This window comes from Tauraco erythrolophus, chromosome Z (assembly GCF_009769465.1).
Source record: "Tauraco erythrolophus isolate bTauEry1 chromosome Z, bTauEry1.pri, whole genome shotgun sequence".
In the NCBI taxonomy this organism is placed as follows: domain Eukaryota; kingdom Metazoa; phylum Chordata; class Aves; order Musophagiformes; family Musophagidae; genus Tauraco; species Tauraco erythrolophus.
The window spans coordinates 4822636-4966814 of NC_141496.1; the positions used below are offsets into that span (position 1 = coordinate 4822636).

Below are 144179 nucleotides of genomic sequence, written 5' to 3' on the forward strand. Positions count from 1 at the left end.
CCTGTTAGAAACCAACCCCCCCAGGAGAACATTGACAGGAGGGTCCTCAGCTTCCCATGACTGGCTCTGATGGTGCCTTATGATGTTTCTCTGGGGCAAGCCAGACACTGAAGACCCATGAGAACATCCCAGTCTGACACCCAACAAACACCAAGGGGAGCCGTTGACTTGTTCATTGCTTGTGGCTTAATGCAAGGGAACTGCTCCCCCAGGAAAAGAAGAGAAAGAACTGCAGTAACTGTCACCAGCAGTAAACATTTATCTTATTCTTTACATGAAGTTTTCCTATTTCCCACTGGATACGTGCAGGGATTCAGACCTGGTGTCCTGCATTCAGCTGGAGAGAGATCTTCTATTTGTAAGACAGAAAATGATGCAAGGAAAAGAAAAAATATTTGATCATTGCTAGCTAGTCACTTTTCTAGTCTGATTAAAGTGTTTAAATTCATACCTTCATTGTCATGACGCTTAACGAGGAGTCAGGAGATGGCACCAAAAATTGTATGCACTCTGCAAGAATATTTACCTGCGTATGTTGTAGCTGTTAAGAGGGATTAGGAGGGTTAGACATTGATGGGACACAAGAAAAGAAGAGATCACTGTTTATTCCACTTTCAAATATATGTGTTCTTAATTTGAAGTGCAGCTCTTGACGTAGTTCTTACATTGTTTATTATTATGAGATACCAAGTCCTTCTTAGCATATTTATTTTGTTAAATTACATATCTGAAATTAAACACAGCCTCTTGTCAGCGTTAATGTTCTTCTGCTTATTCTTGCAATTATTATCTACAAGAGGTGACTTTCGAGTTAACAGCATGTGGATTGACAAGGCAGCCATTATTCTGTTGCTTGAGTGCTTTTTGGAAAGCTCAGCTCAAGGGCAAATCGTGTTTTCTCCAGAGCCAAATCCCCAGCCTGCAGACCACTGCCAAAGGTGGTGCTTGTGGCTACGATGTGCTTGGCTAGCATCTGAGAAACTGCTCCAAAACTGTAAATCACGGACAATTGAAATCAGTAGGCGTGGCGGTTTTTGGGGGTGCACAGAGGGGTGCCTCCTGTGCTTATTCTTGAGTCGCCAGAGGGTTTCTGCTCCTTTTGTTTCTGCTCTTCTCTCCTGCTCTCTGATGCTCGTCTCTTCATCCTCAGGTAGTAGATCCGGTTGGCTTCTGGGCAGGTGACTTTGCAGAGGGGGATTTTGTAGATGGCTGGGTTGTCGGAATTTATCAGCAAAAAGAGAAGCGCGGAGAAGCAGAAAGGCCAGGTGCAGACTGGCAGCCCAAGCTGGGAAGGGGAAGGACAGAGAGACAGGTGCATTTCGATACCTCTTTTCACATGTTCCTCTTGCTAACTTCTACCTGCTGCTAAACTCTTGCATTTGAGAAGCTGGGAGAGCCTACACTTTCCCTGAGGACAGTGTGGCACAGGACATGCCTTCCCGAGCATCCCCATACGGGATCCCCACTCAGATTCAGAGGAGGATGGCCAGAAGCAGGAGCTTACGTGGCGAGGGCTATGTGTGACCTGCATTCCTGCTGGTTGCGAGAGGACTGGGTTGCTCCTCTGCTACCAAATGTTGGTTCAGATACCTCATGGAGAGGGATCTATTCTATCAGAAATATATGAGGCTACGTAAGGCAGCCAACGTTGGAGACCGCAGTCCTTTTGGAGATGCAGCTGTTGGCTAAACTGGCACTTGTCACCAATATTGACGCAGCTGAATCAGGCTCCAGAGCTCTGCTGACTGTAATGAAAGCCAAGATACCCAGCTCACATGTAGATATTTAAATTCTCTAATAAATAAGCTGAATCCCACACTCTCTGTCCTATAAAATGTCATGTAACGAGAGTACTATTCGCACATGTTCACTGTCCTCAGTGCCAATGTGTTACCAGCATTGCATCAACCCTCCGTCCTGCTCTGTAACACCACCTCTTGACCTGACTTAGGGTCTGCCAAAACCAGGATCACAAGGAGAACAAATAAATATTCTTTTTTTTTTTTCTGATGCATGCCAAGAGCAGGTGTGCTTAACAAAGAAACCCATCTGCAGGGACCTACACAGTACTGAGTGGATGCCAGATGAATATATTTAATGCATGAAGCTGCTAGTTCTAACTTTTTTTTTCCTTTAAGTTACTAAATCAATTTTATTAAAATATACGTTTGCTTTAATCTCTCACATCGTAAAGAAGAAACAAAGCTTGACATTTCTGGGTTCACCTCTTTCTTGATCTGTCCAGATAGAACAATTTTGTGATTAAGAGAATAGTCTCCCCTACATTTCAGTTCTCATATCCAGATCAAACTTAAATAATATCTGTGAGTAGGGTGGGAGGAAGATCTTGGAAGAAACAAGAAAAAATTTAGGCTGTTGGGAATTTTTCAACACTATTGCCTACAACTAAGTGCTGCATGTCAAAGCATACATTGTTGCTGGAATTCACATATATGTGCACAATCCCGCTGTGGATCACATGCTCCAAAGGTCTTTGGGATGTTATTATCAGCTGCAGAGCGTGCAAGTGCACAGTTGAACTGACAGAGAACCTGTACAAGACCTGCCATTGGCTGCAGCATTCTCATTTCAGTGCTGTCAAAGCTGACATCGAGAAATTTTGAGGAATTTTCTTAACATTGTACTGTAACAAATCAGAATACAGTTAAAAGAAACAAACAAAAAAACCCATTAAAAGCCCCTCAAACTTACCACAGACAGGGCATTAGCAAGAGCTGCTCCCGAATATGCACAAAATAGTGCTGAGAAAAGAAAACCGAAAACAGAACAAGATGAAGGAAATATCATTCATCTCAAAAAAAAAAAAAATATTTATCAGACATAGTAATATTGTCCAAGCGCACAGTGAAATATCCTCCCAGCTACCTGATGTGAGGATTAATGTTCAACAATTAGCTAAAACGCCCCAAAGATGCATAGGGCTGTATGGACTACATTTGGTCCTGTCTGCTCTCTATAGAGATGGATAGTGAATGAAGAACACGGTTTTGTCAAGAGCAAGTCATGGTGGTATTTCTTTTATCTTTAATTTCTTCTTAATTGGCACAACTAGACCGGTATGCAGTGGGGGATTGCAGAAATTCTCCACCAGTGCGGGACTGCAGAAATTCTTTGTCCTGTGGCTTCCAACCACAAGCAGTTAGCAGTTGGCCTCCTCAACCCAGCATGTCAGAGGTGGCAAAACAGGAGCTAAGGTCAGGAACCCAAGGACAAAGTCAAGGAAGGAAAAGCTACTGAGCCATCCAGAAACTGTGCTCAGGACAGAAAACTGCTGAAATGCAAACGGTAGGAGGCTGGGTGGATCACAGAATCATAGAATGGTTAGGATTGGAAGGGACCTCAAAGATCATCTAGCTCCAAACCCCCTGCCATGGCCAGGGACACCCTCCACTACACCACATTGCTCAACGCCTCTTGAGCATCAGAGGAATTTCTTAAATGGGATTTTTCTTTTCTTAAACTCTTCCCATAGTCTCTGGCTTTGGCTGCTGTTGGAGATGGGGTCGTTGGGTAGATGGGTTTCAAACTGACCTTGTGCAACATCTCTCTTCTTACGACATGCTTCCTCTAATGATATATGTATTTACGAAAAGGCTGCTTCTACAAATCTGTTGAGTTGCTAATTCTTTAAACTTCTGCTCATGGCATAGCTTGTGCCTTTCACAAACAGTATTCCCACCCTTTCAAGTCATTTTTCTGTTATCGGGGACAAAAGTCCCTTCTCTCTGCGCTTAGAGCTTGCACATCCAAGCTCAACTTTGATGCCATCACAGAAACAGCTCCCTCGTAGTACCTGTTTTTTCAACAGACTGGTGATTGACTCTGAACCTGTACTACTCATATTCTGTCTGATTGCATAAATTTTAGTCTCCCCTTTATGCAAACGATACTTACCACAGGCAAGTGACAGCAAATGAGTCTGCCAGGTCAGGGCATAGAACATGCCCCCAATGGCAATACATGCAAGTGCGCAGTTGTAATTGTGTAAGCCAAGGTAGACGCTGTCAAATGGTGATGCAATGCTCAGTGCTGCAAGACAAAAGGCAAGGCTGTGAGGTCAGGTATGAGAGGTATCTTCAGGAAGACCCGTCGCTTGCTGGGAATCCATCGTCTCTCCCTTATGACATCTAGACAAATTTAACTGTGCTCACACTTGCATCACATGCACATGCAGAAAAAGGATGAAATAAAATGAAACTTATTATTTTGGAGCTCTCATAATGTCCCCAGGGTTGGAATTTGGCCCAATCTCAAAGGTTTCTTTCAGGCAAAACTTCCTGCATAGGCACTGTGTTGTAGCTAGTCCCACAGATGGAGGATCCAGCCAGAGTGCAGGACGACCTTCTCAGCTGGTTGTCTTTCTTGCAGACAGCTGTGTACACATGAATTGTTTAATCCTCAAACGTATGCTGATCTTGAATATCAGAGGTACAGCTGAGTGTCTTTTGTGGGAGTAAGGAGGGTTTTCTGTATCTTCCTAGTGACCTTTGCTAGATACTACATGTGGCCACTCAGTCATTGCTGTGGAAATTCTCCACTGGATGGGGAGATGAGGGTCTGCTCCAAACCTGACCTCATAGGTACTTCTGCAGGATTTCTCAGAGGCTTCAGGAATACCAGTAAAAGGAAGACCACAATATGTAGTGCACAGACCACCTTGATGTCAATCTCAAGATTAATACATTTCCTGCTATAATGTCCTCATTTGTCTTCTGTTTCATTGCCATACTTATCCCTAGATACTTTCCTGTGACCTTTCTCTTCTAGATTAAATGTCAGACCAGTAAAAATCTTCTCAAATACTCTTAACCATACAAATCGTGGAGAGTTTTATTTTTAAAAAACAAATATAATGCTGCTCACATCTTGTACAAAGTGCTTCGGAGCACAGAAAACTTATCTTTGGATGACTGTGCCTTTCCCGAGGTGTTTGTCTCAGACTACACTTATTCCATTATATTTTTTTATCACAATCGGTTGCATAAATAACATTAATCTTGTCTAACTTTAAGGGTCAGATTCATCTCTCTTAATTTATGATTGTTTCTCTCCATTCTGAAACGATTTCTCTAGGTTTCTTTATCATCATAGAATCATACAATGGTTAGGGTTGGAAGGGACCTCAAAGATCATCTAGTTCCAACCCCCCTGCCATGGGCAGGGAAACCCTCTACTACACCAGGTTGCCCAAAGCCTCATCCAACCTGGCCTTGAACACTTCCAGGGATGGGGCATCTACAACCTCTCTGGGCAACCTGTTCCAGTGCCTCACCACCCTCAGAGTGAAGAATTTCTTCTTAAATCTAATTGAAATCTGCTAGAAGTCTCCCTGGAGCCTTCTCTTCTCCAGGCTGAACAGCCCCAACTCTCTCAGCCTGGCTTCATAAGAGAGGTGCTCAAGCTCTAGATCATCTGGATGGCCCTGCTCTGGACTCGTTCCAACAGGTCCATGTCCTTCTTGTGTTGAGAGGCTGAGAGGTCTCATCATCTCCATGGGATTCATCACATCTGATGTCACGAGGATTAAGCAAGGTGGAAAAAACCACCTGCCTGAGCTACAAATCTAATAACCAATTCGAAGCTTAAAGAAAATCTGCTTCTGTTCTTGCCTTCACCATGTTGTGTGACCTTCAGTAAGCTCTTCCAAATTTAGAGGTGGTTTAAAGAATGGGAATATTGTCCCCAGTACATCCAAGCCCATGCAACTCTGAGGTCTGGACAGAGTCATATAATGGCTAGAGCCAAGATATCCTCGTTAAAGAAATGACTTTGATAAATATTTCTTACCTGCAAACATCCCCACTGTTGATCCAATTGCAGCATGTAAACAAATAAGTGGGGAGGAGACAAGTAAAGCAACAAGGAAGATGCCTCCAGTCCAGGGGTTTTCACAACCATACACTTGACCAACACCAACGGGAATGGATTGCAAGAGCTGCAGCAGCCAGTAGAAAAGGGCATGTTATTGTGTCTGTGTGCTGAGGACACAGCAGTTATTTTCTCTAAGCTATTGGTTAGAAAGGACAGAAGCAACCCCGGATCTGAGTGGGACAGATGGGTAAACATAGGCACTCGTGCCTGTGGAATCAGAGTTAGTTCACCGTTTGGTTTGAACTTTCTCAGTCCAAGATAGACTTTTATTTCTTTTGAGATGATAATATGGGTGGGGAGGTGAGGAGTTGGGACTTTGAGTTATGGGTTTGTTTGGGTTTTTTAGGTGACTTTAGTGAAGGAGAAAAATGATAAACTTCTTAGGCAATAATACTATGGTGATCCTGGTTGATTTGAGTTTATTATATATTGTATGAAGCATATCAGATACCCTTATGCTGCTTTGGGGAGCTAGATCTAGACCTGAGAGCACTGGGTATGAACAAGTTTCCATCCCTTTGGGATCCTGATGTTTCCTCTGTCTTTTCATATTGTCACTGAGTATCTTACAGATGTTCTTTTAACCACATCTGGACAGTGGAAGTGCATATCCAGATGTGCTTCTGCATTGATAGCACTCAAGACGTGTTTTGAAGCAGTCCAATTTTAGGTCGTGTAAAGGTTCAGCCCCTCTGTTCCTTCAGCCCTTTTAGCTGGATCAGCCAGGACTGTCTCTGGGGCTTTTATGGCGTTATCCTCTAAAGACTGAACGGAGCCATGTATTTCTGTGAATTGCTACCGGCTCTACGTATCGTATAGACATTCTGACCCACGTGAAATTGCTGCCCCGAGCTGAATGCCTTCACGCTCACCTTTTTAGTGAAATAGCATCAACCTTTTGGAGCGAAGCTTACCAGTGGCACCTTGATTGCAGACCAGGTGATATTGGGCACTGATGCTACAGGCTTGATGAGGGTTGTAGGGAAGAAGGGGTTATAGTGTCCTGTGGCTGCCAAGTACAAAGTCACCGCAACATTGAAGGGCAGAGTGAGAACAGGAAGGTCCCATTTACTGAAGATGGATCCCAAAGCACTGGACAGGATTGGACTGAGAACAGAAGAAGAAGAGAAGTAAGCATAACCTGTTCATACCAACTATAGTGGTGAAACAGCCTACCACATTGGTCATGAGCTCTGATAAATGCAAACCAATGCCATTTCTTTGGGAAACATCACGTAGTGGATACCTGTAACATAGTCATCTGCATCAGATGAATAGTTGCAGAATGCTGTTTGTCTGTTTGCAACAATCATCACACCCATTCATGGATGGTATAAACTCCAAACCCTTCTCTCAGGACAGCTGGCTAGTGTGCACATGCTCTGCTAGCTATGCTGAGCTCAGGGGTCAGTGAAGAAATGCGTCCAGTACAACATTTAGGCATGGATGGAGAAATGTAATCTGGCTTCTTATTCAGCAGAAAAATCTAATAAGAAACAGAAGAGCAAATTCTGGGAATGCCACATGAAGATCTGTGGAGAACTTTGGATGGTCTAAACCAGCTGCCCTCTTGAGCAGGCAAGAGGGAGTTGGAAATTACCTAATTTACTTTTTTGTTTTTGTTGTTGTTATTTAAATAGTTTGAAGGATATCAGAAGATGGTTCTGGAAAGAAATAAAGCAGAATAGGTGATCAAAGAGGATGGAAAATATTCCATCAAGAAAGATGAAAAGTATTTACTATGTTAGGCACTATTTTAGAGGAATGAGGAGTCAGTCTTCAGGACAGGAAACTGAGCTTCCTTCTTAAGAAACATGACTGAGCACATTTAGTACGTAAACTATTTGGGATCATCCTCAAAATATTTAAAGACTGAACACTAAAAAGCATGCAAACCTTGAGATTCTGTGACTTTTCCCAAAGTTCTTGGCTGTAGAACATGGGATATATACTTCACCAGGAAATCAGGATATAAATGTCACAAGACAGACCTTCCTTAGGACATTTGCAGACTGTCTTATTTCCGCTTGAAGTGGGTGTCCTGCATGAATGCCTTTGTGTATGATATTGGCAAGATAATATCTGCTTTTTATGGAGCCCAGAAAGCTTGAGGAAGAGAATGAAAAGCCAGGTCATGTCCTTGATGGCAATGGGCTATGTTCTGGTGCTTCCAGCTGACCTTTCTTGATATAAGTGAGGTAAGCAACTCTTATGGTCAGCCTCCAAGTAGCAGTGGATATCGCACAGCTTACAAAAATTTGATTTAAAGACTTGAATTTTTCAAGAATCTGCATTTGAGTCCTAGAAGGACTCAATTAAGCTGGTTCTAATAAAAAAAAACCCACACAAACTATTTGGCATTTCAAAAGCAACATCTTGCTTCCTGTTGTGTAGATATTATCAGTGGAAAAAAATGTTTTGTTCTGCCTGTATAATCTCAGATGAAGCCTATTTTTTTTTTTATGACAAATTTGATTCACGGAGCAGTTTACAGATTTCCTTGCTTGTGGCTGTAGGAAAAAACCCCAGGGTTTTGGTGAAAACGGTGTCCTAATTTCTGTGTTGAAATACAAAGCATCTTGTCAGAAAAAAGGAAACAATTAAAGAAATGCTGACTTCTAAAGATGAAATTCAGAGTATCAATTGAAAAAATCACTGAAATGTCTAATCTTAAAGTCTTTTGCCTCTACCCTTGAGTCATATGAACTGAAAGAACGAAGAAAAGTTTGAACAAAAGGCCTTAAGGAGTTCTCACAGACAAGACAAACTAAACATTCTACCAATATGTTCTGGGTTTTGAGAGGTTGTTACAAAATGACCTTTACTGAGAGTGTCTGAAGAAATAAAATACGAAAAGATATCTGATTTTAAAAGCAGCAAAATGCAACAATGACTTTTATCTTATCACTAACAGTGATTAAAACATGACTTTTCAATTAATCTCAGTTAAAGCAGTGAAATAGGTTCTTGTAGGAATTAATTTTGCTCATGACTGGTTGCATGTCTGAGAGAAGGAAGACTGAATCCAGCCCGGAGGAGAACACCAGGTTGGTTCAGTGCCTGGATGAGGAAGAAGCGTGTCGGTGTTGGGCATGACGACATCTGCCCTACATGAGTCCTGCTGATGAGGGGCGTTTGCAGAAGTGGGGCTGCTTTGTCCACATGTTATAATCAGTGTTGTCTATGTACTCAGCCTCCCACGACCCTGCCTCACAAGCTCTTGTGCATCAATGAATGCTTCTTTCCAGCGCCACCGTGGCTGGAGATGCTGTTGTAGGGGACTGGACAGAGGGGACTTCCAATGAGTTTAATATAGCTGGAGTCCTAATTGTCAGAGAATTGTCCCTAGGAGGAGAATTGGCACTTACCAGGCCATTGATACAACCGCCACAGGAGGAAGAAGCCACCAGTAGTAATCCCCTTTCTTGGAGAAGACGGCCATGAGCAGTCCCACCAAGATCCCGTTATAGCCATGCAGCCCAGCTGCAATGGCTGATCTGTGATGGAAAGAAATGTTAGCAAGGTAGCAAGCTGTGCTGCAGGTGGCCTGTCACAGGGACTCACTGAAACACAATTTATAAGTGTCCTGCTCCTGGTGAAAGGAGTGTAGGGACAGGATGAAGAAGTGGTGAGGTGAGTGACACCGGTGTGTGGAAGGAGAGAGTTTGGGGACCGTTGAATGATGATGATTCAGGGGGGTTCCTGTGATTCAAAGGACCTGCATGGCTGTAACAATGGCTACTGGAGAGAGACAGTCTGATTTCACAAAAAACGGGCTATGGGAACAGGCCAGCTCTTCCTGGACCACAGCTCTGTCCTCACCTGACTGCTTCCAAACCATCCATAAGGAAAGCTGGTCTTCTTGCTCTAACGTACTCAGATGTGGAGCTATGACCCATCAGCGGGTTCCTGATACCACAACAACCAATTTTTATTAAGTGCCTGGACGTGAGGTACCACCTACCTGTCCTGACCAAGGGCCAGCGCAGCTAATGTCGACACGGTCGTTCCAGTACAGCCCATGAGCATCCCCCAGGGGCTCTGGATGAAAAGCCCCACTAAAATGATCAGCCCGCTGAGAGGGTTGTTCACAAACATCACCTGAGAGGTCCCTCGCAAGATCCAGTCCACCAGCTGGACCATTAGGGGCTTATCTGGAGGAGATAAAATGAGAACACTGGTGATAAGGCGTGATTTCAGAAGACCTTCTCAAAGCACACTCACCTCTACAGTTTCTTTCTGGCCATGGAACAGAGATGATGTATCACCAGGAGCGTAAAACCAGTCTCTGATTTATTGCTGTCTGAGCATATTTTGCATCTGGCACTTGAAAAGCTAATAGGGACAGACTGGGCACTCCTATAAAGTTCATGGAGGGATTAATTATAAAGTGGTTTATTTATGGTGGTCAAAGAGTAGTCTTTCTTGCGTGGTAGATTGCTTAAGATCCTGCTATAAATTTAATGAGGAGATAGTCCCTTTTTGGCGTATAATTCAGATGCAGAGAGGGACCTAGGCAAAGACTGAAACTAGTTTGTTCATGGATAGGGAAATACGAAAGGAAACATTTGCTGTTTTAGGGACCCAGAACACGGAGGTACATTGTATGCAGGGGGTGGAGTCAAACTGTCAAAGGTGTCTAAAAAAGTACTTTGTGAACCGAGGAACCTAAATTAAGAGAATAGTGATTACAGCTTGGATTGTACTCAGGCATTTCCTAAGGAAAAGAGCCATTGCTCTGTAGAGAAGACCACTGAGCCTGGACAGAGCAAACAGGCACCAAGCTCAGGTACCTCAGGTGGGTGCAGAGGGGAGGTGGGTTGTGTGTGGGGCTGAGGGCAGCCTGTCCAAGGGCGTCTATGTGCCGTGCTCCTAGTGATCTCCCTGGGCAGAGGCAGGTCTTGTAGCACCACGATAACCTTTTGCTGCTGGCTCTTCTACTGCAAATTGGCTGCAGGTCTTTTTCTGCTGTGCTTCTGGGAAAGGCGTAACCCTTTCTGTACTGCTGTGTGTTATTAAACGTGATGCAAGGAGAATAAATCTGAAAGAGGGTCTGCTTACACGTACAGTGTGTTCATGCAATATGCATATGCAGCTTTCATCCTCTTCAATATTTTAAATTAGTTCAATTATTTTAGATTGTTAATTAGACACAGCATAAAGTGCTAGACTACTTTTTGAATCTGGGCAACAACTTACTGCTAAAAACTCCCCTCTCCCCTACTCGCTCCCAGTCTTGTATTTGCAATCAAGGCTCAGGTTTTGCTTTCTTGTGAGTGCAGCTTAAGTAGAGGATCTCTGAAGGGCCGGAAACCACTCTGCATCTCTTCAGCATCCCTGGGAAAGCCCTCACAAGAGGCTGGAGCACAACTTGAGGGATGGCTTCACAAGCATCCTTCAGGCTGTGCATTGCTGGGGAGTCAGGCAGTTCCAACCAGGGAGAAATGAGTTCCTTAGAGAAAAATCATCAGACCGTTCTGGAACAATTGTTACTAATATTTGGTGTTGAGCTGTGAAATACATCAGCAATGCTTTAGGTTTTAGACACAAGTATTAACTAGAAGTATTCAAATATAACCAGTGGGTAGTGGCCAAAGATTTTCAGGACATTAACAAAAGCTGGCTACCAAGCATGGGCCACTGGAGTACAGAGAAAGCAAGAGGAGACGATCCCCTAAGGCTGGGGACCGCATTGACAGTCTGCTGAGCTCCCCACTTGGAGGCATCTCAGCCCACATCCTCCACTGACGATAGCCACTGCACAGCCTGGCTGTACATGTCTATCTCTTATTTCTGTCCCATTGCTGGAGTTGTACTGCTAATGAACCTATCCTTGACAGAGGACCCACAGTCTTAAACAGCCACTCAAATCCCCAAATCCTTAGTAATTCTGGGTAATGTGGACCATCTGCTCATGTATTGTTCCTGTCTGGACAGTAAACTTTTGAGATAACACTTACTTTGTTTTTTATAGCAGCATAACTGCCATGGTGCTTCTTGCTCCCCCGAGACTGGTAATACAAGAGCCTTTGCCCACACAATCAAGAGTTGAGTCCCCATGTCAGCCCACACGTGAACGAGGAGATGGTCACTGATCCAGAGCACTTACAAACAAGACTAAATTCCCAGCCCTGATGTGTGATTCTGGGCACTGCTATAAGGAACATGATGCCAATGACAAGTAACAGATTAAGTGTAAAAGATGTCTTTTGGCTGTGCTGAATTATGCCTGCAGCCATGGAAATGGCAAGTCGATGCAGTGAGATCCTCTTCCTGAGGACAAAATGATTTGGGTTAAAAGGCCAGAAGTTCGCAGTGAGCTCAGACCATGTTGCCTCTGCTCTGCCTCAGGGGAGTGAAATGGCCCCTTGTCTTGTGCCCCAGCACTGAGAGTGTTTTTGGCAACACAGATGTTCCCAGCTTGCTCTTCCTAGCCAGAGAGCCCCAAACACATCCCTCTGCTTACTTTTCATCCACTCTCCATATTCTTTCATTTCTCCTGTGAGATACCCAAAAACTTGGTGGATCCGATTTCCACTTCTCCCTAGCAGGTCCTGGGCTCTTGGCTTCTGCTCCGCACACAGCTGCCTCTCACCAGGTCGTTCAGCCACAACGATCTCTCCAAGCTCCATCTCTTTTGGGTGGTGAGAAGAGGTAACTGTAAATCACAAAGCCCATGTGTTAGAAAACCTTTTGGATTGTGCCCTGGCAACTTTCTGCTGTACTTTAGAGTCTCGTAGTGATGTTCTTTTTCAGAGATGGAATGTTTCATGGAGAAGGGACCTGCCTGAACCACTGCTGGGAGTGGTGTGCTCTGCTGTCTCGAGCAGTGAAATCTCTTCTTGGGGATGAGGACCAGGTGATGACCCACTGCTGTCACGGAGCTGTGGCACAGAGATGCAGGGGGAACGAGCAATGTGACGTAGGTGCCCTGCAGCATCCCACCCTTACTCTGTCTTCTGATGCAGTGTGTGACAAGCTGCTGGCTGGACAGGGGACATAACCTTTGCCAAGTAACCAGGTGGTATCTGCATGCTGACCAGTTCTGCTCAGCCAGGCATAGCTACTGCCACAGGAGGAGGGAGCCCGCTGATGTTTGGCTAGCAGTGAGCTGGAGGCAAGTGATGCAAATTGCCAGTACAGTAGCAAACAGCAAGAGACAAGAAAATACTGGAGGAGAGGCTGAAGCCTGTATCCCTTTTGATGTTTTGAGCTGGTGCCTTTGTATATCACAACAAATCTATGGTATTTCCATGCTCCTCATTCCACATCTGCCTTTGATAGACCTTCAAGAGCAAACCGAGGTAGCATCAAAGTATAGCACAGAAATCAGCACCTGAGCGTGACATTAGATAAAGATAAGCACCTTGGTTCAGGGCTGTGTGCTCTTGAATTAGCAGGTCAATATCCAGGCAAGATTAGAGGTCTGATAAACTTCTAATTACAGTCTCAGGTCTCTGTTCATTAAAAAGTTCATTCAGATATAGACCCTTAAGAGAAAATACACCGCAGCACACCCCGATGAGCTACACTGCAGGTTACATCTGCAAAAATCCCACCCTGCTTTCTGAGGGAGTCTGGCAGCAGCTGGCCCGCGGGTTTGCTCCCATCATTTTGGGGCAGCGCGGTTGGGTTTCTAACGTGTTGACCAAAAGCGGACCGCGCTGGGAAGGGCTCGTCTCCCCGTTTCGTGGAATATGGGCACCACCTTCTGGTGGGAGCCTGTTTTTTCGGCAGCTCCAACAGCCTGGCTGTGGGTGATAAAGCACCCGGCAGCAGCAGGAGAGGTTGGGAAGAGATGCCCGGCCAGAGGGAAGGCTGTGTCGCGAGAGGAACACCGACAGGCAGACGATAAAAATATCTGTGGCTCTGAATGCCCTCGTAGGAGCGTCCCTGAGCATCAGAGGACGTTCGATGCCGTCGCCCTCGGCAGCCCGTTGCGCAGCGCTCCTTGCCCTGCGCTTTGTCTCTCTCTGCCGGCAGCTCGTCCCCACGGCAGCAAGAGCCTTTGTCACGACCTTCGTGTACCAGCGTCACCCTGGGGCTGGATCTACTGGCAAGCGATGTTCTTACCTGTGGCTGTAAAAGCTAAACCTAACCACCGCTCAGTTTGCCTGATCCTAATGGGGAGGAGGATTGTGGAGAGTATTGAGTCTGGAGCAACAAATGTGCCTATGCAAGGAGTAGACACCCCCAAAACCTTACTCATGAGTGTCTCATGGGGTTGAGAGAAAGGAGATTCCCAGGTTCTGCCCAGCTGCACTTAGTGCAGGAACAAGCAAGGAGCAAAAGAAGAGGGAAGGGATGAGTCTATTGCTCCTATTTTTGTTTTTGCCTTTTTGTTTTTGTTTTTGTTTTCTGTTTGTAATCTGATTCTGGCCAGAAGCTGAGGCCAATCCTTGGTTTTGGTTTAAGGCAGCCTTAGTGACTGTCATTTTTGGCTAGTTCCTTGTGACTAGCCAGGAGGACACTGATGTAGGGAACAATGAGCAGGAGTCCTCTTTCTTCTGGTATGTGACCTCTAGACTGAGAGAATTTGCAGTGGTCAGATATTGGGAATTTGCATCCTTCTGAGGTAGGAAGAGGCCAGGTCTTACTGGAAAAACAGGTATTTGTGCCTGGATGCATCCCGTAAACTCTGGACTGTGTAAGGCGCATAATTGCCCTGGTCTTCCTGGTAGTCAGTTTAGCTCTGGGCACCCTCAGGTGGAAGTCAATGCATCTCAGCTCAGACTGCCCTCTGAAAGTTCCTGTTTTTCCAACTGACAGCTTAACTTGGATGCTTAAGTCAAATACCCCATATTTTCTGGGAGGGACACAGGGTCTGAGGTCAACAGCCCAAGCAGAGACTCCAGTGCAATGCCAGGATAACACTTGGCTGTCATAGAGGTTGCTTTCCCTCCAGAGCTTAATAGTAATATTTAGCAAAAGTGGCTGGTATCAGAGATAGCTATTAAATGTTGCCTATTTTGTTTCTTTGTTCATGTTCCTTCCAGAAGACTTCTCCAAGGACTTTCAAGAGTGGAAGTGGGCTAAGATATCTGCAGTGGATCCACATAAAGGAGACTAGAGCATCTCTTAGGATCCTGAAATCTCAAGAATGCACCAGTAAAGAAAAGTTAGTGGCTCATTTGCTGTGAACAATATCCACCACCAGCAACTGAGTGCAGCTCTTGCCAGCAAGGAGAATAAACGCTGAGTGGTTGTGTCTATGTCTTCACAGCACCTGAAAATCTCACACTCATTTTAAATCTCACCAGGAAAAATTACTGTTGGGTTTTACAAAGCAGAAACATCACTGCAGAGCTTCTAAAGCCTGTATTTACAAGACTGCTGTGCTCAGTTCCCTCTGAAATTGAGATGTGGGACCTGTAAATTTTTAAAATTCTTGTCCTTGCTCACATAATGTGACTGTTAGGGGTTAAGTGCAAAGTAGTCATGTGAGAGCCCTTTGCAGTCAATACAGAGAGAGGCTGGTATCTCCAGAGAGTGATTCATGTCCCTTTTCTTACATACTTATCTGAAACGTGAAAAAAAGGGTGTCCGTCTCTCTCTTGCCACTGGCCGCAAAGGGAGCCTGGTTACGGAGCTTTTAGAGTGCCATTTTCAGGCAAGAGAAATTCCAGCCTAAGAGATTTTGCCAAGGTCAACCTTGAAGTTTATGGAAGTGGGATCTGGTCTCCCAGGCTAGTGCTTTAAATCACTGACAAGCCTGTAATTGGCATCAAGAAGGGCATCAAAGCTCTGGGGCTAAGAAAAATATGGGTCTATTGCTATGATTCCTGTTTGCCGTGGATCAGAGGGGAACTAAATCTCTGCTTGGAAGGGAGCATGCTCATCCATAGGAAAGCAATCTGGGACATGGCTGGAGGAGATGGCTGAAGGATTGCCAAACTTTTGGGGAAAGGAGTAGTGCAAAAAAGAGATACGGAGATAGAATCATAGAATGGTTTGGGTTGGAAGGGACCTCAAAGATCATCTAGTTCCAACCCCCCTGCCATGGGCAGGGACACCCTCCACTACACCAGGTTGCCCAAAGACTCATCCAACCTGGCCTTGAACACTTCCAGGGATGGGGCGTCCACAACTTCTCTGGGCAACCTGTTCCACTGCCTCACCACCCTCAGAGTGAAGAATTTCTTCCTTATATCTAATCTAAATCTCCCCTCTTTCAGTTTAAAGCCATTGCCCCTTGTCAAGTCACTACATGCCCTTGTAAAAAGTCCCTCTCCAGCTTAAGAGATGCTGAAATCCTCTACACTGCTGCAGTGATAGACCGTGGGGCTTTACAGCAAAGGAGCCCAAGGGGCTGCAACAGCTAAAGAAGATCCTGGAGGACTGTGACGGGCACAGCACAGTGATCCCTGCGAGAGTACCACCCTGGAAAACACAATTTCTTTGCAGCGAGCACCTGTCAGTCAATAGGCTTGTGCTCAGTGGAACAAGCTCCACGAGTAACAGAGAAATCATTTGAACAATTAGCTAATTAGAGCTTATGGAACACCTAAGGCTGATGAGGAATTCCCTGAGAAAAGGGGGTTTTTGTCAGTAAACACTGGTTCATGAGTGTGGTAATGAGCTGTCCTGCTTTTTATGAACATTTACCAGATTGCAGGGTAATGCCTGGTGGTTAGGGCTCTTCTCTAGACCTGCTCATTCCCATGCAGCTGTTGTAGCTTGCTTTTGAGGTGTAGGATACTGATAGCACAGAGCCTTGTATTTCTAAGCCTCCCAGAGTAACCACTGGTTTTCTTTTTGTCTTATGCTACTAGAGAAAATGAAAAAAAAACCCCATGCAAATGGCATGTGAACAGTGGGATGGTGCATGACCGGAGTGATGGGTGATGCGTAACCCTTTAGCCAACTTTTCTACAGGGCTGCTGTTTGTGTAGGGAGCTCAGCCTCATGCTAAGATACCTGAAGAAAAGCCTGGACAATTGCTCTTTCCTGCCCTGTGCTGAAAGCACAGAGGTGATCAGAAAAGCGTTGACTTCGGGAGACATGGCCTTGCGAGGGCCTTGAAAAGAAACAGTTTTTAAAAGCACGTTTCTCTCAAAAGAAACCATGAAGAAACAGAAAGGAAATACAGTGTACATCAAATTTTTGGGTGGTGACAGAATGCTTGAGTGAGTTGTAATGACTTTACCAAGCAAAGCTCAACCCGTGACACTGAAAACAAATGAACAAAGCTGGGCATTTCAGAACAGTCCCTGAGGTTGAATGCAACACAATTGCAGACAGTAGGTATAAAACACTTGGCCACAGAACTGTAAAGTAAAATAAATAAAAAAATGAAATTCACCAGAAGGAAAAAATGCTCAAGTGAACTTCTTTCCTATCGTAGGCATTAAATGAAGCCACGTTCCAGAGCTGCTCAGTCACACCTGCACAAACACTACTATCACACAATAGTTAGTGATCACGATAGTTTAACTTATGGGGCTAAATATGACTCTTACATCCTTACTTAGATACTTGGATTTTACGATGTGGTCTTGGAGTCTTTCTGTGTCTTCCTTTCCCAGTCTGTGCAGTACGTAACGCAATACTTTACTTTCCTCCAAGACAATACTTTTCTTGACTGCTTCTTCTTTTCCCTCTGTTGCAGCAGTATCTCCCAATCTGCGAAATAGAGGCACATAGTTTATTTAATGGATTGTCTTAGTGTCTTGGATAGAAGTTCTGCTGGTACCATTTCTATATGGATTGTACGCATATACATAATTGTGTGTGTATGTAACTGTGGAGAAGGAGGGTTTGACTTCCTTACCATGGGTCTCCTGAATTATATTTGTAGAGCACTGTTCCTCTTAACTCCCTCTAAGGGCTTATAGTTTTTGCCCTCTCTATGGTCAACGTGGACTGATCAGTACCAACTCTGGGTAGTTGTGATGACACATCCAGGTGTGTCAGACTTCGTTCTTGGCATGGGATGGATTTCCTTTCAGAGGGGTCTGTCTCATCCCTTTAGTGGCACAGATAGGGTAGGATGTGGCTTATGAGACTAACCATGGGGAACTCCAGTGTGAGTGTCCGTATCTGAGCAGCTTGCCTTGACTTCCATAGAAGAGCTGGTCAATATATGGACCTAGGCCATGATTCATCCCCTCCCATCCTACACAGATGAATCATGTCCTAAACTCTGTTGCATTTGCAGTCTGTAACGGGAAAGACAGACAGCTCAGATGCACACAGCTGCACTGCATATATGCAGGGAGAGGGGTGATGAATTTCAGCTAATTGGCTATCCCAAGGTCATTCGGGAAATCTGTTGCTGACTGAGGTATCAAACAAGGACACGTTCATGTTTGAACTAAGTGTGTAATACATGAAGAATTTTCAAAATGCTAACTGGTTTTTTTAATAATAAAAATAGTCAGACCAGGTAGATATTTTAAGATACAAAAATCCTGTTTTCTTGCATATGGTTTCAGTTATAAAACCAGAAGGGAAAACAAATAGAGAAAATATGAAATATAAAAACCGTCACTTCTAAGCAGAATGTTTTTCAAAGGTTTCCATGAGGTGTTGGCTTCTCGGCAAAGCAGACTGTAAAACAACTTTACAAGCCACATTTATTCTAAGAGCTCCACTTATTGAAGTACAATTCAAACTCTTGTTCTGCAGGCCAAGTTCCATAAATTAAACACTTGTCCAATAACACATACCTCTTCACTTGGATTCTCTGTTTCTTTCTGGCTTTGTGTGTCTGTCTCTCTCTCTTTCTCACACTTCTCCCCTGTCCCCCCACCTTTGCAAATGGAAACAAAAAAGTTTTGCTAGTTTTAGGAACAAATTTAAAAAATAGACCAGTAAAAGTAAAAATAAGGAGAGGAAGAAGAAAACAGGTTATCTTTTTAGTCCAGCTGACTAAAATGAGACTTTTTTTCCATCATTTTATTTCTTGGTGACACTGATTTAAAGTTAAGCCTAAATCCACAGTGAGAAGCTGCATGACATCAAACATCTAACTGGAGTGGTGCCTCATCTCCGTTACAATGCACTGGGTATTCAGAGGAATCAGCAAGGTGACCTGGGAGAGGAGAAGGGAAGTGGCATCCTGCCTTCAAAGAGAACCCAATTTTCCTCCCTCATCTAGCTTGTTATGGCCTTGGAGATGTGACCATCAGCAGGACCAGCCTTTTCTTACAAGAGAAGGGACAGGGGAGGTGCAAGACCCCTGGCCACCCTGTCTGACCCAGAGCAGGAATGAGTTCACGGATGCGCCAAGGAAAAACCCTGCCAGTAGTGCTCCTGGGCTCACCGCATCTTCACTTTCCCACCTTCTTCCTGGTTGCCCTCTGTCATCACCCCTACCCTGCCTGCAGCTCTTGTTGCTCTTTCAGTTTGGCCTAGAGCCTCGTGTCCAGGCTGTGTCTAAATCTCGAAGGTTCTTTCTGCGTGATGTCTTTTGAAATCTGATTTTCTTATTCATCCAAGAAGCTAAAACTCTTACTTAAGGTCTTGTCACACCACTTCTGCCATAGCACAGCATCTTTCTTCTTGGTCACAACAGTCATTCCCGCCATCTTCCCCGCTTTCGCTTTGACATCACCCTCTGTCTTTCTCCTTCACTCTGACCCTGAGCTGCATGTCTTCACTTTCAGAGCCAGTCATTGCTCTGTCTCAGCAGGAGGGAAAAATTAATTTCTACATTCACCTGACCATTTGCCAGAAATATTTCTAACGTACAAAGCTTGGATGTCCTAACATGAGCTCCGATGAAATTAATGCCCTTGTTAATCCAAAGAGTAGCAAGGTGGGAATAACACAGCAAGAAACTGGATGATATCTCTGCTTTCTTCTTAATTCACAGTGGAAATCTTGGGAAGTCAGCTACCGAATGTCTCTCATTGATTCAGAGGTGACCTCTTAAATGAGAATAATCCTTTTTACTCAGTATAGCGATTCAGGGACTTACTCTGTAAGGCTTGAGTGCGACGGACATGGGCAGTCAAATGTGAATCAGATTGGACCATCTAGAGAAATTACTCTTCTTTGTTGGAAGGTAACTTCTGCCTGCCTAACACACCATAACTGATGGGTGTGAAAGAGAGGACAGGGAAGAAAATGTACTTCTAGGACATTTTAGTGGGGAAGAAGCCAGATTTGACTTAGCTTCTGCTGAAGGTGCTTTTAGGCAGCCTATTCTTGTTGCAGTAAGGTTGGAGCAAGCTCTTGTGGTCAGTCTCAAAGGCTGGGGACTGACCAAAACACAGTAGGAATATCAACTCCCTCTGAGAGGTGGTAGTTGAGGGTAATGGTTACTTCTTAGACTGCCTACCTGATCTGCAAGAGGTCAAAGACAGCTTGATCAAGGAAGTTTTCTAGTACATTGGTGGGGCTGCTTAGGTGATGCCATATGGTGTCCTTGCTCCCTCGAGGACCAAGGTCAAGGTAGGGTTGGAGCATCCATGTCTCCATCACTGATCTGTAGGGCTAAGGTGATCTGTGTCCTGTGAGGACTGTGTGCATACAATTCTGCTCAAAGTCCAAAAAACTAATGTATGTATACACTGAGAAACCTTATCTGTACTGTGTAGAGTCATTTGGTTGCTCAACCTGTAAACTCTTCTTCTGGGATTGGATATCCTGTACAAGCCTTGAAGGGCTGGCAAAACCCTTTTATTTTGGTGTGTAACACACTGCAGGTTTTGCTAGCTGAGCATGAAAGAATCAGACCTCTCCTCAGCAAAGCTTTCCCTGTAAATGTTTTAACTGCGGTAACGATCGTACGGTGTCTGCTGTTCCTGGGCAGACCCAGCTGTATACTGGGCTGTCTTTAACAATACATGATAAATCACAGACTGTAAAGTGCAAGGTGTTGTTCACAATGCATAAAAATGTCAGAGCTTGGCCAATATTTGGTTAAATCTTGAAACAAAACATACAGCGTTTTAATAGGGTATCCATAAAGGCATTTCTCCATATAGTTCACATCGCCTGCGCTTTAATAGAGAGTTAATGGGGATTTTCTTTTTTAGATAGCAACAATTTATCATGTGTTTCCCTGGTAACTACCAACCATGAACCTTCCTTGAAAACTCCGTTGGGATCCCTGCAATGTTAGTGAGCATAATGAATGGTAAATGTAAAGCAAGCCCATTGAATCACTTTATTTTAAATTCTGGCAGAGACATAATTTCCCTCAGTTCATAAACATTTACAAAAAAAGGAGTTTACAGTAGAAAAACAGTTGTTTTTATCGCTGAGATCAAAGAACACGTTTATCTGGATGTACAGATGCATTTTCAGCCAGCTTTTGAAAAACTCAGGTGACAATCTTTAAGAAGCTTCACAGACTAATACCGAACCTTTGAAGTCTGCAGCTTTGCTCACCTGAAAATACAGACATCACTTCTGCTCTCTGTTCTGCCTGAGCCTGAAGTTTATACTTCAAAGATCACAGGCGACGGGCCAAATTTCCCGAGTTGCTAACAGCACTGGGACTTACCGACTAGAGTAAAGTGAAAAAGTAGGGCATGTTGCAGGATATAGGGTTTTGCATCCACAGCCACACCGCAATCTTGCTACCCGCGTGCCAGACGGATGGCATCCGTGCCCTGGAGAAACGGCCTTGCGCCTTTTGGAGATGCAACGGAGGGGTTCCCCTAATGCCAATGACCTTTTCATCAGACCCTAAGGTGGAAGATAAGCATTTTGCAGCTGCTGAGACTCCTGGCAGCCCTGACACTGCTCCACAGCTTGGGCTTCCTTTCCTTGCAGCAGCTCAAGCCCAGAGCTCCACTGGTGGAGTCTGGTTTTCATCTCAGTTTTTATTCCTCTGTAGTTAATAGAATAACACTAATATAAGCGAGGGAAGGGTCATATCCATCAGCCTCGGTGGAGCTGCTCTGGATTTGTGCTGTTGTCCATACACGCTGTTTCTGGTGCTGTTTGCAAGTGGAGGCTTGTTTGCTATGGGCGTGAGCGAGGTTTCTGCACGGCTGCTGAACTGATGCGTGTTCCAGGTCAGGTCTGCACCACCTTCCACTGATGACTGCATCTGTACGCTGCCTCTGTGCCACAAGGCATAGCTATTTATAGCCTGGGAGCTTCATGAAAGATTGGAGTGCTGTTTCGTGGATGGTTTAGGAGTTTTGAAGTGGGGTGGGGAACAATCCCCCCTCTTTTACAAAAATCTTTAGCAAGAAAAATTTAAAACAGCTATCATTTTTAAAATTTGGATCTTTAGGAATGTTTAATTTTGCTTTAATCTTTAAAGAAAATGCAATATTGTATACCTGCAATATCAAGTTACAGATAGAACAGTGTTGTTTCAAAATGGAAACCTGGAATACAGGAAGCTTTGTAATGCTAGAGATCTTTGGGAGAAAAAGTTATTTTTTGCTATCTCCTGAGATTTCCACGTTTCTGTGACGTTCTTTGTTTTGTGGCTACATTTTTTCCCCCTAGTGCTTTGTTACTACTGTGTTGTAGAGAACTGTAACATCATATAACTGAAACAACAAATACCTCCTGCCATCAGAAGACACTTTTGTCATATTTTGGTGGCCAATATGCTTGCATTCAAGCAGGATACTTAAATAGTACACACAGTTAGGACAAAAATCTAATAAGATTGAAAGCAAGTGAAACCTGATCAAATAATGTTTCTAATTAGAAGTGGGTATTATTTAACAGAAATTCAAAAAGTTTTTAAATTAAATTTGAGGACTAACAGGGTCAGACGACATGCACAAATTGGTTTAATCCTAATTCTAATATGAGTGGGAAGCACATGGTCCAGGAACTCTGGGGGCCAGTGGATGCCCAGTGCATGGCTAATATTGGGAGTTGATTAAGTGCCCACAGTACAGGGGACAAATGAGACTAAGGTTTCTGCAAGGATGCATTTTAGGTCAAACATTGATGCTTGTGAGGAAAGGGAAGGAAACGAAAGAAGTAAGAACATCTTGCCAGATCTCCTCCTGTGTTTCATTTGCAAGTGCGAGTCTTGTAAATAGCCCAGCCAAGGGTTGGAGATGTGTTCAGGCCAGGCTTCCAGAGGAGAAAGGTTGGAAAGCCAGGATTAGGTCAATGTTTGACTCTTCCAGAGAAAAGGGAAGGAGGGAGTGGGAGTTAGGGACCAGATTAGAGTTAGGGTCTGTGAAAGAGGGAAGCGGGGCCAAAGTCATAGCCAGTTTCTGCAAGTCGCATTTAATTATTCCAGTGGAATGTGGTGGAAATGGGATATTGATGTCTCTGTGATGTATCCCCAACTCCAACCTGTGTGTGTGAATAGCACTGGGTTTACTCTCACAGCTGGGTGGGTAAGCCAGTGTGGGGCTCACCTTTAGATTGAGCAGTATGCACTACCTGAGGTTTAAGGTGAGTTGCAGGAGCAAAAATGATTTGGAAGAACATGGAAGCAGGTCTTAGGAATTTAAAATACAAATTTATTTGTTAAAGTTTTTAAAAAAATTAAAGAAAATTTGTAATTTTAGAATTTGTTCAGGCCAGATATGTTTGCAATTTGTACAGTTTTTTTTTAGAAAATACTATATTCTTAATATTTGATTAGCAGTATGAGTATGTAAGAAGCTACATGAGGTTAGAATCCCGAAAAGAATTGCTACAGAATGAAGGTGAGGATTAAATTTTGTTGGCCTTGTGGAGGAAAGCTGTGTGCTGCTGTCAGTTAATTTGGTTGCCTTATTTTGGACTTTTTCTTCTTGCATGTTCCTGACATAGGCTGGGCTTAGACGAGGGATAGGCTCTATGAAGCTGGTGACCACAGAGCTACAGTTATTTTCAAATTTGCACCTTCTGTGATAGAAAATACTGATGTCACTTTATTTGAATCCTTTAAGCTCAAGATTCTTCTGGTGCTTTATGCTTTTCTGATTTCATAGATTCATAGATTCATAGATTCATAGATTTCTAGGTTGGAAAAGACCTTAGAGATCATCTAGTCCAACCGTCCCTAATCTCCATTAAACCATATTCCCAAGTAGATCATCCACCCTATTCTTAAACACATCCAGGGATGGGGACTCAACCACCTCCCTGGGCAGCCTATCCCAGTGGCTGACAACCCTTTCAGAGAAGAAATTCTTCCTAACATCCAACCTGAATCTCCCCTGACTAAGCTTATACCCATTTCCTCTTGTTCTATCACCCATCACTAATGTAAAGAGCCCTTCCCCCACCTCCCCACCATCTTTTCTCAAGTATTTATAGGCCATAATCAGGTCTCCCCTCAGCCTCCTCTTCTCCAGGCTAAACAGCCCCAACTCCCTCAGCCGCTCCCCATAAGTTTTATTTTCCAGCCCCGTGACCAGTTTAGTCGCCCTTCTTTGGACTCGCTCCAGGAGCTCAATATCTCTCTGAAAGCGAGGGGCCCAAAACTGGGCACAATATTCCAGGTGCGGCCTCACCAGTGCCGAGTACAGGGGCAGGATCACTTCCCTGCTCCTGCTGGTCACACTATTCTTGATACACGCCAGTATCCCATTGGCCTTTTTGGCCACCTGGGCACACTGCTGGCTCATATCAAGCCGGTAGTCAACCAACACCCCCAGGTCCTTCTCCACCAGGCAGCTCTCCAGCCACTCTTCCCCGAGCCTATAGCGATACTTGGGGTTTTTACACCCCAAGTGAAGGACTCTGCACTTGGCCTTATTAAAGCTCATGCCATTGGCCTCAGCCCAACGATCCAGGCTGTTCAAATCCCTCTGAAGGGCCTCCCTACCCTCGAGCAGATCGACACAGCCTCCCAGCTTGGTGTCGTCCGCAAATTTACTGAGGGTACATTCAATCCCCTCATCCAGGTCATTGATAAAGATGTTAAACAGAACTGGACCCAGCACTGAGCCCTGGGGAACCCCACTGGTGACCGGCCTCCAGCCGGATTTAGCCCCATTTACCACCACTCTTTGGGCCCGCCATCCAGCCAGTTTTTAACCCAAAGGAGGATGTGCCAGTCCAGGCCAGCAGTTACCAGTTTCGCAACCAGAACACTATGAGAGACTGTATCAAAGGCTTCACTGAGGTCAAGGAAAACTACATCCACAGCGCTTCCCTCGTCAACCAGGCGGGTCACCCCATCATAGAAGGTGATCAGGTTTGATTGGCAAGACCTGCCTTTCATAAACCCATGTTGACTGGGCCTGATCACCCGGTTAACCTGTATGTGCTCATTAATAGCACTCAAGATAACCTGTTCCATGACTTTGCCCGTATATTATATTTTGTATATTATTGTTCAAGTTACTTTTACAGGATATGAAAGATACATTGCAGATCTAAGCATATAGCTGAGGTTTGGCACAACAGTGAAGGAAAAGAGAGAGTTTTGCATCAGCTTCTTTTGCTCACAGTGAATTTTCACACAAAAGTATATGCCTTATCTATAGCCAAGGTTAGATTTAGTGCTGGGTTCTATTGTAATGCTCAAACTGCAACATTTTGTTTCAATGAAGGCTTCCAGTTATGTGGAGGAAACGTCTAACTAGTATCAGCTTATTTAAACACCATACTCTTAGGCATGTATGGCCTTCTGCATGGCCAGTGCATGGGTAATATAGGGTTTATGAGACTAAAGGATACATAACGAGGCTTACAATACAAATTTGCCAGTTGTACTGAGTCCAGCACAAAGGTTGGAACTAGTTTGGAGGGTCATGAAAAGTTGAATTGGAAAGCCACGAGTCTGGCTAAAGTTTGCCAGCTGCAAAGAGAAGAGCTGAGGGTTGCTTCTACTTGGTTTGAAACCCTTAGTCTGAACGTCTCATCTGGAGCCAAAATTGGGATTAGTCTTGGGGTCAAGATGCACCCAAGGGTCCTTGTTATGGACTAAAATACTTCTTCATGGAGCTGCTCTGGGATTTCCTGTGTTTCTAGGAAGAGCTGAAATGCTATGGTGACACAGCCAATGAAAGAAACATGCTATAAATAATGTTGCCCTTGACATCAGATATGTCGTCTTAGGGCCACGGTTGATGTTTTCCATGACTACAGTATAAGCAAAAATCCCAAGGCTGATCCCCATGTCCCATCATGAGTAAATACTGCTTTCTAGGAGGGTGCTGAGAGTTCCTGTCCCCGTCCCTTCCCTTTTTGCCGTTAGAGATGATGAAGCAGAACCTACCTCAGAAACTGCCAGGGAGATTTTAGTACAGATTTCAGAGAATCCTTGGAAAAAAAAAAAAAAAAGGAATCATGAGAGAGTAACGTATCACTTAGTTTTGTGCTATAAGAGAGCAAAAGGTTAGATCTCTTAGATCTCTCTCTCTCTGTTTCTATCTCTGCATGGAGAAGAATAATTTTTGAGAGAAAGATGCATTTTATTGCTAAAAAAGCAGTTTCAGGTCACCCTACATCTAGCAATAACAGCTGTATTTAGCAGAGTACTTTGTCAGAAGAAAATAAAAAAGATCAAATGCAGGGAAGGAAAATCAAAGAGTTACAGTCTGAATGTTTTAAAGCCTAGTTTAGCTAAATTCAACAATAATTTTTCAAAGGAGAAAAATACTGCAATAAAACATTTATTATGTTTTTGTGCTTGTTTTCATTCCTTCGGGAAAAATGAAACGTTTTAAAACTCATCCAATACTAATTTTTTTCTTAGTTTTTCAGTTCAAGCATTAAAATAATAATAAAAAAAATCAGTTACTCGCACAGTTCTCTTTATGGATTATACCAGAGAAAAATGTTGTAAAATAGCTTTCTGGATGGACTGACCCAGTCTCATTCAAGAAGACATCATTTGGTTTAAATGGACGTTGGCGAGGTCCTTAGTAAGTATGTGAATGATTAAAGATAACCAGATATTTAGAAATCAAACGGGGAAAAAAAAAAAAAGATATGGGTGTGAAAAGCCCTGAAAGACAAGTGTGACAACTAACTCATCTTCATGGCTTGTGCTCAGACCATTTGGTGGAGAATTGTTGAGGCCTGAGGCACAAAGAAAGATTTTTGGGCAGCAGAAGCCAACTTGGAGGCTGTAAAGTGATTTGTTTCTATTTCCTTGTATCAATTTGAACAGTCAAATCAGCTTTACAGCTCTGAAATTAACACAGTTGGGAGTTTATGTGAGTTCAGGATGCTGTAATCTGTATGTTTTGGACATGGTAGGGGAAGGAGAAGGAACATTTGCAGCCAATTTGCCAACATGTTCCTCATTTGACATATCAACAAGTTGGTTGAGGTAATGGGAGAGATAAGTGTTTTAAGTTGAAAATGCTTAAGAAGCTGAGAACCTGGAAAAGGGAGTTAGTTTTGAAGATCAGCAGTTGTTTATGGCCAGATATATGGGATGATGTGAGGGGATCTTGGGTATTGATGTTCCTGCCTTGTAAGTACCTTGACTCATGCTGGAGCTTACTGTCCTGAGATGTGCACCCAGGTCATGACTTGGAGCAAGAGATCTTTGACTTGTTGGAGAACAGACACATACAAGTCAGAGGGCAAGCAGGAGTCTGGCTCAAGTAAAAACGATTGTCGTGTGGGTTGCATTCAGCCTGCCAAAATACTCATCCAACCTGGCAGCTGCCTCTCCCTGACTCCCGTCCCAGGGCACAGGCAAAGAGCTGCAGCTGGACGAGCTGCTCCAGCTCTGCCGACAGCTGGCTGCTGGCTGCTGGTGTCCTAGGATGAGACCTGCTTAGAAAATAATTCTCCTACGTGGCTTTCCTGCCAAAGATGGAAGAATGCCTTATTTGTTAACTGAGATGAAAATGAGGGAGATGGAGGGAAGAATGATGTTATCATACTTGCATGAAGTTCATACTTGCCTGCAGAAATGCGGGTGCCTGAGGGCTCTGATACCCACGGGGTTGGCTGATGCTTGGGATCTGTCTAAAGCTCCAGGGTTTGCTTGTGACTCAGAGATGTTAAGTGCCTGTTCAAGCCCCAGTGAAGTCAGAGGACACATAGATTGCTCTGTGGACCTCTGTGGTTGAGCCACTTGAACAGGCCACCTACTGAGCTGAATCTTTTGGCTTTTCATCAGCTTGAAAACCTAATTGGTATGAATCATGATAACGATTGGTTTGTAGATCTTGCCTTTGGCAATCAACAAAGCTGCTTAGAGAATTGCAATCTTTATACGACTGTGTATATCTCAGCTGTGTCACTGAACTCAAGGGCAGCAAAACCTTCAGGGATTTATTAGTACAGAGCAACTTTCCCTGCTTCTGAAAGCCTCGTAATAACATTTTCTGCAGCATATACCTTCTTTTATCTCTGGAGTTTCTGATCATGGCTCTTTCATTGCCTACGGCCTCAGTTGGCTCTAGAAAGAGACCTGTTCTATCCTTGGAAAGGTGTGCGAAGTGCCTTGTTTCCTGTTTTATAGGTGGGCAGCCTGAGAGTGGGACCATTTAAGGCTGACATGTTTGCCTGTGATTATGGAAATATCTGTAATCAGACATCTTAACAGCCAGAGTGATTTTCTAATCCGTGTGTGTGCAGTCTGAGGTCTGTTGAAGGCAGCAGAAGGCAGGAAGGTTTCACAACAGGGAAAATCAAGCCATATGTCTCTGGGTAGGCTTAAGGATCAAATGCCTCAATTTCAACATACACGCTTCGGTGTCTCCATGACTCAGTCGTCCTCTCTGCAGTGAAGCAGCAATCACAGTGCTGGGAGCTCAGGACGGGACCTCAGGGAGGGAGGTGAGGGATTAGAGAGCTTTTCAACCCTTTACCTCTGTCCTGACAATCCCCTCACAGCACCCTGGGAGGTGCCTCCTGCCTGGCATCACATGGAGGGCATGGTGCCCTTTGGGCATCCCAACCGGAGCTCGGCTCCGATGCATCATCACATTGAGCTGTAGAGTTGGGCTCATGATACGAGCTGCCATAGCTAAGCCCTCTGCCATGGGCAGTCCTACCTGGAGTGGACTGGTGAGGGTCAGTCCTTCCCTCTCTGCCCGCTCAGGCTGGGACCCAGAGGTCCTTCTCTCCATTGTTATCAGCTATTGGTCTGGCAGCATGCTTCGGCCTTAGGCCCTATCCCTCCTGCAAGACTGCTCCCATACTTACAGCTTATTTCTAAACCATGGCTAAAGTACCCGATGAAATTTAGACAGGCCAGCACAGATGAGTGTCCCACAAAAGCACTGGTTTAGGAGCTTAAGCGAATTTAAGTATCTGAGCAGCCTCATGTCAAAAACAGAGTTTCTGGGATTTCAGTGTCGCTATTGGTAAATTGAGTTTTAGGTCTTTATTATGCTATCAAGATATTTGAATCACCACTTGAACTAAATGAAAGCTTACTGCGTGTGCATACAATTGTTTTTCTTGCTACCTATTACTTGATTGGGGTTGGGTAAGGTTAGCAGAAGAATTAAATTAATTTTCTTTGAAAGTTATGCATTATGAAGTAAGAGGTATAAAAGTTACATTACACGTGGCAAATGTCTCGAGGGTTTGGTTTATAGACCTGTTTATATTTTTATTTTAATGATTATTACTTTCTCCGTGTCATTTCCACTTTTGCATCTCCATACTCATTACGTTTTTATTATCTCTTTTATAAAATCAATGACTGCAAACCAGAGAATTTTGTTCTTGAAATACATAGATCCAAAGATATGTGCCCATAAATTAAATGTTCTGGCTGTGAGAGGGCCTTTTCCGAAGTCACTGAGCTTAAACAGAAGCCAGTTAATAACTGACCTTTCGTTTTTATGGACCATGACGTGCACCACATCCATCTGACTTGGCAGATTTGAAATTATCCAAGTGATAGCTGAACCGCATTGAAAAATACATGGTAAAATTAGGGCTCGTGCAAGGCAACAGATCTACAGCCTTAGAACTCAGATCCACACCATCTAGATGCAAACCCCACGACGTCAATTCTGAGTCTTCCTCTTGACTTCGGTGGGTTCTGGATGAGGGCCTTTGTCACCGTAGCACATACAGCCTTCTCAGGGGCTATGCAAATTTCAGCCAGTGGTTATCACTGGGCACCTCAACTGATGCACGCTCCCAAACCTGTTGTGAGACCCGTGGGTGGAAAGCGTTGTCATGGAGCAAGATAAATTTGCTTGCAAAAACCAGCAAGTTGAAGTGATGAGAAGACAAAATGAGAGGACAAAACGGAGTCATCGAGTGACCTGAGGGCCACAGCCTACGGAAAAGAAAACCAGCGTTAGGGAAACGCTGTGCCAGCATTAGGGAAATTTTGTGCCTGGTCAAACAGCTATGAATACTTATTATTCCTTCTATCATGTCGAGGTTTGCTGGCTAGAAGGACAGAAGGAGCGAGGAAAACATGTTTGTGAGCAACTGCATGATTCGGTAGCTGTTCTATCACGGTTAAAGGAGGGATTTATGTTTTTTTAATTGCCAGAGAAAGTCCTGTCAATGTCTAGCTGAAGCAGGCTTGAGCTAGTCAGAGCAGGAAAACCTCCAAACTTCTGTCTGAGCTGTAACATCGCACCTAGGCAGGTAATTGATCTAAATGTAAGGATTTGTGGCAATGCAGAGCCAACTCCATTCTGGATATCTACCATATCCAAAGGGGTTAGGCTGGCATAAGAGAGGAACTGACTACAAGCCGTGTGGGAGCACAGCTCGCAGTGAGCATGGAAATGAGTCAGCTACTGGCTGTTCCTTCATCATTCTCCAGTCCCTCCACACTTAGCTGCTCCTCTTTACTCATGAAGGCTTGCAGTTCTTCACCCAACTAAATATTATAGTGAAATTTCCATGGCTTTGAACCATTGGCAAAAATGAGATGGTCATATTCCTTCTTCACACAAGAGGTGTGAGAGGGACTTTTTACAAGGGTGTAGAGTGACAGGACAAGGGGCAATGGCTTTAAACTGAAAGAGGGGAGATTTAGATTAGATCTAAGGAAGAAATTCTTCACTCTGAGGGTGGTGAGGCACTGGAAGAGGTTATCCAGAGAAGTCGTAGATCCCCCATCCCTGGAAGTGTTCAAGGCCAGGTTGGATGAGGCTTTGGGCAACCTGGTGTAGTGGAGGGTGTCTTTGCCCATGGCAGGGGGGGTTGGAACTAGATCATAGAATCATAGAATCATAGAATCATTAGGGCTGGAAGGGACCTTCAAAGGTCATCTAGTCCAACCCCCCTGCAAGGAACAGGGATACCTCCAACTAGATCAGGTTGCTCAGGGCCTCGTCCAACCTGGCCTTGGACGTCTCCAGGGATGGAGCATCCACCACCTCTCTGGGCAACCTGTTCCAGTGTTCTACAACTCTCATGGTAAAAAATTTTTTCCTAATATCCAACCTGAACCTACCTCCCTCTATTTTAAAACCATTACCCCTTGTCCTATCACAACTGGCCCTCCTGAACAGCCTCTCCCCATCTTTCTTGTAGGCCCCCTTGAGGTACTGGAAGACCGCTACAAGGTCACCCCGGAGCCTCCTCTTCTCCAGGCTGAACAGCCCCAACTCTTTCAGCTTGTCCTCATAGGAAAGGTGCTCCAGCCCTCTTATCATCTTCGTGGCCCTCCTCTGGACCCTCTCCAACTGGTCCATGTCCTTCTTATGTTGGGGACTCCAGAACTGGACGCAATACTCCAAGTGAGGTCTCACGAGGGCAGAGTAGAGGGGGAGAATCACCTCCCTCGACCTGCTGGCCACGCCTCTCTTGATGCAGCCCAAGACGCGGTTGGCCTTCTGGGCCACAAGAGCACATTGCCGGCTCATATTGAGCTTCTCGTCCACCAGTACTCCCAAGTCCTTCTCCTCAGGGCTGCTCTCGATCCATTCACCACCCAGTCTGTATTTGTGCCTGGGATTGCCACAACCCAGATGTAGGACCTTGCACTTGGCCTGGTTAAACTTCATGAGGTTGGTACGGGCCCACCTCTCCACCCTGTCGAGGTCCCTCTGGATGGCATCCCTCCCTTCCAGCGTGTCGACGGCACCACACAGCTTGGTGTCATCGGCGAACTTGCTGAGGATGCACTCCATGCCAATGTCCACGTCACCGACAAAGATGTTGAAGAGGGCCGGGCCCAACACGAACCCCTGAGGGACGCCACTTGTGACCGGTCTCCACTTGGACATCAAGCCGTTGACCACTACTCTCTGAGTGCGGCCATTGAGCCAATTCCTTATCCACTGAGTGGTCCATCCATCAAACCCATGCCACGCTAGTTTAGAGAGAAGAATGTCGTGAACAGTGAGGTGGATTGTGAACTGGCTGAAGGATAGAAGCCAGAGAGTAGTGGTCAATGGGACGGAGTCCAGTTGGAGGCCTGTATCCAGTGGAGTCCCTCAAGGGTTGGTACTGGGACCAGTATTGTTCAACATATACATCAATGACTTAGTTGAGGGAATAGAGTGCACGGTCAGCAAGTTTGTTGATGATGCTAAACTAGGAGTGGCTGACACACCTGAAGGCTGTGCTGCCATTCAGAGAGACCTGGACAGGCTGGAGAGTTGGACGGGGAGAAATTTAATGAAATACAACAAGGGCAAGTGTAGAGTCTTGCGTCTGGGTAAGAACAACCCCATGTACCAGTACAAGTTGGGGACTGAACTGTTGGGGAGCAGCACAGAGAAAAGGGACCTGGGGGTCCTGGTGGACAGCAGGATGACCATGAGCCAGCAATGTGCCCTTGTGGCCAAGAAGGCCAATGGCATCCTGGGCTCTATTAGAAGGGGTGTGGTTAGCAGGTCGAGAGAGGTTCTCCTCCCCCTCTACTCTGCCCTGGTGAGGCTGCATCTGGAATATTGTGTCCAGTTCTGGGCCCCTCAGTTCAAGAAGGACAAGGAACTGCTTGAGAGAGTCCAGCGCAGGGCCACAAAGATGATGAAGGGAGTGGAGTATCTCCTTTATGAGGAAAGGATGAGGGAGCTGGGTCTCTTTAGCTTGGAGGAGACTGAGAGGGGACCTCATTAATGTTTATAAATATGTAAAGGGTGACTGTCATGAGGATGAAGCCAGGCTCTTCTCACTGGCATCCAATGATAGGACAAGGGGAAATGGATATAAGCTGGAACATAGGAGATTCCGCTTAAACATAAGGAAGAACTTCTTCCCAGTAAGGGTAACGGAACACTGGAAGAGGCTGCCCAGAGAGGTTGTGGAGCCTCCTTCTCTGGAGATGTTCCAAACCCGCCTGGATGCATTGTTGTGTGATCTGATCCAGGTGGTCCTGCTCCGGCAGGGGAATTGGACTAGATGATCCTTTGAGGTCCCTTCCAATCCCTAACATTCTGTGGTTCTGTGACTCTGTGTGACCAGTATTGCCTTGTATTTTGCTCATGTTTTCCCATCTGGTTGTCTGCATCAACCTTTTCGTTTGCTTCCCGTTTCAATCCAATATTGTTTTGGCGCAGGGCCATCTTTTTGGGCTGAGTATGTACTCATACTCATACTGGGCTTAAAAAGCCCAGTGGGATTCATGATTAAGGCTTCCATAAGGAACACAATAGGAATAATCAGAATAATATGACTAACACTAGAGAACGTAGTCAAGCTTGCCGTGGAACATCTAACACAAATCCTGTATCTAACAATAGAACGCCACAAGGAAGAGAGACATTCTGGTTAATTTAAAGTATGGTGTTTTTTTTTTTTTTTAGTCACTGGGATTTGCAAGTGGACAGAGAACTGTATTTCAACAAGCCAGCATTTCCACTTGTAAATTTTCTAAACAGGATTTTTAGGAAATAACTGTTGAGCTATGCCCATCCATGCTACTCCATAGCTAACCTCCCAACACATATGAAGCTGAATGCCAGTAATGATGTGGTTGTTTTAAATTGCCTTGCTGGAGTTTTGCCTGAGGAAGCAGGGAAGGCTTTAGGATCTAGCTCCTTGTGTGGTGGACAAAACATTTCACTACATTTAAGCAATGAGCACAATATTCCCTGGAAGAGAGGGAACATAACCCCCATTTTTAAAAAGGGGAACAAGGAGGACCCAGGCAACTACAAGCCGGTCAGCCTCACCTCTGTGCCTGGCAAGGTCATGGAGCAGATTCTCCTGGGAACCATGCTAAGGCACATGGAGAGCAAGGAGGTGGTGGGTGACAGCCAACATGGCTTCACCAAAGGCAGATCGTGCCTGACCAACTTGGTGGCCTTTTACGATGGGGTGACAACATCGGTGGACAAGGGTCGACCAACGGATGTCATCTGCCTGGACTTGTGCAAAGCTTTTGACACTGTCCTGCACGACATTCTTCTCTCTAAACTAGAGAGGCATGGGTTTGATGGATGGACCACTCGGTGGATAAGGAATTGGCTCAATGGCCACACTCAGAGAGTAGTGGTCAACAGCTCGATGTCCAAGTGGAGACCGGTCACGAGTGGTGTCCCTCAGGTGTCCGTGTTGGGCCCGGCCCTCTTCAACATCTTTGTCGGTGACGTGGACATTGGCATGGAGTGCACCCTCAGCAAGTTCGCCAATGACACCAAGCTGTGTGGTGCCGTCGACACGCTGGAAGGGAGGGATGCCATCCAGAGGGACCTCGACAGGCTGGAGACGTGGGCCCGTACCAACCTCATGAAGTTTAACCAGGCCAAATGCAAGGTCCTACATCTGGGTCATGGCAATCCCAGGCACAAATACAGACTGGGTGGTGAATGGATCGAGAGCAGCCCTGAGGAGAAGGACTTGGGAGTGCTGGTGGACGAGAAGCTCAATATGAGCCGGCAATGTGCTCTTGTGGCCCAGAAGGCCAACCGCGTCCTGGGCTGCATCAAGAGGAGCGTGGCCAGCAGGTCGAGGGAGGTGATTCTCCCCCTCTACTCTGCCCTTGTGAGACCTCACTTGGAGTACTGCGTCCAGTTCTGGAGTCCCCAACATAAGAAGGACATGGACCAGTTGGAGAGGATCCAGAGGAGGGCCACGAAGATGATAAGAGGGCTGGAGCACCTTTCCTATGAGGACAGGCTGAAAGAGTTGGGGCTGTTCAGCCTGGAGAAGAGGAGGCTCCGGGGTGACCTTATAGCGGTCTTCCAGTACCTCAAGGGAGCCTACAAGAAAGATGGGGAGAGGCTGTTCAGGAGGGCCAGTTGTGATAGGACAAGGGGTAATGGTTTTAAAATAGAGGGAGGTAGGTTCAGGTTGGATATTAGGAAAAAATTTTTTACCATGAGAGTGGTAGAACACTGGAACAGGTTGCCCAGAGAGGTGGTGGATGCTCCATCCCTGGAGACGTTCAAGGCCAGGTTGGACGAGGCCCTGAGCAACCTGATCTAGTTGGAGATATCCCTGTTCCTTGCAGGGGGGTTGGACTAGATGACCTTTGAAGGTCCCTTCCAGCCCTAATGATTCTATGATTCTATGATTCTATTCCTTTTTAACAGTCCTATTGTCATTGGAGAGGGTGGTCCAAAAACCCCTTAAACAGGATTTGAAGTAATGAATTGCTGTGGTTATTGGAAGTGAGAATTTATGGAGCCATTGGCTGTTGCTACCAATTGTAATGATAAGTGTTCTGCCGCGTAGTATCATTTGCATTTGTGTGTTGATCGTGGAGCTGGATGCACTGGATGACGCTGCATGAATGTAGAACCAAATATCATTCCTTCTCCAAAGAATTTACAGTCAAAATATGTTGAGGTCAGTTACTACAGACATCCTTGTCTCTAAACTGGAAAGACATGGTTTTGATGGTTGGACCACTTGGTGGATAAGGAATTGGCTGGATGGTTGCACTCAAAGAGTTGTGGAGGCCAGTGACGAGTGGTGTTCCTCAGGGGTCAGTACTGGGACCAGTGCTGTTTAACATCTTTGTTGGAGACATGGACAGTGGGATCAAGTGCACCCTCAGCAAGTTTGCAGATGACACCAAGTTGTGTGGTGTTGTGGACACACTGGAGGGAAGGGATGCCATCCAGAGGGGCCTTGACAGGCTGGAGAGATGGGCCTGTAAGAACCTCATGAAGTTCAACAAGGCCAAGTGCAAGGTCCTGCACGTGGGTCAGGGCAATCCCAAGCACAAGTACAGGCTGGGCGGAGAATGGATAGAGAGCAGCCCTGAGGAAAAGGACTTGGGAGTGCTGGTGGATGAGAAGCTCACCGTGAGCTGGCAATGTGCACTGGCAGCCCAGAAAGCCAACCGTGTCCTGGGCTGCATCCAAAGCAGCGTGGGCAGCAGGTTGAGGGAGGGGATTCTGCCCCTCTGCTCTGCTCTCGTGAGACCCCACCTAGAATACAGTGTTCAGCTCTGGAGTCCCCAACACAAGAAGGGCATGGAGCTACTGGAGCGAGTCCAGAGGAGGCCATGAAGATGATCCGAGGGCTGGGACCCTCTGCTATGGACACAGGCTGAGAGAGTTGGGGCTGTTCAGCCTGGAGAAGAGAAGGCGCCGAGTGATCTTATTGCAGCCTTCCAGTGCTTAAAGGGGGCCTACAGGAAAGCTGGAGAAGGACTTTTGACAAGGGCGTGTAGTGATAGGACAAGGGGCAATGGCTTTAAACTGAAAGAGGGGAAATTTCGATTAGATATAAGGAAGAAATTTTTTACATTGAGAGTGGTGAAGCACTGGAACAGGTTGCCCAGAGAATCTGTGGCTACCCCATCCCTGGAAGTATTCAAGGTTGGATGAGGCTTTGGGCAACCTGGTGTAGTGGAGGATTTCCCTGCCCGTGGCAGGGGGGTTGGAACTAGATGATCTTTGAGGTCCCTTCCAACCCTAACCATTCTATGATTCTATGATTCTATATCTGGCTATGTGAAGCTATATAGGGGACCGAAAAGAAGGATGGACTTTAGACGGGCCAATGGTCCATGCAAAATAAATGAAGGGTTTAACTGAGAAAAGTGATTTGGTAACTTTACTTTTTTAATTACTAACTTTAGGTATTATTGAATCTTGAACTCTGTTCTGAATGTAGGAGTGATATGTTTTTCCTTATTTTTGAAATTTCTGAAATTAAAAACAAAAAGCAGCACAGGGAAGACTGTAGTCACCTATTAAACCTTCATGATCTCCTACTTACTTGGAAATATTAGTCAAGTAAAGAGTAGCCGCTTCTCAAGAAGAAATGTTCTGAATCAGTGGTACTGCAGGAGAAATATGATCACCTGATGGGCCTGATCAGAGAGTAACTGGACAGAAAGTATGAGACCACAGACGGGAAATACCTCGCTGGCCATTTCAAAGTTGGGAAGAAGAAACAAGAGATTGTCTTTTCAAAAGTAAATAGAATCCTAGTTTCACAAAAAGACTTTGGTCCACGTTCAAACCATGTAGAAACAGGAAGAGAGCTGGAGCACAGAAATGTGTAATGCCATTCTTTTATCTGGACTCTCTTTATTTCTTTGTGTAAGTAAAGAGCAATAGGGTTAGAGACCTTTGCAAGGTCTATGGATTGCATTCCTCACCTTGATGGCACCTCTGGAAGCAATCTGTAAATCCATGCTCATGAGGCTCTGGTCTGAGACAGCTCAAGCAGTTGGGGAATTTAGGAGTACTTGTGCTGTGTGGCAGGATGTGACATCTTGGTCAGAGTTGGTAATGAGTGTTCTAGGGAGCCTGATGTTACCTCCAGTTCATGTTTCCCCTTGTCTCAGAAGCCTTTGGAAGGACAGGGACCCAAATGTATGCATGGTGGTTGCTGTCACCAAAGGGACTCCTGCAAAGGATGTGTCCAGTGGCGCGTCCCTGTCAAAAGGGTTGTGCACCCGGTGTTGATGGCTGTAACCAGCAAGGGCTGGGGTGGGAATGGGGAGGTTAAGACCGAACCAAGGGTATCCCAAACTTTCTTTTCTCTCATCTTGCTTTCTGGATTTCCAGTAAAATATTCCCAGACCATTGTTGTTTTTTCCCTTTGATCAGCGTTCCTTGCCAAAAGGCAGAGCGCAGTAAATGCGTGGGTCCTGTAGCTGCCGCTTTATATATCAAATTAGTAAAGCTTAATAAGTCCCCCATTATTTTGTTGCACTATAGAGAATACAGGTGCTTTTCTGCAAAAAATTTTCACACAACACAACAGGAGTTGCACTTTAAGCCTAAATGGCGCACACTTACTTATCTAATTTTTGCACGTTAAATCTCTGAAGATGTCTGTTAACACAAACCTAATTAGTTAATGTTCCTTTAGCATCTGCAAATGTATGATTCAGTGTTTGAAAGGAAGTTGGAAGACCACACAGTATTGTATTGTGAATCATAATATCAATAACATTTAAAGACACATGAAGAAACTTAGCTGACTCCTTGACGCTGGTGGCACATGACACAGAAATATACCGTCCTGCAAGCTCCAATTAACAAAAAAGGTCTTATCTCTGCTATCTCCATTTTTGTTTGTGTTCTCAGACAAAAACAGCTGTAGTAACACTTCAGCAATTGTCTTCATTGCAATGTGTTTCTTAAGGAAACATTCTTTTTCCTTTCTTAAGGAAAAAACGGAATTCTCACCCAAAATAAATGTCTTAAAAGACATGGAGGCCTGAACGAGAGACACTAGACTTACTTTTTAGTCAATGGAGATGCTCAGGCAGCTCCAGAAGGTTATTCATCTGATCACAACCTAAGGGAATTCACATCTCACCATTATGCAAACAACAATGTTGCAAAAAGCAACTTTATTTATACAAAAAAAGTGAGTACTTAAAGGACTTCTGTCTTTCTTTTGCCCTTCTTATTTTGAACGGGAAATAGCAGGCAGCCTATTGTCTCTGTTTTGGCATATCTAAGGCCAGCAAATGTGTCAAACATGCACCATGGTCCTGAAATTTAAGCCTTTATTTCTGTTCCAAAGGGAGCTGGGAATTTTTAAGTAAATGACCAAACTTCTGGGTATTTGTCTTGCAAAGCGGCTTGAAGTTTTGAGTTGCTTTAGTGCTTGCATCTTATCTTTCATCAAAAGATATGAATACACTTCATAAATGTCAAACCTTCACTGATAGAAAACTTACACAACAGAAACGGGAAAGATTGTACCAATAATGTAAAAAGATATTGAAGCATCACCATCATGCGTTTCTGCACAAAATCTTAAGCATTATCTGTGGATATATTGGAGCAGAACTTGGAAGACGGTCATGGAGAGAAAAGGAAGCACATTATCATAATTCTTTCTCAAAAACTTGTAGTTAAGACTCTTGTGGACAGTCTTAATCACAAATGTACAACTTAAATCCTCCCATTAGCAATATTATCTTAAACCTCATGAGTTATTTATTGCTGGTAATGTTTTTAACAGAAGGGATGATTAGCTGTGGGAGCAAACTACCAGCTAAAGCAGTGGATTCCTCTTCTTTTGAAGTCATCTCAAAACTGGAGGTCAACATTACTATCCTCAATACAGCAGCTACAGGGTAAAATTTACAGTCTGTATTACACGGGCTGAATGCTGAAATGTCGCTTCTGGCCCTAACATTTATGAATTTCAGTGTTTCTGAAGTACCTACAGATCCTTGAATAAAGACACAATTGGAAGTACAACATATTTTATGGGAGAGCTCCATCTGCCTTACGCGGAGGTAAAGGAAACACCATGCAGTTGTACACTGAGCTCAGGTATACACACATTTTATTAAACTTTCAGCCAGGTGGGTGCCTGGACATAAATAAGCAAGGGCAGACTAGTTTTACTAAAATACATACTTCCCTCACCCTGACAGACATGCAAAGGACTGCAGTTGCCTGTGTTTCGAGGACAATTTTAACAGCAAGACCATGCTCCTTAGGGGACTGCTCTCACTTTTTCATTTATGGAAGGAGAAGAGAAACCCAAGCCTAAACATACGACGGTTTTATTATGTGAAACCCAATAGGAAATGAAGTAAGAATATCAGACTGCTTTCAGATGGGTATTTTCCTAGCAAGGGACTTTGTTTTAAGTTGGAAGAGGGGCAGCTGTGTTTGAGGCTGGCTTCCCTTCGCCTAAACATCAGGGCCTCTTCAGCACTTCAATTGCACGGAGGTTGTTGGGTGAGCTGGGTGGTGCAAAAAGGTAGAGTGGGCTTGATAGGAACTCTCTCTTGAGCTTTGATTGAGGTTCTGCTGGTTTGGAGAGGGAGATTCTGCTGTAGAAGCAGAGGGAAAAGACCCCTCTGAACCATCGCAGCAGCTCCTGGTTGTATCTGTTGGTGTGCACATGTGTGTGCAGAGGTGCTTGTGTGTGTGTGTGCGCGCATGTGCAAACTCGCTGTATAAGCAAGCCAGCCAAATTCCATCTTCGTGGACAGTTCAATGGAAAGTTAGCTTGAAAACGCAGTATATCATATTTCATGAATTTAATAGGGTTTTCATGATTTTACAAAGTGCTTCAACCAGACACTCACGGCTGGAGGCTGCACAGCAGGAGACCTGAAACACTGCATCTGTGTTTTTCAACTCTTGCCAGAATCCATTGAATTTGATCCGGAATGACTACGCATCTTTGGAATGTACATTCACTTTTCTCTTGCCTTATCCAAATAAAAAAGGGAGGGGGAGGGAAAGAGTCCTATGAGAATTCCATATGGAAACACTAAAGTAGCATTATAAAGGATTTCCTATAAACAAAATTACGGTCACAAATTTTGGACTCGGACCACATTTGAAACAAAGGGCTCTTTGTCTCCCTTGTTTTAATACATTATTTTATCTATGTTAACACACACATTTTTATTTTTTTATAGATATATATAAACAGACGTGCACATACACATTCAGGCACAAAAATGAATGGATATATTAGTTTGAGGTCCATTTGCAATCTTTTTTTTTTTTTTTTTTTAAGTTGCAGAACTCCTAACAAGAGCAAACTTTAATCGTTCTGTGCACTAAATCCCTTGAAAATAAATATCCAGGGCAACTTCAAAAGCCCTTAATTAGAAGCACATGTGTGGTGTTACAAATTTCTGGCTGAGGCGGCTGAGTTGTAATTTAATGTTATGATCTGCCATAAATATTATCCATAATGAGCATGCTTCGTGTTACACTTCTGTACGTCAGATAACTGCAATATTTTTTCTCTGCTTTTGTTCAATCACTGAACCTTAAGTGAAGTTTAAAATTAGAATTAAAGAAAGGAAGAAAGAAAGAACCAGTTTTCCCACCAGGGAGTTGAACATTTGTATCCTCCTTGCTGTAAAGAGGGCTATTGATTTTATCCTGGTTTTCTTTTTTGTTGTAGTTCAAAAATGTGGTAAACAGATAATAACTTGGAGATGATGGGGGAAGGGGAATAATAAGGAGTGGAGATTAGTGATTGGTTGTTTTGAGCATCTTTCTTATAGCAGCTTCCTGAAATACGTGCTGTGTTTCCCTCCCCAGAAAATCCTCACTGCTCGTTTCTACGTGAAAATCCAAACCGTTTCTGCCCCTGCGTTGTACCTGACCCAAGGGGTAGCTGTCTGTCACACTGCAGAAGGCTCAATTTTGTATGTTAATTTGAGGCACTGTTTGTTAACTGGTTTTGCAGCCCTGGCGCGGGCTGCGTACCAGTATACATTTACCTGTGTGTGCAGAGCGAGAGGGTAACGAACCAGCTGGTAAATTTACAGCGCAAATACACAGCTGCAAGGATTATGCACTGGTTTCCTAAATGTGTGTGAAACGACACAGGAATAGTGTGGGGCCATGGAACAAGTCCACAGACTCATGACTCATGTATAAAGAGGCAGAGAGGTTTTGGACTCCAACCAGCCACGCAGGCTGGATGGTTTTCTCCTTACAGGGTGCCCTGGGACACTCCCCCCCGCCCTCCCGTTACCTATTTAAAACAAGAAGCCTGATGTGGTGGTTTTGACTTCAGGCATCGGAGCCTTGCCTTGGCAGGCTTTCCAGGCAGCCACATCTTTTAGCCGGAGCGCGCCGTGCGGGAGCGTGGCTCGCTCCGGGGCCATCTCTCCTAGTTGGAAGATGTTGCGTGTCCTCAGCCATCACTCCCTCCAGCAGTCTGAGCATCTCCTGCATCATCTACCACTCAAACAAGCCTTTCTATTGGAACCGCTTTTATGCGAGATCTAAAAAAAAAAACACGCTGCGAGGATGAGCAAAAGTCTCCATTGAAGAGCCCAGGGTGGGGACATGTCTCCTTTACTGACTGCAGCGGCTCGACATAAAACGAGGCTCCTGCAGCTACACGCTGATGGAGTGATGAGCAAAGACATAACGGCTTCCAGCTGCAGGCACTACAGGGCCAGGCAGAAAGCTGACGGACAGCTGGAAGAGGCGTGCTCTGTGGGCGTGATGGCAAACGGTCAGATGGCAGGGTGACATCGGTCCCTCTCTATTCAGCTTTTGCCAGGCTCTCTGGCCGCTGCCACTGCTGCTGGGGAGATACTGTGGTGTTTGGGATGGTGTCTTCTCCCAGGAGACATCAAGCCCTCGTAGGAACATCAGTCAGTTCTTGTGGCAGCAGGAGGAGCTGCAAATCCAGTTCTCCAGGGTTTATACCTGCACATCCCCCCCCTCAAGACTTTCTGTCTCAGTGCTGCCTGTCATTCCTGGGATGCCTATACAAAATTTTTGTCTGTGCTACTGCAAAACCTTGAGCTGCATCACAACCTATCAGATCACATACTTCGTATCAGATACAGCAAACTGTGAGACAGGTTCATCCCCTGTGCTAAGCTCCCTCAGCTCAGCTGAGTTACGTGGAGATGGATTTGGCCACCTTCTTTCCCTCTTTAGGTGCTGCAGGGCAAAAGCAAGGTTGTAAACCTTCCAGGTGGCAGGTGATCTCCAGAAAGTTTGCCAAGTTTCTTTATAAACTTCAGCTACACAGGAGAGAAGAGAAGATAACAGCTATAATGTTGCCCGTCAGTTCCTGTGATGGATGTCTTGCTCGATCTCTGACTCTGTTGGATGTCTCAAACCAAACCTTTCATTAGAGTCATGGAAATAAAATATCTCTGCTTTCCCACTTCACTTCCATCTCCAGTTTCTGGAACCAGAAGTGCCAAGATATGGAGACACTGCTGTCAAGGTATTTCTACTAGAGGTGATGGAAATGCCCATTTCTCTGTGACTTATCAACATCAATTTGTAGGCTGGGAGGCTTCAGATAATGCTTGGAGACGTGCAGAGCTGTAAGTACATCTCTGGATGCAATCAGCACCCAGAATCATCTCCAGAAACTGTTAGAGAGGCACATCCAGTGGTTTAGGCCACTAATCAAACCAAATTTAAACTAAATACGTCTCTGGAGAAAAGTTTCCAAGTCCTTGTTTCATAATCATATTCAACACTTCAGAAATTCCTTCTAGCCAGGCATCAAGAACTTATTTAAAAGGATAAATCATTTCAGTGTTTCAGAGCAAGTCCCTGAAGTCCCTACTGCCACTCCACCTCTGGCTGATCACTGAGCCATAGGTGACTTCTCCAGCATGGACTGGCACAGTGTAACACTGCTGGAAGTCAAACCTCTCTCCCCTGTGTCTTTATTTGCCATCAATTATTTGTTTAAGTGCAGCTCCACGAAAGATGAGGGTTATCTGGCACATCCCCTTAAATGTGAGCTTAGAAAAGCTACGTGTGAAAGACGGTAGGACAGATATAAAGGGAGAAAGTGCTTTTTCCACTGTGGTCAAATGTTAGTAGTGAGTTCAAGACAAATGAGAGCTCAGATTCTATGTGGCCTGGCCCAGTGCTCCCTGCCCTGCATGAGGCTGCTCTTCCGCCCATCTCATGTCCTGGATCTGCTCTTCCAGAGCCAGAAATCCTGTCCTCTGAGAAAGGCAAGCCATGGAGGTACTAGACATACAAATTCTGTGGGACCTACCATCTGTGGTATGGTGAACATACTTTTCCCAGGGAAAGACTGTGGAAATGCGGTTGCACTTTGCATGAGGTTCAAGTGAAGAGGTGAGGAGAACCTGGTGGCAGGTTGTTGGATGCCCCAGAAGCTCCCTCACTATCTAGCTCTGCCCTTCCCCATGTACACCCTCCACTTAGAGCTTTGCAAGGACTACAAAAAATACTACCTTCATAATTTGACATTTTACTGATTTGTGATTAGTTTCCCTTGACCCACAAAGGCCTTTCACTATGAAGAGAAGGAAAAATATAACCCCAAAAAGCAGGGGAGAGAAACAAATTGAGTTGATTGCTCCTCTCCCAGATTTCCTAGCTCTGCTAGCTTGCTCGTTAACACCCTTCTTTCATGGCTTGCTGTGTCAGGTTTTCCCTTGACTCCTCATTCACATATCCCAGTCTGGTCAACGAGGACTACTGTGTACTAAGCACAAAAATAACTGGCTACTTACTCTTCCGTCTTTTTTCTTTGCTTCTCTCTAGTTTATCCTGATTGTTTCCACTGACTTAGTAGGCTTTGTGTTAGACTTAAAACCAGGCCATCAGGTAATGATGGTAATGGTAATGATGGTAATGATGGTCATTCTTCATTTCAGTTGACTTGTATTCAACTTTCCTTAGCTAAATCACAGGTTTCTATCACAGTATGAAGAATTATTTCTATCTAAACATGGTAGAGTACAGCTTTGTGTGATCAGTTGTCCTGGACCCACAGAGATTAGTCATGTCCTTCAACCTGCTAAACAATAGCTCTATCAGGGAAGTGGGTCACATGTGTGCATGTATAAGGCCATGCAATTTGCTCAAGACAGGTGGAAGAGACTTGCTGCCCCAAAGCACTCATTTTTTTAGGACGTCAATAGGTGGAGCTGAAGGAACAATGCAGAGCATACAAGTGAATGTGTATGGGGGGGTTGTTTCTTTTTTCTATCAGGAAAGGATTATGCTTGTGAAATGACAGAAGTGCAGCTGTATAGTGAAGGAAGGGCATGAAGGACAAAAGACTGCTGCGGAGAAAGACGGAGGAATGTTAGAAAAGGAATGAAAGGCACAAAAATTTTCATCTGGGACAAAATATTATCTTTTCTTGGTCTATGGGCCTCTCCAGAGCATATTCTGAATTCAATTCAAGTTCTACACATGTAGCATTAAAAAAGACACTACTTTTCTTGGTAAGTCACATACCAAATGAATTTCAGCATACATTTTTTTTGCATATCTAACTTAGACTAGACAATCATTCAAGTGCTTTGTGCATCAGAGATGCTCACCTTAAGATGATCTACATCTCAGCTAAGGCAGATCGGGTACGCTTCATCTATACTTCTGGCTAAATAAATTATTTTGTGGAAGAAGCCTTAGTGTTTCATGTAAGTAAGTATTCTCATGTCAAGGTTTGCTTAGTCTGCTAATCAAAACGTGTAGCTCTGAGCGCTTCCCATTTAGTGCAACTTACGAAAATCAAGCGTCATTATTGCTGCCTGATACATTATCACCAGCAGCCATATAATGGGCAAAATGTTCCTGGGTTGGAATGAGTGCAATTTATGATTCTAAATTATTATGTATAAAGAAGGAAAAGTGCAGCTGAATATTCATTAGATGCATTCAATTTAATGTATTGAAAATGGCAAAGAATATGTTTTAATTAATAAGCCAAGTGCACATGGCATGGAATCCGTGAAGCGAACCCACAGAGCTCTGCAGCGCTCTTGCACTTACTGGGAAGTGAAACAGCAAAGCAGCTCCTCTCTCAAGAGGAGGTGAGTCCTCATCCACGTGCAGATAAGAATCCACTTGCTTTGGTTGTCTCTGCTTTATCACCAGAGTTAGTGGATTTTGTCCTTCAGACCCGCCAGTGATACAAGAGACATCAGACGTTTTCACGTTCCGCAGTGTTTGGACTTGCAATTTGCAAATCAGTTTCAGGAGGAAGATAGCTAGTATATTCCAAAAATCAGGACCTTTAGTCAAATTGTTTTAAGAAAGGGCAATTAAAAAATCATTACAAAGATGTTAAAAATGTCAGCCGTGCTGCAGTGTTGGAAGGAATGAACAGGAAAAAGTGGGACATCTTCAACAGCTGTGAAGTTCAAGTCCCAAGATGACCTTCAAAATCAAACCCACATCATTGACATTTCCCCTAAGAGTCTGAAACTGTACTGATGATATCTACCAAAGGATCTATTTCTTGTGAGGAGTTCTTAAAAAGATCTGAAATCAAAATGCAGTAGCATGAACAACTATTAAAGTTACTGTTGGGACTGCAATTTTCATTCTAGCCCAAAATGTTCGAAGAAATTTTTGGCACTTGGCATTAACCATGTTTACTATAAGCCAGAAAGTGAATCACCTTGGAAAATCCGAGCAAAATTTCCACGGCTGCCATTATGCAAGGACATATTAAAGGTATTTCCAAATTATAAGATATTTTTGACATGATTTTTAGCTTGTAGCAGCTAGCTAAAAATCAGCCAATACTTCAAGTTTGTAATTTAAGTTGAATCTTCTTGACATTACTGATGTTTTTTTATCTGAAAGAAATGGAGAGGGCTGGGTTCCAGTATTACACTATTTATATTCAAATTACATTAACACTCAGAGTCCCTGACCAAACTCACGCTTCACTAGTCATGGCCGTTCCTCAAAAAATCCACAAGCCAGCTGTCACCATTATTACCCACCAACTGGGATTATTTGGGCCATACGCACCCGCATGGGGACTGACAGTACAACGTGAGGTCCTTTCTCCTAAAAGGCTGTGTTTTAGACCATTTGCAGAGTCAGTGGTGAAAGGAATAGCCTTGATGGCTGCAGCCTGTTTAACCATTTAGAGATTCAACCATGTTAACAGAGGGTCCCAGGAAGAAGTTATACCACCACTGGCGATTTAATCTGCCAGTATGCGCAGCTCTGGTTACTTCCAGTAGGAATTGCAGTGAGGATGTGGTGACAGCCAAGCCACCACCGGTGTCCTGGGTGACTTTTTACTTAGAGTATAGCTCTTATACCGCCCCATTTTCATGTAGATCCTACAATGAACTAAATAGATTGTCATTTGGAGAAGAAATCACTCCTCACAATATCCTGAAAATGACCCTTGGTGGTATCTGAACTACAGGGTGGACTGAGTGGCTTACTACAGCCTCGATGTGTGCACAGCGATGCAAAGACATGGCGAGGATCTCCCACCTGGTGTGCTGCTAAGGTGCCCTCCAGCACATCTGCATGGCTGGTTGTGCTTCCCCTGGGCAATTGAACAACTGCTTTGAAAGGCAGCTGGCAAGAGACTGTGTCTTCTCTGCAAAATGGGTGAGTTTCGAGCCTGAGTGAAAGTGTCTGGCCTTGGAGAGAAGTAACCAGAACACTGAGATGAGAGACTTTCAGTGTGGACAGAAAGGAGCACACACACAGAAGGGAGCTTGAGCTTGCTAAGAGGAATGTGGGGTGATCTTGTCCTCTTGCAATTGCAGAGTAGAGCCTGTCTACTTCAGCCTGCAATGTTCTGGGAAATGGAGATGGCTCGTGATCACATAGAATCATAGAATGGTTAGAGTTGAAAGGGACCTCAAAGATCATCTAGTTCCAATGCCCCCTGCCGTGGGCAGGGAAACCCTCCACTACACCAGGTTGCCCAAAGCCTCATCCAACCTGGCCTTGAAGACTTCTTCCTAAAACAAGGAGATATAGGAGCCTGAAGCCCCAGAAGACTGTAGAGCGAGAGTGGTAGAAATGTATAAGGTGATGTACGTATAGGACAACATACCAACACCTCCTGTGTTTAGTCCCAAGGACCCATGGTATAACCAACCCAGTGACTGGGACAACAGTGGGATCTCATGGTGTAGTGGGTCAGTCCCCAGGTGGTGAACTGAAAGCAGGTCCTTTCTACTGGACTTGTAAAAGATGTTTCAGAGTCAACACAAAGTCAGAGACCTTGATGGCTCTCCTCGTGCTCCTGCAAGACACTAAGATCGTGCTCAGAGGAGCTCTGGATTGCAGCTGACCCCACACCCTCACTCATATTTCAACATAGTGAAAAAGAGAAATGCTTGTGTAAGGAGTTTGTTTGCGTACATGGTCCAGAAGAGCCATCAGCCTAAAAAGTCTCTAAAAGGCTTGTTCTGCCGTCAACAGTGTCATTGGTTGATGAATAATGGAAATGACAATGTTAAAGGAAGAAGTATCATCTTTGCTAATAACTTCAGCAAAAGACATTAGTGGAAACGAGTTGTTCCATGAGCAGAAGAATTAATGAAACCATGTTTCTTGTGGATGTATGTCTCAGACTTGAACTTTTTGATCAAACAAGAGTGGCAACTTAAGCTTTTCTCATAGCTGCGATATGAATAATGTCTCTTCCTAACATGGATTCTCCAGTGTCTGATAAAGGATAACTGGAGCCTCTCTTACTCTGGCTGGTGCAACTAATCAAGTCCCTGTCTTCCCCCAGGCTATAAATTTTCATGAAACCTGTACAATTCTAACAAATTTAGTTGAAACACGTTCAAAAGTTGTCAGGGGACACAAAGAGATGAGCTGATACACACATAACTTGGATTGTGTAAGTCCTTGTTTTCTTTGGAAACCAGGATAGAAATACTTTCCACAGGCAGATTTTTATGCAGAAAATGGCTATTTATGGAATGAATATCTAGCTTATAAAGAGATGAAACTTGGCTTCTCTCCTCTGTATGATTTATGACCTATAGGGGAAGGAGTGTTTGAAGATAACCTGCCAAGGATTTTCAGCAATTGTCCCTCGTCCTCTCACAAATTTTCTAAATTCTTGTTGTGCTTCCTTTTGATGAACAAAAGCTCACCAAAAGGTTTTTTACTTTTTTGCTTTTAGTATTTTCCTGCTTGCTCTTGCTGAGTCTTTTACTGAGGAATCTTTGAGCTGTTTCACAAAGACCGTGTGTATCAAATCAAGCACCGACATTTAAATTTTAACACAGGTTTTCTGAAGACTCATGTTTAAGCACTGATGTTAAATAAATAGTTAACAAAAGTTCCCCTTTCAGTTACTCAGCTTTTTCGTATCTTACTCTTCTTCATTTTAGTAGACCGTCTGTCATCAGACAGTCCTTCAGCCTAGACACAACCTATGCTGCCAAAGTGGAAATAAAATTTATGATCTTCAAAAAAAACCCAGTTTTCTTTATGCTAATAAAAGAAAGAAACACCCATGATGCAAGCTCTTTTTTTGATGAGACACCTCACAGGTCCTCTTTCTTACCTGAAGGAATGGTGGAAGGCTTTGAATACATCAGACCAAGACGAAGCCTAGTCAGAGCCTAGTGAGATTTATTTTTCTCTTTTCATCTCGTCTACGCTAATTCAGGACTCAGAAGTGATGGGTGACATTACTGTTGTGATCTTAAGCAGGTCATTCTCCCTGGGTACAGCACCTCCAACCTCCGTGTGTCCTAGGTGCATTGCAAAGCCCAACTCTGCCTCTTCCTGTATTTCTGCTCTTTTGATTTTCGCAGAGAGCTTAAGCAGTTCTTGTTGTGGCCAGTACCAGTGACAAGGGTAATGTTTATAGTGTTGAAATTAAAAGATCCAGCACAAGGCAGTGCTAACAGCACTCCATCACTTTAACCTTATTTTTCAAGGGAAGAATATATAACTACAGCCTTCAAGATCACTCGCCACGATAGGAACATTTACCTCTTGGAAAGCCTTTGTGTTATGACTGTAGTTCAGGGAAACCTTGGGGTTTTTTTTGCTTAATTCACAACTCTTCGACACCCAGTTTGAACATTACTGGTTCAAGCAGCACACTAGTTTTCTGATGCAGACAGTGGCACACAGTGTTATCTCTCAGTTTTTTTCACCCACTTTTTCTCACGGTGTCTGTGCACATGGAGAATTCTCAATCAGCAGAAAATGGACTGACCTCTCGCTGACTGGTAGGACAGTATCATCCATTAACACCAGCTTCTCCCCTATGCTGTTCCTTAAACTTCTGAGGTGTTTTTTTTTGTTGTTGTTGTTGGTTATTTGATTGTCTGTCTATTCTGTAGTACGTTTTGCACTTGCTATGCTATCTCTCAAAAAGCTATAGCATTGCACCAGCCTCTCATTGGCTTCTTTTTTCTGCACATCCTGTGTTCTTTGGTTTATGATTGATTTTACACAGCAATTCAGCAGGACAGTATGCAGAAGCAGGGAGACTTGTAGGTACCTGCAGCTCCAGTGCCTCACCCCATGTCCTCGTTGGTCTTCAGGCTATGAGCCTAAAATTAGAGGATCATCTCCATCAATACCTAAGCTCTTCCAAAGACCAAAGCTGAGTGACTTCTTTGTCCCAGGCCACTGTTACCAGGAGAGGGACAAAGGCAGGGCAGAAGAGCTGGGTATGAGTTGGTGGTGGAAGAGCTCTGGGAAGTGTGGGAGATGCAGGTAGGATCTGGATCTTGGAGTTGACACCTTATACTGAAGTTTTCCAAGGTGCAAAGGCTTCAGGGCCATATCTATTTTTTGTCCCTGTCTTTCATTCTCCTCCAGCCCCCTTGCAGCAATAAGCTGCCCCAGGCGACTGCCTCCTTCGCCTGTGCCGAGAGCTGGCCTCGGCTGCACCACCTGGCCCTGGGCTGTTTGCACTCCCCTCTGCTCTTTCTGCTGAAACCCTGGCAACAGCTCACGGTGGAGTGATGGGAGCCTGACAGAGGGGATGAGAATAGCTTGCTGTTGATTGACAGCCCCTCCATAGCAAAATCTGTCATATTCATTATCTGTACTTCGTAAATCCCTGGAGATCCCATCACCATTACTCAGGGTGCCGTAGAAACATATAACAAAGATCCAGTCCCTTTTCCCCAAGAGATGGCAATCTATTTCTACGATAAGAGGCAGTAGTTGGAATCAGCTTGTGGACAGCAGTGAGGAACGAAAAATGCTTTTAAGATCTGGGAAATGCATAGATGCTACAAAGTCTGGCTGTTTCACTTTTGTTAATGGCATCGGAGTTTCTCTGGTGTCCTCCGAAAGCGGTGGTCTCCAGAAGTGGACCATCAACCTGAGTCTTGACCGCTAACTGGGTGGGTGTACTCCAACAGCAAAGGAATAGGGAGCACTGTGCTGGATGAAGACACAGAAATTTGGGTTTCAGTGCCTGAACCTGCAGATGTTCATTCTGTTGATATAACAATAAGACTGAAATATTTTATTATTATTATTTCCCAAGCAGCTGTCAAAGCGAATTTGAGGAAAGGGACTTTAAAGTAGTGTTTATGTGAGGAATGATTACTCATGGAAAATTCCTTCTCTGAACTTTTCCAATTTCATTAACAAAGGAATGTTTACAAAGCAAAGCCCTACTCGACACACTGACATTTCTGAGTTTGGAGTTGCTCTTGGAGCAGTTGAAACTGAGTTCACGCACCAGTCTGAGAGCATGTATTGCATCCGGGTGGAACAAGGACCTGCTTGTGGCAACCATGGGAGAAAATATTCCTCGTGTGGCAATGAGCCAAGTACCGAGGATACGAATGAGGGTATCTGAGACGGCTTGGTGAAAGCACTGTCTTGCTCAGAATACTGGATAAAGCCATTATTAGTTGGGCAGAATAAATAATTTTATCTTGGGTAAATGTTTGCAATCTCTAAAAGAGAGCAGAATGTCGTATTGCTTGTCGTTACTGGCAACTACTCAACGCCCGCCTTGAGACAGAGGTTTGTCATGTACAGACAAGATTCCTGACAGACTTTTCAACCTAAAATTAGATCCTCATTAAAGCTAGGCTAATGTAATCTTTTTTTTTTTTTTTTTGGTTTGTTTTACCACTTTTTCTGTTGTTTCTGCTGAAAGTCCCTGCTGTTTCTTCGTCCTACTGAGTTACCCAAAGCCTACCTCATTTCAAAACCCAGATAGCCATAGGGAAAGTCCTATGCCATTCATGGTCTCATGCTGTCTATTTTTAAGTGGCAGGTTGAAAGTTTTCTATTGTAGTGCAGCATGTGCTGCCCTTGGAATCGATCAGGAATTTGAACTTCCATATCATTTTTCACTGAAGGACGATGAGAATATTTCGCAAAAATAAATACTCCTATCTGCATTTTGCCATTGGAAAACGGAAGGTTGAAGAGTTATCTGAGGCCACTCACTGATGGAGTCGAACCCAGAAACTCTTCCTCGTGCTGCCAAGGAGGACAGCATCTCTTCATTTTTCAGTCTAGGATTATCAGCTATTTCTAGTCTCTACTAGTGTCCAGCTGCTAAAACTCATCTCTCCCACAGTGTATTCAAACCTAACAAGAACTGGAGAACTATGGGCAATTTTGATTAAGATTTGATGTGGAGCCTACAATACCTGTGATTTCTAGTAGAAGGGACTAACAGTTAGGGAAACCTGAGACAGTTGTGAGAGTAAGAACAAGTGGCAATGCTTTTTGTGCATAGTGCTTGTAGAAAAAGGCAGGCATGCATCTGTTAGTAAGAAAATCAGATAAATGGGGCTGCAGGGAAAGAAAATTTCTCAATGTCACCTTCCAAAGAGAAACTTCTCAGAAGACCCCAAATATAGCTTCCCTGATGATAATGCTATGCAGACAGGAAGCTTGTGCTATGTCACGGAGGTACTCAGCAGTTATGAGGTGTATATTTTAGAAGATCAAGTGAGGAATTAAGCATGAAGGTGCCATTTGATGATACATTTATGCACTCGCCTTTTTTTTTAAAGTAGGCTCTCTGCTGAGCATTTACTCCTTTGAGTTAATGACAATAATTACATGAAAATCCATTTGGGCTGCTCAAGATGCTGAATTTGCAAACTGGCAATACAAATACTTTAATACTCATTTAAATACTCTGTAATTGCACTTGATTCTAACTAGTGGTGTTTTAAAAACTGTGCCATTTGTAAATACTAGACCTCCCCCTTCCCCCCACCCCACTCTAACATCAATCCTTAGCAATGTACAGTGTACCTGGTTGATGTCAGTCTTGATAAATGATTCTACTGAAAGAGCTGACCGTAAAGAATAACATTTTCCATTAAAAATTAATATATTCCCATGCCACAGGTCCTTGTGTGAGAGCAATACAATGGTCTGCATTGTCTGTCTGTCAGCAGATCCGTGTCTGATTTGCAGTTTACCTAGGTCTTACAAAGTCCTGAGAAAATTACAGTTTTGAGACCTGCCATTGATTAGCAATATTTATATGGTCATTCATTTGAACGTTGGCAAGTGACACCTGCAGCACGGCTAGCTGTCAGGTAGACTTACAACACGAAAGAAAGGAAACAATCTTTCCTTATTGAAGGAAAAGACCCAATTTTTGCTGCCTTTCCTTAAGCACTCAGTTTTCTAAAGAAATTTCAGGTGTCACTCTGGTGGTTTTGAGTAGGATAGATGCGGCTTTTTGTAGTTTCGTGGAAACTAGAGCAGCAGAAACCGAGTCATCAAGCCCAGTTCTCCACTACTGCAGATCTTGAGTCCCATCTCTGCTCAGAAGCTTGCTGAGTATCATGTCAAAAGTAGCTTGAGTTTCTCCCGTCTCCTCCCTTTTGCCATGATTGACATCATAGGACCCAATTTCCTTTCTGCATAGGAATAATGTTATTTCCACACTAAATACAGCCTTGGAGACTTCAAACTGCTTTAGTTTGGCAATATTGTTCATTACTTTATATTACTTTTCTGTGTACTTGGTTCTTATGAATGTGGACAAGGACAACTGTTTTATTCCATATTTTCAAGTAACAATTTTTTGCTTATATACGCATTATGCTTGCACATTCATTGTGCCAGACTTTGGGTCAGAACCATTTGAAAAATGCATTTTCTTTCTCCTTTGCCTTTTTGGTTCAGAAAAGTACAGCTGAATGATCTCTCACCTGTGAAAGTGGCTTTGTCTGAATGCTAACACTTTGCAAAAGTTGCTTAATATTAGTGAGATTTTGTTTCAGAAGGGTATCAAAGCAAGGTCAAAAAACCCTCTGTACTAATTTATTTGATGCTTCTCTGTTTTTATTTTCCCAGTTTTGTGCTGGATGATAGTAATGTGAAAGACAAGAGAATGTGAAGCAGAACGTTTCATTTGCTCTGAAGCAATTTTTTTTCATTATTTTCTGGGAGGCTGTTCCCAAATAGAAGGAATGTTTGAAATGATACATTTTGCAATTTGCCTTATCCAGAAAGAGAAAAGTGAGGGCTACCTATGAGGTCAGGCAAAATATTGTAAGAGGTCTTTGTAATGAATTTCGTCTAAGGGTAAAGTCGATTGTCAGTCAGCCTAAAGATTCTATATTTTTCTTTCTATTATATTTAGAGATATGGGAGTGAAATATCCCTTTTCCTTTTCCTCCTTTTCCTCCTTTTCCTCTTTTCCTTTTCCCCTTCCTTTCCCTTTCCCTTTCCCTTTCCCTTTCCCTTTCCCTTTCCCTTTCCCTTTCCCTTTCCCTTTCCCTTTCCCTTTCCCTTTCCCTTTCCCTTTCCCTTTCCCTTTCCCTTTCCCTTTCCCTTTCCCTTTCCCTTTCCCTTTCCCTTTCCCTTTCCCTTTCCCTTTCCCTTTCCCTTTCCCTTTCCCTTTCTCTTTTCCTATCCTTTTCCTATTCCTATATAGGAGTTGTTTCTTCAAGGAAGCATTGGCCTATTCAGTTTGATAGTGTCCTGGATTTCTTCTCTGCTTACTTAATTCATACAGGGTGAAACAGTTTGGAGAGAGCTTTACTCACATGGAGCTAAAGATCTGTCAAATACTTTTGTTGGTAGAAAGCACACTTTCTGAAGGATAAAAACATTTTCCCAAAAATTTCTTATTGTGTGGGGCAGTTGAAACTAATCCACCTTCCAAATTTGGTTTAAGTCTAATCTAGAGAAACTTGTTTCACCGTGAAAGTAAGGAAAATGCATATTGTGTGGCAAATTTTGCCCACATATCTCAGTATTTTTATTGAGGTTCATCTGCCCTGGCTCAGACATCTAGAAGGGAGATCTGAAAAGGTCACCCCACGCACTGAAGAGCCGTTATAGAGCATAATATCCCCTAAAATAGCCGTTCTAGATAGGGGAGGCATCATTCTGGCATGCTACCAGATATATTCTTAAATTTTGATTTGAATAACCTTGTGTACCTGCTGTAAATGCATTAAACACAAACTATGTGTACAACATCTGTTAATAGATACTGCATTTTCACACAGAAACTCTTTCACATTTCTATGTTTATGCATATGCATCACACGCCCGGACAAACATCCGAAAATTCATGCGCTGCACGTTTCCCATTTTTACTTCATACAAGGGAGGTTTCTGAAAGACTGGTTATTTTAGCAAAACGAAAGGCACTGATGTGACATGCTGATACTCCACGTATTGGGAAGAACGAAAGGATTGGCTTCTCAATTAGAATGCTTTAGGTAAACTCACATGCTTGTATGATTAAACCCAAGATAAAAATATCTTTTACAATGTGTCATTTTTTCCTTTCTTGCAATAACTTTAACACAGGAAGGGAGAGGGGATGGAGGAAGAGAGAGAAATAAGCTTATATTCTTAACTTCCCTAACCCATATTGCATTCCAGAACTATAAGATGTGGTAAAGACAGGTAAGCAGATTAATTTAGCAGACTTCCAGACTTCTGAAGCAAAAGAGGGAGGCAAGAACATTTTATCATTTCTGACATATGGAGCATGCAGTACTGACTGCAATATGGAATGGATGATCAAAGTCAGGTTTTCAATAGACACTAGGAACATTTTTAGCCTTCAAGTCATTAGTAAACTTCAATTTAGGAGCTGAACCCTAAAACCTTAATTTGGACACAGCGCTCCTACTTGGGAGCAATAGTAACTCACTCACAGGTCAAAATTTAATATAATTCTTGAACCGGGCAGCTCAATGTCTTGGAGAAAACGACTAAAAAATACTTAGAAAAATACCTTCAAGGGATGAGGATGAAATTGAGAACTAAGCACAGAAAAAAATAAGAACTTGGGCTTTCAAAGAAAATTGAAGCTTTGGAGAGCTTTCAACTATTTTGATTTATATTTAAACATTTTACAGATTGGAGCTTTGATTAGCTGAGACCCTCTCCAGTTCCCCTTCAGCTCTGATTTATGGGCAGGCTGAATCTCAGTAAAACGAAAGCTAAATGAGGTGTTCTTTAAAATTACCTTTGAACACTTAAAGAAGGTAAGGAACAGGGCAACTTGGCTGATGCTGACATGAAGGGGAATGGGATATGAGGGTGAGTGTTTTAAGGAGTTGATATCTTTTGAATACTGGAGAGGGAGAGGAAGCAGAAAGAACAGGATGTCAGGGGGTTTCTAATTGCTACATATGATAGTGCTAATATATACATCACTTTTGACTGGGGGATGCATTAAGCCAGACTTATTAGCACAAACAAGGCTGCTTGTGCATGTGTAAGAAGGTTTCTGGCGTGTTTTGGTTTTATTTTTGTTTTATTTGTGTTTTTTCTTTGTTTTGGAAGAAAATTTTTCTCAAGTTAGTGAAGAAATGGCTTTCTTGTTTTGGGGTTTACAATTGCTTGTCCACTCAAGGGTATTTTGATAGAAATATTGTAACACCCAGGATGCAGATAGACACCTCCAGGTTAAACTGTGGAGGCATGATTTGTGGTGAATGACCGCAGTGGCCCATCTTAGAATAGCATCCTTTAATATTAGGGCAAGTAAAAGAAGTCTGTACATCAGACATGTTCCATTCACTTGACCATGATCTTCCTAGTTGTCTCCTGTTTTTACTCTTCAGGTGGCCATTCTTTTTATTAGAGATAGTACACGCTAATTAACTTGAGCAGTATCAAAAGCCAGCCAGCGATGGATAAAACATGCTAAGTTTAAGGGAGTGGAGCATCTCCCTGATGAGGAAAGGCTGAGGGAGCTGGGTCTCTTTAGCTTGGAGAAGAGGAGACTGAGGGGGGACCTCATTAATGTTTATAAATATAGAAAGGGTGACTGTCATGAGGATGGAGCCATGCTCTTCTCACTGGCTTCCAATGATAGGACAAGGGGAAATGGACATAAGCTGGAACAGAGGAGGTTCCGCTTAAACATGATGAAGAACTTCTTCCCAGTAAGGGAAACAGAACACTGGAAGAGGCTGCCCAGAGAGGTTGTGGAGTCTCCTTCTCTGGAGATGTTCCAAACCCTCCTGGACGCGTTCTTGTGTGATCTGATCTAGGTGGTCCTGCTCCGGCAGGGGGATTGATCTAGATGATCCTTTGAGGTCTCTTCCAATCCCTGACATTCTGTGATTCTGTGATTCTGTGATTTAAGGCAGTATCCCATTTGACAAATGGTTTCAGTCCTGCTGTCTTCACAGCTGCCAGCATAGGAACTCTCTCCTCTCAGGGATGTGTCCTGCTTTTGCAAATGACTGCAGGAGAGGTACACATAGGGTCGGTGTCCCACCCTACCAGGCTACTGCAGTTGGCTCATCCCTGGAAGAAACATCTCAGGTGCAGAGGAAATTGCATGTGACAGTTGTTTGAAAACATGTCTTTTAAATGAAGTAAGGAATCTGACATAAGTAGATGATCCCTGAGAGAGTGGTAGCTGCCAAAACCATGAGTTAGGTCATGATGTTTGTAGACGACTTTAATATTTTGCATCTGGAATGTGCATATAACGACATATTCCCACCCTACATTCTTGCTGAGTTCGAAGACATGGGTACAAATGATTACTGACTGGCTCAAAAACTTCCTTGCAGATATTGTGCATTTGTTTCTTGACAGCCTTTATCATGGCAAGAGGAACTGTTGAGGCAGAAGATTGAGACTGACTGTGGGGGATTGTTTAAGTTTTCCTAGTTAGTTAAACAGCCGCTGGGCATCTTGGATTGGATTCAGCTTCATAGCTTGGACACGAATCTCAGTTATCCTCTATTCTTGGCATTGGTCTTTGCTTGCCTGACAGCTCAGTGATGGGAATCCAGGATCTTTGACTATGTAAATCTGTTCCTACATAGGTGTCACCTCATTTTGCAGTTGTGTGCTCACTATTCGAACATTTTCCTTGGTTGTTTCTCACTGACAACTGTTTCTTCCCAGTGGGGAGCAGATGAGCCATGGCAAACCTTTATCACTTCTCTGAGATGATGTTATATCAACTTCCACATCAGTCCTGAAGCCAGCTGCAGTCTAGTGCAGTCAACGGCTGGGATCTTTTTCTGTTTGCCAGAACATTGTCTCAGCAAGGCAGTCTCACCCTCATCAACATGACTAGCTCACATGCATGCCACTGTCCCCTGAGACATGCACGTGGGTGAGTTGCTACCTACTTCTGATATCTCTTGCATTCCTTGTAGGGTGTTTATTCCAGACACATGCAACAATTTTGCTGCTAGTGATGTAGATGTTCTCAGTCAATTTAAGAGAATCGCTGTGGGTTAAGGAGCATAGTTACTATTTTTGTAGTTACTGGCATCGAATAATAACATAAATGGTGTTGCTTCTGGAATTAGCCAGATCTCACAGTTTTACATCTTTCTTCTTGAGACATTCAGCTTCTTTTGTCTCCCTAATCATTTTCCCATGTGTCAAATCAGAGTTGAGCCTTTCTGACACATGGGAAGTCTCTCATGCACAAACCATTATGTCATGCATTGTTTCATCATGCAACCATCTGGAGAAATGGGAAATTTGTATGGGGACTGCATCAAGAATGGAACCTCAGTGCTCCTCCTCTGTTCAAGTCCTGGGAGGCTGTGGATGTTCTAAGAAGGATCCCAGACCATCTTACCTGCCTGAATCAGACCAGTGGCTGAACCGAAGAAGGAGATGCGGTAGAGGAAGATGATCTGGGCAGGCACACAATATCCAGCCACAGTAGAGGAGACTGCTAGGCCTATTGTCTCTGATTTGCAGGTACTGTAGTTATTACCAAAGGAAATGCCTCAGAAGTAGGGTTGCCCTATGTCCAGTCCCAAAAGTGCTGCAGACAAACTCAGGGAGCATACTGCAAGTGGTGATGGGGCTACTTGTGAATGGTAACACACAGACACCCCCATGATGATGTCTCCTGTGAAGAACAGACCTTACCTGTCTACCACCAGCTATCATGTATGTAAATTAAATGGACATCTCACTTCTCAGAAAAAATGGAACGTTTATTTCTTTGCGAAGACAAAATAGGTAAAAATATTGCAAAGACAGGATGGAAACTACTAGTTTATGGCTGATGTGTATGAGCTGGGGGTACTTTATGGTTTAAGTCATCATGCTGTAAACATTCCTGAAGGATAAATGGGAGAAAAATAATCTCTAGAAATGGTTCTGAAGCAGTTCAGAGGATTTAAAACACAAAGTTGTGCACTTCTTTCTCCCTTATGTCCACAACTAGCCCTATCTAGCTGCAGTCATTCTCACTGAGCTGAGAACCATTCAGCAAAGGATTTAACTGTGTGTTTAAATTCACTTCTGTTCAGCAAAGCACAGAAGCACGTGCAGCATATTGAATACATACTGAAAACCTTGTCCTGGGAGCCTCTTTGCCAACCTGAAGCTCTGCACATAAATTCTAGCCAAAACTGAACCGAAGACAGGGGCTTTTGGCCTGTGATTGTCCCTCAAAGTGATATCACGGATTAGATGTGTACAACAACAACTACAATTTAAACATAAATCTAAATAGCCTGAACTTTGAGACAGGTGCAAAGTCATCGTCCTCTCTGAACTGTGGAAACCGCCTTTGCTGGGGCTTTATTAGGATGTCTGACTCATTTTGTACTGGAATAAACACAGTGATTTCTAGGAATCTGCGTTGTATTCACATCGATTTAACTAAATGTGAAAGTTGTTACGCTGAAAAAAGACATGCTTCATATCTAGTCCCAGATGCAATATCAGGCACGAGTTGTCTTGAAGTTGGACTACCCGAACGTGTGGAACCAGACTGTCACTGCAGCTCGTCTACGCATCTCTCTCCGTGTAGCAAGGGACAACGTGGGTACACGGAATGAACATATGCAGGCACAAAATCTGAACACCTACAGTTTTTCAAAGGCATAAAAGTTTAATCAGAGCAACATTCTGTAAGAATACCAAGTTTAAAATAACTGAAAATCAACTCCCTCTATTTCTGGAGATAGCCTGGAAAACTCACAATTCTTTTTGAACAGCTCCATGACTACTCAAGTCCAAGGAAGTTCTGCCACTGATTTCAGTGTGAGCAGAAAATGCTGAGTAATTGTGAAAGACCACTCCCCAAATTCAAGTGGTCCAAATGAAGCCCTCGCAGTTCAGATCTTTCCTTTCCCTGACAACCCCCGTCCCAAAAGAAATGACCTGCCGTGGTGTGCTGCATGGGAACAGAATGAGTTAATGGATAAGAAAAAGATAAAATACTGTTTTCAGAGTTGAGCCTATCAAAGATTAAGTGCGCACTTAATGTTAGTTTTACACATCAGACTTTTCCTAAGGTGGCTCCTTTTATCATCAGACTACACCTACTGAGTGAGAACTGCACATTTAGTTTTTAGAATCATGGAAACACAGAACAGTTTGGGTTGGAAGGGACCTCAAAGATCATCTAGTTCCAATCCCCCTGCCATGGGCAGGGACACTCTCCACTACACCAGGTTGCCCAAAGCCTCATCCAACCTGGCCTTGAACACTTCCAGGGATGGGGCAGCCACAGCTTCTCTGGGAAACCCGTTCCAGTGCCTCACCACCCTCTGAGTGAAAAATTTCTGCCTTATCTCTAATCTAAATCTCCCCTCTTTCAGTTTAAAGCCATTGTCCCTTGTCCTATCACTACACGCCCTTGTAAAAAGTCCCTCTCCAGCTTTCCTGTAGCCCCTTTAGGTACTGGAAGGCTGCAATAAGATCACCCCGGAGCCTTCTCTTCTCCAGGCTGAACAGCCCCAACTCTCTCAGCCTGTCTCCATAGCAGAGGTGCTCCAGCCCTCGGATTTTGATTTTGGTTTGAGTTTGATTTTCCCAACAAGCAACTGATAGACAGCAAACACATGCAGTTCTATTACTTCTGATATATACTTTTATTATAGTCTGTATAGTATATGGTGTTTATAATATACATACACACTGTATTACTATATTCTGATATATACTATGCTGTCTGGGACCTGTTGGACTTACAGTTCAGCTCTGAGTTGGAAGAAGGAGCAATGCAACGTACAAGTCAACTCAACTTTATGCAGAGTGTACTTCTGCCTTAAAAATCCCAGTCTGAGTACTAGCCACATCCCGTTGGTGTGGTTTAAAATGCGTGACAAGATAAAATTCTGATGTGATGATCTGGGTCACATCGCTGTTACGTGCCAATTATAATAATAAAATAGCAACAACTAGATGTCATTCAGTGGCTGTACTAAGAATAGGTTGACCGAAATGTAATGACTATGTATCATCATTAGAGAGCTGCTGAGTCTCCGAGAATCTCTCCTAATGAACAATTGGATATTAACTAGCAAAGGATGACTTTTGCAACTGAATCTAAAAGATGAACTCATTGATACCATTGGATTATTAAGAGCTTATGTATTGATGTTCAATCCTTTTAATAGATTTGCTCTCCTCATTGTACAATATGACAATAAAAGTGCTGTGAATAGTAATTTCCTAATAATAACCCTAATAGTGCTAATAATACCATAATCTTATTTAATCTAATTTAAATAGACAGCAAAAAGACCTACTCAGAACCACTTGTCTTTTGTTGGCAGAAAGATTCTCATTATGAAAATTAAATTGCTTTCAAACTCCTTTGGCACACTGAAATCAAAGCCACTCACCGTTACAAACCAAGCAGGGGCCCTGAATCTGCAAAATCTTTAGGGAAACACTAATGTGCTGTGTTTAATAGGAATGAATTTAAGCATCTGCTTACAGACTTTGAGATTTGGGCTTTCTCAAGCTTTTGGGCAGGGTCTTGGTTTCAAATGAGATTAATTTTGCATTCACATCAGGACACTTTATTCTTACCTGAGTCAATTGACTTTCCCAATGAAGTCTCTGCAAGTGAGTGTAGGAATTAACAGGGAAGAAGAAAGAGTAGGTGAAGGCCAAAGGGCAAAACCACAGCTGAAATCAACTGGTGAAGCCTGCCTGTCGTACCAAACTCTCAGCATACAGTAAATTTTCTTGACTCCACGTGTACTTTTAATATCCCATATCAGAAAGGAATCCTCTGAGAGCACATTGGCCAAGTATGCACTTGCCTCAGCAGTACTTAAAATAAACTCCATCATGAAATATTTCTAAGTTCATCCACCCTGAAGTTTCAATACCTTTTCTAAGTGTATAAACACTGGGAAATTTGACAGAGCTTATCCTGTAAAGGAGGAATTAAAAGCCACTCCTTTTTACTGCTAGTCTCATTTTGTATGTGTGTTACATACATGGTTTTGTATTTCAGTCATACCTTCTTCTTTGCAAACAAAAGGCAGGTTTGTCATGTTTTGCTTGGTGTCCCTGCAGAGCTGACATGTCCCTGGGAATAAGGGCTAGACTCTCTCGTGGCTAATACTTCACACCGTGAGCGTGCCGCTGGTTGCAAAATTTTATTGGTGGCAATGAGCGAGACAGAAGGAATGAAGTCGAAATTTGGACTGTTTGTGGAGCTGACAGTCAGGCTAAAAATACCTTTCCTGCTCAGTGACACAGTGGTTGTCATACGGGTCAGATAAGCACGGTAGTCAATACGGTCATTTTCTCTGACAAGTCCCTTTTCAGAAGTGAATCGTAAGTTCAGAGCAAGCAGGATGGGCTGGATTCACAAGGGAAGGTAAAATGTCACTGCATTTTGCAGGTTTGCTGCAAAATTCACCGGTGCTGACAGCGACGTCTTGCAGGGGACATCACAGCTGGACTCGCTGGTGAAGATTGTGTAGGGATGAGAAAGGGACTGGGTGATTACAGGAGGAGAAGGAAGGAATGGTGATGGGATCCTGAGCTTACCCCACCTGAAAAAAAGCCCTTTTCATTTTTGCCTGAGCTCCTGATGGTTCAGCAAGAAGCAGGTTGAAGGGTGTTAAACTCAGAAACAGCATCAATTGGGAGAGCCTGTGCACTGGCCATGCCTGGGCTGGGGGCAGCGGACAGGGTGGGATCTGGCTGCATCCCTCTGCGCTGGGGGGAGATGAAATGCTGAGCGGCCCCTGTGTAGCCAGCTGGAAACTTTTTACAGTGGGAAAGGAAAGAGAAAAAGTACCCTTTTGCTATAAAAAAATCTTTTTTCAACCAAGTAATTTTGGAAATATGCAGACACATTATAAATTCCCGCAATGCTACTTCTCTGGAAAACAGTGCAAAATATGCAATTTTCTGTCAGAAAGTCCGCAGCTTTTTGTTGCTCACAGTCTTTCAACCCCAGCGTTGGTCTGCCCACAAGCCTCGTCGTCAAATGAGAAACATGCCCACGTGGGGCAGACGACTGGGTGGCAGGTACTGGGTTAGGTGAAGGTGCTGGGGTGAACCCTGCTCAGCTCTCCTTAAAGCTCATCCTCAAAGTCACCGTGGGCAACCCCGAACCTGCTCTGACTTGTGCTGCCTGCTCATGGTGTTAGTGCCCACCGGGAAAGGTGGGGTGGGAGGATGCCTGAGGCCATGCCTCAAGTGTGTGGAGCGTGGTGGTGATGGGACCTGTCAATGAGGAGTTCCCCTGTGAGCATCTCCTTCCCAGAATGACTTAAGCAGACCACAGGGTGATTGTACTGCTCGGTTTATCCCTGGATCCGCAGGGATTAAAATCTTCCCACCTGTCTTCGCTCCTGAAGGGTGTTGTGGAGGGGAGCGAGTTCCTTTGGGATGCCCTTGCCACAGAGTGGTCCCAGGGAGACAAACAGACTGCTGGGGAGAGAGAACATCAAAAATAAAATCAAAGGAAGACTGCAGATTACAGTGAAGTTGAAGACAGGACTTTCAGAGAGCATAGTTTGTCAGGAAGACAGCTGCTTTTTATAGCATGCTTGGCTTGGCTGATGGCAAAGACATTTGACATTTAGCTCTGATTGAGTGGCAGGTGGGGAGGAGGAAGCCAGAGATACTGTAAGCAAATCACTTCCAAAACAGAATTAGGAAGGGGCAGCATTTGGGGAGAATTGCATAGCTTTGGCTGGACGCCTTGACTGCTTCACAGTGCTTGAAGGGCTGGATCCAAAGTCCTTTGACATCACTCTCCCATCCCTTCATAGGGAGAAAAAAATAGTCCCAGAGATCCAGGAAAATTATTTTCTTTCCAGAGGGGTCTGCTTTCTTTCAGCTGTCAGAGCTGCCTGCGTCCAAGTCTCCTTCCCCAACGAGCCAGAGCAGAATTTGGTCCTCAGGAATGACAGATACAGGGACAAGGGTGAAAGAGCTCCAGGCTGGCAGGAGTCATGGCTGGGATCCACACCTTCCCTTTGGCACTGAGTTACTGTTGGGAGGGGAAATTGGGCAACACAGGACATGAATTACAACTGGGGGGGTCTTTCAGGTACTCTTGGCTTAGGAGAACCCAGCCCTGGCACAAGTGTTTGAGCAACTGGAAGTTCGTTAAAATGAAAATGGTCCTCGGGGTATTGTTTTCTCCATCTGCAAAATGTGAGTACCAGCATGGACCCTTCTCCCAGTTCTCAAGGTGCCTTTGAGTGTGCAAAGTGCTGAGTATAACTCTTATTATTAGGAGGGACTTATTCCCTACAGGACAGCTTTTATCTGTTATGCCTGTAATGAGCCCATGACTTTTGATTGTTATCCCTGGGTTGTTCATACACTGCACTAGATCCCTGCCCAGCACCTAAAATAGGAATAATATGCAATGTTGTTTTTCTTTATGTGTTTGAATACTTCCTCTGTGTTTCCAGCCCAGCTCTGATCCTGTGACTCATGAGAAATACTGGTCACCGTGCACTGGGGATCACCGCCAAACACTGAAAGTAAGACTCTTATCAGCCACTGCTTATCACATGGACCTACTGATATATTTGTTCCAGACTTCCCCGAGCTCCTTAATTTAATTTACTATTTTTATGAGGTTTTCCTTATCTCCAAATACATTTTCCTCTCATTTATTGTTCAGACTACGTTTGGCAGAAGGAGTTAAGCACCTCAGTAATTTACAGTCATTATTAATTTCATGACTGTCAATTTATTAGTGTTTACGTCTCCTGTACAAGAAGGCAAAGTATTTGATGCAATAAATAAATTTCTCCTTAAGCATTTGTCAGGCTGTATTTGTTCGTGTGAGTTTTTATCAGTGCAAGGGTAAACTATGGGACTCCCTGTCACAGAACAGGAGAGGGGAGACAGTGTGAGCATGTGTGAGATACTTAATTAGGACTAATGGCATGAGGGATACCCTTAGGCAAATCTTTTAACCTGCATATGGCTAAAGATCCTTGTTTGGAAGATGAAGACAGAGAATGCAAATTGCACTGAACACTGGTTTTAGAAAAGAGAAGGGTTTGAGAAAAAAATAATGATCCACTCAAGTATTGTATTTTAATTAGAGAAAACCTAAATTGTACTTTATATTCTTGTTATTTTAAACTGAAACACTTTGAATTGTGGACCAGACCCAAAATGGTCGAGGAGCGATTTTGTTTCAAACTCTATTTGACTAAGGTGCGATGGTATTTCATGGAAGCTGTGATTTGAATATTCATCATCTCCCGTAGGCAAAACTTCTCCCACCAGGTTTATGGCATAAACGCTTTTTCTTTTTCTCATCTATCTCAGATTCAAAGTGTTGAAAAATTCCTACTGCAGGCCAGCTGTCTGGAGGCCTATGTGTAATTGTACTCCTGCTTCCAGCAGAGAGAAATCTGTGTAGTGCTAGGAATGATGTGTTGATGTTGAGTTTATACCTTGTCACAGACTCAGTATGTATTTGTTGGAAAACGCATCTACTTTCCCAATGCTTTTCTTTCCATTTGAGAAGTGGGAAAACGAGCTCTGGACAGAAATTTCTTTCTGCGCAATTTTCCGGGGTGGGGGTGCAGAGGCAGGATTTCAGTTTCGTGATGATTTTCCACCTATCGTCTCATTTTGAATTCATCTCAAATGAATTCAGTCCCCAAAATATTTTGGATATTGTGCCTCTGGGAAATTGGAGTTTACTGCAGAATCTTTGGTAATACATCATGGTTTCTCTTCTTATCAAAGGGAACTTGAACATTTGGGTAATCTCAGTCAGTGAAGTGTTAGGGGAGATGTAGCCTTGCTGATGAGTCCTGCTTCCAGGTGAGAATGGAACCGCAGGCAGCAAAATTCACCCCTGACGCCTTCTTGACAATTCTCCTTTAGTCAAAAATATTTACCTTTTTTTTCTGTGATGGTAGTGTTTCTAGTACAAAATCAATTAAAAAATATCTGTGGAAAAGAAGCTAGTGTTAATTACAAATTAAACTTCACTAAACCACCAAATTTCTAATGTAAAGCTACTTCCAGAGAAAATGCACACATGAAACTATTGACAGTAATACTCTGCTTACCATTTTCTGTATTTTTATATCGTGGATCCTACAAGGGAGATGCTTTTCATTTGTGATTCTATCGACTGACTCTAGGTCTTGCTATGATAAATAATAATAGTAGTAGTAATAATAATAAAAATAATAATAATAATGATGCTCCTGTGTCTGAGATGCACCTGAGAGCAGACTTTACTTACAACAGGCAGACCACGAATGGAGATTTCATTTGTTGTCCCTCCTGGGTCCCCCGGAACTGGTGGAGAGGGTGAGGGTGCCCTGTGCATGCAATGCCCAGAGAAGCCAGATGGGTCATTTTCAGGCAGAGATCCCTGGGATAATAGATGACTCCAGGAGCATTGCAAGCAAAGCCCTCAAAGCGTTCCCTGAGATCCTCCAGCTTCTACCAGAAATTATTGGCTTGCTACAGGAATTGCCAGATAAAACCTTATGCTTGCTGTGATGCTAATGTAGGGACAGATGCTCCCAATAGTTCCTTACCAACCAAAGAATGAAAAATCCGCTTAATACGGCTATGCTTAGCTCAGTGTTTACTCATCATAAAACATCATTAGAGGGGTCTAGCCTTGCATTAGCATTGGCTTTGTTCTGATGAAATCTGGCTGCACAAAGAGTATCTCGGAGAGCTGCCCCGGCAGAAACACCCGCTGCCAGCGCTGCCGAAGCTCCTGCCCATGCCTCAGGAATGCTGAGGTGAGCCCACTCCGCGGGCTCAGGGCGACGGATAAAACCACAACCTGCTGCAGAAACAGCTTATGCTTTTCCTTTTTGCCCCACCATGCAGAAAACTCAGCTGGAAGTTGCAGCCAGTGAGGAAATCTGGTGGCAGTCCTTGCTTCAGGCAACGTGTTGGCCATGGTGTGTGCTTGTAACGTAGCTAACATAGCATCTTTGAGATCCCTTCCAGCCCTAATCATTCTATGAGCAGATGAGGCGCTTTATAGCCAGATAGGAGCAGCCTCGCGGTCACAAGCCCTGGTCCTCATGGGGGACTTCAACCACCCTGACATCTGTTGGAGAGACAATACGGCAGGGCACAGGCAGTCCAGGAGGTTCCTGGAATGCGTGGATGACAACTTCCTCCTGCAGGTGATAGAGGAGCCGACAAGGAGGGGTGCCATGCTTGACCTTGTGCTCACCAACAGGGAGGGACTGGTGGGCGATGTGAAACTTAAGGATAGCCTTGGCTGCAGTGACCACGACACAGTGGAGTTCAAGATCCATGGGGCAGCAAGGAAACCATTCAGCAAGCTCTGTACCCTAGACTTCAAGAAGGCGGACTTCGGCCTCTTGAAGCACCTGATGGGCAAAGTGCCGTGGGAGGCGGCCCTGGAGGGACAAGGGGCCCAGGAAAGTTGGTCCACATTCAAGGAGCACCTTCTCCAAGCTCAGCAGAGGTGCATCCCGACGAAGAACAAGTCGGGCAAAAAGACCAGGAGGCCGGCGTGGATGAGCAAGGAGCTCCTGGACCAACTGAAAATGAAGAGGTTAGCCTACAGAGGGTGGAAGCGGAGACAGATAGCCTGGGAGGAATACAGAGAAGCTGTAAGAGTGACCAGGGATCAAGTGAGGAAGGCTAAAGCCCTAAAGGAATTGAATTTGGCAAGGGATATAAAAAGCAACAAGAAATGCTTCTATAGGTATGTAGGGGACAAAAGGAAGTCCAAGGAGAACATAGGCCCCCTCCGGAAGGATACTGGTGCTCTGGTTACCCGGGACATAGAGAAGGCTGAGGTACTCAATGACTTTTTTGCCTCAGTCTTCACTGGTAAAGCCTCTTGTCTTACCACCCAAGCTGTGGAAAGAACTAGCAGGGACTGTGAGGATGAACCACCGCCCACTGTACTTGAAGACCAGGTTCGAGAACATCTGAGGAACTTGAAGGTGCACAAGTCCATGGGACCTGATGAGATCCATCCGCGGGTCCTGAAGGAACTGGCGGATGAAGTTGCCAAGCCACTGGCTATTGTATTCGAGAAGTCGTGGCGGTCTGGCGAGGTCCCCGATGACTGGAAGAGAGGGAACATAACCCCCGTTTTTAAAAAGGGGAACAAGGAGGACCCGGGCAACTACAGACCGGTCAGCCTCACCTCTGTGCCTGGCAAGGTCATGGAGCAGATTCTCCTGGGAACCATGCTAAGGCACATGGAGAGCAAGGAGGTGGTGGGTGACAGCCAACATGGCTTCACCAAAGGCAGATCGTGCCTGACCAACTTGGTGGCCTTTTACGATGGGGTGACAACATCGGTGGACAAGGGTCGACCAACGGATGTCATCTACTTGGACTTGTGCAAAGCTTTTGACACTGTCCCGCACGACATTCTTCTCTCTAAACTAGAGAGTCATGGGTTTGATGGATGGACCACTCGGTGGATAAGGAATTGGCTCAATGGCCGCACTCAGAGAGTAGTGGTCAACGGCTCAATGTCCAAGTGGAGACCGGTCACGAGTGGCGTCCCTCAGGGGTCCGTGTTGGGCCCGGCCCTCTTCAACATCTTTGTCGGTGACGTGGACAGTGGCATGGAGTGCACCCTCAGCAAGTTCGCCGATGACACCAAGCTGTGTGGTGCCGTCAACACGCTGGAAGGGAGGGATGCCATCCAGAGGGACCTCGACAGGCTGGAGAGGTGGGCCCGTACCAACCTCATGAAGTTTAACCAGGCCAAATGCAAGGTCCTACATCTGGGTCGTGGCAATCCCAGGCATAAATACAGACTGGGTGGTGAATGGATCGACAGCAGCCCTGAGGAGAAGGACTTGGGAGTACTGGTGGACGAGAAGCTCAATATGAGCCGGCAATGTGCTCTTGCGGCCCAGAAGGCCAACCGCGTCCTGGGCTGCATCAAGAGGAGTGTGGCCAGCAGGTCGAGGGAGGTGATTCTCCCCCTCTACTCTGCCCTCGTGAGACCTCACTTGGAGTACTGCGTCCAGTTCTGGAGTCCCCAACATAAGAAGGACATGGACCAGTTGGAGAGGGTCCAGAGGAGGGCCACGAAGATGATAAGAGGGCTGGAGCACCTTTCCTATGAGGAGAGGCTGAAAGAGTTGGGGCTGTTCAGCCTGGAGAAGAGGAGGCTCCGGGGTGACCTTATAGCGGTCTTCCAGTACCTCAAGGGGGCCTACAGGAAAGATGGGGAGAGGCTGTTCAGGAGGGCCAGTTATGATAGGACAAGGGGTAACGGTTTTAAAATAGAGGGAGGTAGGTTCAGGTTGGATATTAGGAAAAAATTTTTTACCATGAGAGTGGTAGAACACTGGAACAGGTTGCCCAGAGAGGTGGTGGATGCTCCATCCCTGGAGACGTTCAAGGCCAGGTTGGACAAGGCCCTGAGCAACCTGATCTAGTTGGAGATATCCCTGTTCCTTGCAGGGGGGTTGGACTAGATGACCTTTGAAGGTCCCTTCCAGCCCTAACCATTCTATGATTCTATGATTCTATGATTCTATGAATTTTTGCCACCCTCCTCAAAGCCTTTGCTGCTTTAATTTTCCTCTCTCAGGGGCAAAAAAAAGAGGAAACTTCTTAGCCATGTTGCAAAATCCTTGTCACTATGATCTTCCATATTGGCAGAGGTCTGTTTATATTTGCGTTAACTGCTTGCATAGTTCAGTTTAGGTCTGCTAAAAGCAATTAATATTCCAAGTGTAGAAATGCTCGCATAAGACACGATCCAGCTTTTGTTGAAATGAGTGAAACCCAGTGATTTAGGCAGGCCTTCTGAGAAAAAAGAAGGGAGCCTGAAGTGCCCACGTGCGTTCGTTAAAGATTTTTTTCAACTGGAAGGAGTAAAAATAAATTTTGCAAGTGGCACATTCAGTTTATCTGGACAAAATGGTGCGTCTACCTGCAGGGCAGAAAGCAGAAGCTATTTAACGGCATCAGTAACTAAACATGGAGAGGGAAGAATGCAGAGAAACTTTATGGCAGATTTTGGCTGGTGGGATGTTTTCCCACGTGCGAGACTGCAGGCAGAGTGCTCTGCTCTGAGGTCTTGTAATGGCTGTGAGTGGTCAGAACTGTAGCTTTATGCCCCACCCCAAAATGTGCATGGGGAAGGATTAAAACCTGAGTATTAATCACATAAAGGAGGAAAAAACTAATTACTTGTTCTAGGGAGGAGCAAAAGAGAAAGCTTTAGGTACTTCCATAAACTGAGATTAAAAATTAAACCGATTTTAAAGAGATTTTAGTATACATTTAAATGTAGGGAACCTGTGTCTTAATTACTGTGTGTTCTGCTTTCTGTATTTTAATTTGCACAATCTTTGGAGGTACTGAGAAGCAGCATCATCCACTGCTTTGAGCTCAAGTTGAGGGACATCAATACTGTGAGAATAATTGAGCCCAATGTCTCTGAACTGGGGACGTTTCCAAACAAAGGTTCTTGTCCGTGTCAGTTTACAGAAACCTGCAGCAAGTCACAAAGTGACCATCCTCAGGTCTCCGTCATCCTAAAGTGACTAGAGATGTGGCCAGTGTGGCTGAGATCACAGAGATGTAATAGTAAATACTGTGAAGCTTGCTTGAGATTTGAAGAGATTCTCCAAGACAGTGAAAGGGCTGGACCCAGCAGACCATGTAGCATCTCCTATCACAAGGAATCCGCTGTTGCAGCCTCTTAGTGATAATATTGGTATTTTTTAGATTGCCTCCTTTTTGCCCCTAGACCTTTTTCCATAAACCTCTTAGCATGTCTCACATCAACTTGTGTCTCCCAAGCCACGAGACTTTCTGAGATTACGTGTTAATATCACCTAACATACTTCACTCAGCCAATATCACCACTGTTAAATCTTTAATGGCAAATGTTAAATATTGTATTTAAAGGGGAACTTCCCTTCACCCCTGCCCAAGAATGATACTTCTCCCTCCATGAAGAATGATTGCAAACATTTTTGACAATAATTAACTTTCCGTTAATTATTTTCTATTTCTGTACAGTGTGTTCTTTTCATTCTAGCTCTCTAACAAATTTGGCGTTGAGACCCCTTCACCCTTTCCATCTATACAAGTACAAGGTTCCATTCTTCATTAGGGCTATTTTAAAATCTGCAAAGAACTGTTTTCCAGATGTGGATATGCACAGACAGTAATTGCACTTCATGATCACTTCCAGCTGCCCTAAATGCCTGCCAACAAATTCCCATAAGGAGTGCATGTTTTGTGCTGCAGATCAGGGAGAACATTGTAAAATGATAATGTGTTGCACACTGCAGTACCTACAAGAGTTATGGACTTTATAACTGAACTAATTGGAATTAGGCTTTACTTTAAAGGTCAAGAAAGTGACAAAGAAATGCAATCTTTGTAAATTAATCTGTTGGGCTGTTTTTGAGTAGTATTGAGTACCTGTTTGTTGGATGATGTTCATTTTTGTGAATTATATACTTGAACACTCTGTGGGTGCCTTGAAAACTTACATATCGTGGATATGGCAATCTCATGTTTTGAATTTGGATGCATAATCAGACACCACATATTCTTTTACCAAGTAAAACATTTGCCTTCTGGAACTCTTCTAGTATGACCAGAGCTTATAGTTATGGATCACATATTCTGCTAGTGTTCATGGCCCCAATATCATTGATATCAGTAGAGATATGTGCTCACTGCTAGAACTGAACTTAGTCCGGTATTTTTGTTATTTTAACAATGTAATTTTTAAATAGGTGTTTATATAGTTCCAGTGCAGTTTTCTCCCTTTTTGCTTACACATCCTTATGATTCTTGGCTGAGATACAGTCTTATGCAAGAAGACCAGCAAAAGACATCACTTACAGCCTCAAAGTGAATAATAACAACCTAACTAGCAGAGGAAATGCTTTAACAGTCTTCAAAAATAAAATAAAAACCCCTGACATTAGCAGAACAGAATTTAAAAATCTGTCATATAACACCTTGGTCCACTACTCCAAGCCTGTGGACCCAATAAGCAGCCCCTACCAGCTCTCTGTATAGACTACTCTGCACAGTGTTGCAAAGCTTGACCATGACTTGTATTCCTGGAGATTAAAAATGTAGTCACAGATCCAGTCTTGCTTACCACCTTACGGTTGTGCCCCAAAGCTTTTCTTTTGGCAACAAAATTAGGAATTTGGCTTTCCTCCAGAGCAATATAAAGTGTGGATAACCAGAACAGCGCAAGGAGCTGGAACAGAGGAACCTCAACCTGAAAACTCTGGTCAGATGAGTCCATGTTTTTATAAAAGGTACGTATTTTGTTTTCTATGCTGAAAGGAGGTTTGCACAGCTGACCTGCTTTGGGGCCTTTCCTAGATGACCTGATGTACTTGTAACAAATGCTTCCTGAAGTGTATATATGCTGGTGCAACATCATCCCAGAGGAATACTGAATGCTTCCTTGTGTGTTCGCCAAGCTACGGTGGTCCTAATTCACTTTTGCAACACTACTGTGTATGCCTGTGAGCATGAACAGGAAACTTATCTCTGCTTCCTGAGGACACAGTGTAGGTGGTTCCCATGGCTCCTGGTGGAGGAGCTCCTTATGCTTGAGGAAAGTAAATAGTATTTTCTGAGTGAGTTTTGATGAATTTGCCAGTGATTTTCAACCACCTTACTGTTCTTGGTTTGTGGGTTTTTTTTTTTATTTTTTTTTTTTTTTCAGTGAAGATGTGGTTTGCTGTCTTGCAAAATTAAGATTCTGACAACAGGTCTGCTTTCCTTGGGTAGCTTTTCTTTTACCACCTCCTTAGGTGTAGTTCTTGTATGTCCTAAAGATCATGTATTGAAAACTGCTCCATTGCCTAGGTCTACAGCGATGTGTCTCATGGTTATCTTGTGAGTTACTTTCTACAAACATGAAAGTGCTACTACAGGTTCATTTAAGCTGCAGCTGTGTTCCGAAAAGTAACTCATTAATGACTTTCTACAGACCAGGGTTAAGGCCTCTCGTTAACAAGGAACTGAGCAATGAGCTGGACATTATGGCCAAACTTCACCTATGTCTTTCCAAGGCATTTCAGTGTTGTGTAGATGCTTTCTCTTTGCCATTGGCTGTAGGAATAAGCTGTGCATTGTAAACAGGGAATCTTATGATAATGCAAGATGCTTTCTGTGTCACCTGGATGTAATGTTTATGTAGACTGGCTCCGTGATCACTCCTGATGAATATACAGCAGGATACTTTGCTAGCAGAATGAAGTAAGACAGTACAATTATATAGCTTAAGTGTCACAACTACAATTAGGAAAAAAGTAGGTAAAAATTAGGCTCCTAAGTCCCCATTTACTTCCCTAACAAAAACTGGTCAGCTTTGTAAACCTATGGCAAGCCCTGTATAATTACTGATTGCAAGATACATTTGAAAATCATGTCCAAGTAGAAGCCTGTATCTAAAATACCTTGTTTTGAAGCTTTGACTTGGTTGGGCATTGGAAGAGTGTTCTTGTACCAACAGAGGAGTGGTTTTCATTCCATTTTTAAGGTCTCCTTTTGATAAAGGAAAAATTAGCCTCTTGTTAGCATGTAGTACATGGAAGATAACAATAAGTTTTAGGAAAATAATGAAATGATGGGACACACTTTGCTTGAGTGATGATGTTCCCTCTGGATAGGGAGGGAATGTATCTGTATCCTTGTGTAAGAAATGAACAAATGTCTAGTGACTCGATAGAAAGGGCTTTGTCTCTACTCCCTTTGCACTTTAGGGCAGTGACTGTGACTCTTGCAGCCTCATGCTCTGTTCTCGTTCACAGGAGCAGGTCATATTCAAACGGGCAAGTGCCAATGGGTTGGTATTATATGATCTAACGAGAGCAGAGTAGAATGTAATCAAAATTTTTCCACAAATGCCTCTGTCTTTCTAAGGGATATGTTTTTTTAAGTATTTTGGGCTGATGCAGTCTCACACTGCCTGCGTGCTGAGCTGGCAGGACAGGAGACATACACTTCTAAGGTTAAGGAGCCTGTTCAAGCCCTTTGTTGACTTAGATGGTCACACTGAGTGAGGAGAGGATGTTGCTTGCAGCAGGGGAATTGAGGCAGAGAGACTCATAGCAGACAGCTGAACCCTCCTACAGCGTTCTTCAGAATCATGTCTCTCCTCAGCCTGTTGTAAAATACCACATTAACCCCTCTTCCTGTATTTCATGAACAGAGGTTTCTCCCTATCATTGGTCTACAGATTTTGATTAACTTTGTAGAGAGCTATTTATGTTATTTTCTTAGGCTACTGTAGATACCACACTGAGGGAACCTGAGAGAGTTTGTATTACCTGACTTGGAAGATGGAATGGTGTCTCCATCTGAGTTGTTCATCTTTTGCTCATTTTGGTCCGTAATCAATGGTGAAAGAGAATTTCTGAATCATAAGATTTAGGATTAGAGGTATTGTCCTTTGGAAAGCTTCCAGTAAGTAGGGTGACCAGCAAGAGTGACTTTTACATTTGAGACTTGTAAAGTTGAGTACCTACATCCTGAGCTAAGTTTCACAGATAGGAAAAAGCACTAGATTCTCCCAGAAGCTTCTTCAGAACACCAAGGACTGGTGCCCAAGAGTAAGCAGCATGAGCACCTCCTGTCTGATGGTGCTGATGCTAAAGTGGCTCCTCCAGCCATTAAATCACTGACCAGTGCAGCATCTCTGACAACTTCCCAAGTATTGATCATGGCTGGATGCCTGCCTTGGAGCCCAGCGCGATGAACAGGAGGCTTTCGTTTGACTTTCTTTTAGATTTTATGGTGAACCCTGTTACATAAATAATAGCCTGTCTGCATGTGACATTATCAGCCTGATAGTGCAGCAATCTTTTCCCACAGTAGGTGGAAGCCACTGGCCAGAGCAGCCCTGTAAGCAGCACTTGCCACTTTCTAGACAAAATAAAGTGCCTTTCTTACCATGGCATTTGTCTTGGTAGGTGGGAAAGCACTTGTAGCTGGGCATGGGAAAAAGAATAGTAATCTTTTGTTGTAAAGTTGTGTTACAACCATGCCTGTATGTGCTCCGTGGTAAAAATTCATCAACAACATCAATTTATTGTGCCTTCATGAACAATCTTTCATTCACAACCCTCCCACACCCAGACATTCACACATGACCAAGGTTTGTAGCTGAAGATACTCGCTGACGCATAATTCATCAATGGCTCTTTCAGCTGTGAGCCTCTCTGAAGATGCATTTTTTCACTCTGCTCTCCAGCTGACCCAGCGCCTCTGCTATTCCAGTGTCTGGCCCAGAATCTTTTGGTTTTCTACTCTCCCTTCTGTTTAAACATATCTATTTCTTAAAGTTAAGGCTTATTGAAATTTCAAGAGGAAAGAGTTTCTGCCAAAAAATACAGTTTTGTCAAGCTTAATTTTTGGCAAGAAAATGTCAGTTATACGTACATGCACAAACAAAAGTTTGCTGGTGAGAAATTCAAAAGGAAACATTGTTTTGAGTGGTCGTTTCAAAACAAGATGAAATATTGTGTTACGGTACAACCTAAACTGTCATTTTTTCTTTTCAGTAAAACTCCCTCACATTTTAAAAGAAAACATCATTCAGTTCTGAAATATCAACCTGAGATAATTTTCTTTTTGGAATTTATTGGAAACTGCTCAAGAGCATAATTTTTTTTTTTATAAAGCTTACTTCCAGGATTTTTCTTTTTGAAATTCCATCCTTTTTTTTTGAGGGAAAAAAAAAAGTTTTTTGACTTGCTCTACTTTTAGTTTTCAGACCTGGTCTCAAGATCTACAATACGGTACTTGTGCAGAGCTGTTTTTCTCTGTAGAGGATTTTCCCATATCTTCTACTCAATTAGTGTAACTGATGGCTGTAAGGGGAGTATTTTATTTTACACTCACCTAAAAAGAGCAAGTTAAATTTTATTGTTCCAGCTATGTAGAAGAGTGACACAGAAGAAAATCAGCAAATCTTTGTACTCCTTAGATGGCCTCAAGAGATGGAGATTCATAACCTGCTCAAGCGCTCTTTGTTTTTGCAAAGTGCAAGGGGTCTACCCGAGTGGAAGGACCATTTTCAAGACCTGGTCTTTACAAGGCTGATCTGGAAAGCAATCTTAGTAATTCCTCTGCCGCTTTTCCACCTCCCCCACCTGCATTTCTGATCACAGTCCCCGTGCTGCTCACTGCAGCACTATTGTGCCACTCTGCAGGGCCTTGACAGGCTCGCTGCCTCCGTCCTTTTCAATGTGCAACCTGCAACGCTGCTCTAGGAGACAACTGTTACCCTTTGTAATCAGCCTGGAAACCCCCGAGGCTGTTGGTTTTGAAGGGGAGTTTAGACAATAGTTGTGTGGTCTTCCACGATAAACCAAACCTCCAGTCGTAGGCAGAAAAACAGCAAGGCTCTTGTGTTCTCTTGATCTTTCTCCCAAAATAATCAGTTTCTGTAGGCTGTTAAGCTCTGAGCCAGTAGAGAAGCTATTTCATATACTCAGCTCCTTTTTTCCCGGCTGGAAAACCAAAAACTGGAGGGACCTAGGGATCCCTTCAGTAAATTCCTGCAAGACGCTGTATTGCAACAGAGTCTTCCACAGTGAGGTATGTGAAGCTAATGCCCAAAATAATAGCTCTCTAGCCATGATGAGAATCGCAAAGAAAGCGCTTAAAACTCTTAAGCCAAAATCAATAGCAAATTTTTTTCTTTAGCTCAAAAGGACAAAACTATTTTTTTCGCCATCACACCAGTAGGCCACTCTCAGGACGAGCTGTTTCCATCAAAGGCAGCAGATCCTGCAGAAACAGAATTAACTTCACTAGCCTCTAATCATAGAAGGATTAGGTAACTCTATCTGTTCAAAGTGGATAAACAGTTTCAATTGCCTGCCATGGAAAGGGGGGTCTGTTTTAAATTTAGAAACCTGTCACAGCCTTATGTAGTGTCTTTCATGTGACCTTGGCAGCAGCAAAGTCCAGCTTCAGATCTTGCACAAGTTTTACCTGTTGCTTGTGGGATGATACTGTTAATGCTGAGATGCTGGACATTTTTATTGAGTGCTATGTCTCTACTAAAGTAAAAAGCTATCTATAAAGGGCTGTACTTTTGCTTATTACTCCCTTTGAATCGTGGCCTTCTCATCCACACAGATACTTTCCTGTGTTATTGCTGGGGATTTATCTAGGACAATATTTCAGCTGCGACTGTTACAAGTCAGGTGGTTACATCTGCGTGAAAATCGCTGTCTGAGGCTCCAGCCCAAACCTGCAGAACAGTTTTTGTGGTTGAAAAAGAGGTGGAAAGAAAACAGTGGTGGAAGTAGGGGACATGTTAGAAATGAGGTTGGGGAGCAGCGTGGAAAACATATCTAGAAGCTGATTTTCATGAACTGAAGCCTTAATGGGCTACCTTGTCCTAGAAAGGACAGTATACTTTTTTTTTTTTTCACAACCACAAAGGAGTACAACAGAGCTTTCTCCTGAAATGGGTGCTGTTCAACCCTCCCACTGCCATGTTCTACAAGGTTGTCTGCACATTTCTTCATTCTCACTCCATAAACCAACCTTCCTTTCCTTTTTCCTTTCCTTTTTCCTTTCCTTTTTCCTTTCCTTTTTCCTCTCCTCCCCTCCCCTCCCCTCCCCTCCCCTTCCCTTCCCTCCCCTCCCCCTCCCCTCCCCTCTCCTCCTCTCCCTTCTTTCTCCCTTTCTCTCTTTCTCTCTTTCTTCTTTTTCTCCTCTTTCTCCCCTTCTCTCCTTCTCTCCTTCTTCCTGCACTTTGCTATCACTTAACGCTGTCTTGATTTCTTGTCCATTCCCCCAATCCCTGTTCCCATTTCAACAAGAATCTACCCCTGCACAGCTAACACCAGTATAATAATTGTCGTATCTCCTCAAATCCATCTCTTTACCATACTTTTTCAAGAAATGTTTAATAATCCTGAAAGTAGTGCTGGTATTACAGGTCTCAGTATTTTGGGTATTGTACAAATGCACCTAAGAAACGGCCTTTGCTGAGGACTTTACAATGCAGACAAATAAGATAAATAAAAGATAAGAGGAAGCAATGTTATTGCACTCCTGGTTGAGATAAGGAGGTGAGATACTTCCTGATTCAGGAAACAGCTTATATCTCAGGAAGTGGGTGAATATTTGTTTAAGTTCTGTTACGAGTCTGTGTACCCTAAGCGTATGTGTAAAACTCATTTAACCGCTTCCTTGACCAACAGCTAAGGAAATTATCTCAGGTAACACGAGGGGTATGTGGCTGAGTCGGGAGCTCAGTCCACTTTTCCAGTGACCTTGTCAAGTTTCTCCAAGGGCCCTTTTATCTTTTCTCTTTCCCTTGCTCGTATTTTAACAAACTCAGTAAACAGCTACCTCCACGTGTAAAGACATCCTTGAACATTTCTATATTATTCTTACTATCTTTTTTTTTTTAAATACAGTACTTCCAGATTAAAAAGGAAGGAAAAATGAAGTCAAGAATAACATCTGTAATTACAAAAACTACATGGTTTTCTATAGTCAAAAAAATTACTACTTAAACAATGGATTTCAGTTTAAAAACACAAATTATAATCCCACCAGGGATCATTTTTACAGTGCAAAACTACTCTTTGACACTGCTGTGGGGTTTTATTAAGGAGTTTATAAAACAAAATCTTAAATAAATACAGCTGGTACAAGCTACAAGTAGGATTGCATTGTAGATGACAAAATTACTCAGATAGACAGATAGTCTCAAAGGTCCCTTCTAGACAGAGTTTGTAATCATGATAATAGGGGTATTGCACACACGAGTATCAAAAAGAAACTATGACTAGGGCCAAGGAAAAAGCTGTGGGACACAGTCTAAAGTTTTCAAGGATCAGTAAAACATTATATGGAAAGATTTACTACCAGCTGGTGTTAATGGATATATAGTGTTATATATTGTATGTTGCAAATAGAGTTGAAACCTGTACTTCAGTGCTATGTAGCGTATATTAATGTTCTTTTGTTGTCAGTAATTATTTGTTTTATGGTGTTTGTTATGCAGAAAAAATAGTTTTTTTCCTTCCAAACTGTATACAGAACCCCAGAAATACTGCGAGTAGGTGGTGTTTTGATGATATTTTTTCTGTTTCCTTACATTCTTTTTTTCTCTGTCATCTACTGTTTCACACTGCATCTTGGCCAGAGGCTGCCTTGATACAGATTTCACCATGAAGGGCGCAAAAAGGAATGGGGAAGACGTAAAAGTGAACCAAATGTCCTGGCCTTTCCAAAAGAATGGGAACATGACAAAACAAAACTCTCTGTTACAGCATCTTTTTTTTTTGGCTGCAACATTTTGAGATCTGCCTTTTTCCTTAAAAGTCCATATTTTCTACAAAAACAGTACAAGTGATTGCATATCCTTGGATATTCCTGTCTGAATTAGCCCCGTGTCTCAAAGTTTTGGCTGGTCTGAGACTAATTTGTGTCAAAATCAGTTCTTTTGCAGTCACTTGTTCAGCTCTACTAGTTAAATTATTATTCCCTCTTGCAAATGGAACATTCATAAGTGTCTTTTTGTCTTTATTTCATTGTTGTTTTAATAGGAGCCCAACAAATAGAAAATATTACAAACAGTGAAATAAGATGCTGGGTACATTACTAAGGTTCTTACACCTTATTCTCAAACTCACGTTCAGTAGTGAACAGAAACAATAGCTTAGGAAAAGCTGCGTGTCAAGATAAAAATGTCCACTTAAAGTTTAAATTCCAGACACTACATTGTTGAAGTGAGTTTCTCAGGAACCACATGAAGACTTCCACATGCAGAAATTTCTTGCGTAACAAATGAGAGAGTAGCAAGAGTCAGAATATAAACTGTTTATCATCTGCCCCAAGAGCATAAAAAAGGCAAAACTCATGTAATTATTTTTGAAGGTGTACTTTCTCACTGTGGCTCTTACCATGTGAAATGTGAAAGCATTTTCCTAACAGTAATCCCAGACCACCTGTCTGCAGAGATAAAATCAAACCTGAGACACAGCCCACACATCTGTATCTTGAGCTAGGTAGGGCTTTTTTTTTCCCGTCCTGCCCCTACAGATCAGCTCAGTTTGGGGATGGTGTGGGTACTCCAGCACTGAAGACTACCCATCATGTGCAATCCTCCCCAGACTTCAGCGATTTGAAGAATAAGCTTTCATTATTTTTTTTTTTCCCAAGCCCCTGTTGCCAGAGGGATGCAAGTCAGGAAGAAAGCCCAGGATCCAGTTCTCTGTTACCTTGCGTGACCCTATACCTCGTGCACACGTTCTTGTCCAACACACCATCAACATCAGCATGTTTGAAATAGAAGGTCCCTGTAACACGCTTCCCTGAGACGTAGGTGCAAGCAGAGTCCCAGGCACTACAGAAATAATCACCCGTTAAACACCCACATCCACCCACAGTGCAGCAAGTCCTCCCGCCCCAGTGAAACAACGGGAAGTCCTTGCCCAAAGGTTCAACGTTCATGCTCTGCAGATAAATTATTTATTATCCCCCACCCTGCGCCGTCGTATTGCCTTTCACACCGTGCTCGCCACAAGCCGTGTGAGGGTTTTGGAGTGCGTGTGTGTCAAGGCTTAGAGAGGAGCGCTGAATTTTCTAATACTAAAGGGCCCATTTCATGTTATTTATGACCTCACTAGTGTCGAAACGGAGACCTATAAATCGCAAACATAGGCGCACTAATTCTAGCAACAGCAAGTTTTAGTCACATGTAATTAAAACATCCCAAAGTCTTTCAGCTGTAATGTATTTCCAAATGGCACCACTGGGACGGAGGGAAATGGGAAATGGAGGAATCAGCAGTATTTCAAAGCTGTGGCCATTGTTAGCTTTCGGGGCTCTGTACAGCATTGGCAGCGCTGCCAAATCTGCAGGTTTCTTGATGCTATTTTCTATTACACATTTTAATGGCAGTGTCATTGATTTTCAGAAACAGCAGGGACATTCGCTTTGCTAGGGTGCCATCATGAACTTCAAGAGATGGATCTGATGTCCACACTGAGAAACAATACAAGCAAATTCTGTGATGGCATCTCTGCTGTGGATTAGATACATAAGAGAGGAGAAAATACCCCTCTTCCCTCACTTTTGTCCCCAAAAGTGAGCTAAAACTGAGGCCTGAGTCTTCTATGAGGTATGAGAAAGATTGAAGTCTTTTGCTTTCACTGTGATTTTTTGTAGGAATTTAGGATTAGCTGTTTTCTTATAGTCAGGGGAACAAGGCAAAGGTGATGCAATGTGAAGCTGTCATTGTTCCCAATGGATTGGAAAGACCTACCGAAGTGTACCACAGGGCTCACCACCAACACATAGCTCATGGCTACCAGAAATCAGAAAAATCAACTGAAGCGAAGAGTGGCAGCAATATGTCATTATGTGCAAAGTATTACTTGCTCCACCCAGCAAGCAGAAGTTTGAGGTTTACGTGTGAGGTGGGAACATTTGCAGCTGGATAGAAAGGGATGCTCTCAGTTTGGACTCAAACCCCATGGATTCAAAGCAATCGTGCAGCCCAGGCCAGCCTGGGTGAGCATCTGGGACGTTTTCTCTCTTGAGAGAATGTTAAGCTTCCACATTGCAGGGTACGAGCCAGCCCACAACTACCTGGGAATGGAAAACCTCCCCCGTGGGCAGACGACTGCATTGCAGACCGTTGCAGCTGCTTTGAAAAGCCAGTTAAAAACTGTTTCCAGAAACCGAGGGCTGGCTTGATGGACCATTGGATTGATCCGCTGTGACAACTCCTATGCTCTTTTCCAGCCTGGATCCTCAGGCGAGCGATGGTGCTGGCTGGAGATCACAGGAGCAAGTGCTGAGCCAAGCCATGCTGCTCCCGGCAAAACCTCGGAGCAAGCCTTGGAGTGGGAGCAGTGCTGGTTTGTTTGCAGCTGGGAACTTGTGCTGGGAGCAGCAGTGGATGCGGGTGAACAGGACCATGGATCCAGCCCTGTGTGGACTCTACCCTTGCCAATCTACTTTGTCAGACAGTTTTCTGAGGGATGAGTTGTTCATTTTGCATCAAACCCTTTAGCAAGTGTAGCAGAAGGAATAAGTCAAGGAAACAAAATGTTAGTAATGACAGGAAGGATGAAGGGAAAATATTATTCTTGTGACCAAAGTCCCAGGCATGCAGATTTCTGTGCTGACTTGTTTCCTACTCTCCTTCTTTTTCATGATGGTGTCCTTTTCTTCAACCATTCCCAATCTTTCTTATCAGCAGATAATGAGGAGTGGCTGACACATACTGTAGGAAATTATCTCTTTGAGGAGGTTGAGAGTAAATGCAGAGCTAATCACTGTGTAGTTATACTGAATTAGTTCTTTGAATCCAGCTTTGGTGCCAGAAAGTCAAAGCATTTCTGTGGCAGGTGCTATCTTGCTCTATAAAGACTATTCTAAAGTATGGTCCCACTGGATCAGACCAATGGTCCATCAAGAGCTTTGGAGGCCAGGCAGGTTCTTCTGCAACAAAATATGTTGCTGGTAACAAAGAGGCCAAGTTGCTCTGTTGAGGGGATCATCCCATAGCATGAGCTGAGGTCTGTGCTGTGGGGCAGGGAGTGTGCAAACAGGACAGTGGGATGAGTCTGGTTAGAGGACACAATGCACAGTAAGGACCCCATTGGCATCAACGAGGGAAGAAAAGAGAGTGCAGAGAGCACCTTGGACATTCTCCTGTTTTTCAGACAAATTTGAGCATTTTAGTCAAAATTCAGATATTCGAGGGGAAAGGAAGCCTTGTTACCATTATTTACAGTGATGAGAGGAGGTATCATTTGAGTTGGGCTAAGGAGTCTGGCTAGAGTTAGCAGAAGTGGAAAGGGGCTTTTATATTGTAGTATTTTTATATTCCTGTGATCAATGATGCTACATGGGCTTCTCTGCCTCTAATCACATGATCACAGAATGTCAGGGATTGGAAGGGACCTCAAAGGATCATCTAGTCCAAGCCCCCTGCCAGAGCAAGACCACCTAGATCAGATCACACAAGAGCGCGTCCAGGCGGGTTTTGAACAACTCCAGAGAAGGAGACTCCACAATCTCCCTGGGCAGCCTGTTCCAGTGTTCTGTTCCCCTTACTGGGAAGAAGTTCTTCCTCATGTTTAAGCGGAACCTCCTATGTTCCAGCTTATATCCTTTTCCCCTTGTCCTATCATTGGATGCCACTGAGAAGAGCCTGGCTCTATTCTCATGACAGTCACCCTTTCCATATTTATAAACATTAATGAGGTCCTCCCTCAGTCTCCTCTTCTCCAAGCTAAAGAGACCCAGCTTCCTCAGCCTTTCCTCATAAGGGAGCTGCTCCACACCCTTCATCATCTTTGCGGCCTTGTGCTGGACTCTCTCCAGCAGTTCCTTGTCCTTCTTGAACTGAGGGGCCCAGAACTGGACACAATATTCCAGATGCGGCCTCACCAGGGCAGAGTAGAGGGGGAGAACCTCTCTCGACCTACTAACCAGACCCCTTCTAATAGAGCCCAGGATGCCATTGGCCTTCTTGGCCACAAGGGCACATTGCTGGCTCATGGTCATCCTGCTGTCCACCAGGACCCCCAGGTCCCTCTAAATACTCTTGGAAAATTTTGCAGGGATTGTTTTTGTTTGTGTGTGAGGTGATGTTAAGATGTCTGGTGAAATTGCATAGGACAAGAGCAGAGACGAAGGAGAAGAAGATGTTCTAAGTTCCAGAATTCAGTGGCTGTGACTGGGATGCGGCCAAATGTTCAGTAAAGTTCTACGGGGACAATGCATTTTCCTAAATTCCTTTTAGGAATCCCCTTTGGCTGGGCAGAGTGATTACATCAGTGTGTCTCAGCTACATTAATTTTCCATTGGATGCAATATCTACTGCTCCAATTTCTACCTACAGTTAGGGAATGATGCATTTTTTCTGTGCATGAGGTCTCTTGAGTTTGTTATCTATCAGAAATTTATCTAGAAATTTTTGAGTCATCTTGTCTTAGATTGTTAATGTCAGGAGATAAATCACAGCTCCTTTTAGACTTCAATTTCCTTTACTTCTCCATATATTCAAGTGTCTCCTTAGAGAAATGCTGCCAAGGTCTTCTTAGTAGTCATCGTTTTGTGCTTTGGTGTTGCTACTGATGAGGCATCACAGTTGTATTTCTCACTCAGAAACCCTCTGAAATACAGTGCCAGCTTACCAAAACTGCTAAGAGGAATTTGAGATCCAAAGAGTAGGATTAGTGGCTCAGTTCAGTAATGTAAAATGTAGATGTTTTAATGTTTGCTAAGTATCTTGACTCCATTTATAGGTAACAGAGAAGCATCTTCTGTTTAATTGTGTTATTCATCTTGGACAACTGTCCCATCTGCTCTGTGTGCTTCTCTGGACAGTCTTTCTCTACACCTACTACAAGAGCAGCTCAAGTAATTTAGATTAATCCCCAACTTTTAGATGTTTAAAATTAAAAATGTGTGGATACAGGAAGTGTTTATATTCTGTTGCAAGGTACATTGGGCAACTAGATTGGATAGAGGCAAACACAATTCTTGTTACCTTCATATGCTGGAAAATTTTTGGTATCAGTTGAACTTTTAGGATTCTTTAAATATAGGTTTCATTGCTAAGTTATTGACTATTCTCAGGAAGGGGAATGAGAAACTTACTTGTTTCCTGACTACTAACTTTGCCAGAAGGTAGAATTTTTTTTCCTAAGAAATACAAAGTTTCAGAAATTTTTGGCAATCCTACATCAGAATGAATTAGACAGATTTCCAAATTTGTCGTAACTGTAATGAGTGTAAAAAAGAGATCGGAGTAACTAACAGATCCTTAACCCTAAAGTTTGGGAAATTTGTGTTAATATTCACATGCTAATTCAAATAGACTTCTCTCAGTGAGGAATATTGGAGGAATCAGCACCAATCAACTAACTAACTAAATAAATAAATACAAGACCCCTACCCCTGCCCTCCCTCCTCCCCAAACCCAGTCGTGAAAAAATTAACTCAATTTTGTGACTTCAGCTGGTTTTCAGGGTAATTTTTCAAGATTTGGAATCTTATTTTTCTTGTTCTGTAGAGATTAATTGAGAACCTGATTCCCAGATTTGTTTTCCTACAAATTTTGCCTCAAAACAAGAGACGGAGCTGGAGGAAGGAGGCACAGAGGAAGAATTCAGTTTTAGAGGCTGAATCTATCTTTATTTGTGATTTGTAGTCTTGGATCAAGGTGCCTATCATTCGATGCAGAATTAATGTCGGTGTTAAGCAAACCTTTATTAACACACCTGCAGGCAGTTGCTGATTATGAGATTTTGCTTGTTTTTCTTTGTTGAGAAAGTGCATGCCCCACTCCAGGTCTCCTGGAGATGTGTTGATGGGGACGCCTCTGTGCTCCATTTCTCAGTGTCCTTGCTGTAACGCCTGGAACTCAGGGTGGCAGATGTCTGCCGCTAAGTGCTTGGCTTTTTTATTTTTTTTCCCTTCCTTGTGCTTCATAACTTGATATTTTTAGTTGCTAAATGCTGCAGAGACAGCTTTTTCTATTAGAAAATTGACAAAGTCTGCAAAATGATTTCCAGCACTTGGAGAACATCAGCATCAATCTCCAGTACTTGCTCACTGGCTTTGCAGGATGGGCTTGTTTTTCCTAAACTGAATGCTCTGACCTATTTGTCTCCAAAAGAAATAAACAAAACGAGACACCAACCAAGAGCATTCCCATCTAATGACATTTAGGAAAAGGCATGTGTTCAGATCCGTTCCTGTGTCCTACGCAGACCAGCATCAGTGGACTTGAATCTCAGTTGGGGTGTGGTGGTAGGACGGTAAGAGACTTTGCTATGGATACAGAGTTTTTATGGAAGGCTGCCAATGCATTTATAATCTGGTGTGTGTTTAGGGAATCAAACATGTCCAGGTATGATGCATGTCTATCACTTTCTACAAAGCCCTGTGTGCCTTGTGCATGCTTGTTTAATGTCTAGAGATCAGACAGACCATCAGTTTTGGTCTTTCTTTAACATTGAACAAAATGACTCGTATTGGCCTTACTTTAAGGAATCAGACTTAGCGATGCCTAAAGGATAGACCTGATAAATTAAATGTGAGATGCAAATAAATGACCTAATTTCCAGGTGTTGCTTTAAATGCTAATCAGAAGTGCTCTGAGGACGTAGATTATTTAGGTTTCTGTTTAATGTGGCCTTTTCTTCTATTTTGGTTTTCTCTTCAGTGTGCACATGAACTTATAGAGTCTCAGGCAAAACAAAGCAGTGGCAAATCCTAATTATAATACTTGGGTTAGTATTTATTATTGGTACTATAGTGGGTTTAAGAATATCCAGATATAATATAACCAAAAGGTTAAGAGATGTCTGTACTGGAGGGTTCATCTGTTACTTTAATAGTCAATCAATTTCACTCTTCAAAGAGTCACACGATCAGAAACTGAAACTAGACAAATTTAGGTTAGGAAGTAAAAAATGTCAAATTTGCAACCATGAAGGCAGGAACACCTCACGTGATGGTACAGTAGCTTCTCCATTCCTAAAACTACTTCAATTTAGATGATGTTATAACTCAAATGGAAGTTACAGTGCTGCTGCTACAAAGGAAGTCAAACTAATAATCATAACACTTTTCGCTAAGCCCAGGCTCTTTATCTATTACTTTTTACAAATAATGAGAGTGATACTGTCTGGCTGCAGCAGGGTTTAGAGCTTTGGCAATGTACTCCCAGAGGAGGCACAGGCTGAAAACCAAGCACCACGGAGCTGTTGTGTCTTAGGAGGCTGACACAATTAACACAGACAAAACCCTAAGCTAATTATTCCAAAAGTGTATATGAGTTTTTTGGGCATCTTTTAACAAGGTACAGATAAGAGAACCTTTTGGGAGTCTCAATCAAGACAAGAATGTTTGCTGCCTTTGCCCAAAGTCCACCAAATCTACCGTTTCCCCTTGTTATGGAGTTTGCTTGCAGCGCTGTGTTGGCTTTAAGACACACATTTTGACAGACTGTTAGGAGGTGGACTCATGGACCATGGGCACTGCCCTGACGATCTGTTTGTTGGCTCTTACTGAGCTGTCTCTGAAAGCTAGAAAATTCCATTCTGCAGAAAGTTCAGTGTTTCAGACTGGGATATCATAGCTAGATGCTCAGAGAGAAATGTTTAGGATTCAGTACAATGCAACGAGGAAAACAAAAAGACACGTTTAACTCAACTCAACACAGCTTAACTCAACTCGACTCAACTGAACTCAAAAACTTCACTCAACACCACAATGAAACCAAAACGCTCAACTGTTTACTTCCCCACATGGGACATTGTGATACAGGTAACAGATGCTGATGTGGTGATTGTAGCAGGAAGCCAGTACATTTTGAAATCCAACTACACAAAATTGTTTTAAGAAAGTGAACAAGTGACCCAGGGGATAGCTCACACTCCTGATGACTTATCAGGATCTGGGAAGCAATTCAAAACTATCTTTCTCAGGCCAATTCCCAACACTGCAAGGTTTTCAGAATAATTCCTGATTCCAATTTTTTTTTCAAGAAATTGATGTTAAGAGGGAGAAAGGGCTGTCAGCAGGGAACATGCAAACACAGATGAGGTCTTGACTTGATGGACTTTCTTGGAAAGGAAAACTTTGTTGCTGTTGCTGTTATTTAACAAAACACCCATGATGCTAGCAAGGTCTTTGTAGCTGTTTCTTATGTGAGATGTTCTGAGTGGGCAAACTTTGGGAGTTCTAACTTCTGCTCTCGAAAGTGAGTGATTTGGTCCATTCTATCTCCAGCGTGTACTCACCGATGTTCCTGTGATGGGATCAGCTGAGCTAGCTACCGAAGCTCAAGGAAACTACTCCCCCTCTGAAAGCTTAAGTGGGGTTGGAGTGCCTTTAGGACAGAGAATGCAAGAGAATGAGTTTTAATGAGTATTAAGAGGACTCATTATTGAGATAAATACACCTTGACAGATCCTATGAGTTTCTCTCTTTCTTTCCCAGACAAAGATGCACAGGCCAAACTGCCAAAGTCTTGTGTTTAGCTAAACAGTCAGGAAAAGGATCAGACCACAGTGACCTTCTTGCACAGCAGTGTTGCTCAGGCACTGATGTCCATCTTGCCTTTTGGGGAGTGTCTCTGTTTTGAAACATTGCTGGAACAGATGCATGTAATTACTGGGTAAAAGTTAGCTGGTCAGACAATTCGTATATGTTCTCCTATATACGCTTGATGAACGTATGTCTGCTGACTCCTGCCTTAGGTGGGAGCCTTTCACAGGAGCTCTGCTGTGTCCTGCTCAGCCAACACAGATCTATGATGAGGGGCGGCCAGCCAGAAACTTAAGACTCCCAAATCAATAGATGAACAATGAGATCGTGAAGAAAAAGCTCTCCTGCCTATATCTTAGGGTAGCACCTAACGCAGCTCTACAGGGTTTGGGGATTTTATTGGAATAAACGGGTCCTTGTTTTTCAGACACCAAGCTACCCACCTCCCTCAAATAATGGCAATATCTGGACTAAAGGGAAACTGTTTATAGCAATAGATGATGATGATGATGATTGATGATAATAAATCTCAGTTTTGAAAATTATTTTTTTCACTGAGAGGACTTCACATATTCGTTGCCTTGCTCCCCAGACAAGGCTGTTTGCTCCTCAGGGCTCTGCAATTCAAGCGTACCTTTGCCTTTTGAGAATATCTCCCCTCTCATATCCTGACATAACTTCACAGGATCCCTGCTACAGGTCAGGGAGAAAAAAATTTGTTCTTTAGTTGTCAAATATTTGGCTAAGAACTGAATAACTTCACAAAATACACCAAGTAATACTAATACAGAGAGATTTCTATGGCACCTCTCACGAGAGCAGCTTGATTTTCAGCAGAAAGGACTCGAATATCTTCTGAAAATCAGGCACCCTTTAAGTGTTTCAGGTTGAGCAGATGAGAAAGGGAACCATCAGCCATCATTAAACAACCTGGACTCTGAGAGCATGGCTTATGCAACTGTAAGGAAGCAGAAAAAGCTATCCCTTTTTTCCTCTGAATACTCCCCTTAATTAAAGGATCAGTTCTTTTTTACATTCCAGAAACACCAGTGTTAAGGTCTCTGAAAAAGGAATAGTCTCAAAAGGTTAGTAAAGTATCAATACAAGGCAATCCTTAATGAACTCAAAGTTTATTGTACAAAATAGTTGATTTAGTTCTTATGTCCTGATAAATGTAAGTCAAAACTCTTTGAGATACAAGGATTCCTCAGTTAAACCTGAATGAACTTGAGTTGTTCTTTGACAACACGGGGCAACATTTGACAACATTACCAAGAGAAGAACTTGACCTATAAAACAAGGAATAAAGATGTAAACATGGCCTGTTTGCCATTTGAAACAAAGCACTTCTCAGCAGGTAGAGGGAGATCCTTCCTCGGCTCTGAAGCTGAAAAAGCAGTTAAGAGAGGAGACATCTCTCCCAGTACTGTCTGTCTGAAAATTAGATGCCTGCAGTGATATTCAGCTTACATTGCAGATCACCTAAATCGAAAATTCACCTATGTACCTCTTGGCTCCTACTGTGGTCAATGACCACTCAGGTAATGCACTGAAGGAATGCCAGAGACCATTTCTGCTCCTCCAAGAGCAGACGCCTATGTTTAGTCAGCTAAACTCCTCTCTAGGCTTCATTGATTAAACTACGAAAGCGCCTGTTGACAGGGGTGTGGATGTCCAACTCACACATGGGCATCCACCTATGAACCTGTAAGTGTCAGCATCTTCGCCTTGTACCCAGGAGACTTGTCCAACTTTCCTACATGGAGAGAGAAATGTTCTTCCCTTAGAGGATGGTTCAAAGCTTCCTACAAGACATTCAGCGCTTCGTATCGCCCTCTCATGTATTTGTAAAAGAAAGCCAGATGCCTAATGTAGATTAGACACCTAATTTCTAGAAGTGTAAAGATAGGTGAGCATGCCAAAATAAATCACTGCGGCTCTGGCCTGCATAGTCTGTCTCCATTTATATATGATTCCACTGCAGCTGGAAAACTGCATTTGATTAATAGCTCTGTATTGCCAGCAAGTTGTTGAGGAGCTTCATTTTAGTTGCTTTCCTCAGATCAAACGACTGGAGGCATAGGTTTATAGGGAGAATTAAAAGAACCATATCTATATGCATACAGTGGAAGAAGCAATTAAGGGGAGGTACGAAAAACCAAACTTCAAGAGGTTGTTAACAGAGAAGGGGAACAGCAATTATTTGGCGTGATACCCAGGGTAAAGGTAGTAGCAAGAGGATTCAATTAAGACGGAGAAAATGTGAAATTTCGGCAGACCTCACAGGAAAATTTTATGAGAATGAGACTTACAGGGGTATGGAATAATTTTAATATCTGAAAAGAAAGATTTTGAGACAGGCAAAACAGAACATCAGCACATATTCTGGCGATAACTCTCGCAAGAGCAAGAAAATTGCCCAGATGGTCTAACTGGTTTCTTCTTCAGGCCGTGGGAGGTGGCCCTGGAGGGATGAGGGGCCCAGGAAAGTTGGTCCACATTCAAGGAGCACCTCCTCCAAGCTCAGCAGAGGTGCATCCCGATGAAGAACAAGTCGGGCAAAAAGACCAGGAAGCCCGCATGGATGAGCAAGGAGCTCCTGGACCAACTGAAAATGAAGAGGTTAGCCTATAGAGGGTGGAAGCAGAGACAGATAGCCTGGGAGGAATACAGAGAAGCTGTACGAGTGACCAGGGATCAGGTGAGGAAGGCTAAAGCCCTGAAGAAATTGAATTTGGCAAGGGATATAAAAAGCAATAAGAAAAGCTTCTATAAGTATGTAGGGGACAAAAGGAAGTCCAAGGAGAACGTAGGCCCCCTCCGGAAGGATACTGGTGCTCTGGTTACCCGGGACATAGAGAAGGCTGAGTTACTCAATGACTTTTTTGCCTCAGTCTTCACTGATAAAGCCTCTTGTCTTACCACCCAAGCTGTGGAAAGAACTAGCAGGGACTGTGAGGATGAACCACTGCCCACTGTACTTGAAGAGCAGGTTCGAGAACATCTGAGGAACTTGAAGGTGCACAAGTCCATGGGACCTGATGAGATCCATCCGCGGGTCCTGAAGGAACTGGCGGATGAAGTTGCCAAGCCACTGGCCATTGTATTTGAGAAGTCGTGGCAGTCTGGAGAGGTCCCCGATGACTGGAAGAGAGGGAACATAACCCCCATATTTAAAAAGGGAAACAAGGAAGACCCGGGCAACTACAGGCCGGTCAGCCTCACCTCTGTGCCTGGCAAAGTCATGGAGCAGATTCTCCTGGCAACCATGCTAAGGCACATGGAGAGCAAGGAGGTGGTGGGTGACAGCCAACATGGCTTCACCAAAGGCAGATCGTGCCTGACCAACTTGGTGGCCTTTTATGATGGGGTGACAGCATCGGTGGACAAGGGTCGACCAATGGATATCATCTACCTGGACTTGTGCAAAGCTTTTGACACTGTCCCGCACGACATTCTTCTCTCTAAACTAGAGAGGCATGGGTTTGATGGATGGACCGCTCGGTGGATAAGGAATTGGCTCAATGGCCACACTCAGAGAGTAGTGGTCAACGGCTCGATGTCCAAGTGGAGACCGGTCACGAGTGGCGTCCCTCAGGGGTCCGTGTTGGGCCCGGCCCTCTTCAACATCTTTGTCGGTGATGTGGACAGTGGCATGGAGTGCACACTCAGCAAGTTCACTGATGACACCAAGCTGTGTGGTGCCGTCGACACGCTGGAAGGGAGGGATGCCATCCAGAGGGACCTCGACAGGCTGGAGAGGCGGGCCCGTGTCAACCTCATGAAGTTCAACCAGGCCAAATGCAAGGTCCTACATCTGGGTTGTGGCAATCCCAGGCACAAATACAGACTGGGCGGAGAATGGATCGAGAGCAGCCCTGAGGAGAAGGACTTGGGAGTACTGGTGGACGAGAAGCTCAATATGAGCCGGCAATGTGCTCTTGCAGCCCAGAAGGCCAACCGCATCCTGGGCTGCATCAAGAGGAGCGTGGCCAGCAGGTCGAGAGAGGTGATTCTCCCCCTCTACTCTGCCCTCGTGAGACCTCACCTGGAGTACTGCGTCCAGTTCTGGAGCCCCCAACATAAGAAGGACATGGACCAGTTGGAGAGGGTCCAGAGGAGGGCCACGAAGATGATAAGAGGGCTGGAGCACCTTTCCTATGAGGAGAGGCTGAAAGAGTTGGGGCTGTTCAGCCTGGAGAAGAGGAGGCTCCGGGGTGACCTTATAGCAGTCTTCCAGTACCTCAAGGGGGCCTACAGGAAAGATGGGGAGAGGCTGTTCAGGAGGGCCTGTTGTGATAGGACAAGGGGTAATGGTTTTAAAATAGAGGGAGGTAGATTCAGATTGGATATTAGGAAAAAATTTTTTACCATGAGAGTTGTAGAACACTGGAACAGGTTGCCCAGAGAGGTGGTGGATGCTCCATCCCTGGAGATGTTCAAGGCCCGGTTGGACGAGGCCCTGAGCAACCTGATCTAGTTGGAGATATCCCTGTTCCTTGCAGGGGTGTTGGACTAGATGACCTTTGAAGGTCCCTTCCAGCCCTAACCATTCTATGATTCTATGATTCTCTATCTAAATTCTGTAATTTTAATTCTGCTTCTTGATGCATGATGGCTTCTACAGTGTAAGCTCTGTTAATGATGACTGGGATACTGTGGTTCATTTATCTTTGGTGGGTCAGTTATTACTTCTCTGCAGTAAATGGCTGCAGACTCTGACAAACACACCACGAACACACAAAACCCAACTCTATCCATGAACACATCTACCTTGGCTGCCACTGCGCAGGTGCAATAACAATCCATCCAGACTCAGCTTTCCCTCCAGACCAGACCTAGCCTTACCTGAGGCCCGGGTATAATGGTACCCTGAGCCTAGTATAAGGATGTAAATGAATTTATAGAGATGGGACACTGCACAAGACACTCTCTTTGCTTTTCAAAATTTTTTCTAGCATCTTCATAAGGGAGCAAAAGCTGTTGACGTGTTGTCCGCTTCCTGAAGATTTCGGCCCTGAAAAACCTTTTATGCGTTTATTGTGCTAGTAGGCACCTGGGATACTTGAAATTGTCTGTCAGTAAAGAGTGTTTGATGGGAAATTGGTTGAGATATTCTAAGGGAATGAGAAAATCAAGCCAGAGAGATTCAGGTGAAATACAGTTCTTAACAATGAGATTTTCTGTTCAGCAATTGCAGTATAAATGGAAGACTTTCTAGTATCCCCAAATTAACATGGTATGGAAGTAAGGAGAGGGAGTTCTGGGTGAGACCCAAACTGTTTATGAATCCAGGTCCATTTCAGTAAATTATTTTATCCAAAAAAGACACCACTTCTGAAAGCGTTTCACACTAAAATGCTTTTCCACATGAAATGTTTCAGTTCAGGAAATGCCAAAGCAATTCATGTCAGTATTTTTTTAAGATATATTTTGACTTTTGTTTCAAAACATTTTTTTTTTTTAATTTAAAAATTGACTACAGTGAAAAGGAAAAACAAAGGTTAAATTAAAAAATCCCTGAATACTCTCAGGACATAAGAAGATGTTTATTTTTAAAGTGAACAAATTCCTTCAAGTTGACCCCAAATGAAGTTCATTATTACGCTTTTTTTTTTTTTTTGCCTAGCTGGAAATCCTGAACATATTTTCTAGTAGACCTGCCCAAGATTTTCTCTTGGGTTTCTTTAGGCCACTTTTGCCAACAGCAAAAAAAAATAAAAAAAAGAAAAAATAATTCTCCTAGCTGTGGAATGTATTGCAGGGAGCAGTCATGCCCTGGTTGGAGATGACACTGCATGTCTCTCTTAAGTCTGTGACTAACTTTCAGACATCCAGTTTGCCTCCTAACATATGGAATATATACGGACAGGATTTTTTGTACAAGCCAGACTGCAGCAGATGGGTGACAAATATAGCACTCTGATTTAGCAAACAGTCTACTTCACATTCATGTAGACTGCATGGTTTTTCCATGAAGTTTCTATGCAAGCTTACTTGTCTGAGGGCTCTGGTTATATTTCAAATAATTTGTAAATTAATTATACAGATTTTTATTCCCATCTGATGTCCATTTCCTCTCTCTTGACCAGCCCCATGACATTTCAGGCATATGCATTTGCAGAGCAGCACTAGAGTCTTAAAGCCAGAGGAAAAACGCAGCTCTGCAAGCTCCTGATGCAGGGCACAGACCCTGGGTAGACAACCACCAAGGTATCCTGGAGGACAGCCTAGGCTGGCTCACAGAGGACTCTATCACCCAGAGCAGGAGATCTGAGGGCTGGACCTCCTGCATGTGGGCAGTTAGCCATTGGCCCCAACGCTGCATCCCAGTGAGCTCCAGCTCTCAAGACGATACCATAATTCAACTTCTTACAAAACGATCACCCGGCCCGTGTAGGGTTGTGCCTGTCCTATGGCTGCGATATTCACAGAAACATTTTTGTGTCGGTCTCACGACAGTAAAACACTCCTGTGCTACTGTCACTCAGGATGTGGCCCTGGGCATAGAGTTTCACGTGCACACAGGCACAAGAGGCACTGACAGGCCTGTAAGCCACATCTGTCTGAAAAGTCATCTGGTCCTGGCCCCTGACATACAGTTACAAATGTCTGTAAGATGTGTATAAGCCAAGGGCAAAGCAACCCTTTCAAGCTCAAGTTACGTGAGATCATTCCAAATCCTGATTTCATGGCACAATTTGTTCTGTCTTTACTGAGACTGTTCTCACACCCAAGCATCCAGACAAAACACTTTTCATGATGGGTGGAAAAAGGAAAAAAAAGGAAAAATAACGAACATGATACTCACATTTATCCACCAGTGCTGGGAAGTGGACCTCATGCAAGGACTCTACCCTGAAGGGATGTGCTTGCCATGTCTCAAATGAGGACATGTGGGACACAAGGGGAAGAGCAGGACTGATCCCATCACTTCTCACTCTTGACTTGCTCTGTCTCTAGGCCAGCCAATGCTGTCAGTGCTGCAGAACAAACCTGTTTGCAAAATGAACCTTTTCTACTGTGGTGCCCTGCGTGCTTTATGGGTCCTCTCCTTCCCACACTAATAAACCGTCTTGCTCTTAAGGCTCATCGGTGCAACCACACACGTTCCTCTGCAGAACAAGAACAGCTAGCCTCAGCTCTGCCTTCCAGGAGTCGAAATAGGCTCTTATTAAACACCGTGAGTTGTTCTGTTTTTTTTTTGTTTAATTATCTGTGATAGGTGATGCTGAAGGAGCAGGCAGAGTGGACTGCAGCTCTGCTCTGTACACCAGGTGGCCTCAGTGGCATGTGCTTCAGTCCTGACAGTCTCAAGGTGCCACCCTGACTCCTGCTGATACCAGTTCAGTCCGCGGTGATCTGAGCATGCCTACAGTACAGTAAGACAGTGCCAAGGATCATGCAAGAGGAGAAAAAATCAGAAGATAAAACACATGGATGGGGTTGATATCGCAAGATATCTGCTAAACACACGTAATCAATTGCCCGTTTATATGAAACAGCTCTGCAGACAATGAACACTGCTGCATTGTAGTTACCTGGAGGAACTGAGAGTTATCCTCTGTTGTCTTAGAAAAAAAACCTTTAAAACCCAAAAGCCTCAGCTGTAGTCAAGCATTTTTCACAATGCCACGTAACAATTTATTCATTAAAGAGGAGATGCAGGCACTGACTGATGCAGGATGACTGATAAAGTGGCTGCATGGGAAATTGCATCGTGTGTCAGCGAGAGGTTGATTGTTCGCGTGGAGGGAAGCTACTGGTGAAATTTCTCATCTCACTGAACTGATTTAATATGTACACAAAGCAGGAGTACACTGATGATATCTGCTGGTGACGTGAAGTCAGAGGTCACTATTAATGCAATGGAAAATTGTGAGTCAGAAATTTGGAAAGGTCAGTAGTACAAGATGTAGGTTGTCTGCCTACGGTGGCAGTCATCTGACTAAATGTGAATTTCTATGGAGGTGTTACTCACCATGAACTCTACTGTTAGTAGCGACAAAAGCACTTTAAATGTACTCTCCAAGTCTACCTAAAATAGATACCCAAGTTACAGCTAAAGGACTTTGCACTAAGCCTAGCTATCACTCACTCTTGATGGCAAGGACGTTTTAAGGATTCTGGGTCAGCTGCAGATGCACGAACGGTACTCATCTAGATATTTCAAAATGAGTCACTTCTGGCTTTAGAGGAAAATAATAAAATTTCTGGTGGCGTCCATGGGGAGGGATGAAGGAAGGCCAACGTGTGCTCCTCAGGCATGGAGACCTCTAATTTGTCACAAAACAGGAAAAAAAAGAAAACAAAAAATGAGAAGGTAAACTATGATCCTGAGATTGTTCAGTCAATGCACAGGTTATGTGCATTTCAGTAAGAACAGAAGTTTAATTTCTATGAATGACCTTCTTGGGAAAAAGAAAATGTTCCAAACAAAAGCAGAAATCTATAGCAAACTGACTGTTTTGCAGGCTAGCCTACCTGTAGGAAGTTAATGACTTTCAATGCATTTCCTGTACTGAAAGTCTTGATATGAGACAGAAATGAACGGTGCCTGGATTTCCAACGGAGATGAGTGCTAAGAGTGGTTGTGATGATTATCAGGCAGTGACCATCATTTCAAACGAGACTGAGGGAGTTCGGCCAGTTGGCACATGGAGGACTTGTTGGCTTGAGACCCAATTCTGAATGAACTGGCGGATGTAATAAAAACACAGTGTGCTTGGAAACCCTGAGTGGGTTGCATCAGCCTGGGCAACCATGATGGAGAGAGCCGTCTCTCACCAGGCATTTACTGCTGGACCACAGAAGCCTGAAGGAATGGGAAAAGGAATGGGAAAAGGAATGGGAATGGGAAAAGGAATGGGAATGGGAAAAGGAATGGGAAAAGGGAAGGGAAGGGAAGGGAAGGGAAGGGAAGGGAAGGGAAGGGAAGGGAAGGGAAGGGAAGGGAAGGGAAGGGAAGGGAAGGGAAGGGAAGGGAAGGGAAGGGAAGGGAAGGGAAGGGAAGGGAAGGGAAGGGAAGGGAAGGGAAGGGAAGGGAAGGGAAGGGAAGGGAAGGGAAGGGAAGGGAAGGGAAGGGAAGGGAAGGGAAGGGAAGGGAAGGGAAGGGAAGGGAAGGGAAGGGAAGGGAAGGGAAGGGAAGGGAAGGGAAGGGAAGGGAAGGGAAGGGAAGGGAAGGGAAGGGAAGGGAAGGGAAGGGAAGGGAAGGGAAGGGAAGGGAAGGGAAGTACAGCCATGCAGTTGAAAAGGTAGATCAGAGACCATGGCAAAGGCCTGATAAGGATATGGTGAGTCAGATACTGGGCAACAGGGAGGAAACTGAATAAAAAATATCTTCCATTATTATAAACAAAGACATTTTTTCCTCCTACAACGCTTAATTGATCTCTGGAACTCACTGCTGTAAAGTATTACTGGGCATGTAATACAGCAAGATGAAGATATAGTTGGGAATACTCTGAGTTATCTTGCAGAGGATAGATGCATAATGGAAATACAATATAATCTAAACTTGTATACTTTAGGGTATACAGTCATTAACTACTGACAGGCTTATATGGCAAAATTAGTCCATAGCTACTCAAAGGGGATTCTTGTGTCTTCCTCTGAGGAACTCTCAGAGGAAGGATACTGGATTAAAAGCACTGCTAATTGGATCTAACTCCAGTCTTCCTATATCTTAGCATATCTTTTTCATTTCTGACTCATATGGTATGGAAAAAATTCCTATCTTCTGCAGGTTATGAGCATTTCAATAAGAACAGAAGTTTAATTTCTGTGAATGACCTTCTTGGGAAAAAGAAAATGTTACAAACAAAAGCAGAAGTCTGTAGCAAACTGGCTGTTTTGCAGGCTAGCCTACCTGTAGGAAGTTAATGGAAGTGCAGTGGTTGATAGTCAATGAACTTCTCCCACAAAAACACTGCCTTAACCGTAGGGCCCCTATAGACTTCCTCCACTGAGACCTATTTGGCTATGTAGCTTATGTCCAGATTTACTAAAGACAGAATTGTTTTTCACTCCTTTTTTTGTTATTTTTTTTTTTAATTTGAAAATCTGTGATTAAAATCTATAAATCTCAGCATACCAGGTAATACTAAGGGAACTGAGTTAGAGACCAACACATCTCAAGGTTCACAGGGCAACCTCGACTTCCCCGGGGGTTTTAGGTGTCCGTTAGGTGTTGTTGAGTGGCTCCTTGGTATCTGGGCTTTTAAATGGTATGCATTCACAGCAAAGATGACAACCTCGTTTGATCAACCTTTGGGATTACTACAGTCTAAGAAAAGAAAGTAGGCTCTTGAGACATTAGCTGGTACCTTTGATGAAAGCTCCTGAATTTGATGGCTGTGCTGATAAGTGGTGATAGTAAAATGTCTGAAGAGAAGAATAATTGTCCTTCAGGATGGTAGGAACATATGATGGAATTCCCCATCCTCTGCTAAACATATCTACTAACAAGTGATCAAATTGAAATACTTTTGGTTCATAAGCAGCTAATCTGCAAACAAATCTCTCCCCTGTTCCTTCCAACGCGTTCACAACATTATTTTCATTTCTATCTAGATTTGTTTGCTTGTTAGTCTATGGCCTTCCCCTAAGGATAGAACTGCAGATGGATGAATTATTTTATTTTATTAAATATTATTCTTGGCTTTTTGGAGATACTTTTTTGTTTTGCTTTAATGATTATTCCTCCTGGTGTTATTTCAGTTTTCAATTACAACTTGTGTGTGTATGTGTCTGGTACACTACCATTTTGTAAATGGATGTATGCACTTATTGTTAATTGATTCCTCAAATAAACCCAAACGCTTGCATCGAAATAATGTATTATATTTCTTGCATGCCACTGAGCTGGATGTCTTCAAGTTTGGCATTTATTGCTGCTCTGGAGGTGGGCATCTTTCTGTCCCTCCCACTACCCCTAGAGTGAACAGAGATTCTCATGTCAATTTTCTCTGCAGACCTCATAGAGCTGGCTGATGTCTCTGAATAAAGGTGGCCAAAGCTGTACTTCTAAGTGTGCATTTAACCATTTAGATAAATGATTGAGAGAGTTGGGGCTGTTCAGCCTGGAGAAGAGAAGGCTCCGGGGTGATCTTATTGCAGCCTTCCAGTATGTAAAGGGGGTCTACAAGAAAGCTGGAGAGGGACTTTTTACAAGTGCATGTAGTGATAGGACAAGGGGCAATGGCTTTGAACTGAAAGAGGGCAGATTTAGATTGTATATAAGGAAGAAATTTTTTACATTGAGGGTGGTGAGGCACTGGCACAGGTTGCCCAGAGAAGTTGTGGCTGCCCCATCCCTGGAAGTGTTCAAGGCCAGGTTGGATGAGGCTTTGGGCAACCTGGTGTAGTGGAGGGTGTCCCCACCCGTGGCAGGGGGGTTGGAACTAGATGATCTTTGAGGTCCCTTCCAACCCTAACCACTCTATGATTCTATGATTGCTTTTTTTTTTTTTTAAAAAAAAAAAAGCCCTGAACTCTCAGCAGCCCCCACAGGCTTCAGTGGGGGTTTTCTTCCCTCAAGTCAGGCCATTATGAAGGATATTTTTCAAAAGCAGCCCTTGTTGGTCTATATCTTCTCCCACCGAAACCAACGTCTGCTTGACAGTTATTTTCTTAGAAATGAGAATTAAGGTACAGTTGGTCTTTTAGCCAGTTTTTGCAGTCCCATATTTTTTCAGGCTTTAGCTAGAAAACGCAGCTGAAGTCCCTCATGGTGGGACTGTGTACTTCAGCAGGTTTCAGCAGGTCATCTAGTTCTCCTTTGTGCCAAAGAAGAAAGATAATCTCCTTTCAACCGTGATTCATCCCACATATTACAGACATCTATCTTCAGGGAAGATGAATCATTTCCTGAAGGTGCTTCTCTCTCTCTCTGACTCTCCGTTTAGGAAAGCTAGAAAAAAAGCTTAAGCAAGACTGTAAATTGTAGATAGCTAAAGTGGGGGAGATGAATCCCATTGTGCACCGAGAATCAATGGCTACTGATTCACTGAATTCCAACTTTCAAATGTTGTCAGCATTTCTGTTTTGACAGCAAAATTATTTTTGTTTGAAATTTTCTACCTGTAGTTGATTCCTGACATTTTTAACACAGACCCGAAAGAAACATTAACCTGGCCCACTGTGCTGGTAGCCGTATGGGCATCTGTGATGGGATTCTGTTGCTCAATCATAGGCACCTTAGTATTGTTTTAGACACTGAGAGGTTTCATGTCTGGTCTCCAGATACTAAAACAAGTCAAGTGTCCACTAAGGCTTGCTTCGTGTCTCCTGGCCTCAAGAGTATAACTCAAATGGAAACCTATAGTCGAATCAAGCCCCGATAAAATATCGTCAAAAAAAAGGAAGCAGAAGCTGGAGAGGTGGTGTGTCCTGCCCTGGGCTGGATACCCGTTAGCTGTGGAGCTGTTAATGGGTGCTTCAAACCTGCTTCTACTCCATGTTGTTGCCTCCCACCCCCGTCCGTGTTACTTCTTGGGGATTTGCATTTCGATGGCCGTTTGGTAAAATAAGGTTGTGTTTTCTGTTCATAGATTCAAAACCAAAGGTCCTCTTGCTAGAAAGACTGTTCCACACTAACATTTAGCCGATGGGAAAAGTGACGTGAAACAGAGCAAACCATCCAAGGCATAAATGTTTGGGGCTCATCTACACTGAAGAAACATGATCTAGTTCCCATTGTGGGGCACATCTTTTCTGCATAGCTCCTTCTATCACGCAAAGGCAGCAGCTGAGGTCCTGGAAACGGAGTTGTGTGGTGGTCTGGGCTGAGCACCCTACATATAGGCTGCCCAGGGATGTGGTTGAGTCCCCATCCCTGGATGTGTTTAAGAATAGGGTGGATGAACTACTTAGGGATATGGTTTAATGGGAATTAGGGACGGTTGGACTGGGTGATCTCTAAGGTCTTTTCCAACCTAGAAAATCTATGAAATCTATGAAATAATTAGCCTGGCCTTTTCGTGGGATTAATTATCACTGAGCTGATACAGCACAAATGCTTTGGGCGGCAGTACTATCTTGGCTGGGACCTCTGTGTGGTGGTGTATTACGTACTGAAGTCAATGCCAGAGTCAGCAAGGAAATTGTTTTGATGGTGATTGCGTAATTGTGTGTGTTGATGACAGTGGGTGAACAACTGGTAGTGAATATGAAAAGCACATGTAGCAGCTTGCTGAATATAAACTACTCATTTCTGTGAAATTCTTCCTGGTTTAGTAAGCTTGGTTTTACCCTGTGGAGTATAATAATGTCTCCTAAGCACCTGAGAACCCCTAGAATGATTGAAAAGCTTCATACCAAAGAACAGAACAATGTCCAAAATTGAGCCTTAATAAAAAGTCAAAGAGTATCTTTAGGATACCTCAGTATTACCTTTTTATCTAATGTCAAAGCTGAAGTCATCATCTTGTCACTGTCTGGTTGAGCATGGAAATATTTTAGAATTAGAGACACTTAAACACTAAAAAACCCAGGATCCAAGAAGTTGACAAAGCAGGTAATTTGTCTTACTCCAGTAGTGGCCATTCCTCAGCCATAAAATGTGAGACAGAAATGTTAAGCATTTGGTGCTGCTTGGTTTGCCCAAATTATCTGATGGGAGTGGAGCTTTGCCCTTCTGAATGATACTTTCTCTACAGGAGGGATAGCAGAGTAAGGATGGCTGCATCAGAAAAACCCAACTATCTATTTACTCTCTAATTGTACCTCCAAAATAAAGTTAGAAGAAATTATTCCTGAAAGTTGTGGTTAGAAGTTTAACACCTCCCAAAATGAAAGGTCTCGTCCTAGTCCCCATGCATACGTGTCAGTGACACTATACCATATGGGAAGACGAAACTAAATTGAACTGTGTTTTTCCCTAGAAATCTTCTTTATTTAGTGGGTGACTTGTGCTTGAAATATAAGGACAATCAAAAAAACGTGATGCACCTACAAAACCTTCCCTAGGGCTATTTTCACGGTGAGATTACTTATCTGCTTAGGTGATTTGGATTCATCCTCGTAGCCCTGTGGCTGGATGCAGCTAGCATTTTGCAGTGACCTTGGGGTTTTCTGGCCATGTCCAGACAGTCAGGTTGAGGCAGTCATCTTGCTACTCTGCCCTTGCTCCTGACTGTCATGAACCAGATCCAACATACCAAAATGGTCCCTGCTTTCAAGCTATCTCATGTCCCATAAGTGCCAGAGGGATGAAGCATGACTGTCTGCAGAGGCTGGTAGCTAATCTTTAGGGGAGATCTTAAGAAATCCCCCAGGATTAATTTTAACATCCGCATCTGACACCAAAATAGGTAACCTGGTGCAAAACCACAGCGTTATGGAGCTGTACCTTGTTTCTTAGATGGCAGACGTAAGCATTTGCTACATACCAGTTTCAGAAACATTTTTAGAGTCAGAATTTGTGCATCGTTTTTCTTTTGAATACTAGTAAAGGTCACATTGGTCTTGGCTACTCATTTATTTCCTTTCTCTCATTGAATTTTTAACAATAGCGGGCATTCATCCAAAGCTCTGGGCTACTCTACATTGAGTTAAAATTCACAATGTCATTTGCTTTCAGTAAATATATTCAAATGGGCTGCCTTCAAAACCATAAATGACTCACTATTCAATCAATCATAATTGCTGGACCCTGAATTTCTCCTCTACATGTTGTCCTCTAATGCCTTGAAGGAACACATGATGTAACTCATACCAAAAACTGGTTGGGGAAAAGAAATTATTATGATCATTTTTATTCTCTAAGGAGAACTTGGTTAAGTTAAATACAGGACCAGTTTTTTGCTGGAAAGTGGGACAGATACTTGTAAATTTTATGTTACCACTCAGAGCTCTGAGAGTTACTTCATTTAAGAAAACTTATCTCTCTAATCAATTAGTAAGTTTCAAAATGGAACATGTGCTTCTCTCTTACTGATTTCCCATCAACCTGCCCCACTATATTAAACATACTTATTGACATACTAAAAATCTTCTTGTTAAAACACTACATGGTCAAAGTTTCCAATCGGATGGAAATAATCAAGGCATTTTCTTATAGAATCATAGAATCATAGAATGGTTAGGGTTGGAAGGGACCTCAAAGATCATCTAGTTCCAACCCCCCTGCCATGGGCAGAGAAACCCTCCACTACACCAGGTTGCCCAAAGCCTCATCCAACCTGGCCTTGAACACTTCCAGGGATGGGGCAGCCACAACTTCTCTGGGCAATCAGTTTCAGTGCCTCACCACCCTCTGAGGGAAAAATTGTTTTTCTTATATCCAATCTAAATCTCCCCTCTTTCAGTTTAAAGCCATTGCCCCTTGTCCTGTCACTACATATCCTTGTCAAAAGTCCCTCTCCAGCTTTCCTGTAGGCCCTTTAAGTACTGGAAGGCTGCAATAAGATCACCCCAGAGCCTTCTCTTCTCCAGGCTCAACAGCCTCAACTGTCCCAGCCTGTCTTCAGAGGAGATGTGCTCCAGCCCTCAGATCATCTTTGTGGCCCTCCTCTGGACCTGCTCCAACAGCTCCGTGTCCTTCTTGTGTTGGGAACCCCAGAGCTGAACACAGTACTCCAGGTCGGGTCTCAGGAGAGCAGAGCAGAGGGGCAGAATCCCCTCCCTCGACCTGCTGGCCATGCTTCTTTGGATGCAGCCCAGGACACGGTTGGCTCTCTGGGCTGCCAGCGCATATTGCCGGCTCTTTTAGTGATAGGGTACAAAGAGTTATGCCAAGGAAAAAAAGTAAAAGAAATGACTAACTAGAAGTTATCCAAAAGACTTTTAAATTGTAATCTCATTTTCCTCACAGTGCTGTGCAGTTAAAAAAAAATGAAAAAGAAAAGATTGCAAATCTGATTAGTCCTGATAGATAACAGTGAAACTACTACCTTCCCGCCGTGCTCTTGGTAAGGTTCGGCATAGGTTCATCACTAAGTCAAGGACATGAGAGGTGGAAGAGATCTATTAGAAAATCCTGGCTTCTCTTTGTAAGTGTAGAATTGTTCCTGCCAACACACTTTCTGAGGCTTTGCCCGGTCAAGCATTTAATGTCTCAAAACAGTGAGCCTCCAGTCACTTCCCTTGAGAGACGACTTTATTACCTAATAGATCTCAGCATGAGGGACTGAGTTCCAAACTAAATTTTACTTTTCATGTTGCTGAAGAGCTACTCTGTCTCAGGAACGACTGCCTTAAACCCCTTGCCCTTTATCCTGTGATAAATCTGCCCTGTGTTCCCACACCTTTGAACCGAGTGTTCACCTCCTGGTTTACTGACTTTACTACTTGAATCCACGCGCTTGTCCTCAAGGCTGATTTAAGTTACTATCAACTTTATTTAACCTGCTGGCGCTTGATGGGTATGTTCAATGGAATGGTTAAATTCCCAATAGTCAACACTGTTCCCCTACAGCAAGGCTTAAAAGAAATCCACAACAAATATTGTTAGCGATGAAGAAATATGGGGAGATTGTATCTGCAGATCCCAGCTGTAGATATTCCCGAGGATAAAATAAACAAGTACAATACATATCAACTTTCCCCTCTGCCTTTTTCATACATTACTTGTCTTCTTTGGGTCTAATCCAAAGACCTCTGAACCAAATGGAAAACTTTCACTGACTTCAATAAGCTTTGGGTCAACCCCTTAAGGGCAGCGGTTGTTTCTTCCCAAAGTGTGGCCATGATTCAGTGAGGCACGTTAAGCACAGAACTACCTTTCTGTACTGAAGTTATCTCAGGGCCTTCAGTGAGATATTTCATACACTAAATAAGAATGTGCTTAACCACCCTTCTGATTCTTCATATTTAATGCAGAGTGGGCCCTATGGAATGCCAAACGTCATTTAGTACTGCGGATTTTATCTATATCAGACATGTTGATGCTAAATTTTATATGACAATAATTCAAAACACAAAGCCGATTACTCTGCTGCTGGTATGGTCTCATGTATTTACACTGCTCGAAAAACTGTCCCTTGGCTTCATAACAGCTTGCTAATACAAGTTTCTTTCACTAACCTGTCTCAGAACATCATATGAAAGCAGAATCAAATAGAAACATAAACTTCATAACCTATGATATATGTGGAGTAAATCCAGTCAAAACATTTTTGATAGAACAATATTATGTTTAAAATGAAGGCTCATTGAAACTGGAATATTTTGTAGAAATATGGCTATTTCAGTGACATTTCTATGGTAAAAATCTCTCAGCAAATTGCTTTGATTTTCTTACTTGTGCCACTAATGTAGGAATGATTTGTTTTGACAAAACAAAGAATGCATTTCTGAATTTACCATATTGTTTTGTTTTGACTTAAAACAACTACTGATTTCATCATGCAGTTTAATATAGTGTATTTTATTCAATATTTCTTTACAGTGTTTTCAACATCGTAACAATTAGACGTTTCTACTTTTCCAAAATAGTACCTCAATATTTCTCCACAAGGATTTTCAACATTTCCATTCTCTGAAAGTTTCTCTTTGAAAGTTTTAAGTTTTCACTCCAGTTCTACCTGCAAGCCTGATTTCTCCATGTTGACAGCACTCATAGAAGTCTGAATTTCTGGACACTTGTAGTACCAACTCAATTATATGTATTTGCTGGTTGAAAGAGCCACAGATAAAGCCAACTAGAGTCAAAGTTGTGTACATCAGGTCCAGATTCTCAGCTATGCCCAGTTGCAATCTGACCCAATGCCTTCCTTTGCCCTGCATATCTTCATGACTGAATCTGAATCTGCAATTTCAATCATGAGTTACTTTTATGAGAACTAGCTGAATTTTAGAAAAAATATGCCAAGTCAGCAAGATTACATTTTATGCATAGATTGCATAATCATAGTAAGCTACAGGCAAAAGAGAATCCAGCTACCTGGAGCTCCTGGCTGGAGACCAGCTGCTCCTCAACCTGCACCACTTGCTCACCTCAAAGCTCATGGTTGAAGCATCAGAGTCATTAGAAATCCTGCTCTGAGATTCCTCATTGTAGTACATGGTAGTGAGCCACACATGGCCACATTTTGTTTATGACAGATGGCTCTTCTCAAAAATATGATGTGTGAGATTGTGCTGACTTGGACAGTTCTGCATAAACTGTGGGGGATTGACAGGGTGTAATATACTTTTTCTGTTTACTTAAAGTCTAGAAGAGAATGGGCCAAACCCAGCAAAGAACAGCCTGTTTCAAAGATACTACTGCTGGAAAAATGTTGTTTCTCACAGGCATCATCTCTCTATAGTAAGCTTCATGATGATCCTGGATGGTTGGGGAAAAGCTATGCAGATTACTAAAGGAGTCAATCACATTATTTTCATTTGTGTGTTAACATGGAAATGTCTGTGAAAGAAAAAGGGAACTTCTGCTCGTCTCCACAGCTCAGCACAAAGCCCGTCTAGCTGGAAACAAGCAACCTCATGGCCTAGAAACTGCTCATGGGGGCCATGTGAAATTCAAATGTAAGAAGAAGAATTCGTCAGTGATGAACAGGCACCCTCAGAGAGGCTGAGCTGATGGACAATTTGCAAAAGTCAACTGGGAATTGGAGCAAAGAAAACACACATGCAATCTTGCTTGAATGACAGCTTGGAAGAGCCATACTAGATTTCCCAGCAAGCTGGGAAGCTGTAGCTCACACATGGGATTTGTTCTACCTTTGTTTTTTTTCTAAACTTTGTTGAGTGTTTGCTTAATGAAGAATGCATGCTTAATGTGAGGTTAACCAAAACTCTTTTCCTAAAGCCTGAGGATTGTAATTTATCATGAAATATTGGGGATATTCTTATGGCCCTCAATCAGTATAGATTAGTATAGGTCTGGTGAGGTTGATGTGGCTGATTTACCAGCCAAAGATCAAGTCCTGGTTTAAACGTTTTACCGAAGAAAAAGAGAAATTAATTGTTTTGTTTCAGATTTTTCCAGATGCTCTGGACTGGAACCTGCTACTGAAATGAGATCTCTCATCCCCTTTGGCTTTTTACATAGCAGACAGACAGAGCACAGAGGACATTTTGGTTGTGGCTTCTATTTTTGTTTCTTCCTATGAACTGTGTAAACCTGCCATGACTAAATGTCTTTCTTTGGCACAGGGGAATCATGTCTATTGGGATAATATAACCAGAGTTGTGTGGGAAGCATTTTTTCCCTAGACTAAGAAACTGATATTAAAAAAAAATGCCATTACATTCCGAATTGAGATCTTTGGAAAAGCTCAAGGGAAATAGCAGAGATCTGCCCTCAAAACAGCTGGTTACCCCACTCTTAAAATGTGGAACTTCATAGTATTTCAAAGCCCATGTTTTTAGGTGCTCGGGAGGAGCCTTCTTTTCTGTAGTTGTCACCTTGATTGGAAACTCCTTTCAAGAAAAAAATTTAAACCATATGTGTTTATCTAAACAGTTTTCTTTCTATCAAACTAACATTTGTTGATGACAAAACACTTTGTTCTGAAAATTCCTCTGATGATAAGAATTCACTAAGTAAAGTTTACCTAACCTTTTTGTAGCTCTTGACTAAAACGCCATGACTTGAAAGCAGCTGAAATCTGCCTACTTAAAAAGTGTGATAACTTTCCCTCTTAGTACGGCTAAGTTTTGCACAGAAAAGCACTTCCAAATTTCCTTGCTGGTCTCACCAGGTTTTTCTCTCAGGGTGTGTAATCTCATGATTACATGGTGATGTTGATGCAACGTGACATGATATGTCAGTGGAGTTTCTAACAACTTGTTTTGTAGCAGTGAAGGAAAAAAACAGGAACTTGTGTGCTTAAATCAAAGCAGAATTAAGTAAAAGAAGGAAATCTTATAATTGCTATTGAAGTCTGCTTGCAGGTAACTGGCAGCCTTTCCTGGAAGTTTCAACTGGTGCCGTGGTGCACAAAATGTTTGACAATCTGCCAGTCCATTCAGCAGATTTCTGTGTTTAACAGTATTTCAGGAGGATGTTTGACTGGTTGACAAAAGGTCCTCCAGTATCAACCTGGGTATGAGCACACCGATCAAATCCTTAAGCTGGTTATGACATACCTTTGGACCCTTCCTCAACCGGGGCTGAGAGTCCTGTTGGCCTTTTCATGCAACTCTCAGAAGTGATTTCTTTTGATTGCAAACGGTAGAAGTGGGTATAATGGTCTTGCAAACACTATTTAAATCTCTTCTGCTATAGCCTCTTCTGAAAAAGGAGAATGTGTCCCCCACTGCAGATTTCTAAGATTTGCTAAAGATTTTACCCTTCAGTCAAGAAAATACACATTCCTCTCTTTCTTTGTATGAAAATGAAATTTAGCTTGAGTCCTTCTAGGAGAATAAAAAAGCACTCCATGTTGCGTAAGAATACCTCCCTCCCTAGCCTTTCTAAGAGAAAGGTTAAATTGGTACGAGGCACGATAAAATATCAGGGAAGATTCTAAATGCTGCACAACATCGTGGAACCATAGATGAACATCTCTGAACACTAGCCGATCACAGAGGGAGTGTTGAATCCAGAGGGTGAAGAATGGCTTTTGTGAAATGTCAGCTGGTGACAATACAATGTGGTGTATCAGGGAGCACTGAAAAAGAGGTAAAAACTGACTGAGTTGGAGTAGCACAGATTCAGTTGTGCAAAATTCATGTGTAATAAGTACTTAAAAACCTTATGCAGGCTTGATTTGCAGATAATATAAGGCAGGGCTACTCCAGCTACAGGGTTTTGATCCAGATTATGAGTACTTTTTCAGGAGTAGACTTCTCATTATTCTCTCAGGAAAAGTCAGTGTTGTGGTAACTTGGCTGCCCACCATGAAGAGGTATGGAAGAGTTGTCATGAGCTGGCATGTTCTTACACCTCCTGGAGGTGAAACACTTCCTGCTGAGTCAATACTTTGATAATAGAAGACTTCTTATACTTTGGTAGTTGAAGACCTCTCATTGGAAAAGTTGCATGAGTACCTCCAACTATGAAACTGATATGATTACTTTTCCCCTTTTTCCTAGAAGTACTTCACTTCAAACAGATATAGCAAGACAATACTTAAGAGTCAGTGTTTAGTCCTTGTAGACATGAACTATTTTTAAGGGTGGTCACCCAAGCTTGTTTCTCTGAGGTCGTTCAAATGGGTGGCAATAAAATCTCATCTTTGAATTTCTCTAAACTTCTTAAAAAAAGTCAGAAAAGAATCATCTATGAGGAAACGACATCCTGATTTAGAACACTCAAAATGCAATGCAGCAGTCTGAGCTGTGATTTTTAGAAGTGTTAAATGTGTATGATTTTCAGATGAAATCAAGAGGAACAGGAGGGTGTTGTTTAGCCACAGTTTCGCACCATCTCTAGTGAATGCTCACTTTGCTGGTCTTGTCTACACTGGTCTTGAAAGACAGCTGCTGCTCTCTGAGAGCTCTTTCGAGTAGAAAGTGATCATGTATTAGCCTTCATCCTGCACTGGCTGGAGGAATCAAACTCACCTTCAAGTCGTAATGGCCCAAGAGCACCCTGCAAGTGAGCGGTGCCACCGTAAATGCCTGTGCGTGACCCTTTGCTCCGATGTAACACGTCCCTTCACGTACAGCGCAGGCTCAGTGCATACATCTGGGTGAGTTATCCCATCTCAGGTGAGCCAAAGGCGATCATCTACTGCAGTCATTTACAACGTATCCCTTTGCAGAAGGCACAGGTAGCTCTGTAGCTCCCAAATACTTTTATAGCTAGTACATGTAAGGCAGAATGCAACCGACCTGCTTTAGGTGCCCACAGAAGATAAGATGAATCATGTCATAGAATCATAGAATCATAGAATGGTTAGGGCTGGAAGGGACCTTCAAAGGTCATCTAGTCCAACCCCCCTGCAAGGAACAGGGATATCTCCAACTAGATCAGGTTGCTCAGGGCCTCATCCAACCGGGCCTTGAACATCTCCAGGGATGGAGCATCCACCACCTCTCTGGGCAACCTGTTCCAGTGTTCTACAACTCTCATGGTAAAAAATTTTTTCCTAATATCCAACCTGAATCTACCTCCCTCTATTTTAAAACCATTACCCCTTGTCCTATCACAACAGGCCCTCCTGAACAGCCTCTCCCCATCTTTCTTGTAGGCCCCCTTGAGGTACTGGAAGACCGCTATAAGGTCACCCCGGAGCCTCCTCTTCTCCAGGCTGAACAGCCCCAACTCTTTCAGCCTGTCCTCATAGGAAAGGTGCTCCAGCCCTCTTATCATCTTCATGGCCCTCCTCTGGACCCTCTCCAACTGGTCCATGTCCTTCTTATGTTGGGGACTCCAGAACTGGATGCAATACTCCAAGTGAGGTCTCACGAGGGCAGAGTAGAGGGGGAGAATCACCTCCCTCGACCTGCTGGCCACGCTGCTCTTGATGCAGCCCAGGATGCGGTTGGCCTTCTGGGCCGCAAGAGCACATTGCCGGCTCATATTGAGCTTCTCGTCCACCAGTACTCCCAAGTCCTTCTCCTCAGGGCTGCTCACGATCCATTCTCCGCCCAGTCTGTATTTGTGCCTGGGATTGCCACGACCCAGATGTAGGACCTTGCACTTGGCCTGGTTAAACTTCATGAGGTTGGTACGGGCCCACCTCTCCAGCCTGTCGAGGTCCCTCTGGATGGCATCCCTCCCTTCCAGCGTGTCGATGGCACCACACAGCTTGGTGTCATCGGCGAACTTGCTGAGCGTTCACTCCATGTCACTGTCCACGTCACTGACAAAGATGTTGAAGAGGGCCGGGCCCAACACGGACCCCTGAGGGACGCCACTCGTGACCGGTCTCCACATGGACATCGAACCGTTGACCACTACTCTCTGAGTGCGGCCATTGAGCCAATAATGTCCCAGAAGTGCTATTTCTTTCCAACACTTTTTTGGGAAGTCTGGAGAACTAACTCAGATGTAGGAATCCATATAGTTGATGTCTAAAGTTTGGATTGTTGATGTCTAAGGATTGATCCATCCCAATGTAATTTAAGACATGATACTGTGACTTTGAGCCCACACTGCTCTTGGCCACGGCATTGTTAGATAAAAACAACAATATACGAGTGCAGTGGTCAAAGGCAATGCAGACAAATAGACTCAGTCTCAGCTCAGCTATTCACACAGCTATACAACCTGTGGGACCAGTTGACTCCTTCCAGAGAGCTCAAAATGCAGGCAGGAACGCTGAAAGCTTCATTATCAAATTAGTAAAAGCTTTGACATCTCAAGATGCTCCTGAGAAGGACTGTCTTTGCTGGCCACTAGATTACTAATCCACAAAATCTGGTGAATAACTGGCTTGACATAATAGTAGTGTTTTATTAACTTTTCATGGATCATTATTAGTTTAACAATTACAATCAGAGATGGATAAACATACTGTAGTCAAATTTGGAATTTGTCTTACAAGTTCTGCAATGTCCATGTCTTAAGCACTATCTTAAGAAGACTGTAAAAAGCAGCACTCTATTTTTGAAAGAAATGTGGGTTTTCTTTTCCAAGCAAGTTTGCAGTATTCTCCTTGGATTAATTCAGCAAGAAGCAGGACAGTGCTGAGCAGGCAGGACACGTTAATACCTACATAGACAGCGACCACTCACATCTTGTGAATGCTGTTGCATATACAAATCTGGTAAGAAAGATAAACAAAGACAGGGAAAGCATCCAGTTCTCAAGAAGGCATTCCTAGGAATTTTTTCAGTTATGAGATGGTCTACATGTCACTAGGCTTTATGGCACGAGATGGGATTCACCTTTCTCAAAGGGGAAGGGGGTCTTTGCTCATGACCTAGGGCTCATTGATCGGGCTTTAAACTAGACTTGAAGGGGGAACGAGACTGTTTTCAGACTTGCCTGAGACAAGCTGAGAGCACCTGAAGAGCAGCGGAAAGAAATTCCAGCAACCCAGCTGGTAAGTCATATTCATTGGAGGCCCAACTTAAATGCCTCTAAGTAAACACACACAGCATGGAAAATAAACAGAAGGGAGTAGAGGTGTGTCCATACCTGCAGGGATATGATCTCACTGGCATCCCGGAGACATGATGGGATGAATCCTATAACTGAAGTGTTGGAATGGAAGGATACAGGCACTTTATAAAGGACAGGTAGGGGAGACGAGGAGCAGGTGTTGCCCTGTATGTCAAAGACCAGCTGGAGTGCATGGAGCTGCACATGGGGATGGGTGAGGAGCCAACTGAGAGCTTATGGGTCAGGCTTAAATGGAGAGCAGGGACAGGGGACATTATAGTCAGGGTCTGCTACAGGCCATCTGACCAGGAAGACAGAGCAGATGAGGCTCTCTATAGTCAGACAGGAGTAGCTTCATGTTCACCAGCCCTGGTCCTCACGGGGGACTTCAACCACCGCAATATCTGTTGGAGGGACAACACAGCAGGGGAGAAGCAATCCAGGAGGTTCCTGGAATGCATGGATGATAACTTTCTTCTCCAAGTGACAGAGTAATCGACGAAGAGAGGTGCTATGCTGGACCTTGTTCTCACCAACAAGGAGGGGCTGGTGGGGAATGTGAAACTCAAGGGCAGCCTTGGCTGTAGTGAACATGAAATGATGGAGTTCAGGATCCTCAGGGCAGAGAGGAGGGGACTCAGCAAGCTCACTACCCTGGTATTCAGGATAGTAGACTTCGGCCTCCTTGGGGATTTACTTAGTAAAATACTGTGGGATAAAGCTCTGGAAGGAAGAGGAGTCCAAGAAAGTTAGTTAATATTCAGTCATCATCTCTTCTGCGCTCAGTAGCAGTGTATCTCAACAAGAGGAAGTCTGGCAGAAACACCAGGAGGTCTACATGGATGAACAAGGTGCTCCTGGACCAACTCAAACACAAAAAGGAAGCCTACAGAGGGTGGAAGCAAGGACAGGCAGCCTGGGAAGAACACAGTGAAACTGTCCAAGCAACCAGGGATCAGGTTAGGAAAGCTAAAGCCCTGATAGAGTTAAATCTGGCCAGGGAAGGGCAACAAGAAAAGCTCTATAGGTGTGTCAGTGATATAAAAAAGCCTAGGGAAAATGTGGGCCCTCTCAAGAAGGAGACAGGAGACCTAGTTAACCCAGGATATGGGGAAAGCTGAGGTACTCAATGACTTTTTTGCCTCAGTCTTCACCGGCAAGAGCTACAGCTGCACAGCCCAAGTCACAGAAGTCAAAGGCAGGGACTGGGAGAAGGAAGAACTGAAAACTACAGATCAGGTCTGAGACCATCTAAGGAACCTGAAGATGCACAAGTCTATGGGACCTGTTGAGATGTGTCTGTGGGTCCTGAGGGAACCGGTAGATGAAGTTGCTAAGCCGCTATCCTTCATATTTGAGAAGACATGGCAGTCTGGTGAAGTCCTCACCAACTAGAAAAGGAGAAACATAGTCCCCATTGTTAAAAAGGGAAAAAAGGAAGACCTGGGGAACTACAGGCCAGTCAGTCTCACCTCTGTGCCTGACAAGTTTGGTGACCTTCTATGATGGGTTTACAGTGTTGGTGGATAAAGGAAGAGTGGCTGACAACATCTGCCTGGACTTGTCCAAAGCATTTGACTCTGTTCCACACGACATCCTTGTCTCTAAATTGAAGACATATGCATTTGATGGATGGATCACTTGGTGGATAAAGAATTGACTGGATGGTCACACTCAAAGAGTTGCAATTAATAGCTCGATATCTAAGTGGAGGCCAGTGATGAGTGGTGTTCCTCAGGGGTCAGTACTGGGACCAGTGCTATTTAACATCTTTGTTGGTGACATGGACAGTGGGATCAAGTGCACCCTCAGCAAGTTTGCAGATGACATCAAGCTGTGTGGTGTTGTGGACACACTGGAGGGAAGGGATGCCATCCAGAGGGACCTTGACAGGCTGGAGAGGTGGGCCTGTGAGAACCTCATGAAGTGCAAGGTCCTGCATGTGGGTTGGGGCAATCCCAAGCACAAGTACAGCCTGGGGGGAGAATGGATTGAGAGCAGTTTGGAGGAAAAGGACTTGGGAGTGCTGGTGGATGAGAAGCTCACCATGATCTGGCAATGTGTGCTGGCAGCCCAGAAAGCCAACCATGTCCTGGGCTGCATCCAAAGAAGCATGGCCAGCAGGTCGAGGGAGGGGATTCTGTCCCTCTGCTCTGCTCTCGTGAGACCCCACCTGGAATACTGTGTTCAGCTCTGGAGTCCCCAACACAAGAAGGACATGGAGCTGCTGGAGCAGGTCCAGAGGAGGCCGCGAAGATGATCCGAGGGCTGGAGCACCTCTGCTATGAAGACAGGCTGAGAGAGTTAGGGCTGTTCAGACTGGAGAAGAGAAGGCTCCGGGGTGATCTTATAGCAGCTTTCCAGTACCTAAAGGGGGCCTACAGGAAAGCTGGAGAGGGAGTTTTGACAAAGGCGTGTAGTGACAGGACAAGGGGTAATGGCTTTAAACTGAAAGAGGGGACATTTAGGTTAGATATAAGGAAGAAATTTTTTACATTGAGGGTGGTGAGGCACTGGAACAGTTTGCCCAGAGAAGTTGTGGCTGCTCCATCCCTGTCGGTGTTCAAGGCCAGGTTGGATGAGGCTTTGGGCAACCTGGTGTAGTGGAGGATTGGATGATCTTTGAGGTCCCTTCCAACCCTAACCATTCTATGATTCTATGATTTGTTATTTTCTCTTAAAATCTGATGTCACCACCTCCAAATGTTTCTCTGAAGAAAATATGTTGTTCAAAACAAAAGAGAACAATACAAGGGAAAAATGAGCATATTTTCAAAAAGATATAAAAAATTTAGTGATGTGATTGTAGAGTCTTGAACCCAAAAGGGGAATGCAACATCTACTGAGCTATGTGATACTTCTCTATTGCTGAAACACCGTTTCTCCAGTGTAAAATTTTCGGCTGGTTTCAGTCAAGGACAGAGGAAGTGCATGCTCTAGTTACCTCAGAAGGTCTCTTTCTGGGGACCTTTAGTATGGACTGCAGTACATTTAACCTCAGTCTTGCCTTCCGTGACTGCTCATCCCCCTGCATGCTGTAGAGTTAGTGGTGAGGAGCCTGTCCTGAAAGGGTGAAAGCTTTTCACTTCTCTCTTTTCTGTCAGTTATATAGAATGGATCTGAAGTAAGATGTCTCCAGGTAAGTGCCTGAAGATCCCTGGGGAAAGAAGATTGCCACATGCAGACCACTCCTGAGCAGGCTGCTGTGAGAAAGGGGACTAGGAACAGATGTTGATGCTGTTTTGTGAGTTTGGCTCTTTGTTCTTTGGGCTTCTGGTAGAACCATCTGAAAACAGAGTCTGGCTGAAAGAGCATCTTCAGGGGATTTCTCTGTTTTGTTGAGAAAAAATGAGCAGCTTTATTTTGTTTGTAGCTCTGCTACATTGATTTTGTGTGTTTTGTTTTTCCAGCCAAACTGAAGAATTAATTCTTTTTCCAGCTTAAGTGATATCCGTGGAATGGAGGAAAGGAAGATTAATGAAAAGGAGAATAAAAGAGAGAGAAAGAATTGTACTCCAAAGGAAAGAATTCCAATGGAGAGCCTGGAGACTGCCAATTGGAGAATTCCAATGGAGACTGGAGAATTCCAATTGGAGAATTCCAATTGAAGAATTCCAATGGAGAGCCTTCAGACTGCCTGAAGCTCCTTTTCATGAGCAGCCCCAGACCTGAAATGTGGTTTGGTTCAGAGAAGTGCAGGATTTCAGGGCAGGAGCTTGGTTGGGTCTGGAGGCCATCCAGTCACTTTAGGCCATAGGTAAGCTTGAGTCAACAAACCTATTTTAAATGCGTCTGAAATTCCAGTTAAGCAGGGAGATTGCATCAGGGTCTTAGTTGGGGTCTTGACCGTCCTGGCTCAGGTAATCGTAGGGCCCCTTCTCTGTATGTGCTCAAGGGAAAAATACCCCTTTGGGTCTTTGTGTTCTGGTTGCAGAAGGGGACTATTCATTCATCTGAAATCATGGTGAAGTCCCAGACCTTCCTATCAGCTGAGTTTTTCCCTAAAATCTACGGAGACAGATTTCGGGGAAAAATGAAAATATATTTCGGTGAGGGACAGTCATTTAAATCTCCCTCTTTTCCTGCCTCTTGAGCATGAGCCGCACAGAAAACCAGATCCTGGGTAAATTTTAACCAAACCGCACTCGAGTGCTGTCTTTTTGAATACAATTAATAAACATGACAGTTGAAATTGGAGACTTGACACGTGAGACACAGTTTTCCTTTGACACTGCCTTCGTTCAGCGGATGTTTGGCCTATTGGAGAGAACAGAACTAATGGTCTTGTTAGGAGCTTGATTAACAACCAGCTTTAATGCATGGCCAAGCTGCCATGTAGCATGGCAATCATTCCATGCCTCTGTACCTACTACATGACACTAGCAATAAAAACACTGCTAACAGCCGAGAGCAGCTAAAAAAGAAATAACCTTGACATGGGGGAGCTGAGATGGTGGCATGGGATTTTACCACCATTTTGCTAATGAGTCTCCCTCAAACTAGTTGCTGTCAGCTATTCAGAAGCTTTGAAACCTGATTGCTCAGAATCTGAATTGTGGCAAGAATTAAAAACCACGATGAGGCTGGAAAATCAGTCTGAATGCCATTTCCTGAAGGTTTATGTTGCTTTGATTCTCTCTCTTTTTTATTTTCTTTTCTTTTTGTCCCCAGAACCCTTGACTATCTGCAGCGAAAATACGTTACCCTGCTCCCGGGAGACAGGTTTGAAGCAAAACAATAAACGTGTGTGGAGCACAGGGTGGTGTGTTTTATGGGTTGCACTTTACAATCCTATGGACAGTGTGTATCATGGAGCCAGGACTCACTCCTGATGAGAGTAACAAAGCTTGATAAAAACACATAAAACCTTTTTCCTCCTCCTCCTCTGTGCTATGCACCGTTTGTGTACAATCAGAGCTGAGTTTCTTGTCCTGGCTTCAGTGCTCTGCCTCTTACTGGGAACCATCCCAATCCTGTTAACTCTTGATGCAGTTCAGAGAAAACACGTACTGACCCAGGCTTTACGTCGCCCAGACAGCCATAAACCCCTCTGACAATGCAAAAAATGCCCAGGAAACCTCTAATTACTCTGACAAAGTAGTAATCTGGGCTTTCTGCACTTCTGAGAGATGACCTCTCCAGTGGCATGTGTGTGGGTGCTCGTTCAATACTGAGTCAGATGGAAGAGATCCAGCAACTGAATCACCAGCACCAGCATCTGACATCTACCTACTCAAAAAGTTTATCCAGGCTTAGCTGGGGAGCTCTGCCACATACCTCCCCCAGCACGGCAGAGCTGTCAGAGCACTCCTAGAGCTCATCCTCTCACCCCAAGGAAAATAGGTTTCAAGACTAAAATACTGGAATAATGGTTGAAACCCTTGATATGCTCCAGAAACAGTGGTTTCCTTTTCAGTTCTCATGCACTGTTGAGAATTAAGCCCTTTAAGCTCTAGTTTGTTTGTTAAACATAGGATGGGCCCTTATATTCCTCTCTGGAGACTCTTTTACTTAGAACTACAGATTGTGGAGAGATACTGTACTGCAAACCAATTGTGAAAGCTTATTGTCCCTATCTCCCAGCAATAAATGGATTCCATAAATTGCAATTAATGACGCAGTTGGGGAGTCTACTTAAATGAGTGGCAGTCCTCCAAATATGTTGGCTTTTACTTTAAGAAAGGGCAGAGGTGTTCTATATTTTGGCAGTGCTTGTATGCCTCCTTGTGCCAAGAAAGGCCCACTGAAGCTAGAGAGACGTTGCCTAAAACAAAGCTGTAATGGCTTAGCATGGCAAACTGTGGAATATTTTGTAAGAGCTCTGCTCAATATCCATTAAATCAGACCTAAGAGACAGGGGTGCTGTCAGTCACCAAAAACTAACGCAGACCTAGATTGTGCCAGTACTGGGTGCAAATTTAAATTTGAAATTGTGCTGCTGACTTGCTATATACTGCTTATCTTTGCAAGAGCTGGTGTAAGAAATAAGAGAAATTCTCTGTTCCACAGTGCAGAACAAGCTTATTGTGGGAAAAGGGGTCTAGGACAGGCTGCCTTTTACTCCTCATTTGACATTGCCTGATGCAACTCGTATTGTCCTGATTCTGTGATGGCGAAAGGGCTTCATGACTGCTCAGACCCTTATTAAACTGACAGTGTCTCAGTCCTGCAGCTCTCCTGGTCCAGGAAAAAAATATTTTCAAAGCATTAAAGAGATACCATCAGTTCAACCAAGACTGCCTGAGTTTGCTGAAAGTCTGGAACTGTAGCTCTGCACTGCACCCTCAGACTAGGAAGAATTCTGATTTCATGTGAAAACTGCATCTGTTTTCCCAGCTAAGCTGTTTTTGAAGGATACAGGAGAGACAGATGGTGTAAAGAAAGAGGAGCTTTTTAAAAAAAAATAAGTGAAATCCGCTAATGCACGTATGTGTGTTATTAGTGCTGAGAAAAACTTTTACCAGCAAGAGTATAAATTCATTTGCAAAAAAATCAAGATGTCCAAGCAGATCCTTATGTGTCCATGTATCCAACCCAGATCACGTTTTCCCACTCTGAAAATGATAGTTAACAACATCTTTAGGAAATGTAAAGCTCCGGTCTTCTCCCAAGCCTCACCCCAATGTTCCCTCATTTCACCAAACTCAAAACCACCTTTTTGTTGTGCCCAACATGAACAACTCTGCTACTTGTTACACACGGTCCATCCACTCAAGCTCTGCAACCAAACTCTTTCGTCTACCAGAATGTTTTTTCAGGCTGAGTTTTTTTTGTTTTGTTTTTTTTTGTTTCGAGGGTTTTATTTTGGAGCTGTTTTGACTGGTGCTCAACTAGTCAGAAATGTCAGCCTGGATTTTCAAAATACCTCACCTGCTCAAGTTTGTAATCCTTTGTATGTCATGTACTGGTTTTGTAACCGAAGTGGCTCCTGGGGGATGCAGGCCATGTTGCTCCGATGGGGCTGCGCGTTCTCGCTGCAGATGAGGACCTGACTCCTTCCAACAGCTGCTGCCATTACATACTCAAATAACATGGCAGTATTTATGTTGTTTTGTTTGAGCATTTTTGGTATTAAACTATTAAAAAAACCACCCAGCTGTGTTTGTCTTTCTTTTTCTAGTGTTTCCTTTCCTCCAGTTTTCCCTTCGAAGTATATGTCACGTCTTTTTTTTTTTTTTTTCCAATGCATATGTCCTTCTGTTTCATTTACGTGTACAGAGCAACTCTGCTTTCTCTTGACCTTGTTTCCCTTTCTTTCCTCTCCTGCTGCTTCTTCTGCCCTTTCCACCTCTCCTTCTCTGTTCCTGCTCACCACCCTGTGAGCATCATCGGACCTATCAACACCATTGATGCAAAGGATGCTCCCTGGAAAAAGGCACAGAGGACTAAAGCATTGGCAACAGGTCTTGGGGAATGGGGCTCGCTGGCAAACATCCAATTGACACATGAACCGTGAACTCGTTGTAAAAAATACTTCCTACACACAGGCTCCTGCTCCTCCTTGCAGGAGGCTTCTCACTGCTGATTGGTTTGTAATATCTTTGTTGGTGATATGGACAGTGGGATTGAGTGCACCCTCAGCAAATCTACAGATGACTCCAAGCTGTGGTGTGGTGGACACATTGGAGAGAAGGGATGCCGTCCAGAGGGACCTTGACAGGCTAGAGAGGTGGGCCTGTGAGAAGTTCATGAAGGCCATGAAGTTCAACAAGGCCAAGTGCAAGGTCCTGCATGTGGGTCGTGGCAATCCCAAGCACAAGTACAAACTGGGTGGAGAATGGATTGAGAGCAGTCAGGTTAGATGAGGCTTTGAGCAACCTGGAATACTGCATTCAGCTGTGGAGTCCCCAACGTAAGAAGGACATGGAGCTGCTGGAGCAGGTCCAGAGGAGGCCATGAAGATGATCTGAGAGCTGGAGGACCTCTCCTGTGAAGACAGGCTGAGAGAGTTGGGGCTTTTCAGCCTGGAGAAGAGAAGGCTCCGGGGTGATCTTATAGCAGCCTTCCAGTACTTAAAGGGGGCCTACAGGAAAGCTGGAGAGGGACTTTTGACAAAGGCGTGTAGTGACAGGACAAGGGGTAATGGCTTTAAACTGAAAGAGGGGAGATTTCTATTGGAGATAAGGAAGAACTTCTTCACTCAGAGGGTGGTGAGGCACTGAAACAGGTTGCTTGGAGAAGTTGTGAATGCCCCATCCCTGGAGGTGTTCAAGGCCAGGTTGGATGAGGCTTTGGGCAACCTGGTGTATTGGAGGGTGTCCCTGCCCATGGCAGATGACCTCAAGGTCCCTTCCAACCCTAACCATTCTACGATTCTATGATTCTATGAAGCTGACTGCCCATGGCAGGAGAGTTGGAACTAGATGACCTTTAAGGTCCCTTCCAACCCAATCCTTTCTATGATTCTATGATTTTATGGGTGTACAGTGTTTGCTATATGGGACAAAGCTCCCCAGAAAGCCCATGAGCGGTCCCATGGACAGGTAAGTGTGGCCAGCCCAAGGCTTGCTTCGTTAGTGTTAGGGTGTCACAGGGAGAATTAGGTGTCAACCATGCCTGGTGGTAAGGTACACAGGTCCATGGAGAGGTTTTTGATTTGGGGGGAAAAAAGCATGATGAAAGCTGAGCATAGGGGTGGGAAGGACAGAGAGCTGAGCGTCCAGCGCAGCGTTTCTGTTACTTCCTTTTGCAATACACCTGTCCGCCGTTAAAGGAGGAGTGCAAGAAAAGCACACTTCAGACGCATCCCACGAAAGGGCTGAGCTCAGGAACTGAGATATTTATTTATTTATCTATCTATCTATCTATCTATCTATCTATCTATCTATCTATCTATCTATCTATTTATTTATTCATTTTTTGTGTGTGTGTTTGTGTGTGTGCAGAGCTGGAATCATTGCCACGGGCTGAATGGAGCCAGTTCATGGAGAATATCCAGCTTGGGGTGAGACTGCAGTTTATGTCTTCCTTTCACAGTCCACTTTCATTGATTGTTCCTGAACTGAAGTGCTTTCCAAGTGAAAGACAGCTTATGGGCCCCCAGCTGCCTGCAAGACTCGGCAGCTGGGCTGAGGGTGGAAGGTCGGGGGAAGAAGCTATTTCTTTTGATGTTTTCCCTGAAGCACTTCTCAAGTGGATGAATTTCAACAAATTGTCTCCTTGTCAGTCCACTGGCCACTGTTCTCAGTTGATGTGTGGAAGTGAGCAGGTTCTTTTTGGGCTACATAGTGCCAGCAGTTCCCATGGCACCAGATTTATGGAATAGCACAGAGCATTCAGAGGGGACAGAAACTGCAGTGAGGGGAGATTCAGGTTGGATGTTAGGAAGTATTTCTTCTCTGAAAGGGTTGTCAGCCACTGGAATAGGCTGCCCAGGGAGGTGGTTGAGTCCCCATCCCTGGATGTGTTTAAGAATAGGGTGGATGATCTACTTGAGGATATGGTTTAATGGGGATTAGGGATGGTTGGACTCGATGATCTCTAAGGTCTTTTCCAACCTAGAAATCTATGAATCTATGAAACGTTCTCTTGCAGAAAGCACAAAGATGAGACAGGGATGCCCATTTCCTGACATATAAGATGGAGGAATTTTGCTTTCTGATTCTAGTTTCAGGATCCTTTCAGTACAGAACAACGGGCAATGGCTTTGAACTGGAAGAGGGTAGATTTAGACTAGATATAAGGAAGAAATTCTTCACTAGGAGAGTGATGGAGCACCGGAATGGGTTGCCCAGATAAGTTGTGGCTGTCTCACCCCTGGAAGTGTTCAAGGCTAGGTTGGATGGGGCTTTGAGCAACCTGGTCTACTGGAAGGCGTGCCTGCTCGTAACAGGAGTGTTGGAACTAGATGATCTTTAAGGACCCTTCGAACTTATGAAGAACACTTTAAGAACCCTTCAAACCATTCTATGATTATATAATTCTTGATCAGCTGAAAGTCTAATGAAGGTGATTCTTTTGAGACCTGTAGGTTTCCATTTGTGGGATTTAGTTATCTTTTCTAAGTCACAAATGATTTGCATAGACTAGGAAAACATCAACTACAGTTAGCAGACCTTTCTGAAGAGTCAGCAAAGGTCTTCTCTAGCTGACAGTAGCAAAATACCTGCTTCCTCAAACCTAAAGGGTGTGCTTTGAACCACACTGTTATTGTTAAAAAATAAACAGCGAGCCCTCGCTGGTTGAAAAGATATGTCTGCACTATAGCCATAAGTGAGATGGTACCTTGCATGGGAATAAAGGGGTTGGCTTCATGTTGAAAATGTTGCTGCCACCGTAGATTGGTTGAACCCGCATGAACCAACTGCTCAGGGGTTCTCCCAGCACTTTGGGCGAAGGCCGAGCTCGCTGTCTGCTCTGCTACTGCTACTCAGATGGCTGATTTGAAGCAGCAGGTGCATTTACACGAGCTGCAATTACAGCTCATTTGCAGTGCAGTTGTGCAAAGAGTCACCTGCACCGTTCAAGGCTGCATCTTCTGAGACGTGCTACTTACAGTGGAGTGAAGCAGACATAACCTCACTAGAGTGCACCAACTTTGGGCATCACCACTGAGTCTGAGCTGACAGGTTTGGAACACTCCTGTCGCCCAATGTCAAGTCCCTCTGATGAGGAGTGAGAACAAAGATTCTTTAAGGACAAGATTTCAAGACAGACACAGGAAAATATTTTAGGATAGAACTGGGGTATTTACACTGTAGAAAGAGGAAAGCACATGACTGAGAGCACCTTGAAAAAAAATTAACTGTCTTAAAACTGTTAAAAAATTAACTGTTTGGGCCCCTCGCTTTCAGAGAGATATTGAGCTCCTGGACCGGGTCCAGAGAAGGGCGACTAAACTGGTCAAGGGGCTGGAAAATGAAACTTATGAGGAGCGGCTGAGGGAGTTGGGGCTGTTTAGCCTGGAGAAGAGGAGGCTGAGGGGAGACCTGATTACAGCCTATAAATACTTGAGAAGGGATGGTGGGGAGGTGGGGGAAGGGCTCTTTACATTAGTGTTGGGTGATAGAACAAGAGGAAATGGGTATAAGCTTAGTCAGGGCAGATTCAGGTTGGATGTTAGGAAGTATTTCTTCTCTGAAAGGGTTGTCAGCCACTGGAATAGGCTGCCCAGGGAGGTGGTTGAGTCCCCATCCCTGGGTGTGTTTAAGAATAGGGTGGATGATCTACTTGGGGATATGGTTTAATGGGGATTAGGGACGGTTGGACTCGATGATCTCTAAGGTCTTTTCCAACCTAGAAATCTATGAATCTATGAAAAGGTGGATTATATCTTAAGGCACCCTAATATCTCCAAAATTTCAGTATAAGAAGTTTGAAGCAAAGTTAGCATGAAAGAAGTGATACTGATACTACTATTTTAGTGCCAGATGTTGCGCACGCAGTAGCCTCCAGCATGACACAAAGGGCACAGAAATGTAAAAATAAAATAAAGACTGGATGGGAAATTTATGGCTCAGATGATTAAGGAGGGGTGACAAAATTTTCTTTCTTTTAAAGACATACTAAATTGACAGCGACCAAATGTTATTATCTGAGATAACTAGGACAGTGAGTAGTGCTAGGAGAGAACTTTCTCCACAGTAGTGGACCTACTGAGTGCCTGAGCAGAGATTTTCAATAGCCAGCACCATCACTTTGACACCTTTCCCATGCAATAAATATACCACGGATTCATAGCCTTGATTTGTTGTGCAAGAAACAAGAATCACTGGGTGAAATGCACAGTCCACATTGTGCAGCAGGTCAGACATAGGTGATCCTATTGATCTCTTCTGACCTTAAAACCCATGAATCATAGCACAGTGATGAACACTTCCTGCATAAAAAACAGAGTCCACAACCAAGAGAAAGACAGCTATGGAGCAGGATGAGATCTGGGAGGCTGTATGGGAGCTCAGGTCGTCTCCTTTGAAAACCCTTTTGCACAAGGAAGGTAGGGTGCAGCGAGTGCAGGAGGAGGAGGATTTACAGCCCAGCAGCTCCTGTGTGCTGCCTTGGTGCAGATGGTTGGTGCACACCAGATGGGCTGTAGCTACCTCTGCTGTCACAGAGAAGAAAGACCAGAGCCTGGGAAAAGTTGGATGTCCTTCAAGTATGATTTTTAAGTGCCTAACTCCAAAATCACAATGCTGATTCAGCTGTTATTTAACCCCAAAGGCAGCTACATTTCAAGGGCACCTCAGGTTTTTATGCTTAGTTTTTCCAGATGCCTGAAGTTTGTTCTCACTCTCAATAAATTTCCAGAGATCAACAATGACTTGGTTTTCTCCCCTGAGAAGCACGAGCCAATGGGTTTTCTCAGATTTCCTCCAAGGTTGGGGTTTTTTGACTTTTGCTGTTTTTTAAAAAACCAGAAGGGAGACCCTTCATTCATACAACTGCACTTGTGCACAAAGGGGATATCCATGCCCAGCCCTTTCCCTCCATGAGAGTGTCAAATCCCTGCTTCTGGCCTCTCAGGAAACTGCTGTAAACACTGGTCTGTAAAGTGGTATAGGAAAGAATTCGAGAGTCATGGTCAGAAGGTTGTTTCAGCTCACATCCAGCAGCGTATGAGAGGAGCTGGATCTGCTGTTAAGAGTAGAAGAAATTGGAGTTTTACAAGAAAACCACTGAGAATGGCTAAGCAGAAGTGGAAGATTTAGGCAGATATTGTGTTACTGTTCATACAAACATTATAGTCGCTCTTGGAAGGCAATAGGTTAGTCTTGGATCTCATCTCTATTCAAATCACAGTGAGTGGTCTTTTGGCTTCTGAGACAGATTTTTAAAACTGTAGAAAAATACAGAAAGCCACCAAATCAAAGACCCTATTTAAAGCAAGCGTCATTAAAATGCAATATTTACTATTTGTCTGTGACAATAAGCTGGTATCTGCCCTGTCTGATCCAAACATAGTACTTTGTTTCCTGTTGAAGTCTGAAGATGGCCTTTTTTTTTTTCAAACAATCATCCATTTTTACAATAAACCAAATCACAATGTCAGCACTGAACATCTCTCAAAATCCTAATTTTATGAATGGTTGCTCTTTTCATAAATCTGTCCTCAGCCCTGATCAGATTCCAGAAATTCCCCCCAGTCATCAATGGGAAATTTTTCTTTAATATTAACAGGTCCTGAATCAAATGCCTCAGAAAAAAAAAGGACTTAGAGTATGAACACAAGAATTTAAAAAGTGCATTTTCTTCTGGATTTTTGTCCTGTTTTCTTTCCACCCCATTGGGATGACCTCAGCTTTCTGAGCTGTTCCTGTCCCCCAGGTGCCGCCGAGGGGATGCAATCCTCCTGTATATCCCCAATTCCTGTCCTTGTGAACACTCACTGATCCTTCCTCTGAGCCTCAATTAGCAAGAAGCAGCACTTATGGCTCTTAGAAATGCTTACGCTGATTAGTGACCAGTAGTTTCACGCATAAAAGCCAGCTGGCAGCTAAAACTGCACAGAAAAGCTACTGATTTTCATGAAAAACACTGGAATTTAATATCTTTGAGACCTCTACCCTTCTGTCAAAGTTGATCAGAGGGTTTACAGGTTATTGAAAGAGACTGACAGATGGCTGGACAGGCACAAAGCACGATCACGCTAGCTCTAAAAGGCTAAAGGCTAAAGACCACGATTAACTTTTGAAAAACAAAATTTAATGTACCTGGATTAATCTTATCTCTAGCAGTGATTTATAAGCAACTTACAGAATAACATGCAATATGAGTTATGCACTGATGGTGCCCATCTAGAAACTTTTCCAACATTACAAACTTCTAAACTTCTGCTTTTGATAGCATCCTCCTCCACACAGCGGCAAATTCAAGTCAGCTAAAGAGATAAGCAGCTTATCTATTTTTAAGTTGCTTTTCTTTCCTCTTTCCTGCAGCTACTTCATCAGTTAGAAAGCTTGGGGAAAAAAGACATTCCTAGGAGAGATTCACTGAGAGGAGGAAAGAGCAAAATGCAAACACATCTGATCCTCAGTGAATTGAAACTTCCCCCAAATACCGTCACAAATAGATATGCGTGCTTCTAGCTTTGCTTCTTGGGATTCTTCTTTCTTATGCATCGTATGCTAATCATCTTACCAGCCAGCCTGCAACTTTTGAGTTGGCATTTTTCCTGGTTCTTGCTTGTAAATTTATATCAGAGAAGAGATTGGGCAAAATTATTAATGGAAATGTGTCCACAGGTTACTTTCCAAAGGAAGAGAACAGAACTAGCGTACAAAACAGATCCCGCTTTCAAGTTTCCTTTTAACACATTTACATTAAGGTCTGAGCCCCATTAATTTGCATAAACGAGAGGATAAATGCAGCCACAAACATCTCAGCTGGTTATGAATTTTCCCCCCAGACAGAATTACATATCTGCTGTTCCTTTCTCTGTGTGTTCCTCGGAGGAAGCAGGCAGCACGGTGTTCGCTCCCTGCTCTTGGTTGTTTGTAATCGTATCCCAGGTTGTGCCTGGCAAAAAGAGGTTTCCCCAAAGAGCTGAGACATGGTCGGTGGGATTTCTCTGAGCAAAAGTGTCTAGAGCTGAGCTACTGTGGAGAAAGAAGGACTTCATCAGCAGTAAAGGCCTGAAATGAGATGAATTGTGGTCTTACATCAGCTATTTAGCTCAGCTGATGTTTGCTCTGATGAAGCCCCCACCATGACCATTGGTTGCTGGAGGAGCGAGGAAGAACCACGGAAGAGGAAACAGTAATGTCAGAGATGGTTGGGAGGAAATGAAGGAGGAAGGATAAGTTTTTTTTCCCTCTTGTCGAGTATGTACCTGCCTGTCTTATCCTGCAGCTAGAGTAGATTAGTCTTAGTTGCGCAATAAATGGGAGACATCATGCAGCAGTAAATCTGGAAGACGGATGTGAACAGAGGAGCATGCACAAGAAGATCAGCTCAAAGTGGATGTGCTGCTTGAGGAAAAAGTGCATTTTTTTTTCTAAGTAATTTAGGAGGTACCTTTTCACTAGGCAGTGACGACATGCAGGACAACAGCTAGGCTGATTTGCATGTCTTAACATCAGTAAATATAGCAGCAAGGGTGGGTAGCTGTTAGATGTTCTCTGCTCTTCAGATGACGAAAATGTAGGCTCACCAGTCTGTCTACAGTGTCCTGCTTTTGAAAGCTCAGTGTATGCATGGTCATGGCAGGAAGGAGCCAATTATTTTTTGGTCTGTCACAGAGTTGCCCCTTAGCCCACAACACACAGACAAACGTTCACTGTTCAGTGTTCCATTAGGCACACTTTATCCAACTTCCTATTTGGACAGTTATTCTTTACTTTCTGACCAAAAGATTCAATTCCATTTTTATCTGCTACAATTTGCTACTTACGACTGACCAAAACTTTTAATCAAAAAAAATTTTTTACTCGAGAGGTAAATTCACTGAACTGCCCCCCTGAACAAAGAATTAAGCAAATGAAAACACCTTTGATTGAGAAACTGAAAATGTCAACTGTAAATTCAATTGCTTTTATTTTTTCATCATTCTTGGTTGAGTATTTCCACTTTTTTTGCTTTTTTCTCCCCTGATTTTCAGCAGTAGAACAATGAGGAATCCTTGGCTTTTAGTTTTTTCTACTAAAAAAATTCTGAACTCCTGCAACCAACCTATGGCATCTAAACAACCCAAATCTAATGTAATTTGCATGAGTCCTATATCACCCACGTGCTCCTGAAAATTCGATGAACTTGGTCCTGCATTTCACCGGAACACTTATGAACCACATTGGGCACAGCAGAGCTGTTAATGAGACTGAAACAGTGTAATTACAACATGCTCATCCTTGAAGATGCAGGCAGATGTGGGGAACTGTATTCCATTTGTCTCATTGAAATACCATTGCAAATTACCTCTGTGTTAACAACATTTAAATAGAAAATAAGGGGGAGGAAATAATATCTTCCTCAATAATGACAAGACAAGAATATGCATAAAGAGGAAATAGAGATGACATACTTCTTTGCCTGTGACATACATTTTTTTACATGGCTTAGGGCTTTCCTTCCTGAGAGTTTACATCGTCAACTGTCAGGGCCCTTCCATGCATGATTTGCGTATGCATAATAAAGACATAGTGGTTGAGGAACTGATCTGTGATTTCCAACAGCTTTGAAAGTAACAGTAATAAAATATACAGCATATGAATAATATAGAGTTTAGTTAAAAAACGTCAAGATTCAAAAAATGAGAGGCATATTTATTTCCTATTGCTTCATCTATTTCCTATTGCTTCATCTGCTCTTTTTTTTTTTTTTTTTTTAAGGCCAATTGAATGACAGCAGTTAAGGGAGACAGGTCAAAGATTTCCAACCCATGGCCCAGGCTTTGCACTGAGCATTAGACATGTCCCCTTGCTCCCACTGCTGATCCCAGGTGCTCTGTGAGAGTGCAATTGGCAGTACAAACCCAATGCAAGTCATCTCAGTTCAGATTTAAAACAGGACAGACTGTGAAGATCTTGGAGCATGCATTTAAATAGGCTCTTCTTAAAATGTCTTGAGACTTCCCATACCACTTTTGCAGCAAGGCTCGTGTCCTAGTAACCCTGACTATTAGTATTATTCTGTGAGAGTGTCAAGAGGCCGTGAGCAGAGACGGCTGCGGGCATACTCACACCGTGCAATGGTAAGCAGTGCCATGATGGCTCTCAAGCCATCAGTGAGTCTTGTTGAGATCCATCTCACACAACTCATTAGCTGACACGCTCTCCTGCCTTGCACAGCCAACAGGACTAAGTTATAAAGCTGGTATTCTTGGTGCTGTTGTTGGCTGCTTACAGTACAGGACAAATGCACTGGAGGAGACCACATCCCTTTGGAAAATCTCACTGATGACTGGATGAAAGGGACCTTTTCATTTTATATGATAAAATCAAGGTACAGAGACTCAGTAATCTGGTTAAAATCACATAGGAAATCTGTGCAAACCAGTCCGTAATTCCCGTGTTCTTATCTATCACTGTGAAATTATCCGTTTTATACTGATACGGAAATTTTACTAGTACTGTGTTGCAGTCATATTTCAAAATTTGCCCTGTTCAGGTTAATGGAATGAAATGAAGGATTAAATCATGCTTAATGACAACAAGAACATGGCAAAGGTGCAAAACCCTTCAGGAGTTCTCTCCAAATCTGCATTAAAGTTCTCATTTGGCTCCATAAGTAGGGAAAGCGGACAAAGGTCCTTCATAGCCTCAGAACCTATTTTAATTATCCCTTCCCTGGATAATTATTAACGGAGGAGGAGAGAACTGCCTGCAAGTGCAAATGCTAATGGGTTCCCCTGAGAGCGTGAGTCCAGAACATCAAGGAACATGCAATGGGCTAACGGCCTCTCCAAATGTTGCTGCTGGCTTGCAGGAGAGATGCCACAGCTGGAATGTCAATGACATTCTTCAATGACTTGAAGACTAAACTGCATGTCTTTATAAAAGCAAAGCTGTTCCTGTTCTGAAATATTCAAGGGGAAAGGAAATGGTGTACCTGAGACTTGGGCTTTTGACATAGTCAAATGTTGTCAGAATGAATAAAGAAAGGAAGAGGGAAAAGGGCATCTGAAGGAGGTGGGATCTGTGTCTTCACCACTGGTTAGGGTGCTGCTTTTTAATAACAGCTTTCTGAGTGATCTCTAAAGTAGAAGGGGGCCTTGTGACAAACCAGAGAAGGGAAACAGTTCATACTTGTACCACATCAAGGGGATGACAAGACCTGTTAAAAAACATAAAAGCCCGGACACTTGTGAGACTCAATGTTCATCTGTGCCTCGAAACAGGCAGGTCCTGAGATGTTATCTCAGATCTAGCTCTTCAGGTCTTCGTTAGACCGTTAACTAAGGTTATTATTTGAAATCACTCACCTTCCTCTTAGGTGTTCCAGGTGCCAGATGAAAAGTACATTTGAAGAGGTTGTGATGAGCAGGCACTGATTGTGTTAAAAATAATGTGTTTCTCCAGAGCCTTGAAACCAATTCTTCTATGCTTGGAGGGCATTTAGCACATAAGTGCCAGTGCGGAAGATCTAGTCAGAGGAAGTGATTCTACCACTTTCTCAGGCATTTTCCCCTGAGGTCCTCCCTCCAGCAGAAAACAGTCTGCAGAAAAGCCTTTACATGGAGACAGCATTGGAATATAAGAACGTTATATTATGACACCAAGCTGTGTGGTGCCGTCGACACGCTGGAAGGGAGGGATGCCATCCAGAGGGACCTCGACAGGCTGGAGAGGTGGGCCCGTACCAACCTCATGAAGTTTAACCAGGCCAAGTGCAAGGTCCTACATCTGGGTCGTGGCAATCCCAGGCACAAGTACAGACTGGGCAGAGAATGGATCGTGAGCAGCCCTGAGGAGAAGGACTTGGGAGTACTGGTGGACGAGAAGCTCAATATGAGCCGGCAATGTGCTCTTGCGGCCCAGAAGGCCAACCGCATCCTGGGCTGCATCAAGAGCAGCGTGGCCAGCATGTCGAGGGAGGTGATTCTCCCCCTCTACTCTGCCCTCGTGAGACCTCACTTGGAGTATTGCGTCCAGTTCTGGAGTCCCCAACATAAGAAGGACATGGACCGGTTGGAGAGGGTCCAGAGGAGGGCCACGAAGATGATAAGAGGGCTGGAGCACCTTTCCTATGAGGACAGGCTGAAAGAGTAGGGGCTGTTCAGCCTGGAGAAGAGGAGGCTCCGGGGTGACCTTATAGCGGTCTTCCAGTACCTCAAGGGAGCCTACAAGAAAGATGGGGAGCGGCTGTTCAGGAAGGCCAGTTGTGATAGGACAAGGGGTAATGGTTTCAAAATAGAGGGAGGTAGATTCAGATAGGATATTAGGAAAAAATTTTTTACCATGAGAGTTGTAGAACACTGGAACAGGTTGCCCAGAGAGGTGGTGGATGCTCCATCCCTGGAGACGTTCAAGGCCCGGTTGGATGAGGCCCTGAGCAACCTGATCTAGTTGGAGATATCCCTGTTCCTTGCAGGGGGGTTGGACTAGATGACCTTTGAAGGTCCCTTCCAGCCCTAACCATTCTATGATTCTATGATTCTATATCTTTGGTAGCCAGTTTGCTCTGTAAGTAACTTAAAATGGAATTTTACTTTTGCTGTACCTCCCAAATTGTATGTGTTGAGTTCATAAGACTCTTTTTTTCCAACCTCCCCCAACTCATCACCAAATCTGAGAGCTGGTGGAGTTCGTCTCAGTTCAAACCCAACTCTTGAGCCTCCTAGTGAGTGTTGAGGTTGGTCCCATCCTCACTGTTCAGCCCCTTTCCCACCATAGGACCTACTGGAGGGCCCAGTGAAGCCAAGGGAAAATCTCAAGAGAGCATTTGGGAGTATATTGCTCCCTGGCCACCACACAAGAACGTTGGGTCATTCAAAGGCAGATGAGAGCAGAGCAGTCGATGCGTTGACACATGGGCACATGAAACCTTAGGAGAATTACATCAGATAGGTTTGCAAGCATGTATATCACTATTTGAGTCACATCTTTTTCTCTGTATTTTATGCAGGGAGGGTGGTTTGTGTTCTCCCCCATGACCAAGCACTTGTGGGTATCTATAAAACACCATTATTTCTGTAGAGAGAATACAGAGAAGGTTTCCACAGGCTGCGTAGAGGAGAACGAATAAGGCTGAGTGCTCTTGGAGGCTTTTTTGAACAAGACAAAACTTGGTGTCTTGTTTCCTAGAATCTGTATACATATAGGCCCTTTGGAGGTTGATACAGAGAGTAACTAAACTTACTCCAGAACCAGCAGCTGCATCTTGGATAATTAGTGCCCTGGGGTTAATTAACCTGCACTTATCACCATGTTGCCTCAACTGTTGGGCTTTCAGGGCCCAAAGGTGATGTCTTGGCATGGTGGAGACAGGATTCTGGTTATCCTGGCTCTGAAAGGTGGACAAGGTAAAGAACTGCTAGAAGGCAGCAGGGAGAGCCTTCATGCACACGGACAGGTAAGGAGAGGGAGAGGGTGCCAGTGCTGAGGAATCATGATCAGAATTGATCCATGCCACCATGGCCCCCCCTCTCCAAACCGCATAAGACTAATGTAAGCAATACTGCTTCTCCTGTGCTGCTGTTCTCCGTAACAAAAACATAATGCTTTCATGTTAGACAGGCAGAGCTTTCTCCCGCTCTGCCTTCTGCAGCTGTCACCACCTCATGCCAACAGTCCAACATCAGGAGTGTTTCAAGCTAGAAAGCCCTGCTCGGATGATCATACTTATCTCAGCTAAAAGGCTTTCGAAGCCTAGCTTAGCCAAAATACATGTGATACACACCACGAGTCCAATCATCCCCCTTATGGCCATCCATGAAGAGCTGTTTTTTTAAAATCAAGCTTTTCCGCTATTGTTTTCTTCCATTCTTGTTTCAGCTCACTAAACATTAACTACCATGACCTACTGCATAAACCCAAACCATATTAAACAGATTAGGTTTATAGCCAAATCCTAGCACCCTATTCAGGGAACAGCTACAATGTCTGGCTGTTTCTACAGTTCTGTGGGTTGGGTTTTTTTTGGACAAAGTAAAATCTTTTTACTTGACTGAAACATTTTGGATGTGTTTAACACCACACTGCCAAAGCAATACACATAGATGGAACTGATCCATTTATTTAAGAACAGTACTGAAAAATAAAACAAACATAAGCCCCCAACTTATCTGCAAGGTATATCCAAAACTTGTAAAAGGAACTGACTAGTTTTTATGAACTAGCTTGTATGTATGTGTATTTACATTTTATTCTCATGGATCATATTTATGTCAGAACATAGGAAATGGCCTCTACCTTTCAGTCTACGTAATCACATGCTTTCTCATGGATAAGAACCCACTACTCCTGACAGAGCTGCCAGCAAGCTGATGTAGTAAAGAGCATTGCTGAAAACCACAGTTTTAGTTTTCAAAGGAAAAGGCAAGGGAAGACAAGGGGAAAAAGAGGCACGTAGGATGACATCAGCTGACAAAAGGATAAATGACGGGTCTGAAAATTCAGACAAATCATCACCAACTGGGGGCATTCTGAGCAGTGTCTCCCCCGAACCAGTTCTATGCTTGGGGCAATCGGATGTTTTCATCAGTAATCCAGAATTAGATATAAAGTCACTGCTGATAGAATTTGCAGCTGATGAAGATTGGTGGAAGTATAAATAACTGCAGGGATGGTATAAGCTAGATCACTGATGAAGCTTGGCTTATTCAGGCAAAACTTGTTTTAATACAGCCAAATGCATCGCAGTCCGTGCAACGCAGAACGCATGCTTAGTTCCTATCACACCGTTATGAAATTTCTCATGTAGGAAAGGGACAACCTTCCTGCAGGCAAGGAATGTGAGGGATGTTTATATGGGAGAGGTCGTGATGGGTGAGTAACTCAACCAGAGCTTCAAGTTTTACTGAGACACACAGTGCTCGTGGCTGTTCCAGGACATGTAGTTATCCTCAGTGGCAGGAGGGAGGTCCCAGCAGAGGTGGCTGACCTTGGTCTGAGGTGTAGCTTTTAGCCCCTCACCATCAGGAGTAGCCAGTTAGCTGTGCTGTGTCTCCTGTGAAGCCTGTTGTTCCTCAGACAAGAGCTGGGAAGTGAGAACTTAGGATCTCAAGCCAGAGAAGCTATGCCTTCACAGCAATACATTTGAAAGTGTTTTGATTAAAATCTTGACTAAATGATATAGACACTGAACAAGGAAAGTGATATGAATATCACATGATGAAATCCTAAATGGATGAGTATGAATGATATTGCTTAGCAGATACAGATGACACAATTTACAAAGAACTAAAGTCTATGCTACAGGTAATACTAAGGACCCCAGTCTGCTTGGAACTGAGTTTTACCTAAGTGTCCCTGATTCAGAGACCAAATTTTAAGCAAACATCTTGGAGCAGACAGGAGCCTTTGTCTGACCATGAGTTCAGGGCAGCAGGTCTCCACTAAGAGCTGAACATTAATTTAGATATAGATGAGGTAAGCAAATCTACCTAACTTGTTATGAGCAGCCATGCTTATTGCACTTTCCCCACTTATGCAAGACCCTGATTCACTTCTTCTTTCTGACACATCCTGCTCCTGACTTCTTTCTCCCTGTTTTTCCCCTATGGGAATTAGTCAGGTAAACTTACCTGAAGGCACAACCCACACTACTCCTCAATAATTACTTCTATGGCTGTTAGTCTGCAGAGCCAAGATGTATCTAAATCTCTAGGTATTTATCTGTATGTATATTTGCTGTATGTACTGTATACTATATGTATACTATACCATGTGCAACACTCCCTATACTGTATTTCAGGGCCTTTAATGTTAAAAGTCACAATTCTTTCCTATATACATATTCCGACTTCAGTAGAATTTGATTGCAGCCCTGCCCCTGCGTACAAAATCAGGGTGAGTGAAATGGTAATGCTGCGTTCTAGTTTGCTTTCTTTAAGAATGTGGAAAAAAAAAAAAAAACAAACCCCAAAAAAAAGATAAATCTCAGAAAAGTTAGACAAGGAGAGGAGAAAATCCTGAGAACAAGAGACTTTTAAACTCATCCTGCTTACTTGGACAAGGACAAGATGGAAAGGTAATTTGACTACTGGAGAAATATTTGTGTGGAGAGAAGAACCTGTTTGGAAAAGGGCTCTTTAATCAGACAGAGGATGGCATGAGAGACACCAGTGTGATTTAGAGTGAGATTAGCTTTTTGCTGAGGAGGATTACCAGCCAAAACAAACTGCTAAGGAAAGCAGTGAGTTCTCTGCTTCACCCTTCCTGCAAATCAAGGCTGGATATCTCTCTGGAAGAGAATTTTCACTGAACATCGATGACTGGGATCAATCTTGGGGCAGCTGGGTGAAACTTAACTTGTGACACAGGTGATCTAAGCAAGATGATCCTTTGGCCTTAAAATCACTAGATCTTGGGGATGGTGAAGAGCAGAACCCTATATAACAACGGAAACATCACCAGAGTGATGCTGAAGTGGCAGAGCAACTAGGTCCAAGCAGCTAGGATGAGGAGTGCATATCATTCGTTTTCCACACCTAAATGTCAGCTGGATGTTAAGTGGATGTTTTGAGACCACGAGGGTGGCATAGAGGCTTCATAGAGGCTTTGTAGGCAAAGCAGGTGCATATAAGCCTTACTGCATTACTGGGCTCCTTTTATGATCTCTCCTTTCCATACTTTGAGGTCTGGGGAAGGAACGTGCTCTGCCCAAAGAGGAATTACCTTAAGCAAGGACAAGGTGGTGTGCAGGTACCTTGCAGCACTGGTAGCTCCCTTTTAGCTCATTTTGTGTCTTGTTCTGTGTTTGTCATGAGGATATGGTATTTCACGAGTGGAAGAAGCTATTTTACTGTGCCTTCTCTCAGCTCATGGTTTATTGCAAATATTGATGGTTTACGACATGGATGTTTTATTGTTGAATTTTCTGCTGGGCTGTTACTCGACTTCAGTAATGAATTCGAGCCTGCTTATTTATTTATTTATTCACTTGTTTTAAAAAGACCTAACGAGTTTCACAAGAATAATATGTCATCGGGACGTACCTTAGCTAATTCAAAGAACTAAATTACAAGAGCAGGAAACCTCAGCATGTGAAATGAAAGACACACAGAGTGCAGTATGTTCTCATTGTGGTAGGGTCTTTGCTGAGGTAAAGAGCTGCTTCACGAGGCAATGGGCATAGCCAGTGCTGGGCAAGACTGTTCCCATCCTGTGGAGATTGCAGCAAGTCAACTGGCTGGGCTGACAGCTGGAGCTTCAAGATACTGATAAATAACTTCCATTGGCAAACAAAAAAGTGGTTTATAAGGAAGGTAAACAATCCTGGTTTAGGAAACTGAGGCACACAAGGAGGTGTGTTGCTGTTCCTGAGGTCTTTTAGTAGACTAGTGGTAGTCACAACCAAACAGGACAGACTTCCTTGGGAAAAAAATGAAGTCCCACACAATTCCTAGCAGAAAAAGTCTCTTTTGTCCCAAAGCAGGGAAATCCCTACTTTGTCTGTAGTTGGCTGGGTGGACTGCACACACCTGAAATGTATGATGCAATCACTAGACACAAGATGCCTCAGACTCACATTTCCCTCCTCTTTCAAATCTATCCAGAAGGCTTTTTTCGATCCAAGTTCTAGAACTGGAAACTAAATTTTGAGATGTGACCTATCAAAGTTGTCAGTAAGCAGGAGAGGGAGATCTCTTGGCCAGCCTCCCAGAAAAATTTTTAGAGAAATGTATCTTTTTTTTTTTTTTTTTTCTTGAATATTGATGAATCTTATTCTTTCTGAGATAGATTTCTTATCTGAAAGTAAGTGCTTTGTTATTATTCATACTTATTTGTCACTGGGATAACTTTCTTATCTCCCTGGCTTCGTGAGAGTTAATGTGTGAATGAATGATGGATGTACTGCATAGGTAAAGTCTTATGCTAAATGCTAAATTGTCTTCCTCACTTGAAAATTCTCTTGAAAAAACAAAAGGGAAGAGGCCACGGAAATCCCAAACTCCATTTTTTTTAATTCTTTATTACGAAGTACGGAAAGTATTCCTGAGCTAGAGCAATTTTTAGTGAGTGAAAACATTGCTGATGTTTTTCTGAGAATACTCGACCGTTCTCCTTGCAAGTCTAGGGTCAAACAACGTGCAGGGCAACACTTCCTTCTCCATCCATCACCAGACATAGAGCTTCCAGGAACATCTCTGCTTCTGGAAATGACTTCTCAGAGCTCAAATGTGGAGATCAAGTTCCTGCTACAACTCCAGCACTCCAGCTCTTCCTGGACATGGATCTTTGTGTAACCCAAAACTTACATCTCTGCAGCATGATTTCCCTGTCAGCGCTTTCGCACACACTAAAAGACCCTTGAATGACGAGCTATGACAGCACCACCTCCTAAAACATGTCATATTATCCTCTTTCTTGACTCCACACTGCGTGTTCCCCACTCCGACAAGTTAGCATCCGTAATGGTTTGCCAAAGCAGCAGCAGAAGTCTCTTGTATTGTGCTTCTGACATTGGTCAATGCCAGACATCCTCCAGATGGTAAAAAATAATCTTCACAAACCTTGGAGGCACTGATGTGATACCATACCAGCTGACACCAGCTGCTGATTACCTAAACCTTGTAATTTTTATTTTCGTTAATGTACACCAGCTGCAGAGCTTATTGTCACATGACATATACAATTGTCTAGTCTCTGCATTTTCCTTCAAATCAGGAATTTTTCTCAATATCAATCTATGATGGTACTAATTAATTTCATCAGGCATCAGGATATTTGCTTTGCTCCTTTAAAATGCATGCACAGAAGCCCTCGATGGACTATGTAAGGTGAAAACGAACAATTTCATTTAAAAGTATCATTCCAGTGTATATATTTGTGGCAGGTCTTTTATTTATTCAGTTAAATCAGGAAAAATAATCATCTGTCTTAATTTTTATCTGTAGAAGCTGTATGATATATGCCAAATCAAACATGTAACTCATCCATCTTTAATAGCTTTCCTTGTGCCGTGTAACTGCACAGCAGCTGCTTTGTCAAATGACCAAGAAATTAGAGTTTGGCAAAACTGTGGTTTTCATTCATTAATGTATGACCTTAAGATAACATTTACATTTCAGGAGATGCTGTTCCAGTCAGAACAGAACTGCAGGGCAAACTCACATCTCCGGATACTCATGGAGGCATCCGACAGAAAAAGCTAATAAATGCACTAGATTAGTACAGTTTTATTTTCCATAAATCTGGGACATGTTCAGCGATGTCAAACTTGTTCCAGTGCCTTTAAACGAATAAATAAGCCCAAGCTTGCTCTGAAGCTCAGAAGTGAGCTGGAATTCATTTAGCTCATTACCATTTAAATGATAGATGGACAGGGTAAACTCTTTTCTTTTGAGGCAGGGAACAGACAATGTGGAGACGAGAGCAGAGGTGTTACACAGACGTGGGCTCCCAGGCTTAGATGATTGGATTCAGATGTTTCTAAGGAAATTATTTGCTCCAAAAGGGCTCTTTGGTTACTAACAGGTACAGCAATCATATTTAAAATGTTTTTACTCACAGTCAGGCTCCTAGAGCTTCAGCCACATAGGATTTACTGGAGGGTTTATTCTTGTGTTGCTCTGTTGAGTGCAGAGAATTCAGGTGGGTCTTTTCAGAGCGTTAGGCTGCCAAGACATACAAAGTGAAAAACAACATATTTACAGGAGAAATATTTTGCTTTTGCCATTTTGGCTACAATTTATTTCCTGCCTTTGCAGTAGGTCATTATTTACCTCTCCTAAATTGAAGAGAAATTCAAAGGGGAGAGAGGTAACAGGTAGGCTTTTTGTTTGTTGATTTACTGAGGGAAAAAAGGAGGTACAAGTGTAGCTGGGAACAAGAAGGTAAGATCTTCAACCTAGACCAGGATGAGTGAGAAAGCAACACTTCAATATTTTGTAAACCAATTCAGTCCTCCATCAGCTGAGTTTCCTTGAGAAGAAGGAGTAAAATGATAATTTATTTGTATTTGTCTTATTTAAAAGAGAAAAAAAAAAAAAGAGGACCCCAAACCAGAGAGGACAACAGAAGATTTCGTAATTGACGCTTATGCTGCCAAATCACAAAGGATTGCTTGATTTATAGTTTTCTTGTAAATCTTGAAGGTCAATGTAAACTCTCCAAAAGCTTCCTGAGCACCCACAGTTTTCAGGAGCTAACAACAACTCTCTGACTCAAGTCAGAGCTGTGGATAACTTGAGTGTGTACAGGGCTGTGACAATATTTTGATCCCAGTACCAGACACAAGTGGTGGCATGAGGAGCAGGATGGAGATAGTTATGGGAATAGGTCACACATCTTATAACTCTTCATCATAATTTTTCTTTGCAACAAAAAAGCTCTTTAACAAATTGTTACACGTGGGTGTTTTCTCGTTCCAGGAATCTTAGTGGCCTCCTGAGTGGTGACAAACTCTGCATCAGCCCTGCCAGACTCTAGATCAAGACTTTTTCTATTCTCCACATCTGAAGCCTGATGTTCTGCCTAGACCTGGCTTTTTCTGCAGAACTCCTTTTTGCTGGGTGTTTCACTTCCCCCCCGAACTTCAGATCTTACAGATGAACATTGTCTGAGCTCCTTAGGGAGAGCACAGCCTCTCCTCTTTCCCAGACTTCTCTTTCTGCAGCAACTGGGAAAAAATGTGAATAAGCAGTCGTCTTTTTTTTTTTTTTTTTTTTTTTTCCTGTCCAGGAGCAGCTCTTGCATAACCATAACTTCCAAGAAGAAAATATACCAGATACAACCCATCATAGCATCATGTATTCCTGGACATCCATGCAGCAATGCCTCAAAACATGGAGAATGCAAACTCATAAGTGATGTTCTGCTCATGCGTAGAGCTCGGCACCTACTTTGAGCTAAAAATTCAAACACCCATTTGCACAAAGAGAGAGCCTGTATGCTAGACACGAAAGATATGTGAGTATCTTTGTTATTGGTGTAGCTTTTGCAAAGTAACTGATGATGTCGGGTGCCTCAGCTCTGGGACTACTAACATGCCAGGTCTACAAGACACTTGTTTGCAGAATATGGGATACTTGATGTTTTGAGTAGTTGAGCTTTCCAAAAGTGCTCCAGGAGAAGCACCTGAAAATCACTGGAGCAGAAGCCAATACTACTGTAGATTTTTTCTTCTGTGTTGGTTTTGGGAGTGTCTTTCTTACTGTGTGTGAGAATATGAGAAATATTACGAAAAGACAGAGAGGTGGAAGGGTAATGTGGGACAGTGAAAACAACAGAGGATCGTTCATTTCCTTCCTCTGGTGAAACAAATAAGGACAGCATGAACAGTAAGGAGGAATTCAGATGGAAAAGAGTGAGTGACTTGTCATCCTGGCTAGTGGAGGGTGTTTTGTGAGCAGATGACAGTACTGGTGGAATTACATGCAAATAGGGCACTAAAGCAGATTCACAGGGGGTGATTCAGTGTCTTGGGTAGATGGACTGTGTGGACAGAAACCAGCTTGGGAGAATGTCTTTTTTAACACCTATCCCAGGAAGAGGACAGGAGCAGTAGGGGCTGCAAGGTAGATTGGTGTTTCTTGTCTGGATGATCTTGCAGGGAGGAGCCTGTTAAAGAATTGCAAGGAGAGTGTGGGACTTTTTCTTCTCAATAATTCAAAAAAGAAAGTCATCCTAAGTGACTTTTCACAGTCTCAGGGTGGACCCTATGACAGACTTCCCTGCTGCAGCAGAACGTAACTCAAGTGTCTGGACTGAGTCCTCCTTTCTTGACACTAAGGGAGCTCCAAGAAGGGCCCTTTCTCCGAAGAGCTGTAAGGGTTTTTTCTCCTTTTTCTTGGCCTGGAACAACCTAAATTGGTTAACACAAGCAGAATACAGTGCAAACTGCATTTCTTTGGGAAGGACTGAAGTGGGACAGCTTGGGATTTCCACTGAGGAGGGAAATTTTCTGAAAGGGGTTTATTTATGAGCGAGTTTGTAAGCGAGCTTGGCTATTTGTGGGCTCATGTGTTGGCATTTCCTCTCTTTCTTCTCCCCCCAGTTTAGGAGTCTACAGCAGGCCTCCTTTAATACATACAAATAAAATGAGATGAAAAGAAGCATTAAAAATGTAGCTAGAGATTGAAGGAGACAGAAAGAGGAGGGAGGGGAGTGACTTTCTCTTCTACAACACCAAAGAATGGAAACATCTGTGTCCGGTTGATTCAGTTTCATAAAGATGCACTAGTCCTTAATCAAACCCATCCAGGGGATCTTGCCTGAGCTGTGTGGTTTATATCAACATTCTATAGCCATTCACTGGCCAGGTAGCTAAAAGAGCTGGAGGATTTGCTTGTGTGTGATCTTTTTATTATTTTTTTTTTTTAGGAGCTAGGCTGCATTTGCAAACCATGAATTACATTCTCCACGGCCAAAAATTGCAATTGTTCTCAAGGATGCCTCGTTGCTCTGGGTTTGAACCTCAGCCATGGTGCTGTTGCCTCTGTGCCCACCTTTCAACTGTTGTTGATCCACCATCCGTCTCCCTGATTCCATGGCAGAGCAGCCTGGAGTTAGGCAGGCATGTTGCACCTCACCTGCTGCAAGTGGTTTTATTTTTGTTGGCTTGGGAAAAGCTGTTGGTCTCAGTTTCTTCTAAAATATTTTGTGCTAAAGAGAGGAAATGAAGCTGAGCTGCAGAGCCTGGGGGCTCCATTCATTGCTTAGCTTAACTTCTTCAGGTCAGCTGCCAACAGCTACCAACACTGTGTCTTCCACACATCTGGTGTTGGAGAGTGTTTCACTAAAGCCCTCCATCACGTGCCTCCCTGTAAGCCCATGAGTCATCCTCCTGATTTCGGTGAGACCATTCAAATCATTTACATGCCTCAACTGTAAATGGAGGTGGCAGATAAAAACCAAATGAAATATAGAGGTCCATTCTACATGCCACCCACAGGACTGAACGACTTTGTTGACTTGGACAGGTCCTCCAACAGCAATAGATAGTTTCTTAACGTATGTTTGTTAAAAACTCCCACTTGTTTAATTTCCATGGAATAAACAAATAGGTTTCCAGACATCTTAAATTTAAATTTTGTTCCCTCATATTTACCAGGGACCACACTCAGACTAGGATTACTCTAAGAAGCACATGGAAAGCATAGCTGAATAACATATTATAAGCTGAGGTCTTTGATTCAGATCAAAGCTCATTTCAGAAAAGCTGACAATGCTTTTCAAGTTAATCTGAGCAGAGAGAACCACTTTTTGTGGCCGGTAGACCAGCAGCTCATCACCTTTTCTTGCGCCAGCACACATCCACAAGTGGATCAAATGTAGGCTACCTCTACAAAAGATTGAAACTTCCATCCTGGGCACAACTAAGACCTTAGCAGTCCTAAGCCGCTTTTCTGCCTTGTCTAGGATGTTCTCTGTGTAAATGCATGCTTAATATCTGAACACAGTGTTGGATCTTAAAAGTTGGAAAGATTTTCGTACTGAAGTGCAGTTTTAAGGGCAGCCATAAATTCCCAAACATTGCAGATGGAGCGCTGGTGGTTGGACATCATTTGAACAGCCCAAAATTACCCTCTGGCTCTCAGAAACATCCCTATTGCCTGGAGTGGCAAACTGCTTCGATAGAGTGAAAATGTGATAGGACAAGGGCAAACAGACAGGTGACCCCAAGATAATCCCTTTACCCTCTGATGAGCACCACACACGTGCCCTTACTTGTGCCAGTCCAGGAGCAGGTTATCTCACATTTTGCTTAGGATTAGGTACATATAGGCAGAGCTACCACAGAGTGGGCAACATGCCAAAAATACACACTGTTGCTTACTTCATGGTGATGTGTTCATCTGCCCTCACCTACAGTAGCTTTGGAGCTATGACAAATAGAATCTGCTGTGATGCTAACCTTACAGGAAATTTGCCTGCTTTTCTGGAGAAAAAAACCCCACAAAACAACCTGAAATATATGGGTCTGGAAACTCTTCTGACATGCACATCTTCTTTCATATGAATGATATGGATTTCATATGCCAGATTGTGTGTCTTTTCTGCTGGTGATCCTGGGAAGCCCCCCCACTTGGATTTCTTATTCTGGTAAGAGTTCGTGAGCGGTGCAAAAAGGGGAGAAAGGTCTTGTAAAAGAATCAAATCTGGTCTGGAAGCGACTGAGACCAGTTAAGCACAGAACCTTGCAAAACCATTCTTAGACCTCTGCTTTTTAAATATAGTCCTCGCCACCAGCACCTGCTCTACCAATAAAGTGTCATCTGCGAGATGTCACTCACCGACACCGAGTGCCACGTACAGAAGCAGGCCAAGTCTTTGCCAAGCTGAGTGTGTTCTCCAGAGGGAGGAATATAGCTGCAGATTATATGACCTGGATAGCTTTTGACAGGATTATGCCTACATACATTTTTGCTCAGCACCTTATGCATTGAAGCTCTCCCAGTCTGGAGCCACAGGACATTACTGTAACCCAAGTATTATTTATGTTGGCAACTGAGAGATAGATCATTGGTAAGGAACGAGGAAAAGAAGCATTGCTATGAATGAATTTGAGTGTTATGTCCTTTATAGCATCAAACAATTTAATATTAATAGAGACTGCACTGACCTAAACACACAGCAGAGATATTCTGTCTCAGGAGCTTTATTTGCCGTAGAGATCTTGATTTTCAGACCTTACACATGTTTTATTCATTTTTGTGGCTCAAACTTGCTCTTTTCCGCATGGCAACTGCACTTCAGTGAGTGATGGAAGGATTTTCCTCCAGGAGAGGAGAGAGGATGCAGAATCGCAGTGCCCCTACCCAGGAGGGCACGCGACTGCAGTGAAGGGACAACTGCTTACCTCTCTAATCTGCTCACTTTTTTCGATTCCTTAGTGGAGTTAGATTCAGCTTTGGACCTCATGATTTGAGGTTGCCTAGGGCAGACTTGACATTTCAGCCAGACTGTGACCATTGCCTGTCCTAGCTCTACTCAGATACTCCAGGGCAGGCGGCTTGAGCTTGGGGTAGGGATCCCAGCACTCCTCTGCGGATTCCCACGCTGAGCTGGTCGCTGCAGAGCTGCGGTCGCTGCGGGTGTTCACCAGCAGCATGGACATTAAACCCTGCACGCAGCTCCAGGGCAGGTGAGCGTGTGGAGCAGGCGATGCGTCTGGAGCCTCGGTCGCTGAAATCACTGCCTGGCCACGTCACCACCGCTTACCCTGGTCAGCCACTTGCTGGACACGGGGATATTAATGGCACTGCCTTCCACTCCCAGCTTTCGTTAGGTGTATTTGTGGCTTTCACTGTTTTTCAGAGCATCTCAGCTCAGCTACCGAGCTGTGGCCACACAGCCTCCTTTCTCCTTCCATTCACTGTCCCCCGTCTCCTTTCCAAGCACCTGCAGTGGCTTTCAGCATGCATTCATCTGCCTGCTGCATATATGCTCAAATTGTCACTTCCCAGCAGATGTATCGCGTGAAGGTATTGAATTCCCACCCTTCCCACCCCAGTCTGAGAGCACTGACTCTGCTCTCACAGGAGCGCCGGTTTTGTTATAAGAGAGATCAGTGTTTAAGCTTCATTCTCAGATTCATCTGTCTTAAAACAGAAGATGTTAAAAATGTCAGCGATGGAGAAACAGCGAACGTAACCTCCAAATCTCCCCTGTTCGGATCAGACATAGCCTTCCTGCTGTAATCATTCCTCTCCGCCACCCGTCCCCTCCCCTCTCTCTCTTTTTGGATATGTGTTTCTCTCTGACTGTGATTCTGCAGTGGCAGAAAGGGGTCAATCTATCTGTAAAAGATGGACTCAGCCAAGCTTTTCTAGCTCTTTCCTGCTGATGGCAATT

The 144179-nt window shown here is 43.6% G+C and overlaps 1 protein-coding gene across 2 annotated transcripts; it reads right to left on the reverse strand.

Annotated features, from left to right (window-relative positions):
* Positions 1–1015: 1015 nt before the first annotated feature.
* Positions 1016–101607, reverse strand: LOC104372972 (urea transporter 2). 2 transcript variants are annotated; one of them, XM_086628678.1, is made up of 9 exons: positions 101523–101607; positions 12359–12559; positions 9857–10046; positions 9261–9389; positions 6807–6999; positions 5809–5956; positions 3916–4050; positions 2713–2762; positions 1016–1285 (listed from the first exon to the last, which is right to left on the reverse strand). In XM_086628678.1, the coding sequence occupies exons 1-9, from the start codon at positions 101590–101592 to the stop codon at positions 1016–1018; spliced, it is 1386 nt and encodes a 461-aa protein (XP_086484804.1). In that variant the 5' UTR covers positions 101593–101607. The 2 variants fall into 2 exon arrangements, with proteins under 2 accessions (XP_086484804.1, XP_009977082.1); XM_009978780.1 differs by lacking the exon at positions 101523–101607 and having other exon boundaries at positions 12359–12524.
* Between the last annotated feature and the right edge of the window lie 42572 nt (positions 101608–144179).

Excerpts from the sequence above, each read along its gene's own strand:
- LOC104372972 (XM_086628678.1), bottom strand. The coding sequence starts at position 101,592 with ATGCAGCCATCCTTACTCTGCTATCCCTCCTGTAGAGAAAGTATCATT. Across the intron at positions 12,560-101,522 it reads GAAGGGCAAAGCTCCACTCC|GATTTACAGTTACCTCTTCT; the intron begins CATCAGATAATT and ends CATGGGCTTTGT. Across the intron at positions 9,390-9,856 it reads CTGGCCCTTGGTCAGGACAG|ATCAGCCATTGCAGCTGGGC; the intron begins GTAGGTGGTACC and ends TTTCCATCACAG.